Below are 144179 nucleotides of genomic sequence, written 5' to 3'. Positions count from 1 at the left end.
AAACAAACAATAGTGGTAACTTGTCTAAGAGATCAAGAACTAAGCAGACTTTCAGAGAAAGAAAGAAGAGATTTCAGTGTTGTACTTAGAATTTTTGAACTTTGAACCAGAATGTGAATATATTACCTTCTCAAAAAAAAAAAAAAAAACATATATATATATATTTAAGTAACTTTTTTTCCTCAGGTGTTTTGCAGAACATATATGAGCTATATTCTACAAAAAGCATTCTACTTTTAGAGTCTGCACCATTGACTTAGAAGACCCAGTTTAAAAGCAAGACAGCCAGTAAGATTTTCTCATTTCTAACACTTATTTACCACACCCCGCCCCAGGGCTATTTTTCAGAACATCTCTGAATGTGGCAATTGAAAGAAAGGGAGGAAGAAATAGAGAAAAGGAGGGGGAAGAGTTAGAATGGATGCCTCCTGCCTCCAACATGGGAGACATCAATCTGCTCCCCACAAACTCTATCCCCGCCCCACCTCTCTCTCACCCCTATCCGAGACCACCTTACCTCCAAGTTTTAGCAAAGGTTTTACCACCTCTCCTTCCAGGCAGCACACAGGTCACCAGACTTTAGAAATGCCAGCCTTGCTCAACATATCCCATTTCAGCCCTCCTGGAAATCTCTGCTTGATCAAATACACAAATCTCACCCACCCATCCATCTTGACAGAATTTTTAATACAGTGTCCTAGGAAGTGATTTACATGACAGAAAATACCTTGAATCTAAACATCTTACAAAATCCCCACATGACTTCCAACATGTTAGGAGTTTAAAAGTCATCATTCCTTTCCACATAACAAGAAAAAAGGTGAACAAACTGAAAATCAACAACTCTTCTTAGATCCCACCAGAGAACTGAGGTCACAGGGCAAACTGCTGCCCCCAGATTTGCAGAACAGACAGGGGGATACAGATGATCACAGGGAGAAACCTCTACAAGAACCAGTGCCCGGGTAGGGAAACCTGAGCTGTAGTTGATGAATTGCTGGGGACTCAGGGTGGACAAGCCTGAGAGATTAAAAACCCCAAGGGGCCCAGCCTCGGGGAGGCTCCCACACTTAGTTTTACCTCTGGGAGCCCTACCACGTTCTGATAGTGAAGCTAGGGGGAAAAATCCCCTTATGCTCCCAACAGGGAGAGGGAAAGAGGAGATATTTTGAAATATACCAGATCATTCTGTTCTTCTTAACAAGGTCTGGTAAGAGAAACTATCCTACCACAGAATAATTGACTAGGATTTTACCAAAGCCCAATCGACCTGGGGGAAGAGAGATACCCAACTCCAGCCCCCTCTAGCCTGTCTGCATCATCTATGGGGGCGGTGGGGGTGTGCAGGGAGAAGCACTTGTGAGGGTCACAGCCCAGCGCACAGGCTTACTGAAAGACTGAGACCTAATTGTCTACAGCACACTCTCCTCGCCGCACCTCACCACCACATCCCCTGAGCTCCTGCACCATAGCGAAGAACTACAACAGAAGGAGCTGCGTGTCTCAGATCTTATCCAAGGAGAATTCTCTAGGGAAACCCAAAGACAACAAAGAATACACAAGCAAGGACACCAGAAGAAATTGTAGAGCTACACCACTGCTCTTACCAACAGATGGGGCACCAACACGTGAGCCAAGCGCAGCCGGTTCAGTGCACCTACCCTGGACTTTGACTCTTAAGCAAGTGAAAACCGGATTCAAGGAGGGTTTAAACTTCACCCTGTCTGCCATGGTGGTGACATCAAATGTCCCAGGCCCAGCGTGGTGATGCATCCTAGCTAGGTAGTGGCCTTGCTGTTGTTTCTACCACTCTGGCCCCCTCGGTTCCTGTCTATTTTCTGAACAGGCTCTGATCTCTAGCCTGCCTGCTGATTCTGCAAGGTACCTAACAAACTTAAAATAAAAAAGTTTTATCCTCTCTTTCTCTCTCTTAGAACTTCTCTTAACATCTCAGGGGACTCTAGTGTTTCTGGGAACACAGTGTGGAAATTGCTACGTTCAAAGGGTAAACTATCAAGCCAGAGAGGCCTCTCTGCCGAGCAAACCACCAGCTGCGGGGAAATTACACAGGAGCTAGAAGGAAATTATTGAGGCAGTTAGTGAGGGTAAGAGAGTCCTCAGCAAGGTTTCCCTTTTAATAAAAAGCAGTCCCCAAATCATTTCTTTTCTAACAAAGAGCTGCCTGAAAAATCAAGCTGCAGACAGAGAAAAGCAAGCTAGAAGCTCACACGGGTGAATGTCGGCAGCTGCGCCAATAGAAAAAGCCTACCTGGGGGCCAAGTATGTTCAACGCGGAGGTTCCATCTTCTCTTTTCCTTGCCAACCATGTGAACAGTAAAGGAAGAGGCAACACGGCACTGGCCAGATAGAGAACCCGTCGGCATAATGAAAGATTAGGGTGGAGCAGTCAGCTTCTTCGAGTACTATGTAAATGGCACACCTGCTCCAATTCATCTTTGGGCCCTACTTAAATCAGATGCTGCCTCCTCAAGCTCGTCTATAAAACGCCGTGCATTTCACCATGAAACCAGAAGACCCACCCAGGAGCCCCTCTCTCTGTAGGAGAGAGGGCAATTTCTCTTTCTCTCGCCTATTAAACCTCCACTGATAAACTCACTTCTTGTGTGTCTGCATCCTTAATTTCCTTGGCATGAGGCTATGAACCTCAGGTATGACCCCAGATGAATGATGCCGCTTCAGAAAGAAACATCGGGAGAAAGAACATTCAGAAAACCCTGCAGCATTAGAGGCCGAGGGAGCTGCGAGACAACTCCAGGGAGTGTCCTGACCAGGGCCTCCCACAGGGGTCCTCAGCCCTGGATGCACATCAGAATCCCCTGCGGAGCTTAGAAAAACCAACCTCCACCCTCAGAGACCCCGAGCAGAGGGAGGGCCCAGGCATCCCAGGGTCCATCTCCCCAGGTGAGGAGAGTTTGCAGCTGGTGAGAACCACAGAAGGGGGGCTAATTACACCACACCGTGTCCGTCAGACGCAGTGACTCATAGGGGCAGAGAGAGCCCCCAAGAAGACCCCATCTGCAGAAGACACACCTTCTATGGGCTTCAGGTTTCTGGCAGGGAAACTCGCCTTCAACAGCTCTGGCCACAAGAAGCGGTGGTTCTTTTGAGGGCAGGATGAGGAAGAGGCAGAAAATGGTGTCTTTTCTGTCTTCCTCGGAGCTGGGCCATCAAGCTGGAGTAGCTTCCTGTCTCCAGTCCTCACTCACCCCATCGAAAGCCAGAAACAGGATGAAGGATTGCAGTCTCTCCCAATCAATTCATTTCACAGGATCTCCCTTTCATTTATTTCCTAAATAAATGGATTGGTTTGGGGATGGTTTCACTTCCAGTCAGTCCTGTCAGCTCTCCATACCGTAAATTTGTATTTTCTTTTATAAAACATTTTCCGTGTTCTTGTCTCTCGGATGTGGCTTTAGAGATGGGCATCCTGAAGACTTAAGTATTCTGTTTTATTTTATTGTTCTCTTTTAGGCCTTCTAGGTGCCCACTTTCCTGGAACCTCAGCCTTTGTATTATTAACGGTTCTCAAAGTTTGGTCCCAGGACCAGCAGCGGCAACATTGGGGAACTTGTTAAAAATGCAGGTTCTTGGGCCCACCTCAGCTCTGTTGAATCAGAAACTCTGGGAGGTGGGGGCGGCAATCTATGTTTTAACGACTATAATATGACTGCTTTAAATTATTTTGCTTAATAGCCTAAAAGCCCACATTCTGGAGAAAATATCCTGTGTCTTTAAGCCCTACCCTAGGCTATGATTTATCTGTGCAGTGGAGGGCAACCCACATCTATGGAGTGGCTCACTTTGAAGCCTTACAACATCCCTAGAAGACTTGTCTTCATTTTAAAATGAAAAGTCAAGGTGTGAGGAGGCAAGTCACTTTGTCAAGGTCTCAGCTAGCCGGCGACAGAGCTGGGTGTTGAACCACATCTACCCACTATTAAAGCCCCTGCCGCTCTGCACTCTGCCTGCCCTGAGCTCCGGGACATCACAGCTGCTAAGGGGGAACCTGAGAGCTGGAAAGTGGGGAAGATCCTGGCCAATCCCTTGATTCTCTAAAACAACTGGCCCGGGCTGAATGGAGAGTGGTAGGGTAGACTGCAGCAGAATCCAATCTGTTCAAGGTGAGGAAAGGCTTTACAATAAGCATCCTCTGTTTCCCTACCAGACTGCAAGGCACCCTCCCCCCAAAAGACACTTTCATTCATTCAACACACATTTGCTGAGCACCAGATGCTCTGCGGATTCTACGAATCAGAGTGGGGAGTGAGACTGAGGGCCCTGCCCTGTTCAATGGTAATAATAAGTCTACGTTTGGTAAGCACTTTCTATGCCCCAGGCCCTGTGCAAAACAGTCTCATTTAATATTCACACTAGGCCTATGAATTAGATAACGTCTTTATCCCCCGTGAAAGGATGAGCAAACTGAGACTCAGAAAAGCTAAGCAATGTCCCAGGGTTAAGCAGCTGGAAGTGGCAGCACCAGGATTAAGTCTGAATTCCTCTGACTCAGTCTGAGCTCTTAACAAGATGCTGTGCCACCTAACAACATCTGTGTCCTCTACTGCTTGTGCGTGTATGTGTGGTTTTAGAATAGTAATATATGGTTGTAAAACTGTGATCTTAGCCATTGCACAGGTCAGGCCCTGACTTTCCTGGTCAGAGATTGTCCATGGAAAGGATGCCAGAGCAGGAATCAGAATGTCTAACTCTCTGGGCCATAGGGGTCAAATTAAACGGCAGCAAAATCCAGAATCAGTGATCAGAGCAGAGTTTGGGGTAAGGAGAGGACAAGAGGGACAAGAGGCACCTTGGGCACCTGTGGAGAGGGAAGCCAGCGGGCTGCTCACTCCTCTGGCATAGGGTCTCCTGGGTGACGCTCCTGCTTCAGGCACTCTCCCAGCTGAAGGGACTCTGAAATATTTCTTTTTTTTTTTTTTTTTTTTTTTTAATTTATTTATTATTATTAAACTTCAAGTTGTAGGGTACATGTGCACAACGTGCAGGTTTGCTACATATGTATACTTGTGCCATGTTGGTGTGCTGCACCCATCAACTCGTCATTTACATCAGGTATAACTCCCAATGCAATCCCTCCCCCCTCCCCCCTCCCCATGATAGGCCCCGGTGTGTGATGTTCCCCTTCCCGAGTCCAAGTGATCTCATTGTTCAGTTCCCACCTACGAGTGAGAACATGCGGTGTTTGGTTTTCTGTTCTTGTGATAGTTTACTAAGAATGATGGTTTCCAGCTGCATCCATGTCCCTACAAAGGACACAAACTCATCCTTTTTTATGGCTGCATAGTATTCCATGGTGTATATGTGCCACATTTTCTTAATCCAATCTGTCACTGATGGACATTTGGGTTGATTCCAAGTCTTTGCTATTGTGAATAGTGCTGCAATAAACATACGTGTGCATGTGTCCTTATAGCAGCATAATTTATAATCCTTTGGGTATATACCCAGTAATGGGATGGCTGGGTCATATGGTACATCTAGTTCTAGATCCTTGAGGAATCGCCATACTGTTTTCCATAATGGTTGAACTAGTTTACAATCCCACCAACAGTGTAAAAGTGTTCCTATTTCTCCACATCCTCTCCAGCACCTGTTGTTTCCTGACTTTTTAATGATCGCCATTCTAACTGGTGTGAGATGGTATCTCATTGTGGTTTTGATTTGCATTTCTCTGATGGCCAGTGATGATGAGCATTTTTTCATGTGTCTGTTGGCTATATGAATGTCTTCTTTTGAGAAATGTCTGTTCATATCCTTTGCCCACTTTTGGATGGGGTTGTTTGTTTTTTTCTTGTAAATTTGTTGGAGTTCTTTGTAGGTTCTGGATATTAGCCCTTTGTCAGATGAGTAGATTGCAAAAATTTTCTCCCATTCTGTAGGTTGCCTGCTCACTCTGATGGTAGTTTCTTTTGCTGTGCAGAAGCTCTTTAGTTTGATGAGATCCCATTTGTCAATTTTGGCTTTTGTTGCCGTTGCTTTTGGTGTTTTAGACATGAAGTCTTTGCCCATGCCTATGTCCTGAATGGTACTACCTAGGTTTTCCTCTAGGATTTTTATGGTATTAGGTCTAACATTTAAGTCTCTAATCCATCTTGAATTAATTTCCGTATAAGGAGTAAGGAAAGGATCCAGTTTCAGCTTTCTACTTATGGCTAGCCAGTTTTCCCAGCACCATTTATTAAATAGGGAATCCTTTCCCCATTTCTTGTTTCTCTCAGGTTTGTCAAAGATCAGATGGCTGTAGATGTGTGGTATTATTTCTGAGGACTCTGTTCTGTTCCATTGGTCTATATCTCTGTTTTGGTACCAGTACCATGCTGTTTTGGTTACTGTAGCCTTGTAGTATAGTTTGAAGTCAGGTAGCGTGATGCCTCCAGCTTTGTTCTTTTGACTTAGGATTGTCTTGGAGATGCGGGCTCTTTTTTGGTTCCATATGAACTTTAAAGCAGTTTTTTCCAATTCTGTGAAGAAGCTCATTGGTAGCTTGATGGGGATGGCATTGAATCTATAAATTACCTTGGGCAGTATGGCCATTTTCACGATATTGATTCTTCCTATCCATGAGCATGGTATGTTCTTCCATTTGTTTGTGTCCTCTTTGATTTCACTGAGCAGTGGTTTGTAGTTCTCCTTGAAGAGGTCCTTTACATCCCTTGGAAGTTGGATTCCTAGGTATTTTATTCTCTTTGAAGCAATTGTGAATGGAAGTTCATTCCTGATTTGGCTCTCTGTTTGACTGTCACTGGTGTATAAGAATGCTTGTGATTTTTGCACATTAATTTTGTATCCTGAGACTTTGCTGAAGTTGCTGATCAGCTTAAGGAGATTTTGGGCTGAGACAATGGGGTTTTCTAAATATACAATCATGTCGTCTGCAAACAGGGACAATTTGACTTCTTCTTTTCCTAACTGAATCCCCTTGATTTCTTTCTCTTGCCTGATTGCCCTAGCCAGAACTTCCAACACTATGTTGAATAGGAGTGGTGAGAGAGGGCATCCCTGTCTTGTGCCAGTTTTCAAAGGGAATTTTTCCAGTTTTTGCCCATTCAGTATGATATTGGCTGTGGGTTTGTCATAAATAGCTCTTATGATTTTGAGGTACGTTCCATCAATACCGAATTTATTGAGCGTTTTTAGCATGAAGGGCTGTTGAATTTTGTCAAAAGCCTTTTCTGCATCTATTGAGATAATGATGTGGTTCTTGTCTTTGGTTCTGTTTATATGCTGGATTATGTTTATTGATTTGCGAATGTTGAACCAGCCTTGCATCCCAGGGATGAAGCCCACTTGATCATGGTGGATAAGCTTTTTGATGTGCTGCTGAATCCGGTTTGCCAGTATTTTATTGAGGAATTTTGCATCGATGTTCCTCAGGGATATTGGTCTAAAATTCTCTTTTTTTGCTGTGTCTCTGCCAGGCTTTGGTATCAGGATGATGTTGGCCTCATAAAATGAGTTAGGGAGGATTCCCTCTTTTTCTATTGATTGGAATAGTTTCAGAAGGAATGGTACCAGCTCCTCCTTGTACCTCTGGTAGAATTCAGCTGTGAATCCATCTGGTCCTGGACTTTTTTTGGTTGGTAGGCTATTAATTATTGCCTCAATTTCGACTCTGAAATATTTCTAATATCTCCTCGGGCAGGTCTTTCCTCTCATTCTCCTCCCTTCCTTTCCCAAACTCGCAATGCTTACAATGCCTGTGGGCAGCAGCCACGCGCATGCTCCTGCACAGAAGCTTCAAGAGCAGGCATGATTAGCCACGTGTCCTGATCCTGCTGCCGCAGTCATGGTGCATAACTGGAGATGGAACCTCAGCCATGACAAACACAACACCCTGGCAAACTGCACTGGACAGGTAGCACACGGCAGAACTAAACTCCTCTTGCATGAGGCCACTGAGATTTGGGGTGTTTGTCACCTAGCCTGTCCTGACTGATGGATTGTCTGTCTGGCAATTTGTCCTTTTTCTGCCTCCAAGAAGGTAGCACATTTGACATTCTCCAATGGCCAGAGGGTTGTGACCCTGGTTCTTCGTAACTTTCTGGTGTCCTCAGAACAACCCTTTCTCTGAGAGACCTTGAATGGTCTCTGTTCTTTGCAGCCAAACAACAACAACCACCCACCCTACATTCCCTCTGTCACCCGTCATCGAGTTCAGGTGGTTCAGGCCCCTGTGGTCTCTCACCTGGGCCATTGCAGGCCACCCAATGACTGCCCTGTGCCTCGAATCCCCCTCCTGTCTGCCTCTCTGTAGCTGCCAGAGTGGTCTGCCTAAACTGCAGGTGTGACTATGACCTCCCTCATCACCCCCTGGATTAGGGGTCCAAGCTCATGGCCCAACATCCAAGGCAAACAATCTTATGTCTGGTCCTGTTTAGAAATAAATACGTCTAGAACTAGGACTGGCAGAGGAAATATTTCACAGGGTGCATGTTTTCTGAAGCCCAGGCCATTCTCTCACCAAGACTCTGTTTTGGCTGCATGTTTATAAGGGAATAAAACCCAGTCGTGCACACACTCTGATCCAGAGCTTATATCCAACACACCCACCGTGTCTTAGAAGTGAGTAATCCAGCAATGGCGCTTAGCTCTAAAAATAAGCAGGCTCCCACTGCCATGAGGAACAGGCTGTGAGTGAGCCATGCTTCCTCTAAAAACACATCTCACCTTCTCCACCTGCCACCTTGTCAGCCACACGCTGCTTCTCTCTGGGGTTACTGTCAAATGCTATTGCAGTGAGTGCAAATCCGACAATGAGCTCAGTTGCCTGTGCGCAGAGCCCAGCACAGTCACAGCTTCTTTGACTGAGAACTTGAAGCTTCTTGAGCAAGGGAGGAGGGACCAAGGGCACTCACCCTGCTTGGACAGCTCCATAACAGGGCCACCAACTGGACAGCTTTGACAGACAGCCCAGAATTTTCTGATTTTTTATACAGAGCCCAAAATTCCTCCTTTTAGAGGAGGAATTAGACTACTGTCCCTATTAAGGCAGTGTGGTTCTAGAAGACATCTTGCTTAGAGTAGGCAAGCCGGAGAGGGAGCTGACATTAATTGAGTGCCTACGGTATGTATGCCAGGTCCATGCTAAGCACTTCGTGCACATTGTCTCATTTATTTCACACAACAAACCTGTGGGTCAAGCACCATCACCATCCTCACCCTATTGTATGGATGAGGAAACTGATTCCCAGAGAGTTTGTGAAAGTTGCTTTAGGCTGTAAAGCTAGTAAAAGGCAGGGGATGGATTCAGACCGAGTGATGAGCCCCTCACCTGGACCAATTCCTATATTCATCCTACCCACCCATGTTTTCCCATGAAACTTTGAAAAAAAAATTCCCTGGAAATAAAGACAAAATGTCTGTAAATCAGTGAGGCAGGAGAGGGACAAAAAAGGTCTGACTTTTAGTCAGGTCAAGTCTCTGTGGTGCATGAGAGATGGAGACTCTGAAAGATGGAATCTGGCATGAAGGCCCCTTCATGTCCTGCAAAGCAAGAAGGAGGTCGAAAGCAGCAGGTGAGAAAGCCTCAGCCTCACTCTACCCCTAGTGGTAGAAGTGCAAACACAGAGCTTGAGGCCTTAGGAGTAAGAAGATGCTCAGGCAGGTCCTGATTTTGGAGAGAATGACTTTTTCTATTCAGCTCCCCTCCTGGCACCAGAAACTTGGGAAATAAACACTGCTAATGGAGAGGTCCCTCGTCAGGTAACATAAGGCACCTGCTCCTCCCTCTGGGCAGACTGTCCTTTCCCTGGAGGCAGGTCCAGGGCCCGGGCCAAACCCATCCTCCCCCTGGCTCCCTCAATCAACTCTGACCCCACAGGAGCAATCCCCAAAGGGCCCAATACAAGATGGCATCAACATTTCCCAAGTCAGGGGCACAGGCTTTTCTGGGAGGCCCACACATGACTCACCTCTGGCAGATTTTATACCACTTCTGGGGTGGCAATTATGGAACACACCTTGACTAATTTTTCACTGATGCAAACTCAGGCTTCCCTGCGTTGATTCAAGAGATACATAATACAATTTTAGGGATGTAGAAACATTTGCATTATGATCAGAATTGCCCACCAACCCAGAGCTTGAATGCAGGTCACAACACCAGCGCCCCAGGAGGGCAGTGGGCGCCATGAATGTGAACAATTTGGGGAAGCTCTCAGTCTGCAGTCTCGGGGTTTTGCTACTGGGTAGACTTTGGATGTATCCACTTGTGCCATTGGTGTTGCCTGTCCCCTCCCTCATCCACCCCGCAGTGCACTCTAATCAGGACTGGAAAGTGAAGGCTAGGAGTCTGCTCAAAGACGTTTCTGAAAGGGAAAGTTGGATGGATCTCGTGCTGAGTCCTGGGTGGTCTAGATTCAAGTCTCCTGTGAGATTCATATGATTTGGGAGTTGAGGCTACCAGGCAGCTACTTCTGCAGCAGAAGGGATCCATGGGGCTTTGGGGAAGGACCCCCGGGTACTGGCACATTTTCCATCTCAACCTGGGTGAGGTTACCCAGGCGCTCTTTTACGTAACCGAAATTCATTAAGCAATACATTTATGTTTTATGCCTAATGTAGGACATTTCTTGTATTTCACAATTTTCCTTAAAACATGGCTTTAAGAAAAAGACAAGGTCCCCTGAAAGAGATGGAGTATGTATGTCAGGAAATGTCTGTGGAAGGGAAATGGCAAGCTCGCTGAAGGGAAGAGGAATTTGATTTTGCTCTGTGAGAGGCAATGTCCAGGGGAGATCTAGCCCTTCCAGGGCACGTGGGCCATGTCTCCACATCCAGACGGCTGCAGAGCCAGGCTACAGATGGCTTGGGGAGGGACCCAGGGATCTGAGTGGCCAATGTTGGCACCGGCGGGGGAGGCAGAGGGGCCGTGTGGCAGCTGCTGAAAGAAGAGCTGCCGGGGGCCCGCCCAAGAGCCTGCCTCCCTGATCTTTGCGACCATCACCACAGATTATGTGAGGTAAAATGTGTTCTTTATAAAGCTGCCCCTAACTTTTCATTAGCTTGCCTTGCTTTTTTTTTTTTTTTTTTTTTAAACAAGAAAACTAATAATGAGAAACCACAGAGCTCCCCAGGCTGGATTTGAGCCCTCTCAGGCGTGGCCAAATGTGGCTGAACTGGGACCAGATAAAGATGTTTACTGACAGCCTAATAAACAAATGGGCCCCGTTGGATGTAACCTTGATGAATGGAGCATCCAGGTGTTTTCACTAATGGCAATAAGCACTACAACCCAAAGTATTTCTGATTCAAGTCTAATGCATTATTAGGCCATTAGAGGCTGAGCACGGAGAACCATTTGGACACAACCCTATCAATAATGCTGCTTCCCAGCCTGCATTTAGGTCCGGGGAATTAGTCATCCTGATATTCTATTTAATAAAAAAACCTCAAGAAGAAGCATCAAAAATCACATTACATTTTAACAGGGTTACAGCAGCCCAGGAGAACCACAAGTTTAATTTTCATAAGAGCATTCATTCCTCAATTATGTCAAACATGAAAATGTAAATGGCAAATTTAATGCTAACAATATCCCTCAAAGCACATTGGCAGGTAAGGCACATTATGTTGAGTGGATGCTGGCTGCATATCAAGCAGCTCCTGAAGGGAGATTTGGGGGTTCCGAGAGGAGGGTGTTTCAGGCTACTTGGCTGGGCTGCTGCTGGGAGAGCTCCGTCTCCCATGCAAGGGGGGACACGTGAGTCTTAAGGACACGGGCTCCCTGGTGCCCCCTCATGGCATTTCCTGTGGGTGCCAAAAGTTACTTTGTTCCATGTGGCAGCAGTGGAAAGATGCTAATGGAGGCATTTCAGGGCCTAAAAGTGAACAGAACTTCCAAGAGATTGTCAGGAATTTCATGCGGTGTGAGATGAGAATCTGTATTTGAAACAAAATTCCAGGTTAGGGTCTCTCCCTCCCTCAAGAACTAGACCTATTTTCTGGCCAAAGGCATGGCAGAAAGAAGGGAGTATTATTTCTATTTTTAACTGAAGCTACTGACAACAGCAACCAAAGCGTTTCACTGTCTTTTTCCATAAAAAACAAAAATTGTCTTTGAAAGATGTCCATGATATATTGATGTTCTTTTAAAATAATATATGGCAAACAAAAAAAATCAAGTATTAATTGTGAATTAGTGAGTACAGAGGAAAATATCTGAATGATTTTACATCAAACTACGAAGGGTACCTCAGGGCATGTATTACTTTTGTAAGCAAAAGATAATAATAATAAAGTTTTTAAAAACCAGCAGAGAATGTTCATTTATGAATAGAGCCATCTCTCTGATGATAAGCAGTGGTACCATTCCTTCTGAGTTGATCTGTGACTGGAATTAAGGCAGGATCATAAAATACGGGAGCAGAAAGAAGGCTGAGATGCAATCTGGTCTTATCCCTCTTTTTACTCTGGGGGAAGCTAAGACCGAGAGTGGTTCATTCATTCAACAAGAATTTACTAAGAGTCTGAAATGTGCCAGACAGGACTTGAGGCTCTGGACTTCTCTTCAGGGCTTGATCCAAGCCTCAGACTAAAGATGTCCCTGTGTAACATTCATCACTGATAACTGGATCCCATATAACCCAACATATGACAACAAATCTTACCATATAACTGTATTACTCTGTATGTAGAAGTCCCTATAGGGAAAACATAGTAAGGCATGCACATTAAGTTGATGCCAATAAACTTTTATTAGACAAATCACCCTGACAAGACATCGTTATGGTTTCCAGAGATATCAAGATGAAAAACATAAGTATTTCACAGTCTTGGGAGAAAGGCAGACGTGTAAACCAGTAAGACAGTACAATGCCATATGTGTGCCTGGGTAAAAGTGCATGTCTGCTATAGCATGCTGCTGAGTGGGCAATAGTTGACTTTTCAGGGAGAGTGCAGGGAAGGCTTTGCTGGGATGACATCCAAGCTGGGTTTTGAACAATAAATAGCAATAGATAGCAAATATACCAAGTTATCTAGGCTCTGCACACTTTTTCATTTGAGTAAACAGAGGCCAGAAATCAAAGGTGATTTAACTCAATTCTAAGCTTTGCTGGTGTTTTGTGAAGGAAGCCTGAGCAATACAATTTTACAACCCACTGCCACACCCAAAATTCCCTTTTCCCATTGCGTTATATTTGTTCTCTCTCACGTCCGATGTCTGCACTGAAGCTTTTCTCTTCATGCCTCATTCCCACTTGCCTACTGAAAACTCCCCACCAGAATCCGGCCCTCATGGTCTTCATCTTGCTGTCCACGCTCCCTTTCCTTCCAAGTCTATCTCTTCTTCTCTCTGGCAGGTAAATCTTGTCCGTGTTTGATACAGATCACCAGGGTCGCTTCTCAGTTCTGCCTCTTACGGCTCTAACAAAGCCAATGAATAGGGAAGCCAAAAACAGTGTTTGCCTTAGAGAGTGGGGTGCAGGAAAGTTGGTGAATGCTCACTTGGGGTGAATGTTTGACCCTGTCAACACTGACAGTGAGTCTGGGCAATGGACTGGGCTGCTCTGTGAACGTGCACAAATCCCAGTGTCTAGGCTTCAGCTTGGAATAGAACAATCTGTCTTGTAGGGAAGTAGCAGCTGCCAGTGGACAGTTCTGGGAGTGTCAAGCATCACTTATTGAGAAATCAAGCCCTCTGGAGTGAAATTTTCCACTAAAATCATTTTACAATTTTTTCTTCTACTTGTAATTATATTGGGAATGAGGTCGGTGGAGTGAACTACAGATATCTTTTGAGCTGGAGATATTTTATAGACTCATGAATTAGGAAAGGGCTTTATCCTACAGCCAAATTGTTAAAAATAAGACTGTCTCAGGCAGAAAGAGTGTGAATCTACCAAGACTGGACTTCTCAAAGCTTTGCAAGGCAGTGTTTTGTTGACAATTTGCTATGATCCTAATTTAGGAGCATGCAGATAACTGTGAGTGTACTCCAGCAGGCTGTGTGGAGTCATTATCTACCCCAAGAAGATTCAGTTCTAAGAGCAGGCAATTAAATAGCTTATTTCAGGCAAGAAGGCTGCTGTAAATGAGCTAATTCCATTACCTTCAATGCAGAGCTTATCTGGTCCTAAAGGATAGGTTCAGATAGCAAAGGAAGCTCTTTACTGCTGGGACCAGAGAAGGCTCATGTGCATCAAGGCAGCCTCAGAAGTGTCTGTACATACAGGACACCACCATTAGTTGGCCTAAATGCCATCACTTTTGTTTTAAACAAGGATTTTCTCGTGTCATGTTCAGGAAGATACTGAGCTCTGCAAGGACAAGGATGGTATCCTTCATCTCTGAGCATATTCCAGGGTGCCCTGTTTTTAATCTAAGCCCTCACTTCCTAATCTCCAAAACTAGGGTAATGATACAAACTAGGAGCTGCAGAGAACACTATCAATCATGTACATAGAGCTCCTTAAACAAATCCTGGCATACAGCAGCCTCTCACTATACACAGACCTAAATTGATAATGAAGAGGAGACTATTGCAAGAGGAATCATGGACATAAATTAACTAGAAACATGTATCTTTATCATTGTGTGTGCTATGTATAAGACACCATTTTCCATAGACAGAGAACCTCAAAATACATAGCAGAGAAAACCAGTATTTTTGCAATATGTTCTACTGGTGTGAAATCTAATGTAATGAAAATAACTGATACATATATATAGAGAGAGAGTTAACTGTTTTATATAATTATATAGTCAATTAAGAGTTAACTATATATATAAAACAGTTATATAACTATATAGTTACAATCAATTAAGAGTCAACCATAATATAAAAAGTCACATAATTGATTATATAATCATACAATTGATTACATAATTATATAATTGATTACATAATCAACAGTTGACATATATAACTGATATATAACTATATAACTGATCAGTTATATAATTGATTACATAACTATAATCAACAGGTAACTATATATAACTATATAACTGATATATAACTATATAACTGACATATGTCAATTATATAATTACTAATTATAATCAATTAACAGTTAACTATATATAAATAACTATGATTATAATTATGGCCATTTTATAGCTGGGAAAACTTAATAACATTTCAGAGGTTCAGCAACTTATGGCAACGTTCACAGGTATATGATAAGCCTTTTTATAATAATAATAATATCTTTCAAGTACACACTATTTGCCAGGAACTTAATGTATCTCATTTAATACTTTCAACAACCTCAATTATTAAGTTGGGGACTATTAACTCCATTTTGCAGTGGAGGAAACAGAGTCTCATAGGAGGTAAGTGACAATGATTGGTAAGTGGCAGAGCCAGGTGGTCTGGTTCATCCCAGGTGGTCCTGGCTGCAGAGCCTATGTGCTTTGTCTTGCTATTAGACTGTTGAAGTTGTGTGCACGTGTTGTCTTAGGATTAGAGGAAGTCCCCTTTGTGGGTGTCAGCCTCAGGGAGCAGGATCCACATTCAGCTTTATGTTCCTCTCAGGGCTGAACAGTGCCCGGCACCAGGCAAGCACTCAACACATTCAGCACTTCTGTGCTCACACCTGGGAAATGCTCCATCAGCCTCAAGACTCTGCGTTGTGCATACAGTAGATGATGTTTGTTGGAAAGTGTATTAGTCAGGGTTCTCCAGAGAAACAGAACCAATAGGAAATAGATACATATATATAGTACATATGTCTATGTAAATATACATTTATGTACAGATATATATGGACAGTCATATGCCAGGTAACATTTCAGTAAATGACGGATTACATATATGACAGTGGTTCCATAAGATTATAAAACTATTTTCACTATACCTTTTCTAAGTTTAGATATGTTACAAATTGCCTGCAGTATTTAGTAGTATAACATACTGTACAGGTTTGCAGCCTAGGAGCAATAGGATGTAAATTATAGCCTAGGTGAGTAGTAGGCTATACCATCTAAGTTTGTGCAAATACACTATAGGATGTTTCAACAATGATGAAATCACCCAATGACTCATTTCTCAGAACCTCGCCTAGTATTCTCTACATGACTCTGTGTGTGTGTGTGTGCTGTACACACATATATGTGTGTGTCCTGATTTCTGACCCACAGAAACTCTAAGATACTAAGTCTATTATTTCAAGGTGGCTGTTTTTGAGTAATTTGTCACACAGCAATAGAGAGCTCATGTCCATATGACCTAGGTTCTGCCTACTATTTGATTTGAGCAAACATAGTCCAAAAACCAAAAATAATTAAAATCCATTCCCTCCTTCACTGGTAGTTTGTGAAGAAAGTCAAATCATGAGAAAAGACTGCCAGGGTGTTGAGAAAAGATCCCTGACAGTGCAAAGTGATGTTGTGAAGAAGAGGTGGATAAAAGTTGCCTTGTCAGGGTAGGCTAACCTAGTAACAACCCCAAAATATCAGAAGATGAGCACAATACAAGTCTAGTGTTTCTCCTGCTAAGTCCAATGTAGATTTTTTAAAGTATGTGTGAACAAATAAGCTCCACCTCAACAGCCTCAGGGAACCTACGCCTCCTGAAACAAATTACCATAGTCCTGAGCCACGGCCGCTCCTCTCAGAGGCTGAAACCCACAGTGGGAGCCCAGCGCAGGAGGGTCCAGCCACCCACTTCTCCCTGCTTCATGCCTTACTTTTCCCTTGAATGTGGTGCTCCAGGAAGTGCCCCGGCTTGTTTGCTGGTTACATTTTGACAGCTTCAGAGTTTGCTTCAGCCACTTACATCCACCTCCTCTCAGCCCAGCCATGGCCTTCTTTGTCAGAACTCACCTGAAAGCCACTGGAGGGGCTCCCGCTACGCTCAAGCCCCTTTTCAGCTCAATGGATTTCACGTGCTGAATGTCTCCACGCAGAAGCCATTGCAAATGAGTTGGGAAAAAATCCAACTTCCCAAAACCAGGAGAATTTCTTTTAATTTAAAACACTTGGTTGCATTTTCGAAGACCTCCTAAACTAGGTTTCCCGGCCATCTGCAGACAACACAGAGTCAGAAGTTAATCATTTGCAGCAAAGCCCCTTGGACAAGAGTCCACATCCAGGAAATCAGACAGTCACTCTTCGTGATCCTGGCCTTTGGCAGCAAATGACGAGAGGCATCCTCCTGTCACCCGCATGCAGGCAGCACTGGGGTAATCATGGAGAAGCATCAATTATGCAAACAGGAAGTTGAGCTGTAGGAAGCATGGATTGTACAAACAGGAAGTGGGGCTGTAGGTTTGGAAGAAATAGAACAGAGCCAAACCACCCCACAATCTTCACAAACTAGACCTGTGTTCTCTATGGTCCCCTGTATTCCATACTGTGACCAATGGGGCTACCATCTGCTCAGGGCCCCCAATAGATGCCTCAGAGTCACCCGCACCTCCTTCCCCTGCCCATCTTCTCTCACACCTCTCAACAAACAAAGGCCTCTAAATTCTCATTTATCCTCCCTCTCATGGGAGGGCTTGGGAACCAGAGTGCCCCATACCTCCTCAGAAACCCATCCTGGAGGCAGCAGCTGAATTCCTGCACTCACTCTACCACCCTAAGCTAAGTCTACTTGAGCAAACTCACCCCATTCTTTGCACCTGCAGACCTGATTACACTAACCTGATACTGACCAGTGAGCTTGGAAGGGCATCTGATGACTAACCAGTATCAGGTTAGTGTAACCAGATACTAACCTCAGACCCTGGACCATGGCACCTCCCTTGCATTAGTGGATGTTCACGTGAAGTTCCTAAGGGGCATTGGAACCCCACCCTACAGACACACGTGACTTGTGGCTTTTATTTGAATTTTTTCCATACGAGACATCTGACTGCTTCTCCTTGGGCTTCCCTCCCGCACCTGATACTGACCAGTTTATTCATGTAGCTGGAATTGTGTGGTTCATGCAGTGTGGACCAGGCAATGGCATGGGATGGGTGTGTGTGTGTGTGTACATGTGTGTAGATGTTGTGTAAATAATTTTGTGAGGGAGAGTTGAGAAGCCTTTGTGAAGTTGAGAGGTGTGAGAGAAGGTAGGGAGGGGAAGGAAGTGCAGGTAACTTTGAGGCATCTAGTGGGGATGCCTTGGAGTCACAGAGGCCTCTCACCTCTTCATCACACCTGCATCGATATGGTTAGGCTTTGTGTCCCCACACAAACCTTATCTTGAATTGTAATCCCTGTAATCCCCATGTGTCAAGAGAGAGACCAGGTGGAGGTGATTGGATCGCAGGAATGGTTTCCCCCATGCTGTTCTCGTGATAATGAGTGAGTTCTCACGAGATCTGATGGTTTCATGAGTGTTTGACAGTTCCTCCTGTGTTCATTCTCCTTCCTGCCACCTTGTGAAGAAGGTGCCTTGCCTCCCCTTCACCATCCACCATGATTCCAAGTTTCCTGAGGCCTCCCCAGCAATGCTGAATCGTGAGTCAGTTAAACCTTTTTCCATTATAAATTACCCAGTCTCAGACAGTTCTTATTAGCAGCATGAGAATGGACCAATGCATGCATCTAGAGCGAGGCCCCTCCTCCTCACCACCAGAGGCCTGGCTAAATTCAGGCCTTCCGAGTCTCTCACCTGGACTTCTGCAGCTTTCTGCTATCTGACTCTGCCACATCTGTCTGTCACATAACTGTCACAGTTATTGTCCAAAACAAGTCTGATCTGATCATGCCCCCTGCATAAAGCAGCCCCAGCCTCCTCACTAGGACCTAAAGGGCCCTCCATGTTTGCATCCCACCCCTACCCCACTTTCCTTTCCTCTCCAGCCTCCCCTTCCACCACACCATGGCATGCAAGCCACCCTGGCCCAGAAGGACATCTTCCCTTCCTCAAGCATTGCCTTGGTGGTGCCTTGAGCACCCTGGCCTTGTCCCATTTCTACCCCCCTGTCGAACTCCTACACAACTCTCAAAGCCCAATTCTAAACAAGACTTCCTCTGTGTGGCTCCTCTGGCATCCCCAGCAAGGCTCATTGCTCCACCCTTTGCTTTCTCAAGGCCTTTACCCCATTGACTCAGACAAGGGGTTAGGCCTCCCCACACAACCTAACACAGTGCATTGCCCAGAGCAAGAACTTGGCATCTGTTGAGTGAGTGAGGGAAAAATGAAGGGAAGGAGGAATAAATGAAAATCATTTTTATTCCATTCGAATTTAAAAAAAAAAAAGTTATCCCCATTCCTTATTTGTCAAAGAAATGCCAAACAAAGCCAACAGACTAGTATGAAAGTCAAGTTCTTTTATAGATTTTTTGTCTACTACCTTCATATTTGCGATGTTGACTGTATTGGTGTAAACTTCTGAGAGAAAAACTACACATTCATCAATGAAAAGTCTCCTAAACATTTTAAAAATCTTAGTCAAGTTAGATGGCCCCAAGGTTCTCAATGCCAAATCTAAAAGATACACAGCTTAACATAGCACAAGAATAAATAATCCAAAGAATCTTTACTTATTAAAATAAAAGATAATTTTCTAGCAATCCCCAAAGCAAATTATTTAAACTTCTCCCCAAAACTTCTATGGAAACATACAGCAAATAAAAGAAGAAAGAAAGAAAGAAAGAAAGAAAGAAAGAAAGAAAGAAAGAAAGAAAGAAAGAAAGAAAGAAAGAAAGAAAGAAAGAAAGAAAGAAAGAAAGAAAGAAAGAAAAAGAAAAGAAAACTGAAAGCAAAGAGATAATCTATAATTTAATCCTGGAATCTAGAAAGAATTTCCACTAACTATAAGAAATGGTAGAGCTAGGTTGAGAGACATGTACACTTTACCAAATGGTATACTCAGACTTTAATGAGAGAGAAATCACCTGAAAACAGGAAGTTTCTTAATAAACTTTGTACACCCACCACTGTCTGTCCCTGGACTTCATTTTTTTTTTTTTTTTTTTTTGGACGTAGTTTTGTTCTTGTCGCCCAGGCTGGAGTGCAATGGCACTATCTCAGCTCACTGCCACCTCTACCTCCTGGGTTCAAGCAATTCTCCCACCTCAGCTTCCTGAGTAGCTGGGATTACAGGCACCCGCCACCATGTCCAGCTAATTTTTGTATTTTTAGTAGAGATAGTGTTTCACCACGTTGGTCAGGCTGGTCTCGAACTCCTGACCTCAGATGATCTGCCTGCCTCGGCCTCCCAAAGTGCTGGGATTATCAGCGTGAGCCACTGCGCCCAGCCCCTGGACTTCTAAATCCAGGCTATGCAGCCGTCAGTGTCCTGTTCAGCTACTGGGGTGTGGGGCACCAGAATCCAGTTCCAGCCCCATATGCACTGCCACCAGATACACTTTGTAAATTGCTGCATTAACTGTAATATAGGAAATTTTTGTAGCTTCTAATTAATTTTTCTGTGAACCTAAAACTCTAAAAAATAAAGTCTGTTGGAAAAAAAAAACTGTAATTTTTATTGAAGACCATGTCGCAGGTAGTTATTACTGCTACAGTTTGTTTGTTTTTGCCTGCATTCATAGTTACAGGAAATGCTAAATTTCAGTTAGCTGTTGGTAAAATAAGGATGGAATATTTTTGTTCTCTCCTACTCTACCTTCCCCCTACCCAACAATCTTTAACCATCTTTATGGAGAGGATATAAATCCAAGAGTAGAAGACAGAGAAGAAAAGATGTGTGTGATTTGCAGTCTGGGAACTGTGGTACCAACAAATAAAGTATTGAAATTGGGTTACATAGACATGAAAAAGAGTTTTGCTTTGAGAAATCACTGAAAAATGAGGAAAAAGGCCAGATTCCAGAAGGTTCCAAGAGTGAGCACAAGCCTGACTATAACTCCTGTGATATCCAAGAGACAATGTCATAGACTCCTTGGTATTCTTCATAACAGTGTAACTTTTCTGGGACAGGAGCAGTAAGGATAGTACCACCTTAGGTGAAAGGTAGGAAGATTAGGTCAGGAATTCTTAACCTGAAGTCCATGGAGAGAATTCAGGGCATTCATTAATTCAATGGGGAAAATATTACATCTTCATTTTACCAACAGCCAACTAAAATTTAGCCTTTCCTTTCAGTATGAATGTAGGCCAAAAAAAAAAAGTAGTAATAATTATACCTGTGACATTGTCTATAATAGGAATCACAAATGTTTACTATAGTAAATGGTCATTTGTATTTCTTCTTTCGAGAAGTGTTTAATCAGATTCTGAAGCTGTGAAACTCCTAGAAAAAAATAACATAGGGAAAAGATTTTTGACATTGGTCTTAGCAAAGATTTTTGGATATAACCCCAAAGCACAAGCAACAAAAGGAGAAAAGCAAACATGGTATTGTATCAAACTAACAAGCTAACAAGCTTCTGTACAGCAAAGAAAACTATGAAGTGAAGAGTGAAGAGACAACCTATGGATTGGGAGAAAATATTTGCAAATGGAGGATATTGCTAAGAATCATTTATATAGCTCATTACTTGCAGATATAGTAGTTACTAGAATTGCTGCAAGATATTTTTATTTAATATACGGAGAAAAAAGAACTTATATTTCCATATCACAATAGTTTTAAAATATTTTGCTAAATAGATTTCCATTTTATTTGTTTCCTTGGAAAGTCTATTATTTTATGTTATGCATTTAGAAGCATTTTTCTAATAAGTGGTTCACAGGCTTCCCTGGACTGCATATGAAACATGGATGAGATGAAAAGAGAACCAGATAAGATAAGAAAAAATGGAAAGGGGAAAAAATGTAATACCCAAGTTTAAATCCACATGAGAGGCAGTAAATAGAAGAATGAATTTGTAGCAAATTGAATCAGTGATGGAGGAAACAAATTAGTCGGATATCAAAAAGAAAAAGATACAAATGCATGAGAAAAATTGAGAGAATATAAGTGATATGAAGCATAGAAAACAAAAAGCTAACATATAAATGAATATTTCTTAAAAAGAGAAGTACGAATAAAACTAAAATGATGACACATATTCTAATAAAAATATGTCTAAACTGAAGACATTACTATGCATCTTGTAAGAATTTTTATTTTAATTTTGCAGCAAAATTAATGAAAAATAGACCCTCCTTATACACACCCTGAAAAACCTTTAAATACAAAGAATAAATATATCTAGTACTAGATGTTCAAAAATAATTAAACAGTGTATGCAACATTTGAGGCAAACTTTTTGAGATCCAAACAGTTTATATCTGGCCAATCTCTTTTCATGTGCAAAAGCAACAGAAATGCCTGCTCTAATAGGCAATGGCTCAAAAGTAATCTTAGGCAAACCCTTTCAAGACAGGAAAAATAGGGAAAATATCCCCAATACATTTTAATGATGTTAGCATATCCCTAATGAAAAAGAAAACAATAGCACATAAAGAAAACCAACATCCATTTTCACTTATTCAGAAATCCTAAATAAAATGTGCGATGTGGTAGGTGCTCTTTTTTTCCTCCCCAACATCCATTCCTGTTCCTTTTCTGACTCAGAGTTCACTTCTCACACTAGGAGCTGAAAATGCCAGATTTCCTCTTTCCATGCCTCACTTGCAGCTCACGGCAGCAGTAGGACCAGTTCTGACAAGTGAGACATGAGAAGAAAGTGTGCTTGGAATCTGAAAGAAAGATAGTGCTCTCTAACAGAGATGTAGGGAAAGCCCTTTTTATGTCTATCCCATTTATTGCTGTTTTGAACATAGTTTCGCAGGAAATGATTCTTACAGCTAGCTGCTATAGCCATCTTCCAACTGTGAAGGAAAGGCCAAGACTGTTGCAGAGACTGAGTCAATTCTCTGATACACCAAAGCAAACTTAAAAATCAAACCTTCGTACCTTTGGTATGGAAGATGATGGAATGGTCACCATCCTTTACACCTCAGTTAGTATTTCTTTCAGTATTCATACCCTAAGCACCATATCAAACAAATCATATGCAATAAACAAGTAGGATTTTATTCTAGAAATGTGAGAATAGTCCAGCAACAGGAAATTATTGATATAACTTATGAGAGCAATATATCAAAGGAAAATGAAACATAATCATTTTGATACTAATAGCACACATTTAGATCACACTTACAGTGTACCAGGAATTATTTGCTTTGCATATACTAAGTCATCTAATTCTAGAAGAGTCCTGTGAAACAACTTCTTATCACATTTTATAGATGAGAATACAGAGACATAGAGGTCAAATGACATTCTCAAGATCATGGAGTTATTAAATAGGAAAGCCGGTATTCAATTTAGTGTGCATGTTGTAACCTCTAAGACTCAGTATATGCCTGCATAACAGTTCATAAGATTCAATATCCTTTCCTGATTTTAATAAGAGATTAGTAAGCCAGGATTAGAAGAATGCCAGCAGTTAACATTATCTTTATATTTATAGTGATTAACTAAAAAGCTAAAATTTCCAGTGGGAAGGTTTATGGGCATTTGTTGCATATTCTTTTGTATTTGTTTTTATTCTAACAAAGAAAAACTATATTCTCATTAAAGCCAATTTTAAAAGGCAAGGAGACAAGTTAACATCTCTTATATTTTATGTTGCAATAAGAAAAAGAAATGTGTAAATTTTGACCAGAAAAATAAAATAAAATAGTTGTACATTTCATTTCACAGGAGTTTTGGTTGACTACTTGTCAAACCAAAGGACAGTAGTTGAAATTCTACTAGTATTAATATGCACATTTTAAAGTGTCTTATTACAAATTAAACATATTTAAATTTAAAAACCTCTCATGTACCAGCATAGCAAGGTAGAAAATATAATATTTAAAAAGCAACTAAATGATACATAATGATTAGAAGGCATATAAAGAAAAGTAGAAGACACAAATAAGTGGAGATATATCCCGTATTCATGGATTGAAAGAATTAATATTGTTAAAATATTTACATTACTACCAAAAGTGATTTATAAATTCAATGTCTATCAAAATTCAATGACATTTTTCACAAAAATTTTAAAAATCCTAAAATTCATGTAGAACCACAAAAGACCCTGAATTGTCAAAGCAATTCTGAGCAAAAAGAGTAAAGCTGAAGGCATCACACTTTCTAATTTCTAAACCTGCTTCAAAGTTATAATAATCAAAACAGTATGGTACTGGCACAAAAACAGGCATATCGACCAAAAGAGCAGAATAGAGAGCTCAGAAATAAATCCCTACAATTACAGTCAACTGATCTTTGACAAAGTTCCCAGAACACACAATGAAGAAAAGGCAGTCTCTTCAATAAATGGAGTTGGGGAAATGGGACATTCACATTCAGAAGAATGAAATAGGATTCTTATCTCACCTCATCTACAAAAATCAACTCAAAATGGATAAAAACTTAAACATAAGACTTGAAACTATAAAACTCCTAGAAAAAAAAATATAGAAAAAGATTCTTGACCTTGGTCTTGGCAAATATTTTTGTATATGACCCCAAAAGCACAGGCAACTAAAGCAGAAATAAAAAATTGGATTGTATTAAACTAACAAACTTGTGTGCAGCAAAGGAAACAATCAATAGAGTAAAGAGACAACCTATGTATTGGAAGAAAATATTTGCAAACTGTACATCTGATAAGGAATTAATATCCAAACTATATAAGGAATTCAAACTCAATACCAAGAAAATAAGTAATCCAATTTTTAAAAAAGGCAAAGAATCTGAATCAATACTTCTCAAAGGAAGACATACAAATGGCCCACAGGTATATGAAGAAAATGTTCAACATCGTCAGTCATCAGGATAACGCCAATTAAAACCACAATAAGATGTCACCTCACATATGTTAGAATGGCTTTTATCAAAAAGACAAATGATAAAAAGTGTTGGCAAAGATGCAAAGAAATGAGAACCCTTGTACACTGTTGGTGGGAATGTTATTTAGTACAGCCATTTGGAAAACTATATGGAGATTTCTCAAAAAATTAAAAATAGAACTACACTATCATCTAGCAATCCCACTTGGGGTATATTTCCAAAGGAAATGAAATCAGTACCTCACAGAGGTATCTGCACTCCCATGTTCATTGCAGCATTATTCACAAGAGCTGAGGTATGCAAACAACCTAAGTATTCAACAATGGATGGATTGGTAAAGAAAATGTGGTATACACACACAATGGAATACTTCTCAGCCTTAAAAAAAGAAGGAAATCCTGATGTTTGCAACATGTATGACCTGGAAGACATTATGCTAAGTGAAATAAGCCAAACATAGAAAGAAAAGTACTGCATGATGTCACTTACAGGTGAAATCTTAAAAAGTCGAACTCAGAAACAGAAAGTGAAATAATGGTTACCATAGGCTGAGATGGTGGGAGAGAAGAGGGAGATCTTGGCCAAAGGGTGCAAAGCTTCAGTAGATAAGAGGAATAAGTTGTGGAGATCTACTGTACAACATAGTGACCATAATTAATAATAATGTACTATATATTTGAAAATGGCCAACTGAGTAGATATTAAATGTTTTACCACAAAAAAATAAGTATATGAAGCAATGGACATGTTAATTAGCTTGATTTAATCACTCCACAATGTATGCATGTATCAAAACTTCACATCATATCCCATAAATATACATGATATTATTTTAAAAAGAAAATTATAAAACATTACTGAGGAACAAGCAGAAAAGGCTGCAAATAAAGAGACACACATTCCAGTATCAGAACACTTGATAATTTTTAAAATGCTAATTTATAACCACTGCCTCCGTGTTAAGACAGCAAAAATCATAAGGTTTTCCTCCAGGGTCCATTTGCTTCTGCCTGGTTCATGGAAAGTGCTGCACTTTCAACCCCTCGGTCAGCCTGCAGAGGTCTGCAGCCATCACTGTGGGAGCCCACCAACCAGCAGGCAGGCACAGATCCATCAGCGTCGCTGGAGCAAGGTCTTTGCACCCAAACAACAACGGAAGGTAGCTCCCGTTGATATTTTCACAGCCAGCTTCCATGAAGGATGAGAGGTCGTGTGGAAGGGCAGAAAGCAGCCAGGTAGCAGGGATGGTAGGGCTGCTCCAGGGACAGGATCTGGTGCTCATATGTTCTGTGACTTGCTGCAGGTGACCATGCATGGGCCCCATTTCCTCATCTGTAAAATGGCAACTGCATCCCTGGCTATCTCACAGGGTTGTTGAGAGAGTCAGATGAGAAACCTGATATAAAAGTGATTGGCAAAGTCTTATGGCCTCTACAAATGGAAATGCAAGTGGATTCCAGTATACTATACCATGATCATCATGTATAGCTACAGAAATAAAATTATTCTGATTTTTATCTCTTCAAAATGTAAAAACAAATTGTATAGTGAATTAAATAGTAGCCCCCAAAAGATATGTCCATAAAGAACCTGCTATTGTGACATTCTTTGGATAAAGGATCTTCGTAGATTTAAGAGTGTTGAGATGAGGTCATCCTGGCTTATCCAGAAGAACTCTAAATCCAGTGACAAGCAAGACACAAACAAATAGAGAAGGAGATGTGAAAACGGAGGCAGAGGTTGGAGTTCATGTGCTACAAGTCCAAGAATGCCTGGAGTCACTAGAAGCCAGGAGAGAGGCAAGGAACAGATTCTCCCTCCGAAACTCCAGAAGACATCAACCCTGCTGAAACCTTGATTTCAGACCTCTTGTCTCCAGGATTGTGAGAGAACAAAGATCAGTTGTTTTAAGCCACAGGTTGTGGTAATTTGTTATGGTAACCACAGGAAACCAATACAAATGGCTAGCTGGATGGTGGCCAAATCTGAAGCAGATGTTTGGAATGGGATATAAGGTATTCACGAAATTCAATTTGAGGTCCCTGATGGCACACCAAAGAAAGAGTCAACCTGAACTGATATCTAACAAGAGGTCTGTTGACAGGCAAACAGAAAAAAAAGCATGCCCTAAAAAGAAGAATGCCCTGGGCAAAGGGAACAAACAGGGTCCGACTGTGAACCTTACATCAGAAGCCTCAAGGGCAGGTGTTCTGGGAATGCAGAATTTGCGGTCAAACTTCCGTTCACTTAGGCCACCCTGACCCTACAGAGTGAGCAGCAGTGTGGGGTCATTCTGTTATCAGAGACAGCAGACTCTCCACCAGCACAAGAAGCCAGCTACAGGAGGAGAAACTCTCCCAGGTAGTAGATACAACAAAGAGGAGAGGATCAATAGAAAAAGGGATCAGTAGACAAAATCTCTTTTCAAGTCAGAAAAAAGATTTTAAATTATTTACAGCTCTTGCCTACCCCTCAAAAACTTAAATATGTGTGTGTGTCAGTGTGTATAACAATTCCTAGGAACAGATTGATATGTGTTACAGGAAAGAGGAAGAAGAGAATTTGTTATGGTAACCAGAGGAAACCAGCACAAATGGCTAGCTGTTCACCATCCAAATGGTGGTCACAAGCATTTGGATTCCCACAACCTGCAGCTTAAAACAACAGACATTTATTCTCTCACGGTCCTGGAGACCAGAGGCCTGAAATCAAGGTGTCAGCAGGGTTGATGTCTTCTGGAGTTTTTGAGGGATGATCTGTTCCCTGTCTCTCTTTCTCTTGATTGAGAAACCTCAAGGGTTGTCTTTCTCAGATGACAGAGACATGTGATTAAAAAACATTGCGTGCACAGGCATAATTAAGGCACATTTTTTAATATAGTGAAACGTCAGGGTTGGATTTTACATAGTTTATCATAAGAACCTCTTCTCCGGACTGGAGGAGAATGTTCCTCTAAGCTGGTAGACATTGCTGCATACAATTCAGCCTAGTCCCTCCTGATGGCAGTGTTTTGTCCCCATCAAGGACAATAGGGGCATTGCCAGAAGCCAGAATAGAGGCCAGTCAAGAACGTACAATCCAGAGGAAAACACCCATCAGTAAGGTGCTTCAGGCGACTATTATAGCTTCCAAATGGTATAAATTTTGTCTATGTGACCGAAATTCTGCCAGTTCTGTCAGCTCGGGACAAAGGTCTGGAGGGCATATCAGCATATCCTAAGGCAGTTCTGTTAGAGGTAGATGTCAAACGGCAGAATGAGGGGAGAAGACTAGACTAGCGGCTATTGAGCTCCTCTCATACGCTCAGTCCTACCTGCAGGTTTCCGGCTCATGCTCAGCTAGCCCATGTGCTGACATCAATCTCTGGTTTCTCTAAATTGTTACGTCTTTGGCCTCCCCAAGAATCACACAATAGAAATTAAATAGCCACGGGGAAATGAGTTCCAGCCATCTTGGGATAAACACCCCAAAAGGCACTGGTTTGATTTCTGGAAAATGTTCAGTTCAAGCCTGAATGTGGGAAGAAGCAGGAATGGGGGATGGAAGGATCAGACTCCTCCTCCAGCAGAAGCTACTGTGGGTGGCTGGCCGGCAGTTAGCTCCAATACAGGGCAGCAGGGCGATAAGGAAGGGACGGCCAATGCAAACCAATAAATCTCTTCTTCCAAGCGACCTTTTATCTGAAAATGTCAAAAAAAAAAAATCTAGACAGGAAATTTGTAATCCTGAAGCAGTAGCCCGATACACTTATTAGCTGTAACTGAGTTTCCCCAAGATGCAAGATGAATTAATTGAGCGCTCACGCTTAAAATGGAGACCTTAACTGCAGGCCTCTTCTACCCATTTAAAACTTAGAAAATCACAGTGTTCCTGATGAGAACCAAGATAGGCGGACCACTTAAAGAAATATGCCCAGGAACCACTGGACACAAACACACCCAAACAGCTGGTCCCTCTTCTGTACCATTTTATAAGTAAGTAAATATGACTTTTCCATGAGAAGGCACTAAATATGTAAGGTCTTGTTGTATTTAATGCCCAAACAGGGCCCAGGATGCTAAGGCCTGACTCGTAATTTGTCTACGTGTTCAGTCATCACCTCTAAAGTGGTTCTTCCAACTTGAATGAGAAACCACAAATAGTACACTCTGCAATGGTATATATACACACACCTATATATAGGTTTTATACATAATATATAATATATATTTAATACATATATTTAATATATAATATATTTTTATATATAATATGTATAACATACATATTTAATACATATATTTAATATAATATATATTTAATATATAAAGACATATAAATATAAATTACATTATATATTATATAATATATAGTTAATATATAGTAAATATATATTTACTATATATTACATATATTTATGTATTATATATTTATTTATTATATATAATATAGGAATATAATAAATAAATGTATATATAATATATTATATATAATATATTATATATTATATTTCTATTTATTTATTATAATGTATATATAATATATTATATATTATATGTTATTTTTATATTTATATTTATTTATTATATTCATATATAATATATAATAAATAAATTATATATATTGTATATTTATTATATATAAAATATATATTTATATATTATATATACCTATGTGTATATATATACCTATATATAACATATTTAAGGTTAACTTAAGCATAAATACATACATTCACAAATTACAAATACAAGTCAACAACGTTGTGCTTCTAGAATCTTCTCACTAGAGAACTTTGCCCGGTGTGATTAGGCCAAGTAGGTTATCAACCAGTGCCCCATGGGAGACATGTGGCAATGTTTCAAGACATTCTTTATTGTCACAACTTGGAGATGGGGTGCTACTGGCATCTAGTGGGTAGACGCTAGGGATGCTACTCAACACCCTAAAATGCACAGGGTAGCCCCTCCCAGCAAAGAATTATTCCATCCAAAATGTCAGTACTGCCCAAATTGAGCATCGTGACATTGATCCTTTTTCCTTCATCATCTGGCTCCACATTTCACCAGTCTGGTCTGTCTCTGCCTTACAGCTCTGCCACCAGTGAAAACAAGCAAGCAATTCGGCAATGACAGCAGCTTCCCTGACTCTCCACTTATCAGTTCTTAGTTGCAAAGCACTGAATTCACTCCATATAATTTAAACAGAAAATAAATCCATGAAAGGATGTCAAGTAGCTCATAGAATTTCCAGGGAGGCAGAGAGTCTACATTGAGGTGAAGCAGCCAGAGCGATGGCCAAACCACAACCCAGTTGATGCCACGCAGGCACTGATGGTGCCCTTGCCACCTCCACTACTAAAAGATTAAGTCCACCCAGCCCCTGCTCCTCTCATTGCCTACTTCCGAATTGGAGTCTCACACAGTTGGGTCTGATGGGTAGACATGACTGGGCGATATGTCTGTGGCCCAGATGCAAGAGGACGGATCAGTGAGCTATAGCTTCTGTCTTGAAGAGACGAGACAGATAGTGTAGAAAATTCTCCAAACACAGGAAAGATGTTCCAAAGATACTAGTGTCCACAAATGTAACTAATGTCTACAGCAACCCCCACCTCCAGGGCCAGTGCTCTGCCATCAAGCCCTGCTTTTACTCAGTTTCATGGCCTAGTTCTAAGTTCTTGGTTCTGTATTACGCATCTGAGCCTCCAAAGAACTAAAAACTCTATGTCCTGTTTTCCCTTCTTACTCCACTGTGTCCCCTGCAGCCCGTTATATCCCAGCTTCTTCTTCTCCAAGGGAAAGAACGGGTGCTCGGGTCAGGACAGTGTTGTCAGCAATTGGGCAGGCAAGTGGAGTCACTGCACCAAGTTCAATGTATGGATTTATCCCTTTTGAGTTCTCCTCCTCTTGAGGCCCTTCCTGCCACACATCTGCAGAAGTGAGGATGCCCGGAGCCTACTTCCTCAGAGTACCTTCAGTCATCTCTTGCTCTCTCCTTTTTTCTCTCTTTTTTTAGAAGTCAGAATTATGAATGTTTCTGGGCTACCTGAGCAGCCCATCATTTTTTCCCTTTTGGATATTCTCATCTCTGGCAAGGTGAAGTCAGACTACTGCTCCAGCCTGAGAAGGTCTGTGGCAGAAGCAGAAGCAGAAGCCAGTTCTCCTTTGGGTGCTGGGAGCACTCCTGTCTCTGTACTTCTTTCTGTGGCACGCTGGCATGTGTGTGCATATGCATGTGTGTTTTGTGCACCTTCATGTCCATGGACTTTCCTTAGATCAGAGCGGTAAAATCTAAGACTCCAGCTTGCGACTAGAGGAAATAGGGACTGCCTGCCTTTTAGTCTGCTTTGATTAAGGGCCACTGGGTGTAGCAGTCCCAAATTCAAGTCCTGATCCTCCCTCTTAATAACCATGCAAACTTGGGTGATTTACCTAAACTTGCTGAGTTACAGAGTTCTCAGCTGTAAATGAAATCACGAAAGCTTCCTCAGAGCCATCAGGACTGAACGAGAAGGCACATGCAAAGTGCCTAGCACATCATGCACCATGTCTCAGCATTCTGCTGGTCTCCTGGGAGGTCAGAAGACATGAATATTATTTTATCTCATTTGGAAGCGTTCATGCCACCTCTGAGGGCAACATATGTTTTTCCATCTCAAAATCATTACAGAATAGGGCTAGCAAGAAAGTGGTGAGGGGGGAGTTTTCAAAACCCTGAGCAAAGAAGTCTGCTAGAGCAGTGCCCAGTAAGATGTTGAGGTCTCATGTTCAGTGGAGTGGTATGCAAGAGTCCCTGCAAGTGTCCCTCATGAGCCCCAGGACAGGGGCCAGAGGTCATGGTTCGAGTGAACCTCCCTAGAAGTAACATCCTGGTCCAGAAAGAAATCTCCTGATCCCCAAAACTTTTCCCACCCATTCATTGGAAATTCCTCCTACAGAGAACACACATTTTCCTGTACAGTGAGAGAGCTTAAAATGCAAGTACTGTATATCCTCATTGTGAAATTGACTACTCACTGAAATTTATTTGTAAGTCCTAAAACTTGGGCGCTTTCAAAGCCATTCACAGACATGCATAGAGTGGCAACAAAATTTGAGTTGCAGACGCTCGTGCGCCCGGCTGAGGTGGAACAAAGCAAACCTCTGCCTTCCTGTTTCAGCTCTTATGCTATAAACAAGCATCCTTTTCATGATCTATTTAGTGTCGCTTTTTGACATTTTTGTGCTTTCTGTTGGTGGCCTCGCTGTTTAGGATGGCCCTCCTGCATGGTGCTGAAGTGCTGTCTAGTGTTCCTAAATGAAGGAAGGCGAAAATACTTGTGTTGGATGAGGTTCATTAGGGCATGAGTTACAGTGCTGTTGGCCATTAATTCAATATTAATGAGTCAACAATGCAGTACATCCAGAAAAGGAAGAGGAAACACACCAAACTGTATGTGAGTCCTCTCTGGAAAGTGCTAAAGTAACACCTACAGTGCATGCTGAAGCTACGGAAAACACAGAAAAGCACAACATCTGTGGATTCACGAGATGACAACCAACCACAAAAAAGTGTAGTGGACAGACAGCATTGTTGTGAGGCTGAAAGCCAAAGAAATTTATGATCACATTATCATAATTAAAATATTGTTTTATTATTTAAAACACTGCATTTAATTACCTGTTTGTAAGAAATACATATTTTTAAAAGTGTCTTCAGACTGAAATATACATAAAACAAGGTTATATATTGATCAGCTGGTAAAAATGGTGTGACCAGAAACTCAAGAGAACCTCATGCTGTATTTCCCCTGGAAGCAAATATTCCCTAATTCAGTGTTTGTGGCAACTTTGTAGGACGTAACTACTCTAAATAACAAGAATCAACAGTAGCACCTCAGGAAGGGACTCTCAGAATCAATGTCACACTGAAGTGTGAATTCCTGATGGTGTCTGCTTTCCTGAGAGCACATTTGAAAGGCTCACTGAATGCCTGGTAGAAGACTCAGTGTAAAGAAATAGAGGAAGTCCCGAGGGAAGGACAAGTGGGAGTAAAAGACCAACTTCTGCTTCCCCACAAGATTGTAGCTGCAGCAAAATGGAAATGATTTGCTCAAGGCCAAAGAGCTTAGTGACCATGCAACTTGGGCTTACAGTTCAGGTCTGTCCTCTCTTCCCTTGCCCCCAGAGTTTTAGAAAATTTTCTTCATGCCAGTGTTCAAGCATGCACTATGCATGCCAGTAGGCACCCCAGCTGTGCCAGGACTGCCCATCCCCAGCTAGCCACCAGCTGTAAGTCTTGGAACAGAGGACTACCACACAACACGATTTAGCCTAAGGGTAGTTTAGAAAATAGCCAGGCTGGAGAATGAGCAAATTATTACCATTGAACCTGCTATTCTAAGGCTTAGGATCATTCCTGATCCACTCAACAAAGAATGACATTTGGCCAGGTGCGGTGGCTCATGCCTGTAATCCCAGCACTTTGGGAGGCCAAGGCGGGTGGATCATGAGGCCAAGAGATCGAGACCATCCTGGCCAACATGGTGAGACCCCGTCTCTACTAAAAATACAAAAATTAGTTGGGCATGGTGGCACATGCCTGTAGTCCCAGCTACTCAGGAGGCTGAGGCAGGAGAATCATTTGAACCCAGGAGGCAGAGGTTGCAGTGAGCTGAGATTGCGCCACCGCACTCCAGCCTGGCAACAGAGCAAGACTCTGTCTCAAAAAAAAAAAAAAAAAAATGACATTTCTCAGTCCGAAAGACCACGCACAAAAGTACATGCCTGGTAACATTAACAACAAAAAAAATGCTAACAGCAATATTTATTGAGTGCTTACCCCATGCCACCCACTGAATTCAGTGTTTAATATGTTAGATAACTTGTAGAGCTTAGGATATATCAGAGTTAAGCCAATTAGTGCAGCATTTTAAGGATGCTGGTTTGTACAGACAGGGAGGTTCCTCATAGGCAGTGTTATTTCTGTAAATCTCACATTGAAATGTGTGTCCTGGCAGTAGAGATCACTGAGAACTTAACAATGAGTGTATTACATTATATTAATTATGGAATAAATACTTATTCAACACACATCATGAAAAAGAAGGTAGGCTGGGTCCTAAAGACACCAAGCAGAACAGAGTCTCTGTCTGCAAGAAATTTATAGCTGGCCGGGGAAAGGAGTCGTAAACTAACTGAGAGGTAAGCAATGCCCCTGTAAGAAAGGAACCACGGACACGCTGCCTTAGAGGTTTGGAGCATTTCTTCTGCACAAGAGACACTGGGAGACTCTCAGAGGAGGGGACATTTAAACCTGACATAAAGAAGGGACTTGGGGACCAGGGCTTAAGGGGTGGAGTTCCAAAGGCAGGCAGAGTGAAAAGCAAGGGACAGTCCATCACTAGGCAGGAAGCCACACAGCAAGCATGGAGAAGAGAGTGTCCAGCATTTGTAATATTCCAAGCCCTGGGTTACAATGAGGAAGCAAAGATGATGAAGACAAGGCTCCTGGCCTTAAGAGACTCAAGCTTTAGAGCAGTGCTTCTCAATGTGCCCATCCACAACAAGGAGCACACACCAAAATGAAAAGCAACCTGCTGATCCTTTTCTTAGGATAGTCTGGCTAAGAAACAAGTGAACTGGCCTAGCAACAGAACTGATTTACATTTCAGCCCATGCTTACCCCATCACAGACCAGCAGCTGGTGTGCAAGCCATGCTTGGAGCCATACTTCTGCAGAGCAACGGCCTCCAGAATGAGTGCATGCAAGAAGACTTATTCAGGGACAGAAAGAAAATATTAAAAGTTCTTCATACACAGGGCCTGAAATCTTTGAAGCCAGACGTTCTTTGGCTTACCAATTTTTTTCCCTGATGCTAGAAAGGCAAAATAGTGCATATGCCATGTACTTATTACATACCATACTGGCTGGGCACGGTGGCTCACACCTGTAATCCCAGCACTTTGGGAGACCAGGGCGGGTGGATCACAAGGTCAAGAGATCGAGACCATCCTGGCCAACATGGTGAAACCCCCGTCTCTACTAAAAACACAAAAATTAGCTGAGCGTAGCGGTGCACACCTGTAGTCCCAGCTATTTGGGAGGCTGAGGCAGGAGAATCGCTTGAACCTGGAAGGCAGAGGTTGCAGTGAGCCGAGATTGTGCCATTGCACTCTAGCCTGGATGACAGAGCGAGACTCTGTCAAAAAAAAAAAAAAAAAAAAAGGAAGAAGAAAGGAAGGAAGGAAGGAAGGGAGGGAGGGAGGGAGGGAGGGAGGAAGGGAAGGGAGGGAAGGAAGGGAAGGAAAGAAAGGAAAGAAGGAAGGAAGGAGGGAAGGAAGGGAAAGAAAGGAAAGAAGGAAAAGAAAGAAAGAAAGAAAGAAAGAAAGAAAGAAAGAAAGAAAGAAAGAAAGAAAGAAAGAAAGAAAGAAAGAAAGAAAGAAAGAAAGAAAGAAAAGGAAGGAAGGAAGGAAGGAAGGAAGGAAGGAAGGAAGGAAGGAAGGAAGGAAGGAAGGAAGGAAGGAAGGAAAGAGAGAGAAAGGAAGAAAGAAAGTTACTGCCTAAAAAGGGTGCAATGTTGCTTTATTTCTGGTAAAGCTGATACTGGAGGCTGAGCAAGGTGGCTCACACCTATAATCCCAGCACTTTAGGAGGCCGAGGTGGGTGGATCTCTTGAGGTCAGGAGTTTGAAACCAGCCTGACCAACTTGGTGAAATCCCATCTCAACTAAAAATACAAAAATTAGCTGGGCGTGGTGGCACACGCTCATACATAATCCCAGCTACTTGGGAGGCTGAGGCGGGAGGATCACTTGAACCTGGGAGGTGGAGGTTGCAGTGAACTGAAATTGTGCCATTGCACTCGAGCCTGGGAGACAGAGTGGGACTCCATCTCAAAACAACAACAACAACAACACACAGACCAAAAAAAAAAAAAACCCGATACTGGAGGACACAGCCTCCCTCATGGGTAGGTAGGTTCTGAATACTGAGTCTTACAATTAAACAGATGCATTCAGGAGCAGGACTGGCCTGGACAGGGGTTCCCCTGCAGAGTCAACGCTTTCTAGTTGGAAGAATTGAAAGAAATGTGTCCTTCCTGTTCACTCTCCAGAGAAAGGGGAGGGGGGTTTTGGCTGGGCTGTGTCTCACCAATCACATTGTCATTCCTCCTTTCCAGGGTACAGGGAGAGAAAGGCAGAGTCTGGAAGGAAACACAGAGTCAGCAGAAACACTCTATCCCTGCCCAAAGCCTCCAGCCAGGCTGAAGCTGGTGGGATCTCAGATGCCACCTGCCTGCCCTCAGCCTCCAGGCCACACTCCCCTGCGACACACTCCCTGCCATTTGTTTTTCAATTGATCCATTGGTCCTGGAGGTCTGAGGCCAAGTCCAGTCCTCCCATCCTCCCTCCACCTGCAGATCTAACAGGAACCATAACAAGGCACAGGTGGGCCCTGTGACCCACTCTCCAGGCCTCTTGCCCCCTCGCATCTCTGCCCTGCTATAGCCAAGCTGTCAGCAGCGTTGCGGTTCTTGGAGGTCCACCCTCTTCCTGGCTTCTGCACATCTGTGGGAAGCTCACGGTGGGTGTTGGGGGAGGAGTGGGAATTGTGTAAACGTGGCCGTCCTGCAGGCCTGCACACGCCTGCTCTCAAATTGCCAAGGAGAGCCCCTTAGCACAGCACCGGCCTCCAGGAAGCCAGGAGCCAGGGCCTTGGCAAAGCTAACCACCCAGCCCAGGGCACACAGCAAGGGGCAGCAGGGCTGGGCAGGAATTCGGGTCTACCAGGCTCTGTCAGGGGCCCAGCTCCTCGCTCACCCACCATGCTCGGATGCAAATGTGCCAGGAGCACTGGGAATAACCTGCGGTAAAACCTCACTTCAGGCAAACCTCCCACTGCTGGGACTCTGTTTGCTTATTTATAAAATGGGACTAACACTTTCCTACCAGCGTAAATTATGAGGATTTGGGAAGATGATCATAAGACCATGCAGACTAACATATTCTGGAAATTAAAATGTCATGTCAAATATAAGGGATTATTGTTACTGCTCCCATCATGATGGTCCTGAAACCCACAAAATGAGAATGAGGGAAGTGATTTCTAACCATGCCACTGCCTCCCACTGCAGCCTAGAAAGGCCCAGTGACACCGGGGCCTTTCCTAAGGGGTTCACCCTAAGGGGTTCAGGCATTGGCCAGCGACACCCCAGGTACACAGCAGAGCCTCAAGGGGAAGGGAGCTCTGGCCCCTGCCACCTGCAAAAACAGAACTTGTCCTGCTTTCCATGTCCTTCATTCCAGAAATAGCCAGGCGCCCTCCGTGGGTTGTGGGGAGCACTGTGGGCTGCTGGGTTTTGATTTTCCCCAGAACTGATCAGAGAAGAGCAGTTCCAGAGCCAGCTGAGCAGGAATGGGGGTCGTGTTGAATTCCCCCCACTTAGCTAAACATTCTCCCTTGGTTAAACTGGCTGAGTCTGGGAAAAGTAAATATTTTTAGAAAGTCAAGCCCAGTGATTTTGTTTTCTAAATCTATGCTGGCATGGTGTCTGGAAAGAAGAAATATGGGTTCTGATGGGGTTTAGGGAACAGAAATTGGTATTTGAACACCAACTGTGTATCAGACACAAAGCTGGGCATGTTCACATTCCTCTCCTTCCTTCTCACAGCAGCCTTGGAAGGAAAGATGTCATGGTCATTTTATTGCAGATGAGGAAGAGAAGCTTGGAGAGGCTGGGCGGCCTGCTACAGACACACAGGTGGCAAGCCACAGAACTGGGTCCAGACTCAGCCTGGCTGTTTGCCATGCCCACTGCCATTTCCAGGACACCTGCTCTGCTGATCAATTTAAGATACCCCTTTTTTGCCAGATGGCCAAAGAACAGACAGACTGTAGAATGCCAGTGCCTCTTATTTTCTCTCTTTGTCTGTTCAAAATATAATTTTTCTTGCAGATTAGAAAAGTAGCCCCTTTGAATTAGCCAGGTATGGTGGTACACGCCTGTATTCCCAGCTACTCAGGAGGCTGAGGCAGGGGAATTGTTTGAACCAGGGAGGTGGAGGTTGCAGTGAGCCGAGATCACACCACTGCACTCTAGCCTGGGTGACAGAGAAAGACCCCATCTCAAAAAACAAACAAACAAAAAAAAGAAGCCCCTTCGGTGGTGTTGACTTTTCCATCTCACCTAATAAAGACATACCCGAGACTGGGCAATTTATAAAGGAAAGAGGTTTAATTGACTCACAGTTCCACGTGGCTGGGGAGGCCTCACAATCATGGCTGAAGGTGAACAAGGAGCAAAGTCACGTCTTACATGGCAGCAGGCAAAAGAGCTTGTGCAGGGGAGCTACCATTTATAAAACCATCAGATCTCTTGAGACATATTAACTACCACGAGAACACTATGGGGGAAACCGCCCCTATGATTCAATTATCTCCACCTGACCCTGCCCTTGACACATGGGGATTATTACAATTCAAGGTGAGATTTGGGTGGGGACACAGCCCAACGGTTTCAGTGCAATACCTTTAGAAGCTGGCATAGAGGTCCCTAGGTTGCCCTGATTTCATTTTGTCCTCACTTACTAGATTCTGGCTAGCATATGATGCTGCTGAAAGGTGGAAGACAGAGATATCAGGGTGAATCAGCCAATTCAGGTGGTGCATCTGTGCCCTGTCCCAGCCATGGTGATCACCAGATGCTCCCTGGAAGAGCTAGGCCTCTTCACAACAGCAACAGGCCCAGTGGTCTCTGTTCCTACAGCCCAGGGAGTGACAGGGGGTCCCTCTTGCTCAGGGTCACATGTCCCTTTCCTTGACCCCCCTTTCCTTGCTGGGACTTGTAACCCAACATGAGAGGTGCTGGGTCCAGTTTAGACTTGAAATGAAAGGGTAGATTTGAAAAGGTCTGGAAGAAAGTGTTAAACATTGTTAAAGAGATTGAAGATGAGAAAGACACACAGAGAGAGAGAGAGAGAGAAAAGGAGAGAATAGTCACTTTGACCAGAGAAGGAGGACGCAGTTGAAACGCAATCAACTCCTTATTTGTGTATGCATTGAAAATCTAAGGACTTTACAATAGAATCTTCTTTATGTCATTGGGCATTTACCACATGGTAGACACTGGTTGCCCACCCTACCCACATTATCTGGAGTAAGGTACTCCTTCCAAATCCATACTGCATATGCATTGATGCCTTTAGAGAGAAAACAGAGGAATGACAACAGAGAAGAAGAGGAGGAAAGGGAGGGGGTAAGGAGTCCCTGCTGCTGTAAAGGAGTCGAGCACCGGCACACTCTAATCTGTTGAGATCATATTTTCCACTCTAAATTATTAATTTGCTGTGCTGGTTTCTACCCAGTGCTTAGTGCTATGTCTGGCATGTGGTAGGCTCTCAGTAAATATTTGCTGAAGTATATGAATACACAATTTTTTTTTTTTTTACTTAAAGTTCTGGGATATATGTGCAGAACATGCAGGTTTGTTACACGGGTATACATGTGCCATGGTGGTTTGCTGCACCTATCAATCCGTCATCTAGGTTTTCAGCCCAACATGCATTAGTATTTGTCCTAATGTTCTCCCTCCCCTTGCCCCCTACCCCTCGACAGGCCCTGGTGTGTGATGTTCCCCTCTGTGTGTCCATGTGTCCTCATTGTTCAACTCCCACTTATGAATGAGAACATATGTACACAAATCTTTTTTAGTGTGTCTAGAGATTGAAGTTTCTAGATTTACAAACCTTGAACCCACCTTAGTGGGAGGAGGCTTACCTGAGTGGCCAGCAGCAGCCCAAGATGACGCCTATGCCTCTTTGTTAACCATCAACACTACCAGTTTCAACAACACAGCTTTCCCCTAACCAAGAAGCCATTTCTGCACCTGCACAAGAAATATGGGCCCACCCCTCAGAGAGAAGCTGGAAATCTGGACAAAAGACCCTGTGACCTACAATTGTCCACTTAACCCCACAGGGAAAAGTCTAAGAGAAAAGTGTCCACAAAAGCCAAAGCATGTGGCCAAGCTGTTAGTTCACCAAACTCATTCCTGGTGCCTTGTTGCAAGTATGAGTTCAAGGTCTGGAGAGCATTCATGGAATGTGACTGATGGATGCATTTCTTCTTACACCTAATTCCCTCTAACTGCTGTGAAATAGTTCCCAAGCCTTCATTCACTGGTCTAATTTCAAAGCAGATTCCCTTAGAAGTTTCAAGTGGGCAGAATGAAGAAAAGAGTCAAGCATGAGAAAATCCAAAGCATGGTCAGGAACCAACTACTCAGAAACTACAAATATTAGAAATAATGGCCGGGTGCAGTGGTTCACACCTGTAACCCCAGCACTTTGGGAGGCTGAGGCGGGTGGATCACCTGAGTTCAGGAGTTCAAGACCAGCCTGCCCAACATGGTGAAACCCCATATCTACTAAAAATACAAAAAATTAGCCAGGCGCGATGGCAGGTGCCTGTAATCCCAGCTGCTTGGGAGGCTGAGGCAGGAGAATTGCTTGAACTCGGGAGGCGGAGGTTGCAGTGAGCCGAGATCATGCCCCTGCACTCCAGCCTGGGTGACAAGAGTGAAACTCGATCTCAAAAAGAAAAAAAAAAAAAAAAGAAATAATATTTTTTGGCTGGGTGCAATGGTTCATGCCTATAATCCCAACAGTTTTGGAAGCCAAGGTGGGAGGACTTCTTGAGCCCAAGTGTTTGAGACCAGCCTGGGCAACATAGGGAGACCCTATCTCTACAAAACTAAAAAAAATTAGTCGGGCATGGTGACACATGCCTGGGGTCCCAGCTACTTGGGAGGCCGAGATGTGTGGATGCTTGGGCCCAGGAAGTTGAGGCTGCAGTGAACCACGATTGTGCCACTGCACTCCAGCTTGGGCAAGAGAGTGAAACCTTGACTCAAAATATATATGTGTGTATGTATGTGTATATATATATATAACTACTATTTGCCTATATATTTAGATCTCACCTTCTTCCAATAAAGAGATTTAAGACATATACACATACATGCATAATCTTTCCATGGAAGGAATAGTGAGATGGAAAGATGTTTGATTTAGGAGCAAGACAGCCTAGATTCACATTCTGTTCTCCCCCTAAATCAGTGTATGACCTTGGACTAATGCCTCTGGCCTCAGTTTCCTCATTTGTAAAATAAAGATAAAAGTAGCACCTACCTCATAGGAATGTTGTGTGGAATGAACTCAACTTGAGGCTCAAAAAGAAATATTAATCACCTCTACTGACCATTTATTAAATACCGAGACTGTACTAGATACTCTTTCATACTGAGATTCAATACAACTCACAACAGCCTTATAAAGTAGGTATTACTAGTTACATTTCATACACGAAATACTAGAAGCTCAGAGAGGTTGGTAATTTGACCAAAACAACATAGACAAAGGGAAAGGCTGGTATTTGAATCCTGGTCTTCCCAAATAAAAAAAATAAAAAATAAAAAATAAACCAAGGCTGTAGACAACACTGCTTCCCAGATCCTGAGTCATCCCATGATGGTTCCTTATTCTCATAATGAAGGGGATCAACCTGCCCTAAATGCTACCCCTCTGAACTCTCACAATTAAGTAATTTCTACATATGTGGAAGATAACATTCAAATTTTATGCCTAGGTCTGACTTGTCTACACCTATGATATTAAGAAAGACCACATTGGCAGAAACAGACTTTATACAATGCAAGAAGACCACAACCATCACTGAAAACACCATCTTTCCCACTGCTTAGGGGTTGCTTGTGTAGGTCGGCCTGTGTTCCAAAGGCTTTTGTTTATAACACCCTCAGTTAATTCACAATCTAGCATAGTACGAGATCGTGTAATAGTATTCACATGGACTCAGTCAATGATAGGCTTTACTATTCACTCATTTTATCTTCAAAACTACATTATGAGATACTTATCTCCATTTTACAGAAGGGGAACCCAAAACTTAGAGAACAAAGCTACTAAATAGCTGAATTCATTATGTATTGCTGTAATACAAATTACTCCAAAACTTCATAGCTTAAATCAATAATAAACATTTATTGCATCACACAGTCTCTGTGGATCAGGAGTTTGAAAATGCCTTGGATGGGTGGTTCTAGCTTAGGACTTCTCACGAGGTTGCAGTCAGGACATCGACTGGGACCACAGTCATTGGAAGGCTTGACTGGGGATGAAGGATCTGCTTCCAAAGTGGCTCAGTCACATGGCTAGCGTGCTGACACTGGCTGTTGGTGGGAGGCCTCAGTCATACTCCATATGGGCCACTCCACAGGCTGCTTGAGTATCCTCATATCATGTCAGCTGGCTTCCCTCAGAGTGAGCAATCCAAAAATCAAAGAGCTCAATAGAAGTTTATCCTTTTTAGAACTCAGCCTTGGAAGCCACATAGTGTCACCTCAATCGCATTCTATTGTTTAGGAACAAATCATTAAGTTCAGCCCACTCTCAATGGAAGAAGTAGACTCCGTTTTTTGGGGGGAAGTACATCAGAGAATTTACGACATATTTTTAAATCACCACAGAGGCAGAACTGGAATTTTCATTTCTCCCTTTCTAACTTAGAACTCCAACTCTTTTCTTGACACCCAAGGCAGGAAAAATGTGGCATCGCCATTTCCACAGTTCACCTCCACCTCCATAGCAGATGTCATGAGCAACCCCAGAACTCATTCGGCCGCAGCTGGACCTGGCCTCGGAATCTCTCTCACGCCGTCCCCATGGAAGTCACCGCCCATCAGATGGAGCTGGCACACAAGTAGAAATGTAGGGCATCCTGCCCAAACCACAGCTATCGAGAAAAACTCACAGGTACGTTAGGTTTCAGTATCTTAGAGCCCCTCATCTTATGGATCACCTCTGAGACACTCTATAAAGCAAGGTTTGTAATAATAAACCCCTCTCCCAAAAATTCTCTAAAAAGGAAAATGCTTTAGCAAACCTCGCGTTCTAACTTTTAGATGGTCTTCTCAATTCCAGAACTCCACCGTAATTATGCACTCTCACCCCACCCCAGAAATGCCATTTACGCCTGTAATGACAGGAAGAGAGGCCTGCGGGTGGCGTCTGCTGTTTTCTTAACTTGATACAGTGTTTGTCACCCACAGGTGCACACTGGAATCACCAGTGCCGAGGCCTGGTCCCCATCCCGGAGACTCCGATGTAACTGATATGAGGCCCGGGGACTTCTCAAGGCTCCCCAGGTGATTCTAATGTTCAGCCAGTCTGAGAACAACTGACTTAGCACCTCATTTTCATTGCCAAATAGGTGATTCTCTGTGCATTCATTAAACTCTGCCACCTTGTAGTTGGTTAAATGAGCATATTAATAGAACTTAGAGAGTGATGAACCCCCAGGCTATATCCAACACTTACTGCTCTTTTTCAAAATGTCAATCTCAATTCGACTTTGGATTGTCCTTCCTCAGTAGTTTTTCCCATCTCCGTTAAATGCACCAACCCACCTGATTCAATAAAAACCCAATTGTTTTGCGCATTTATGAGACTTTGACACACTCTTTTCAGAATCACCTCCAGAACTACCTCTGTTTCACACAATGTTCATATCCCTCTATAATTCATCCCAGGTCCACAAAAACATAAGATCACCCTGAAGCAAACATAACATTCTGCTGATCTGGGAGTTTATAATAGTTGTTCAGTAAACAGTCTTCTCATACCTACATAGTAAACACTTACTTTCCTAGGTTAATAGCTAGGAATTTTTAAATTAGCTCGATAACCTAAATATCAGAATGCCACTCCTCTTTCAAATATCACATCTATCCTAAAAGGGAGATTTTTTAATGTGAAAAAAAGGTTTTACTATTGTTTTGTTATTGCTATTGTTGTTGTTCATATCTTTTAACTTCTCTTGAAATCATACATAAAAACATCTTAAGATTTTTTTTAACTTGTATTATTAAGTCAGGGGTACATATGCAGGTTTGTTACATAAATAAACATGTTTCATGGGAGTTTGTTGTACAGACTATCTCCTCATCCAGGTATTAAGCCTAGTACCCATTAGTTATTTTTCTGATCCTCTCCCTCCTCCCACCCTCCGAAAGACCCCAGTGTGTGTTGTTTCCCTCTATGGGTCCATGTGCTCACATCATTAAGCTCCCACTTATAAGTGAGAGCCTGTGGTATTTGGTTTTCTGTTCCTGGGTTAGTTCGCTAAAGATAATGGCCTGCAGCTCCATCCATGTCTGTGCAAAGGACATAAACCCATTCTTTTTTATGGCAGCATAGTATTCCATGGTCTATATGTGCCATATTTTCTTTATCCAGTCTGTCACGGATGGACATTTAGGTTGATTCCATATCATTGCTATTGTGAATAATGCTGCAATGAACATACATGTGCAGGTGTCTTTATAACAGAATGATTTACATCCCTTTGGGTATATACCCAGTAATGAGATTGCTGAGTTGAATGGAATTTCTGTCTTTAGGTCTTTGAGGAATCACCACACTGTCTTCCACAATGGCTGAACTAATTTACACTCCCACCAACAGTGTATAAGCGTTCCTTTTTTTAAAAGGGTGGTATTTCTAACAGAAACATTTTCATCTGTACACCTTAGCCAAGGCAAGGACAGACCATCACCGTATGATATTGAAGACTTCTAGGGGTAGAGGATGGCAGCAGTTCCCTTAACACAGTTCCCACATTTCATCACACCTAGAGATTACCTGGGAAGCTAATAAACGTTCCTTCACCAGGCTGCACCTCATATAGTTTAATCAGAATCACCAGCAGCACAAGACAGGCATTTGTGAATTTTATTGAATTTGTAAAAGTTTCCCAGGTGATGACTACATACCACAAAGTTTACAAACTACTGTCTTAACTCTTTATTGCTAAATCTTTACAGATCTGTAAGAAACAATTTTCTACATCCCTAAGCTGTTTGAAGAAAAAAATATCCACTCAGATTTGAGATATTTGCAAATAAAAGTTTATTTACTGGAATAGACTGTGTTACACTGTAAGGCACTTGAGAAATCGAAATGTCTCCTTATTTGCTAAGTTTTAAAATTAAAACAGAACACATCAGAACATATTCTTCAATAAATTTTTCAGTGAATTATTACCCTTTGGACTTGGAGCCTAAACAAAAGTATACTTTATGGTTTATAAATGGGCTCCTCTTTCTCCCTTTACTGTAGTTAGCTGACTTCTCTAGTTATGACATAAATGTTTCCCAACTAAAGATCAAATACGAATTGATACCAAATATCAGATATTTAATCATGAAAAATAAATTGCTTAGATTTCAATTGTAAAGGATAAGCATTTATTAGCTTAACTCACAAAATAACCATCTGCATCACTTTTTCATTTTTTTAATCTTAGGCTACTGCCTTGTGATTTAATGCATGTAGCTTCTTTATATAATTTATTCTTGTATAGTATCTTTATTTTTAATGTACATGTGTTTTGTCTCACAAAGACCTGTAAGAGAAAGGATCATGTATATCAACGAATATTTATTGAGCATCTGCTATGTGCCTGGATCTATATTAGCCCAGAAAGTTTTCCCACAGCTGTATTAGTCAATTTGCAGTTTACAAGTTGTTATTCAGCGGTAAAATCAACTTAGTGGCCTAACCACCTTTTTTGTTAATGACATAGTATAAAATGGAAGCAAATAGGAAGGAGTAGCAAGTGCATGCTTCTCGCATAGTGAGAATAAGTTTTGGCTGGGTGCTGTGGCTCATGCCTATAATCCCAACACTTTGGGAGCCTAAGGCAGGAAGAATGCTTGAGCCCAGGAGTTCAAGACCAGCCTGGGCAATATAGTGGGACCCTGTCTCCACAAAAAATTAAGAAATTAGCTGGATATGGTGGCACGTGCCTGTGGTCCCAGCTACTCAGGTGGGAGGTTGAGGCAAGAAGAATGCTTGCACCCAGGAGGTCGAGGCTGCAGTGAGCTCTGCTCATGCTACTGCACTCCAGCCTGGGCAACAAAGTAAGGCCATCTTAAAAAAAAAAGAAAAAGAAAAAGAAAAAGAAAAAAAGAAAGAAAACAGAGAGAATAAGTTTCATTTAGCAATATTTTGTTTCGCTAAATGAAACAAAGGGGTGTGTGTGTGTGTGTGTGTGTGTGTGTGTGTGTGTGTGTGTAGGTAGGTAGGTAGGTAAAATGGATCTCGATGTAAAATATTTTTCTTCATTAAAAAGGTTTGGAATGTATGCTATAGAACAGTATTCTGTGTGTCATAGCGTTCTATAAGTATGGATTAAATGGTTAAAGTCAAAATTCTTAGAAATTGAATTTTTGTTCATTTATTTGTTTTAGTTTGTTTAAAAAAAAAAAAAAGCTGGCAGCAGCTTCTAAGGCTAGAAGAACAGAAAGTCACCTTGGAACAGATAATCATTTAGCAACTTTGAGCACTTGAGGAGTCTCTTATCCGTATGTAAACATAAAGAGCTGAGACCTCCTGTTGGGAGAAAGGAGTTCAAGACCTCTGGCCTGGAGGGCTGAGATTCTCTCTGGTGTACAGAGCTGGTTTGCAGGGAAAGTGTGTCTCTTTGTCTAAGTGCCAAGAAGCCACCTGAGACAGTAAGAGATGCAGCCCTGACTTTCCATTTAGAGGTTCAAAAGGCCTGATACGGACCCAGCCAAGGTCCATGGACAGCAGAGGGGAGTCTGGGCTGGCTTAAAGGCTGTAAGATAGAGATGGCCCCTGCACAGCAACATGGAAGAGGCTTTGACACACAGAAACTGTGCTTTCTGCTTAGCAGGACTGGCGGGACACCTTAGAAAATCACACAGAAAAAATAATAAAGATATAACAGTGATTAATATTCTAAACTTTTTTAAATGCATACCAATTATTTGCAGGACTGAAACTCACACACAATCTGTGATATTCAGGTATATTGTAACTTACTAATAGCTACTAATTGTCCATCAAACCCTCATCCCCATGATGTACCATGGGAACTTGTCAGAAGGAGTCATGGCACCATCACAAAAAGACAGACCACCAGATCTTCCGTGCCCCTCATGGAAGAACACAGTGGCACCTGCACAGTGGTTTTGTCAAGCAAAAATCAAACCTGAAACTGATCAAAGCATCAGATCTGACTACTAGATTATAGTAAATGTGGAGGAGAAGGGAACAATGCCACAGGTGCACTCCGCAAAATACAGACTGTGGGACAGGACAGCTGGCCCATTTTCTCCAACAAATACATTGTAGGAAAAGAATAGAAGAGAAGACTCTAGATAAAATGACTCGTAAGAGGCACAGCAATGGATTGCAATACTACTCATATCCTGATTTTAAGAAACCACAAAATATAATTTGAGAAATCAGGAAAATTGGAACACAGATTGGATAATTGTTTAATTATGGTAAGGGACTGTTGATTTTGACAGATTTTATATTGGTACTATGATTATGTTCATAAAGAGTCTTTTAGAATTACATTCTGAAAAGCTATGAATGTAAATATAGACTTGCATCAAAACATGAGGTGAGGGGAAATATCAATGCAAAAACATTGGCCATGAGTGGATATTAGTCACAGCTGGAGATGGGTACCCGGGATTTTATTATTCTGTTTCTATATGTATATGTTTGGAATTTTTCATTTTCCAAAAGCCATAGGCACCCCAGTCTTTTTTGTAGGCAGTGTGGACCATGTCACTTTGCAGCTTCTGTTCTATCACATCCTCAACTCCATCCCCTTCCAACCTGATGAACAGACTCAAAACAAGTATTTCATTTCATTCAGTGCACCGAAGACTGTACCAGAAACCAGAGACTTAAACAAAGTGTAAGAACTGACAATAGGTGTAAAATTCCCATGATTGTGATCAATGCAGTGATTCATGCTTGCTGATGTGCATATAATACATATACTATACACAATTTATTTACACTTTAAATTTATTCAGCGGCTTCACCTCAATGAAATGAGAGAAATGCAGTCACACTCAAAGTCTACCTAGAGTTCCACACAGTGTTTCAGCAAAACGAATCATTCTGTTTCACTGCAAGGCATACCATTTGAATGCTGAAAAGACATGTATAAATTGATTTAACTCATCAATCTCTGGGTGCTTACAATATGCCAAGCACAAGTAAATAAAATATGATTATTTTACTATGGAATTATAATAAAGTTCTACCTGCATCAGTGGTATGTCACAGGAACCATGAATTGCCACATTGATTCAAGAGTAGAGATTCAAAATGTTGGAATTCAGAGAGGACATTACAGTAACTTACACAAATTTTAAAATATTACTTGAAAGTGCAAAATGCTACTGGGGTGCAAAGACATTAAAGATAAATTTGAGAATAAGCCACCAACACACTTGACTCATGAAGGTGACAGACTTCAGACAGACTATCTGGTGAACCATTTGCATGAATGTGTGATGATGGATAGAATGTGCAGAAATGTATACAGGAATTGTGTATCTGTTTCTATTATGTTTCTTTCTCAAAATGCTTAGAAGTGGAAGGTTATATTTGGCACATTTGCTTCCTTATTGAGTCACGGCAACATTTTCACATAATTTTCTTTCCAAATCAATATTTACATGCATTTTAATAAAATAACCTGCGTTCTCCATCGTTTAAATTGCAGTGTGAATGTTCAGTGGCCTTCCCTTATTATTATAAGAGGCAATAATTTGGCAACAGGTTTTGTTACTGCAAAGGGAAGAAGTGTCTTTGTGGACTTTTTTTCCCATCTATTTTCTTCCTTTCTGCAAACTATCATTTGACAAACACTTAGACATTCTGTGATAAGCAGGAGCGCTTCCTCAGGAACAGGCTCCACAGGTCTGAAAAGTAGCTTTCTTGTGGAGGAATATTACCTTGTTTTTGAAGATCTGAAGAAGGGTTAGGAGAAAGAATTGACAATCACGTTCTAGTTAGTTGAATTCCACTTATAAGAACCAACTTTGTTTTCAATCTTTGTGCCTCAAAAGATGGGAAGCTTTATTCTTGCCTGGTATCTTTTTATCTCCCTTCCAGGGATAAGTAAGTAACCAGATACCTGCAGTGCATTGAGCTATTTTACCAATATTTGCTCAGGTGTCTTCTCTGGTTCTTCCAGAGTTTTTTTATTTCTTATAGCTAGTGTTTTTCTATGCAGATTATAATAATTATAGAAACTTTTAATATTTTGTAACTAACAATTTAATTTGAGATCAATGTAAACCATAATCTAAGTTCAACACAGCAGTTTAGTGTACAGGAGTGATACGGTTTGGCTCTGTGTCCCCACTCAAATCTCATGTTGAATTGTAATCCCCAGTGTTGGGGGAGGGGACCTGGTGGAAGGTGATTAGATCACGGGGGCGGTTCCCCCATGCTATTCTCCCGATAGTGAGTGCGTTCTCATGAAATCTGATGGTTTAAAGTGTGTGGCACTTCTCCCTCACTCTTTCTCTCTCTCCTGCTGCCATGTGAAGAAGGTGTTTGCTTCTTCACCTTCCACCATGACTGTAAGTTCCCTAAGATTTCCCAATCATGCTTTCTGGTAAGCCTGTGGAACTATGAGACAATTAAACCTCTTTTCTTCACAGATTACCCAGTCTCAGGTAGCTCTTTCTAGCAGTGTGAGAACGGAGTCATACAATGAGAAAAAAACCAGGACTGGAAACCAGATGACCTGAATTCAAGTTCCAGCCGTATCACCGTATCACTAGCTACCTGTGTGATCCTGAGCAAGTGAGTTATTTCATCTACAAAATGAAGAACTCAGAGATGTTTTTACCTCCTTTAGATGTTTAGACCTGTGATGGTTAACATTGGGTGTCAACTTGACTGACTTGAAGGACGCATAGATGGCTGGTAAAGTATTGTTTCTGGGTGTACCTGTGAGGACGTTGCCAAAGGAGATTAACATTTGATTCAGTGGACTGGGAGAGGAAGCCCCACCCTCAGTGTGAGTGGGCACCATCCACTTGTTTGCCAGCCAGGCTAGAACAAAGCAGGTGGAAGAAGGTGGGATGAGCTGGCTTGCTGAGTTCTGGCTTTCATCTTTCTCCCATGCTGGATGCTTCCTCCCATTCCTCCTGCCCTTGGACATCAAACTCCAGGTTCTTTGGCCTTTGGACTCTTGGAGTTACACCAGTGGTTTGCTGGGAGATCTAGGGCCTTTGGCCAGACTGAAGGCTGCACTGTCAGCTTCCCTACTTTTGAGGCTTTTGGACTCAGACTGATCCACTACCAACTTCTTTCTTCCTCAGCTTGCAGATGGCCTATCGTGGGACTTTGCCTTGAGATCATGTGAGCTGATTCTCCTTAATAAACTTCCTTTCATATATACATATATCCCATTAGTTCTGTCCTTCTCAAGAACCTTGACTAATATAAGACTTAAACATTTAGTGCTAAAATTATGTGATTTTGGCTTAAAACCGTCTCACAAGACCTTTTGCTATACTTTGTGAATGAGCTATTCACGAAGAAGCCACAGGTCCCCCCACAACTTCTCTCTCTTTCTCTCTCTCCTCTTCTCTTCTCTCCTCTCTTCTCCTCTCCTCTCCTCTCCTCTCCTCTCTCCTCCTCCTCCTCCTCCTCCTCCTCCTCCTTCTTCTTCTTCTTCTTCTTCTTCTCCTCCTTCTTCTTCTTCTTCTTCTTCTGCTTCTTCTGCTTCTTCTGCTTCTTCCTCTTCTTCTTCTTCCTCTCTCTCTCTCTCTCTCTGTCTCTCTCTCTTTCTTTCTCTTTCTCTCTCCTTCCTCAATGATGGGCTGGAAAGCTAACATTCTTGGTTTTCAGACTCCCTTGTGCTTAAGTGGGATGGCCAAGTTCTTTCTAGCCAGTGACATCAGTTGAAATCTCTTGAAGAAACTTTCAGGAATGTTTTTTTTTTTCTTTTTGTAAAAAAAAAAAAAGAAAGAAAAGACCTGGTGTGACATCCCTTCTCCCTTTCATTTCTTCTTCCATCTTCCTGATTGTGGTGTGAACATGAGCCCAAAGCCTCAGCAGCAATCTTTGACCAAGAAACACAAATGCAAGGGCTAAGGTTGGACTCTACTGTGTGTGGAGGGCAAATATGAAAAGAGCCTACTTTACAAATGCACCACTAAACCATCATCCCAGACCCAGCTGGCCTACAATCACTATTCTTGTTGCCTGAAACAAATAAATATCTACCTTTTGAAAGCACTGTTAATTGGGCTTCCTGCAAGCTGCAAATGAGTGCAGCCCTAACAAACCTCAAACACAGTTATTTTTCCAGGATAGTACCAATTTTAGAAAGACTTCATTACATTTTAAAATGAATCCTACTGCTTGGAATCAGTTTCCATTTCCCTTCACCTTTGTTTCAAGCTTCTATAACTCCCACTCAGTGTTCAAGACCCCACTTATGCCCCTCTGCCCTGACTCCTCCAAGTAGAGCCCATCACAGCCTCTTTGGTGCCACTTTCACAACTGGCACTCACCTTTATTTTTGTCCCCATCTCATTATACTATGATTTATTTAGTCTACCTTTCATCCTATCTAAACCAAGAGTCTCCAGGGACAGATACGTTTTATGTTGCTTTGTTTACCACAAATACAGCTCTGAACCTGTTACATAATAGATGTTCAATAAATGGTAGTTTATTTAATTTTGGATAAGTACATTCACTTACTCATAATCATATAATATCATAATCATTTAGCAAACTCATCACTTATGTGGAAGTGACTGGGGAAAACTGAACCTCACGTTGATTATTCTATCCACAGACTTCAGTCTGCATAATTCTATATAGACTCACTGCTCCTGTCATCTACCTCTAAATACATTATACACTTAACTTTCTTTTCATTTATTTATTTTTTTCTATAGGTTATGGGTGTACAGGTGGTGTTGGGTTAAATGAGTAAGTTCTTTAGTGGTGATTTGTGAGAGTTTGGTGCACCCACCACCGAGCAGTGTTCATTGCACCCTATTTTATCTTTTATCCCTCACCCCCTCTCTCACCCTTCCCCCCAAGTCCCTGAAGTTTAACTTTCAAAAGGAGCTTCTTTACAGTGTAAAAGCTATGCTGAACTCAGCTACCCTCCCACCTTTCTGACGCATTGTAAGCAGCAGTAGGATTGATCCTGGGTTTGTTCATTACTTTAAGGGAAATAAAAGATGTTATGATGGTCCTGAAACTTGTGGGAATGAAAAGTGGAGAGCTTATCACAAACAGGGCTCAGTAAACATTTATTATGCCTGGGAGGGATGCATTAGGCCTTCCTGGGACAGTGTATATTACAAATGGAGGACACAGCAATATACTAATTCTTTCTGATCTATTGATTGCTTTGAAACAACACAGGAAGAAGACATTCGGAAGTGCAGGATTGTGTGTGTTTAGGCAGGACTATCCTTAAAATGTCAAATAAGTAATTGGGATGTAATAAGATTGTGTGAGATTACATTAAAGCCTACAGTTATTCAGTTTATTACATTTTGCTATAAACCACTAAAATGTCTATCTATCCAGGCAAATTGAAGCTGATTCAGTTATGTTTAAGAATGCTTAGAAAATTAATATTTTAGTGGCCTCATTACTGAAGCTATGGATAAAACATGTTTTCTTTCTCAAGGAAAGTGCTCCTGCCCAGGAAAAGACGCATGGTTGAGAAAAACTTTCTGAACGTAATTCACATATAGAATTCACAACTTTGGATACAACTTTTGCCAGTACTATCATACAGTTAAGGAACTGGTTGCTCTTCTTTTAGAAAGTTACTTTTCTTTTTTCCTTTTCTCTTCAAATAAATTTACTTCAAAGGGAGGAGTTAGAATTACAAGAAAAACGTATCCAAAAGCCGTCATGGTCTTGCACTACCAGCAAGACCATGATGTTCTACTGAAGATAAACAATTTCACAGAACACCTACATCAGATCAATTCAACGTGGGACCATGATAGAGTAGGAAAAAAGTCAAATCCCTCGGAAGTTACGTCTGAATACAAACACGAGAATACTGGAAATACTATAAAAACAATCCAATTTCTTCCTCTCTCAGCTCACATGAGTGGCCATTGCCTTTTCGCCAATTACATCTTCAGTTCCATTCCATTTCTCCCACTTCCAAGGTAAAATATTAAGTTGTCCATGAATAGATTTAATTTTACTTCCTGACAGTATCCAACCCAGGAGAGTACCCTGCTTCTTCAGACACCCCCCAAAACCACCTAACACGTTTAAATCCTGAAATGCTTCCTGATTTCCTCATGGTGTGTGGTCTCCTTTGTTGCAGCAAGTAACACAGGCAAATATGTTCCACTGCAGATGTACTCCTTGGGAGTTTTGACTGACAGGCAATGATACCACCAATGACTCAAACACTGAGTCATTTGATCCAAGAATGACCAAAAGCCAGTGAATACAGAAAAAAAATGAGAAACAGCAATAATAATTTTCACACTCCAGACATGTGCCAGAAGGTATTTTCACATTTGCCTTTATCTCACGCATCAATTACACGAAAGCGTTCTCATTAGAGTAACTTTATAGTTCAACACATTAAGCTCAGAGAGTATAAAAGACTTGCTTAAGGTAATTTTCATATCACGTCTACATTTGCATATATTTTATAGCATTTTTAGCTAGGAAATGCTAAGGCTAAAATTCAATTTTAGGTTTCTCCAGCTCTCAAGTCTTTCCCTCTATAACCTGATACCTCCAAATACTATTACACTGCTTTAATCAGATTCAAGAACAAATTCTTCTGACTATCTTCGTGACAGCTTCAACAAAAATCCAAGAGACCTGTTAAATTTACTGGTGGAATTCTGGAGGGTAAGAGTGACAGCTGTTGGTAAGAGGAAATACGGTGCTAAAGAGACATGTTTGGGGGTCAGAAGAAGCTGAGGAACTATATTAGGAGGTGGATAAAGGAAGGAGGATCAGCCTGGAGCCATGAAAGGAGAACTAAACTTCCTTCTGCATTAGATGATGTATTTAGGATTAAAACTAATGGGTCATGGAAATGGCTGTAAACCATTCACATATTTTTTTCTTTTTTTTTTTTTTGAGACCGAGTCTTGCTCTGTGGCCCAAGCTGGAGTGCAGTGGCATGATGTTGGCTCACTGCAACCTCCACCCCCAAGTTGAAGTGATTCTCATGCCTCAGTTTCTCAAGTAGCTGGGATTACAGGTGCCTGCCACCACACCTGGCTAATTTTTGTATTTTTAGTAGAGACAAGGTTTCACCATGTTGACCAGCCTGGTCTTGAACTCCTGACCTCAGGTGATCCGTTTGCCTTGGCCTTCCAAAGTGCTGGGATTACAGGTGTGAGCCACTGTACCTGGCCCCTTTCCTATATTTCAATCCAATAATCCTGATCCTGGAAATTTATCTTAAGTAATAATTTAGCAAATAAAATATACATATATATAGAAATGTTCATTGTAACATATATTTGCAAAGATTTGGAAATAGCATACATATCCAACAATAAGGAAATAAAATAGCACATTTTATGCATTATACCATGCAATATTATACAATATTAAAGTATAATTGTGAATAATATATGAATAGAAAAATGCTTAATGCCTAAGGTTCAGTTACACACAAATCAGAAAACAAATAAGCAGGAAAAAATAAAACATATATGAGAGTCACACACAAAGCTGCTGGAGAAACCTTCCATCTGCTCTAAGAAGTCATTCCCTACCCTCAAGGGAGACATCAGTCACCTGGACTAGATGCTAGTTGCCACAAGAGGACACCTGGAACCAGCCCCAAGAACTTTGCCTGAGGGCATCTGACAGAAAGATCAGCCACCCTGGTCCTTCCCTGAGGTTACCAGGGCTCTGGGAGTTGCCTCTCCAGTTGCTACTGAGAAGGTCCCACACCTTACATGCTCAACAGCTAAATAATCTACAGCTTTCCTTTGATAGCCCTCCTTCCTCAAAGGAAGGACCAATTCCACTATACCACACATCCCATTTGCTTCAGTCCTCAGCATAATCAGAGACATGCTTACCCCACTCTGATCTGTAGTGCCCCAACTGGACCTAATCACTTCCTCTCTTCATTGTCCCAAATTAACCACCTCTCATCAGCAAAATCACTTTTAATCTCCAGCCATATCCTAAAAGTTATTATTATTATTATCTTTGAGAGGTCTCCTTCTGTTCGCCCAGGCTGGAGTGCAGTGGTGTGATCTTGGCTCACTGCAACCTCTGCCTCTCTGGTCCAAACAGTTCTTCTGCCTAGCCTCCTAAGTAGCTGGGATTACAGGCATGCACCACCATTCCTGGCAAATTTTTGTATTTTTAGTAGAGATGGGATTTCGCCATGTTGCCAGGCTGGTCTCAAACTCCTGAGCTCAGGTGATATGCCCTCCTTGGCCTCCCCAAGTGCTGGGATTACAGGCATGTGCCACCACGCCCAGCTAATTTTTGCATTTTTAGTAGAGACAGGTTTCCACCATGTTGGCCAGGCTGGTCTCAAACTCCTGACCTCAGGTGATCTGCCCATCTCAAGATCCCAAAGTGCTGGGATTACAGGTATGAGCCACTACTCCCAGCCTGTTTTCCCTTTTTTCTTCTGAGTAAAACTTGGCTGGCACTGCAGGACATGCTTTACCTGAGCCCCCTTAAAAGATGCACTCCCTGATTTTCATTATGACCCTACAAGCAAGTAGCAGTGATGCAGGATTTTTTCAGTGCTGCTTGGCCAGCTGGAGATATCCACAGCCGGCAAAACCCACACTTGAGCCTCACTCAGCCCTGGGCTCACAACAGGAGGCACCCTGGCCACTCAACGAGCCAGGCCACACCTGGCTTGTACTCTGGCTGGATCCCGTGTTCACCACAGGATCCACACTCAGCCCACAGCCGGGCCAGGCTGGGGGTGCCTTGACCTGCCTCCACCCTGTGCACCAGCATTCCAACAAGGGGAATGTGGTGGTGCTTGAACAGGGATGCCAGTGACCCTGAAGCCCCAAAGGGGATGTTATAGCCTTTTTCATACCCACATTCAGTGGGTCTCAAGTTCTTGTCCCATGTCCAAGAAGAATGAGATTACGCTGACAGTCAAAGGGTGAGCAGGGCAGAGAGTTTTACTGAGTAACAGCTCCCAGCAGAGAGGGGATCAAGAGAAGGCAGCCACCTACCTGAAGTTGGGTAGCTCCCCCCACCTGAAGGCAGGCAGTCCCCACCAACTGTGGCAGAGTCCAGGGCTTTTATGGGCTCAGAATTGGGGAATGCATGCTGATTGGTTTATGAGTATGCAAGAAAGGCTAAAACAAAGGCACCAATCAAAGGTGGGTAAGAAACACAGTGCAAGAAACCACTTAGGAAAGGGTAACTATATGCAAAATAGGTGAAAGGTGGGGATCAATCAGAGGAAAGCATGCCAAACAAGAAGAGAGGTTCTCAGTCTGGTCCATGGATTTTTCCAAGACTTGTAGCTTGGCTTTAAGGCTTTGAACTGTCTTTGGTTTGAAGGGGAGTTTCACTGGGGACCCACCCCATCTGCCTAGGCATTTGACTGCCTCCTGCCACTATCAGAAGAGTGAGGTGGACTTCACTTCAAGAGCACTGGAGTTGAGGAAATCAAGCATCTGGAGCAACAGGTTATTGGACTCATAATTTGTGGGCACAGTGAGTTGCCCAAAGTTCTACATGAGCAACCATGTACAGAAAGCCAGTGATCCAAATGCTAAATGCACCGATTCAAGAAGCGGGGTGTGGGGCATTGGAAGGTGTTGAGTAGATGGCTGCAGTGGATAAGAGAAAAGGCTTGATTCTTCAGTCTGAGGTTTTTGAAGATGAAATAGCTTGGAATGTGGCATTGAGGAGCAAGTTGATCTCCATATCTTGAGGTACCTAGGTTGTTGCAGACAAAGCAGTCAACATATGTGAGTGCAAAGTGGATGCCCACATCTCAGTCCCACTAAATCCATGAACTGGTCTGCATTTGTACCCCATATTCCATTTTCACTGTCTAACAAATATCCCTGAGCAAACCAAAGACAATCCTTCCCCTTGCAGTTTGCACCCCATTCTCTCTTGACTTCTCATTGATAAGTAAAAGGTTCTGCCATTATTCCCTCTCCTTCTGTCATCATCCATTTCTCCCACAAAGAACATTCCCATAAGCCTACAAACATATTGTTTTTAAATCTTTCCTAGATTCCAAGAACGATACATATTTTATTTTATTTCTCTGTTCCCTTCAACACAAAATTCCTCAAGAGATTTGTCACCATCTCCTCTTCCTCTTTAACCATTGTAATCATGATTCTGTCCCCACTGCATCAAGAAAGCAACTCTTATCAAACATATGGTCAAAGTTAATATCAATTTCTTGTCTCCATCTCACTGATTGCAGTTGACACTTTTTTTTTTTTTTTTTTTTTTTTTGAGATGCTTGAGACAGAGTCTCACTCTGTTGCCCAGGCTGGAGTGCAGTGGCATGATCTCGGCTCACTGCAACCTCTGCCTCCCAGGTTCAAGCGATTCTCCCACTTCAACTTCCTAAGTAGCTGGGATTACAAGCACACACCACCACGCCTAGTTAATTTTTGTATTTTTAGTAGAGATGGGGTTTCACCACATTGGCCAGGCTGGTCTCAAACTCCTGACCTCAGGTTATCCGCCCACCTAGCACCTCCCAAAGTGCAAGCCACCCCGCCCGGCTGACACTTTTGGAATATTTCTTCCTTAGGTTTCTTTGATAGAAAACTCACTAGATATTTTGTCTCACCAGTTGTTCATTTTCTCTCCTTCTCTGGACTCTGCTTCTCTCCCAGAACTTTAAATTATTACATTCCCCAGTTCTTGGTCTTCATTTATCTATCTCTTCTCTCTCTCTCTAAGAAATCTCACCCATTCTCACTGCTTTAGAAACTATCTGTACTCTGGCTCCCAAATCTATATCTCCAAACTAATCCCTCCTGATTTCTAGGCTTGTAAATCCAACTGTTGACTCAGCATCTCCACTTGTCTAATAGACATCTTGCACATAAAAGAAATCTTGGTCCACCCTTCCCCACTCTAACCTATTCCATCCTGTCTTCCCCACCTAAGGAAATGAGGCCACCAACCACTCAGTTGCTCAGCCTGAAAACCTCCAAGTCATCTTTTTTTCCCCACTTTGCCTTATAGTCCATGTCCATCAACACACACTATTAGCTCTCCCCCTACAATACATGTCCCAACTGTGACCCCTTCTCACCACCTCCACTTCTCACACTCAGCCCAGCCACCCTTGGATGCCACCTGCAGTACAGCAATGGCCTCTGGATGTGTCTCGCTATCTCCATCCTGGACCCCCAGTCCCCTCCCACTGTGCAGTTATCATCTTGTCACAGCTAGAGTGAGCTTCACAAATAGAAAATATATATGTATCATATTGAATTTCTGAAAAGATGTTCAATCTCAGCAAGCAAGTAAACATTTTGAAATTAAAATAACACATTGCTCAATGTAGTGCTTGGCACAAAGTGACTTCTCGATGAATATTTATTGTATACATGAAAAACAAGTTTTCATTTACGAATTGGCAAAACTTTTTAAGTATAAATGTACAGTGTTAGCAAGGGCTCAGAGAAATGGCACTCTTCACACTTCTGGAGAGACTCTGTTTTTTATCAGGGAATTTGTCTCAAAAGTCTCCGAAGTGCCCATATATTTTGAACAATTACTTTCATATCTAAATTTTCAATTTAAGAATTTGACTAAGGATGTGCACAAAGTTGTAGCCTCTGCATCTTTGATGTAACCAGATGAAACCTTCAGAAACCAGTTGGTGTCTTGGTGTGTCCATTTGCTTGTTTTGTCTGTCGCTCTAGATGGGTCGGGGGTTAAGAAAAAGGATTTTTGTCATGTGACACAGAAACGTTTTCCAGGCCTTTGTCCTAAGAGAGGCCAATGTTTCACAACCCTGACTTGAGTTCACTAGTTCGGGGTGGGGCCTAGGCAGGATATTTTTAAAGCTCCTTACAGAGTTCTCAGAGTAGTCTACTGAGAAGGATTGACCTGGGTTTTCCTCACCCACAGCAAGAAGGGTTGTTCCCCACACTGCAGTTTTCTGAGAGGAGCCCCCCAAGTGACTTTGCCTGCGATGGGCATGGCTGTGTAGGAACTGAAGGGGCTACATCCTAAACCCCTCTGACTTGACAGGAGCAACTAAGAATCCTGGTTCAGATAATCTGTCATGAGGGGAAAGCCTCATCCACTCTTCACTTACAGAACAAGCCTCTTTTCCATAAAGCAATATTGTAAAGGAGAAGTTTTTTCAGACTCCATCCAAATTGCCATCCAAAATCTAGTACCTAAATTAGTTAGATTTTCTGTGAATATTTTAGAATATTGCCTGTCACATGGTGTTATGAACTGAATCTGTACCCCCAACATTCACATGTTGAAATCCTAACCCCTAATGTGTTGGTAGAGATGACTCTCTTTGAAAGGTAATTAGATCATGAACCTGGAGCCCTCACAAATGGGATTCGTGCCCTTACAGCTCTCTTGATCTGTTTTCACCATGTGAGGACACAGTGAGAAGATGGTCATATGAAAACCAGGAAGAAGGCAACGAATCTGCTGGAACCTTGATCTTGGACTTCCCAGCCTCCAGAACTGTGATAAATACATATTTCTCTTTAGGACCTCCAGTTTATGGTATATTTGTTATAGCAGCCTGAATGGACTAAGATACATTGTAAAAGTTCACTTTCCTCTACTATAAAATGGGTGGAGAATAAAATGGGATAACAAATTGCAAAGTACCTTATCCGTAGCTGGCAACATTTTTCAGGTTAGAATTCCTAAAAGGTTAAGAGTATGAAATCAAGCTACACAGTTACTCCTCCCCTTGCCTTCTTTTCCCCGCTGCCACACCTGCCTTGTATTCATTTTGCAGCCTGAGCTTGCATGCAGAGATGCAAGGCAGGGCTTTGCACAGCCTAAGGATGTTGCTGGATGAATGGCAGGATGGGGATCCCGAGTCAGCTCCTCCTTCGGATCTTCCCCTGGCCTCTCCCACCATTACCACTTCTCCCCCAGGGACACGCAGGGGGTCAATTACAAGAGCAGGGTGACTCGTTGGCAGGAAAAACATGGACACTTTGAATTAGAACGAACATCTTTGCCTGTGGTCCTTTGCTCTCCCTCAGGCTGCTGAGAGGGATCTGGAGACAGCTTCAGGTGGGCTCTTCTGGGCTCTACTGAGACCTGGGGTGGCAGACAGGCCAGGCTGCCCAGGCACTGGGGCACACTATCTTTTGAACCAATTGCTGACTCTGGGTTCACCTTTCCTTGCCATCAAATGACCAGAGACAAGATCAAGGCAGAACAGATGTTGGACCTTCCTAGAGCCTCTGTTTAAAATCAAAGGGGACTTCCTCTTACTGATCCCATCTATCTCAGTAAGAGAAGGAGCAGCTGATCCTCTCTGCTTCTCAAACATCAGTATTTTGGCTAGAAAAACACCAGTTTATATTCAGTAATCCAGGCATTTTAGGTGACAATTTAACCTTCCACGTTCAAGGATGGATTTTTTTTTGTTTCATTTATAAAAATTCATTATTGAATAGAAAGAAGCTCTTTGTTGTTTGAAGGGTATATTAATTTCCTGTTACTGCTATAACATTAGCCCCCACTTTGAGGCTTTGAAGGACACAAGTGCATTGTCTTACAATTCTAGAGGCCAGAAGTCAGACATTGATCATCCTGGGCTAAAATCAAGGCGTCAGCAGGACTGTGTCCTCCTGGAGGCCCTAGGAAAGAATTTTTCTCTGCTTTTTCCAGCTCCTTGTGGTCCCTTTCCCCATTTTCAAAGCCAGGGGTGGAGCATCTTCAAATCTCTCTCTCCTTTTGACCTCCTCTTCTGTTTCCCTCTCCCACCTTAAAGACCCTAATAATTACATTAGGCTTGCTTCAGTAATCCAAAATAATTTCCCAATCATAAGGTCAGTTGATTAGCAACTTAATTCTTTCTGCGACCTTCATTCCCCCTTGCCATGTCACACGATATACTCACAGGTTCAGGGGGATTAGGATGTGGACATTGTTGGAGGGTCATCATTCTACCTACCACAGGGAGTATACAACATTTTGGTTTGGCTGCTAAGCAAATGATGACCCCGCCTACCTACCTACAGATGAGCCTTCAAACTTCAAAAGAGGGCCTCGGGCCCCAGACAAGGAGCAAGATTTCCCAACACTATCAGGCCACTTTCTGGTAACGATAGTCCGAGTGGTTAGGAATCAGCACTGATGATATTTAGGTGACTAAGGTAGCATGATCAGAGCCCAAATAAGTATTTTGTCCTTGGAGAAAAAGTAGGTCTGTGTCTACTCAAAGCAGTCAGGAAGGAGGAGGCCAGAGCTTGAGTTGTGAGGCGATCTGAGCATCAAAGTTGGAAAAACAAAGTTCAAACACAAAATCTATGTGGCAAAAGTAGGGCTGACACTGTGAGACCAAGTCCCTGGCAGAAGCCAAGGGCAATGAGAGTGAAACTGGAATTTAGTGTCCAAAACTAAGCCCACTGAGCTAATGCACCGCTGTGTGCCTATTTGCCAACTGCCCTTATGGTGTCGGGCAGATCAGCCTGGCTTAAGGATACAGGGTTTGGCTGATATCATTTTTCTCAGAGATGACATTAGAACCACATTATTCTTTTGATTCATTTTTGTTGTCTCCCCAAAATTAAAGAAGCTCACTGGTTAGAAGATGACCATGCCCATTAGTAATCCTGATGTGGCAGTGGCATTTGGACATCCTGCTGGACTCTCTTCCCCACCGGCTCCAGCATCTTTGCAGGTTACCGAAGTGTTTACAAGCTGAAGAGAAATAAAATAAAAACCTGGCATCTTAATGCATGCCACTCATATCTTTTCAAACAACTTCATATTCCATGGAGTCCCCTTTCATCCAGGTATCAGTGCATTTTCTTCGCTGCAATAACGGACTTACATTGGTGAAGGAAACAGAATACTATCAGAGTGATACAGGAAAATCTCCATTTTTTTCCACTGTGGCTCAGAGAAAAGAGGGTTAGCGTTCAGCCTCTGACTAATGTGCTTCCTAGATTTGAGAAGCAACACAAATCTCAGCTGATTTCATGGTAAAGTGTTATCTAAGTCCATGTCTTTTTTATTGAGGATACAAAGAGCTCTAATATTTAGCCATAATTTCTAAGATGATGCAACCAAGAGAAAATTGAATGGAAGGAAAGCAAACCCAAATAAATACAAGGTATTGTACACCAGATATGAGGCTGTGTGTTTCACATGCTTTTTTGTGCACCCCTCATGCCAATCCTAGGATACAGTGATTGTTCTTCCCATTTTAATTGAGCACTTGAGGCTCACACAGAGTATAAATGACTTGCCCACGGTGATTTTTTAAGCACATGCCTACAGGCTTAAAATTCATTTACATTTTAGCTAGTAAGGAGTAAGACAAAAATACACACTTAAATCTCTCTGATCCCCCATAACTTTTCCTCTATTACATAATTCTTCTAAATATTATTAATACTCCATTAGTTTTCCAAGCAGATTCCACAGCAAAATTCTGAATATCCTCAATGGTGGCTTTAGCGCAGATACAAGAGACGTGTTCAGATTACTGGTGCACTTCCAGAAGGGTAGGGGTTGGCTGGTAGTGAGAGGAAGCCTGGCTCTGAGAAGGAGCATTGGGGAAATGGGGGAGATTAGGGGTCCTGGTGGGAGAGAGGGAGAAAGGGGAGCCATCTGGAGCAGTAGAAGGAGGATTGAACTTGGCCCCGGGTTCGATGAGGCATCAGGGACTAAAACAAAAGAATCAATGAAATGGCTTTGTACCTTTTATATTCTGATGCAGCAATTGAAATCCTGGAAATGTATCTATCTTAAGGGATAATTTAGCAAATATATAAGCACACACATACACCCAAAAATGTCCATTGCAACATATATTTATAAAGATTTGGAAACATCATACAAGTCCAACAGTATCGACATAAATGAGCAAATCTTTATACTTTCCCGTCATGCCATGTTCTATTTTAAATGTATAATTTGTATGTATTTAAATAAAGAAAAATGCTTGTAAGATTCACTTTTAAAAATCAGAAAATAGATAAGCAGGGACAAAAATCTTCACAAAATATATATATGAAAGAGAGTGTCTTGGGCTGTGAAAACAACAGGCTTCTGCTGCTGTGTGTCCTTCCTTACCTGCAGAGAGAGACTGATCCCCTGAACCGGCTTCCACAACACAGTACATCTCTCCCAGCCCCCAAAGACCAGCAGGCCTGGAAACCTGGCCCAGCATTCCTGAGCTTCCAGCTGAGAAAGACCAGCCACCAGCTCCTCTTCCCAGGCACTATACCTCAGGCTCCTGCCTTCTCCAGCTCAGAAAGTGAGGCCACCGCCCACTCAGTTGCTCAGCCTGAAAACCTCCAAGTCATCTTTGATTCCCTTCATAGCTCACATGCAATCCATCGGCAAATGCTATTAGCCCAGCCTCTGCAATATATCCCAAACCTGACCCCTTCTCATGGTACCCACTTCTCACACTTGCACCACTGCAATGGCCTCTGGACATATCTCTGTCTGCCATTCTGGCCCCCTCCCCCTCCAACCATCCACTCTCACCTCAGCTAGAGTGAGCTATACACAAAAGAACGGAGAGGCCGAGGCGGGTGGATCACTTGAGGTCAGGAGATCGAGGCCATCCTGGCTAACATGGTGAAACCCCATCTCTATTAAAAATACAAAAAATTAGCCAGATAAGGTGGCACGCACCTGTAGTCCCAACTACTCAGGAGGCTGAGGCAGGAAAATCGCTTGAACCCGGGAGGGCGAGGTTGCAGTGAGCTGAGATCGTGCCACTGCACTTCAGCCTGGGCAACAAAGCGAGACTCCGTCTCAAAAAAAAAAAAAACAAGAATTATAATTAGCTACCAAGTATATGAAAATATGCTGAATCTCAATGAAGATCGACACACTTTGAAATTAAAGTAACACTGTCCAATGGAGTAATGGCATATAGAAAACACTCAAGAAATATGTGTTGCACACACGCGAAACTATTTTTCATCTACCAAATGGACAAAGATTTTTAAACTGAAAATTTCCAGAATTGGAAGGGCCCAAATAATCACACCTTTTTCACTTCTAGTGAAATTGTGATTTTTTTTTAAGTGTCAAAAATATCCTGTAACTTCATATCTAAAATTTTAACCTAAGGATTTAATTAAGCAAGTAAGCAAAATGGTACCTTCTTCATCTTTTCAACAACAGGCTTAGACATTGAGGAATGAAGACATTAGTGCCTTGTTTGCTCATTTCTTTATCCTTTCTGGCTGCCTTTGGGAGGAGGGGAAGGACATGCGTATTTTTTTCTCCCAGGAGGTCTTTGTCCTAGGACACTTGATGTGAATCCTGGCTGCATTTAAAATAATCTAGAAATTTGAAAAATGTATGTATTACCAGGTTCTATCTCCAGAGATTCCAATTTCATTTGGCCTAGGGTGGGGCCCAGACAGGGTATTTTTTTAAGTCTCTGGGGGATTTTCAGCAGCCAGGCTGAGAGGGACAGGCCTGGGGGCCCCTCCTCCTCCAGGGAAATGGGGCTCCTCCCTTCTCCACATTGCAGGTTTCTGACAGGAGCCTCCCGGAGGTGACCAGACCCTAGATGGACACAGCTGCATGGGAACCCAAAAAAGGCTGGAACCTAAGGCGCCTACCTTGAGAACAGCCACGAGGAGTCCAGTGGCCAGGCCAGCAGTTGACAAGGAATGTCCCTACAATTAGCTTGCTGTGAGCTTACTTAGACAACGGTGCCAAAAAATAAGCCTAGTACCTGGGCTCCACCCGCAGTAGTGGAGGTGGTGCCTAGAGAATGTTGATCCCAGGCCTCTCCCAGCCACATTCTTGAGCTCCAGGTCCTAGATTAATTCAAAGATAATTGATGAAGTCACAGAAAAGTCACTCATACACTCAGCAAATATTTATTGAGCATCTACTATGTACCAGGCACTGATCTAAACACTGGAGATACATCAGCAAATAAAAGACCACAGCTACATCACTAGCAGGGAGAGCCACGGATTAAGCACTAAATGTAATCTGCAAGTAAAACATACAGTCTGCTAGATGGTGATGGGGACTTGGGTAAATAGAGACATGTAGGGGTGGGTGTGTGGGGAGGGAAGCTCAGGGGAATAAGAGTAAGTCCTGACCCCTGACCTACTCTTCCTACTCAGGTGGGAGCCCACCAGAGGTGTTTGGGGACCAGCAGGAGGGTAGGGTGGCTAGAGAGGTGGGGCTCAGGAGAGGGCACCATTGGGGGTAAGTCTCAGAGAGGTGCATAGGGGAGCTTTGAATTTTACTCCACGTGGAATGGAAGCCACTGCGAGGTGTTGAGCACAAGAGGAACCAGATGAGAATATCGCCAAACAGAACTTGGGCCCACCTACCCAGCACAGCAAAGCCAAACACTGACATCAGGATTTATGGCAAGAAAAAGTGAGGCATTTATTGCAAAGCGCCAAGCAAGGAGAATTGGGCAGTTCATGCTTAAGACCAGAACTCCCCACTGGCTGACAGATAAGGGTTTTTCTAAGGCAGTGATATGGTTTGTATATTTTCTCCCTGCCCAAATCTCATGTTGAATTATAATTCCTGGTATTGGAGGTGGGGCCTGGTGGGAGGTGACTGGATTGTGGGGGTGGATTTCTCATGAATGGCTTGGGCCATCCCCTTGGTGCTGAGCAAGCTCTCGCCCTGAGTTCATATGAGATCTGGTTCTTTAATGTTGTGTGGCACCTACCCCCCGCCCTCCCGATCCCTCTCTCTCAACCTCTCTCTCTCCTGCTTTTACCATGTGAGGTAACTGCCCCCCTTTTGCATTCCACCATGACTGTAAGCTTCCTGAGGCCACCTGAGAAGCCAAGCAAATGCCGGCATCATGCTTCCTGCACAGCCTGCAGAACTGTGAACCAATTCAACCTCCTTTCTTTATAAATTACCAGTCACAGGTATTTCTTTATAGCAATGCAAGAACTGCCTAATATAGGCAGGAAGGCAGAGGTTACAGGCAAAGTCATAAATCAACACAATGAAGCTATACATCGGCTTGGCCTAAAAAAGGCAGGACATCTTGAAACAGGGTTGGGAGGACCAAAGGTCATAGGTGAATTCAAAGATTTCCTGACTTGTGATTGATTAAGCTTTGTTTAAAAACTTGGGGTCAGTCAAAAGGAATGTTGAGCTCTGGCCTGTGGGCATGACTTCCTCTGGGAACCTCAGGAAGAAATTTAGAATAACTGGCAGGCAGAGTTCAGTCCTCGTTCCCCTTATCTGAGGTCTACAGGCCGGCAGATGGCATTTTGCATTTGCTGGGGGTCCGGGTTTATAAAAAACAACGCAAAGACATATGTGAAGATGTTATCTTTAGTTTCTATAGGAACCAAAGAGTTTGTGGCTCTAGTTTCCTTGGCTGTTGTTTAAAACTACTATTGGCCAGGCACAGTGGCTCATGCCTATAATCCCAGCACTTTGGGAGGCCAGAGTGGGCAGATCACCAAGGGTTGGGAGTTCGAGACCAGCCTGACCAACAAGGAGAAACCCCATCTCTACTAAAAACACAAAATTAGGCAGGGTGGTGGTGCATTCCTGTAATCCCAGCTACTCGGGAGGCTGAGGCAGGAGAATTGCTTGAACCCAGGAGGCAGAGGTTGCGGCGAGCTGAGATGGTGCCGTTGCACTCCAGCCTGGGCAACAAGAGCAAAACTCTGCCTCAAAAAAAAAAAAAAAAAAAAAAAAAAAAGGGACTATTTACCTATTTACTTATCAGGTTGCTCATTTACTTCTCAAGGTGACCTAGGTACCTGGAATTTCCCTTAAAGGAACTAGGATTTTTCTTTATTTCTATGCTTGAGGGCCTCGACAGACCCTCAAAGGGAGCCCTGTTCCATCTCAAGACTGAGCACTAATGGTTTAGTGGAAGTAGGAAAATCAGGTAAGACGTTACTGAAGGAACCTGAGGGAAGAGAGAACAGGGACTGAGCCCCAAGTGGTGGCACAAGAATTGTTGATAAGTGGGCAGGTTTGGATGCATTAGGAGGTCAAAGCCAGCATGCTGTTTTGACAAGTGTCAAGAGGGATGAGAGATAAACCCTGACTTCAAGGTTTTTGGAGTTTCATGTTTTGAATTTTCACCATTTGTGATTCTTTAATACAGAACTGGAACATTTCACCAACCCACAAATCGGCCTGGCCCTCATGTGCAGCATGCCTGGCTCCTCCAGCATCGCCCCTATGAAGAAAGTGGTTCAGCAGCTCCCGCTGGAAGCCGGACCCAACCACGCTCAAACGCGTACAAGTTTCCCAGGCAGCTGCAGACTTAAAACAATTTGGTCTTCAGAATGCTCAACATGACCCTCTGCTGACTGGAGTATCTTCAGGTACAAATCCCTTCAGACTCCAGAAAGTCTGTTCCTTTTTGTAGTAAAATGAATCTTTCAAAGGTTTTCCAAATCGCTTCTTATGATCCAGTGAATATTCAAGAGAGCTAAATTTGAAACCTGCACAAAAGCTTATCCCTGTAACACATGGGCCATAATATACAAAATTCTGCTTTTGTCTGTCCTTAACATCTACCTCTCTGAATTTTCATGAATTTCTATTTCACAAGAGTAATTGTTTTATAAACACTGGCAGCAGCATACAATAAAACTTAGTATGAAAAAAAAAAAAAGAACTGGAACATTTCTTGCATCCTGAATATTCCTGTGCAATTCTTATCTATTAGATTCGGGGCACTTCATTAAGGGATTGCTAAGACTCTCCTGGCAGTCCTAAGGACTAATTACAGTCACCAGCTGTGTGATCAGCAGGAGGGAGACCCTGCTGGAGAGGGGGTGAGGGAGGTGGGAAGGGCTGGATGGAATATATTGAGATCCAGGAGGAAAGGCACGTCCTAACATTTCCAATGAAGGAATAAGGAAATCACAAGTCCAAGTCTTTTTTTTTTCTTTTGAGAGAGTCTCACTCTGTTGCCCAGGCTGGAGAGCAATGGTGCAATCTCAGCTCACTGCAACCTCTCGTCCTGGGTTCAAATGATTCTCCTGCTTCTGCCTCCCGAGTAGCTGAGATTACAGATGCCCACCACCACGCCCAGCTAATTTTTGTACTTTTAGTAGAGATGGGGTTTCCCCATCTTGACCAGGGTGGTCTCAAACTCCTGACTTCAGGTGATCCACCTGCTTCAGCCTCCCAAAGTGCCAAGTCTTATTGTAAACCATGACTGGCTGCCTGAATTCTAAAATTCTTAGGACTTAAGAAGCAACAAGCCATGATTGACTAATCAGTTGAAATAAAAACAGGTCAAGATGGACCCACTCTGAGGCTCAATCCAAATGCCAGTCTCCCTTCCTGCACCCTCAAGTGCACCTGTTTGGCTTGAAAACAAATTCCCTGTATTCGGCCTCAAGCTAAGCTAACTGAGCAAACAATTCCTTTTAGCCAGGCCTCTGCTTTGTTCCAGGGCTTGCGTTTTACCGGGGCCACGGCCCTGGAGCCAGCCTCAGGGGTGAGACTTCTCCTTCTCATGAAGGAAGCAGTGTTGAAAGCAAAGTATTTGATTCCTGTTCTTGAGGCCTAAACATTTAACTGTAAAGTATGTAGTGTTCTGGAATTCTGGCTGTGGTATGTATCAAGCTTCGAAAACAACATGCCGTCTTGTCTCTCCATGTAACACAGAGGTACAGAGAGGCTGCGATAAAGAAACACATAAATAGGTGGTTAGCTGTGATAGTAAAACAAGGGAACCACTGGGAGAATTTCCGTGCTGCTGGAAATTAGAGCTGCCACTGTATAAAAGCTGCATACATTTTGACTTGATATCACCATCAGTTAAGCAGTGGTTATAACATTTTGTCCCTGGAAATGTATAAAGTTGAGAGACTACTTGTTTTTCCAGGAGACAGCTTTCTGAAAAACGTTAAAGCAGATTTTCATAAACAAACTATCAGGCACACACCTATTTTTTTCTATAGCAATTATCACTTTTTACCATAATAGATGTACTTATTTACTTATTTTTTGCACTTACTATTTATTGACTCTTTTATATAAATTTACGTAATTTACCTATTTGGTGCATTTATTGATTATTGACTCTTTCCCTCTACTACAATGTGTAGTTCTTTGAGGCAGATGGAGATCGGTGCATGTGGTGGGTGTTGTTGCTGTGGTTGTTGGCCCGGGACACAGCTGAAAACTCAACCCAGGTTTTCCTGGCTCCACATCTGGAGCTCTATTTTCTCCCCAACTCTAGCTGTGCAGGCGTAGGGCGCCAACCCTAATTCTTTACTACCCTAAAGGTGTTACAGGACTCTTTAACTCACAAACAGGGAAGAGACTCTCCCTTTACCAAGCCTCTTCTATTGCGGTTCTCGGTTGCTGTGATGTTCTCCACGCAGACATGCCCTGATCTACTATTTCAACCTTAACATTTCTCAACCACTAATAAATTTTAGTTTAGTTTTGAATCCCAAGCACCTAGGACACTGGGATAGTGATCAAGGAGGAAAGGTAAGTCCTAACCTTTCTAATGAAGGAACAAGAAAACGAAAGCCCAACCCTTTATTGTAAATCATTACGGGGTGCCCAAATCAAACACAAAATGTAACTTTACATTTTACGTAAAAATGGGTGCTATTTTTGAATATCACTGGGTGCTTGGAATTCAAACATAAACCAAACCCCTGCATTAATTGCCCATAGAAATTGACCCTGTAATCGATATCCCTCTGAAAATTTACACTAGATCTCTAGCTTTATGCTTTGAATCAATCTTACATTGAACTCGCAACCAGTTTCTGGTGTTTGTCTTTAAGATAAGCAAGCATAGGGTCTATACTACTCCAGGTCTCCAGAGTTTTTATTAAAAGTGTCTTATCTTACATGTACTATAAGTGAACAGGTGCTCACATCCCATAGTGCACTGGGAAAAGTATCCTTGAGTGCAAAATGTCACAGGTTGTACAAATCCCATCTTTATTTCAAGGAGACTCCTCACTACATTCCTAACCAAAAAGCCAAATTGAATTATTATAGAATTCTGGAATAAACCTCCTAATCCTTTCACAAATCTCTGTCAATCTGCTACCATCTGACCACACTGGTATACTATCCACCCATGTGGAGACTCTTACTCAGACAGATCATTGGAGATTTTTAGTCAGAGTATAATTTATGTGCCAAGTCAAAATATCTATCTGGAAAATATTAGAAAAAGTCAATATAACGAAAAGCTTTCCCTTGTCTCTTTCTTGAAATTCTTCTCTAGCTTAACCCAATTTCCTAAGTCACTTAGAGGCCTTTAAACAAAATGAAATCTTAATGATGTCTCTGCCATGAATAATTAATTGTTGGTGTACAATCTTCTCAACAAAATCCATTCTCATTAGATTAGAGGTTTCCGCAAGATACATGAGTTCATTATGGACATTTTTACATTCTTCTTGTATCTTTCTTTCTTTGTCCATTTTATCTGTGCTGTGATCTGGGATTCCATCACCCTGACAGCCTTCCAAAGAGAAGCAGTCGTCAGGCAATTAAAGACCTTTGAGAAGTGGTAAGGTCTTCCTGCTTTAAAACATGGCGGCGTCACTGGAGAGGAAACAATGTTAACAGTGAAGGCTTGAACTGACCATGGTGGTTTGGTCTTTCAGTGGAAAGAGGAGGATCTAGGGAAGATAGGCTTATCTGTCCTCTTAGAAACTTCTACATCTGTCAGTCTTCCGTCTCATAAGAAAACCTTGAAGACCAGAAAGTTCTGGGAAGAAAGGTACATTGCACCAACCCAACCTCTTGTGGTTTCTTTTCAGATGCTGAAATGCAAGGTCATAGACATAATGGAGAAACTTTAGAGGCCATTTACTGCTCATTGGACAAATAGCTGGACACTGCCATGAGTTACAGGTCTAGCCACTGTGCTTTTATGAACTTCATCCCCATCCCCTTCCCAATCCCTCCTTTTCATTCTTCCCTCCTCCATCCTCACATACAAATGTGTTCAATTGTTCCAACTGTATTGCTGAACCAAGTTAGATTTATTAAATCTGTGTTTGAATTTAAAAGCCTAATCTGGAAGAAGAAAAGAATCTCAAACACATTTGAATTTTTCCTCCTAGACATAAAGTATATCGACTGGATTATGCCTAAATTACTGTATTTTAAAGTAATGATTCAAAGAACAGTTAGGCATAGGATAGGCTTTGCAGATGTCAGGCACACAGTTCTTTGTTTCATACATTTTTTACATAGCTATAATCACCCAAGAGACACAATCTTGTATCCTGTTCTTGTTCATCTGTCATGTGCGTTTCTGAGGTTACAACATTGTTTCTACAAACATCATTTAGAAATATCGCATGGCACTCCATCCAGTCAATATACTCTATTTTAATAAACCATGGCCTTTTCTTTCCGTTTTTTAACTATTAATAATGGTGCAATAAACATCCTTCTGTAAAAGCTTTTCCAATATTTAGGACTATTTCCTTAGTTCAGTTCTTCAAAGTGGAACTGCTGGATAAAGGAGAGTACTTAGGCTTTTGAGATATACTGTGAAACAGCTTTTCCAAAACACTGTTCTACTTTATGTTCCCACATATACTGTCAGCTGGACCAAAGTGAAAAAGATCAATAAACTTGCAATTTCAGGTGGTCACAACGTACATAAGAGACTGACTTTAAATATTTATTATGAAATGTACAGTACATACAGAAAAGTATATAAAAATTTTGTGGTTTAAAGAATAATAATGGCCAGGCACAATGGTTCATGCCTGCAATCCCAGCACTTTGGGAGGCCCAGGGTGGGCAGATCACCTGAGGTCAGGCATTCAAGACCAGCCTGGCCAACTTGGAGAAACGCCGTCTCTACTAAAAACACAAAAATAAGCCAGGTGTGGTGACACGTGCCTATAATCTCAGCTACTCAGGAGCTGAGGCAGGAGAATCGCTTGAACCCAGAAGGCAGAGGTTGCAGTGAGCCAAGATCATGCCACTGCACTCCAGTCTGGGTGAGAGAGTGAGACTTTATCTCAATAATAATAATAATAATTATAAAATTAACAGCCATGTACCCACTATCCCGTTTAAGAAATAGACTATTATGACCACATTAGCGGCCCCTCATGTGCCTGCATTAGTGTATCACAGCAGCTACAGACAGATCTCAAAATGCCATTGATGTAAAACACACATACGCATACACTGATGTCCCTCTCACATCATAGTCCATGCAGGCTCAGGAGCTGTCCTTGCCACCTCCAACAGTAATTTAAGACCCTGGCTCTGGCCCCATTGAAACACAAGCTCTGGAACAAATTTAAGACTGTTAAGAGTCTTAACAGTAATTTAAGACTCATCATTTCACCATCTTGGAATTTTTGCTTTTAGTTAAGTAGAATAAACAAGAGAGGACACAGAGAACTTACATCTGCTTTTAACTGCCTTTCTCAAAGAGTGACACATCTCTGCCTTCTTCGGTAAGAGCTGACACATGGCCTCGACTTAACTCTAAAAGGGGTTGGAAATGTGGCCTTCCTTTACGTCTGAACAACACTGCCCATCACATATTGCCTCTGCCACAGGCAGATACCTTATCCCCGACAGATAACCCTTCCCACCTTCTGTGTTAGTCACTCCCTTGCTTTTCTTTAAATAGTGTTGTAAAAATTACCTAGGAAGCACAAATCTGTATAAGAGAAGGAAAATATCAACGCTATTCTACAAGGGTTCCCAACAGAAGAGAAGGTGGCAAAATGGGCGTCACAGGTTGGCTTCTGCTTCCCTGAGAATCTATGAGAGCACTTTCTAGGGATGTCTGCAGGCAAGGTCATGGCTGAGTCATGGAAACCATAAATTATCACAACTGGGGCATCAGACAGAACTGTAATTTGAACCACCTACTAGACACCTGTCAGAAAGAGCTTCGGAGGGAGGAGGCTGCTCTGTATTTTCTTCTAACTTCACAGTGCTCCTCTGTCAGCCCTCAAGAGAAGTTCAGAGCTAACCCAAGCATCAAGGGGAGAGCAGCAGCTTTAATAGCACTGGGCCAAGAGAAGAATCAGGACCAGCCTCCTCCAGACATTCTTCCTCGGGTCTCTCAGACGGCACTAAGATAGCAGGGATCTTGGGATGATGGCCCTTAACTCACAGAGGCTGCCTTCCAGCTCCGCTGTTGGCCACCAGCCTGGGAGCTCCCTTCATCGTCAGCCTATGGGTTTCCTTCACCTCTCTCCTGCTTTGAATCTCCAGATTCCAGTGCCCCCAGCTCTTTCTTCCTTGGTTTACTCTTTATCAGTTGTTATTCTTTGAACTTAGGGAGTTTTTGTTATTTTAAAGTTGTAACTCCAATGTCTGGAGTCCTGAGGGCCTTTTCCATTGTCTGTTCTTTCTGCCGGAAACATACCATCCAGCAGCTTCTTAAGACATGGTGTATGAGAGATACGTTTTTTGAGAAAATACATATGCATTTTTGAGTTTGCAACACATTTTTTACAACCATCATAGAATGGCAGCATGACATTCCATCGAGTGTACTATGGTTTGGCTGTTTCCCCACCCAAATTTCATCTTGGATTGTAATCCCCGTAATCCCCATGTGTTGTAGCAGGGACCCAGTGGGAAGTAATTGAATCATGGGGGCGGTTTCCCCCGTGCTCTTCTCATGATAGTGAGTTCTCACGAGATCTGATGGTTTTATAAGTGTCTGGCATTTCCCCTGCTGGCTCTCATTGTCTCTCCTGCTGTCCTGTGAAGAGGTGCCTTCCACCATGATTGTAAGTCTCCTGAAGCTTCCCCAGGCATGCAGAACTGTGAGTCAATTAAATCTCTTTTCTTTATAAATTACCCAGTCTCAGGTATTCCTTATAGCAATCTGAAAATGGACTAACACTGAGTGAATACATCCTATTTTACCATACCATGCCCTTTCTAAAGATATTTTATATTGTTTTCCACTTTTCACTACTATTAGTAATGTTGCAATGAGCATCCTTCCACATACGGATGCCCTCCACGGACAAGGTAACCTGGTGGGCACTATGGAGAAAGAGTGAGGACACAGTCTAGTGGGCACAAAATAAGAAAATGACAGCAAAGGGAAGCAAGTATATGTCTACACATACACACACACACACACACACACATGCATACATGCCTAACAGAAACATGTGATTATGTTTTCCAAAGAGTCTGGGGTACAAAATGGTCTCCCGTTAAAACTAAAGTTCTCTGAGGTCTTTGTGTGTGACTTAATTACACATGCTAATTTTCCATTTTAATCCATAATTATCTATGATGGTTTTGACATTGAATAATAATATTTTAAGTTACTTACCAGTTATCTCATCTGTGGCACCAATTTTAGTTGCTACTTCTCTGAAACCTCCACATCCATGCATTATACAATCCTTCTCTCTGGTTCCGGTCTGGCATCCAAACCTGGACCCCTCCTCCTGGAAGTATGTCTTCCACGGTTCCTGCCTTTTGCCTCCAACTCATAATATTCAGAACTGAACACAGCATCCCTGATCTACCTCAAACCTGCCTCTAACCCTTATTCCAGCCTAGGATATGAAGATTCTATTTCCATTATAAATCTACCAGGTATTAGCCAATTTAATGAGGTGGAAGACTTTTATTCTCTGGAGGTTTCTCACAAAAAAATCAGTGAAGACGGCTAAAATATTACCAAGGGACTGCTACCCACTGCCCTTTGACAGGAGTGAGCGAAGACTCTCAGTCATTCTAGAGGGGCTCAGAGCACCCAGAGGGCCCCGAAGCCCCAGCAGTGACTGGCATGGGAAAGAAGAATGGAGGGAAGTACAGGATAACGGGAAAAAAGAGTCAAACACTTCTCTCTGAATGCAACTTTGTAAAAGGACTGGGCTACAAGGAACCCAGTCTTTTATTCAAATTACTTTGCATTACTTAACTGAACCTCAGTCTCCTCAGTTGTAAAACAGTAATAACAGCTGTCCACCTTGAAGACATGCTATTGTTTAATTCTTACATCTAATAAATATTTCTAGAATATTATCTGTAGAGTTGGTGCTAAGGATATCACAATAACAGGACATAGTTCCTGCCTGCAGGGTCCCTGAGGTCTGCTTATAAGAGAGACCCAAGGAAAGAGGCAATCACAGTAAAGTAGAATTAGTGTTTCCCAGGTATGCACAAAATGAGATCATGACTTTATAGTGCTTAGCAAATGTTAGAGTCTTGTATAAATTTTGGCTTTATTAGTACTGGGTACTCCTGATCCTATTCAGGGGTCTCTAACTACTCTTGCTGTGTTCCTCCCCACCAAGCCATGAAGCAGAAGGCCAGCCTTGGTACCCACAGCCTCTTCTAATGCTGAAGCCTCTGCTGAAGGGGCAGGACCAAATGAGCCCTGCAACTGATCCCACCTCACTCTCAGGCAGCAGGTGATGGAACTGCATTGACACTAAGCCCAGGCAACCAGTCGATACGCTGACTTTTGACACATGATATTGTCTAGCAAAAAACTTTGTGCTGAGCCAGTCAGGTTCCTTCTTTTGAGAATTTTAACTGGAAAACACAGTAGGTATCCAGCAGTCAACAACAGGGCTGAAACTGGAAAAATGCAGAGAACCAAGACATGAGGCAGAAATGGGAGGATGAAGGGTCATAGCAGGCAGCGGTTACTAAGAAACTATGAGTGGAGAAAAGTATACCAAGCAGAGGGAAAGACTGACAACATCTGCAGTGAGAGGACTGTGGAAAAGATGCACAAAGAAAACTGAGGCTGGCTGGGCGCGGTGGCTCACGCCTGCAATCCCAGCACTTTGGGAGGCTGAAGCAGGTGGATTACCTGAGGTCAGGAGTTTGAGACCAGCCTGGCCAACATGGTGAAACCCCGTCTCTACTAAAAATACAAAAATTCCCTGGGCGTCGTGGTGTACACCTGTAATCCCAGCTACTCAGGAGCCCAAGGCAGGAGACTCACTTGAACCCAGGAGGTGGAGGTTGCAGTGAGCCGAGATCATGCCACTGCATTCCAGCCTGGGCAACACAGAAAGACACCATCTAAAAAAAAGGGGGGGGAAAGAAAGAGAAAACTGATGCTATTATAGACAGCTTAGGCCTTGAGGGCAGCAACAGGGGGTATGGCTGGTCCCGCAGGTGACTCTGCACTTCCCCTGCTCTTTCCTTTTATTTATATTTTCCTACCAAAAAAAAGAATGAAACTTTAAAAAGCCAAACTGAAAAGATGCCTTTAAGCACACAAAAATGATATTCACTCTAAAGTCTATTGACTTAATTCTCAGATACATTTCTTCTTTCACTGTTTTTACAATTACCATCTTCTATATGCAAAATCTAGAAGGAAAGATGCAATTAATTTTCATGACATCACGTAGTATTTTACTATTTGTTTGCAGGCCATCAACAAACTTCCCTCATGAGAAAATCCTAGCTGTAATCAAGAAAGCAAATATCTTCCAAAAGCTCTTTGGAGAAATGGCTGATTCTAGCCCCGGAGCAGAAAATATGCAAGATGAGCTTGGAACATCTTATTATGCCAGGAAATAAGCAAGTGCTCAAAAGAAAAGTCTCAGTGATGGGGATATATCAAAGGAACACAACATCACTAATTCACATGGAAATGCAAATCAAAACCACAATGAGATATCATCTCACCCCAGTTAAAATGGCTATGATCTAAAAGACAAAAAATAACATGCTTGAGGCCTTGGAGAAAGGGCAAGCTTGTACACACAGGTGAAAATGTAAATTAGTATAGCCACTATGGAAAACAGTGTGGAGGTTCCTCAGAAAGCTAAAAATAGAGCCACCATATGATCCAGGAATCTTGCTACTGGCTATCTATCCAAAAGAAAGGAAACCAGTATACCAGAGATATCTGCACTCCCATATTTATTACAGCACTATTCACAATAGCAAAAATGTAGAATCAACCTAAGTATCCATCAACAGATGAATGGATTAAAAAATGTGGCATATAGACACAATAAAGTACTATTCAGCCATGAAAAGGAACGAAATCTTGTCATTTGCAGCAACACGAATGAAACAGGAAGACATTATGTTAAATGAAATAAGTCAGGCACAGAAACACAAATATCACATGTTCTCACTCTCATGGGAGAGCTAAAAAGTGGATCTCAAGAAGACAGTAGACTGGTGGTTACCAGAGTCCAGGAAATGGTGAGGTGGAGGCAGGAAGACAAGTTGGTTAATGGGTACAAAAATACAGTTAGATAAAAGAAATAAGTTCTAGTGTTTGATAACACAGTAGAATGACTATAATTAACAAGAACTTACTGTATATTTCAAAATAGCAAGAAAGGAAGATTTGGAATGTTCCCAACACCAAGAAATGATAAATTTGAGGTGATGGATATCCCAATTACCCTGATTTTAGTACACATTGTATGCTCGTATCAAAATGACACATGTACCCTATTAATATGTACAATTATTATGTAGCAATTAAATAGGAACACAGGAGCCACCTGAAAGAGCTCCCAGTGGCCAAAGCTTAAACAATTTTAGCAATAAAATAAAGTCATATTGGATTAAAACCCAATGTATAAAATAAATATCCATGAGTCCACACTAACACAAATAAATAGATTGAATAAATAAATAATTGGGAGGCAAGAGATAAATCCCGCCATAGAGAAGAATTCCAAATAATTTACGTAGATACTCCGTCCTCGGAGCAGTGAGGCATAACCCCCTGCTTCTTCTTGGCTGCACACAGTGGCTTTCTTCCAAAGAGCTCAGTGTGGAAGGCAGGTGGGAATTACTTTACAGTGGGAAAACCTGACAAACACTACCAGGTGGCCAGGTGACCTTCACCAAGTGGTGAAGGTCAATATCATGTATTTCTTTTATGAGATGGAGTCTCACTGTGTCACCCAGGCTGGAGTGCAGTGGCACAATCTTGGTCTACTGCAGCCTCCGCCTCCTGGGTTCAAGGAATTCTCCTGAGCAGCCTGCCACCATGCCCAGCTAATTTTAACGGCCCGCCACCATGCCCAGAGATACTATGTATTCTTGATATGATGTGATGAAAATATTTGGCACATTACCCCTGGTGTCTTCCTCCTAAAAATACATAACCCCAGTTTAATCATGAGAAAAATATCAGACAAATCCCAAGTCAAGAGACATCCTATAAAAATACTCCACCCATACTACTCAACAATATTAAGGCCATCAAAAACAAAGAAGTCTGAGAAATTGTCACACCCTAGAGTAGCATAAATAGACATAACATCTAAATTTAATGTGATATCTTGGAATCTTGGAGGGGATTCTGGAACAGAAAAGAGACATTAGATAGACTAAGGAAATCTAAATAAAGTATGGACTTTAGTTAATCATAATGTACCAATATTCGTTCATTAATTGCAACAAATGTACCCTACGAAGGTAACCTGATAATATAGGGGGAACTGGGTGCAGAGAATATGGTAACTCTGTATCATCTTTGCAATTTTTCTGAAACTCTAAAACTGTTCTAAAATTAAAAGCTTATTTTTGAAAGTTAAAGAAGTTTAAGAAAAATATCAAAAGCATCATTAAGCAATTGGGGCCATCTTTATATATTTCTGTTTTAGACAGTAATGATTAGATCCCTGTAATAAAAGACAAGGTCTGGAAAAAAAATATATCTCCCAAGAGAATTACTAAGTAGGGCATGGGAATAAGGTGCTATCTCACTAAGCAAATACTATGGCCATAGAGGTGGATTGTCTGCTGATTTGTTCTAAAGTGGAGGCTGTCAAAAATTTAAATAGCTCTTGCCCAAAATATAATGGTCTAATTCAACTACCAGGAGCCACCTCTGGACACAGAGAGTGAGACAACAGCGCTCAATGCTTAACTCCTACAGGAACTTCATTCGTCTGTCTGGTGCCAACAGCACCCTTGAGTCACCTGTAAAAGTGGCCAGGTTTATTATCTATATTTTTCTATATGTTTGAAATATTCCATAATAATGTTAAGAACATTTTTATAATTTTTATTAGCTTTCAATTTTGAAATAATTTCAAACTTGATGAGAAAAGTTGCAAAAATAGCACAAAGAATTCCCACACACCCTTTACCCAGCTTCCCCAAATGTTAACTTTCTGCATAGTTATAGTACAGTGATCAAAACCAAGAAATTAACATCGAAGCAATACTATTAGCTCACCTACAGATTGTATCCAAAAGTTACCAATCGTCCCACTGAGCTCCTTTTTCTGGTTCAGGACCCACGGTGCATGCACAGCTGCCATGTCGCCCTTCTCCAGTCTGGAGCATTTCCTCGGCCTTTCTTTGTTTTTCATGACCTTGACACTTTTGAAGAGTCAGTGTAAAATCATTTAAACCCATTGAGTTTATGACAATCTCCCTAAAACTGTTTTGAACTGAAGGCAGCTCTTCAGCGAGCTGCCAGGCCGTCAGGGAGCAACCTTGATACAGTTTCTCAAGCTGGACAACTCTGCAGCCTCTGCAACCCTCAGGGTGGCAGGAGGCGCATGGGAAAGTGGCACAACAAAGGCGGGACGGCACTTCACTGGGATTCTGGACAACCAGTATCCTGAGCACCTAACACGGCGCCAAGCTCCTACGTGCCTAGATACCTCCCCACTCGTAGGAGCATCTGAGGAGGTGGGTGGGTGTGTGCTCCAATCCACTCGCTAGGGCTTGGGGGGACCAGGAGTTCACGGTTGTGTGAGCAAAACCCAGATGCCAGTACTGCACATCCTGGAGTCACCTGGAGGCCACAGTCTCCAGCTTTCCCAAAGTTCACCATCAGGAAGCAGAATATCGGGGCCCGAGAGTGTCCTGTCTTCCATGTTTTTTTCATGTTTGGTAAGGTAGCATCCTTCCCTCCAGCGTCTGCAAGCCCTGAAGTAACCTTCCTCCAAGGACCACCGCAGTAGAGATGTGCAGTGTTACAGCACCATCTAGTGCTAAAAATAGTACAGTGCAGCCATAGCATCCCTGCCGCTCCAGTCACAGCTCCTGGGGGTGTGATTAGTAATTAGCAACGTGCCAAGATGTAACAAGTTGACTCTAATTTCACGGTGTGACAAGCCAGTGTGGTTTAGCAGGGAAGAGGCATTGGAGTCAGATGAATCCCTTGTCTGCCCTTACCAATGTGCCTTGCTCTGTCTCTGACGGTCCAAACCTTATTTTCCTCATAGTTAAAATAACACGGTATTCAACATCGTTATAATGTACCTGGATAAGTGCTGGGGTGATAGAAAGTCCCAATAAACATGTATTGCTTCTCATACTCCTCCCTACCCTCTGTATACAGAGGATTTCCATGACAACCTGGAGCCGTTAAAATGAAAGGGACTCTTCTCCATGAGGTGTGATGTTCATCCAAAGAGCCGGACAATCTATAAAACCCTGAGGCCGCTCCATGGTTAGGAGCCGGGACTCGGAATCTGAATTGGCTTATTTGGAATACCAGCTCTGACGGTTGCTGGTTTTTCCATCTGTAAAATAGCGATGGTAGTGATGATGCCTATCTCCTAAGGCTGTTGTGAGGATTAAATTAATACCTGCAAAGCACTTAGAAGGTAAGAATTTCGTAAGCGTGAACTATCATTAATAACATTTCTTAGCAATCTGGACCCAAAAAAGGCAGGAGGCGGGGGAAGGTTCGGAGCCACCGTTTATTTAATTTATAAAAGAAAATGTTCCACTTTTTGTCCTTTTGAATAGTACTCTACCTCTCATGTTTTCCCCTAAACACATACACACACACGCACTCTTCAAATACTTATTTTGAGTCTGGCTTCTCTTCAACCAACTCCAAGTCTCAGCTTCCTGGGCCATCACCAAGGTGAGGCTGGGCCACGAGCAGCCCATCTGAGCTTCACAGACAGCCCAAATACCTCAGCCATTGGTATAGTCCTGGTAAAGTAAGCCCTTTATCATTATGAAATATCCTTCATACTCTAGTAATGCCTGAAAGTTTACTTCGTGTACTAAATACACCAGCTTCCTTTCGGTTAACTAACTTGCATGATAGTCCTTTTTCCATCCTTTTAATTTCAGTCTTTCTGTATCCTTGTTTAAGGTATGCTGTTTTGAAGTCTCAGATAATTATATTTGTTCTTTATCCAGGGGTGATAATATTGCCTTTGAAATGGAATATTTAGTCCACATATGCTTGATGTAGAGATTGATGCATGTGGGTGTTTGTTTTCTATTTGTTCCCATCTGTTCTCTGTTCTGTGTTTTTGTGTGTGTGTGTGTGTGTGTGTTTTTTTTTTTTTTTTTTTTTTTTTTTTTTTTTTTTTTTTTGCTTCTTTGGGATTATTTCACATTCTCCTTCTGTTATCTTGTTAGTTTTATATTCTCTTATTCTTTTAGAAAATACTGTAGAAGCTGAAACATGTACCCCTGATTTATTCATTTCTAATATAAATCAGTGCCTCCACTATCTTCACTTTCAAGACAATTCAAGGACTTCAGAATACTTTAATTCCATTTACTCAGGGGTCCCCAGTCCCCAGGCTGTGAACGAGTAATGGTCAGTAGCCTGTTAGGAACTGGGCCGCACAGTAGGAGGTGAGTGGCAAGCCGGCAAGCATTACCGCCTGAGCCCCACCTCCTGTCAGATTAACAGTGGTACTAGATTCTCATAGGAGTGCTAATCCTACTGTGAACTGTGCATGTGAGGGATCTAGGTTGTGCGCTCCCTATGAGAATCTAATGCCTGATGGTCTGAGGTAGCACAGTGTCATCCCAACACCATGCTCCCAATCCCTCTATCCCTCCACTCACTGTTTGGGAAAAAATCATCTTCCACAAAACCAGTCTCTGGTGCCAGAAAGGTTTGGGGACCCCTACATTTACCTCCCTCCACACTTACGTGCTTTTTTTGGTGATGTATTTTAGTTCTTTATATATTTAAGATCCCATAAAGTAAAAAGTTGTTTCATACATTCAACATTTATTTAGTTTTATGCATATACTTACCCTTTCCATTGCCCTTCAATGCCTTTCTGCACCTCCAGCTATGGTCAGTGATAATTTTCCTTCTGCTTCAAGAACACCCTTTAGTACTTTCCTTTCATGCTTTTGGTACTTTTCATTGGTGGCAAATTATATTTTCCTTCGTTTGGATGTGTCTTCGGAAGGATATTTTTGCCTCATAGTCTTCTAGGTTGGCTATTATTTTCTTGAAGCTCTTTGAAAACACCATTCCATTTTCCACTATCATTACTTCTGCTGAAAATCCCCTAACAAGGTTTGCTGTTGCTCCTTTGAAAGTAATATATATTTTTCCTCTGGCTACTTTTAAAATTAGTCTTTGTTTTTCAGTAGTTTTACTATAAAGTAATTAGGTATAATTTTCATTGTAACTTATCCTGCTTAGAGGTCAATAGCATTTCTTATCTATGTGGCTTAATGTCTTCCACCAATTTGGGAACATCCTTAACCATTAACTCTTCGAATAGTTGTCTACCCTATTTACCCCCAGCACCAGTCTGGATATTTTATCTTTCATTTCATTACCTGTCTCTTAAGTTGTGTCTATCAGAGCCATCTACTGATTTCTTAAATTGTTATATTATTTTTCAATTCTAGAATTTTAAATGTAACGTCCAGTTCTCTCCTGAAGTTGTTCCATTTGGTCATCTAATTCATGAATAGTTTAATCATAGTTATTGTAAGGTACCTGTCAGATAATGTTAACTATCTGAATTTCCTGGAGGTCTGTTTCTATTGTTCACTTTCTCATTGTTGGTCAAATCTTGTGTTTTTGCATTCCTATTTCTTAAACAGACTTTGAAAACAATTAAGAGAGAAAATTTGAGAAATTAGACCATGTCCTCCTCCTTCAGAGGGGCTTTGTTTTGCTTCCGGCCATCCACTAGATCCAAGGCTGGGCTGCAGTCCTTGTGAGAACAGGCCCATATCCAGTTCACCTTTAAGAGCAGGTCTTTGGGGTCCCAAGAGAAAGTCTGGGGTGTTTTCCAGGGCCAGTTCTACTTGGACCCCAACTCTAATTTTTGGTGTCCATTAGTCTTCTACAAATTCTATTCAATTTCTCAGCCCCTGCCCTTGAATTAGCAAGTCCCTTGAGGGGGAACGAATAGTATCAAATGTACATCTCACCTCTCGAATATTAGCCCTTGCTTTCTCAACTGCCTGATCCCTGAATAGATATGTATATTCTGGTTTTTGTCCTTTCCTCAGCAGAAGGGTTAGTGCAAAACAAGCTAATCTCCCTTTGCTCAAGGCTGAACTCTCCACATTCCTTATTTGCATAATTAATTAATTTTGGAGTCCATGGTCTAGAGTAGAATAGACTTGGGTTCAAGTCTCCATTGCATTACTTACTAGCTGTGTGTTTTAAGGTGAGCTATTTAACTTCTTAAAATCTTAGTGTCCCATCTAGAGAATGGAAGCAATAGTAGTACCTACCTACCTTATTTTAAGGATTTTTTAAGATGCAGGCATAGCATTTAGCACAGAGCCAGGAACACAGCAAATATTTAAACGTAAATGACACCAAGTTTTAAAGCATTTCAAGTAACCGTTGTTATCATTATGTAATAGAAAGGATGGCGCAACAGCAGCCTGTCTCCCATGCATCCCCTGTGAAAGAGTCTAACTAACTGGGGGAAGATCCTATACAGGTCTAAGGTTTTCCCACCTGCTCATCCTATGGCTTTGGAACACTTGGATGAAACAGCTTACTGCACCACATTAAATGGTTTGTGCAAGGGTTGGTGTGCTCTTTTTGGAAAGCAGATCAATTGGAGGAAGGGTCAGAACTTAGCAGTAGGATCAAGAAAGTAAGCTTTGGCAACAAGACCCATGAAACCGGTCCCCTACACTAGGGCCTCCAGGGTTTATCCCCAAAGTGTAATGGGAGGACAGGTGCAACCACTGGGGTTTGCTCTGGAAAGAGAAGACAGGTCTTTTACTGTCCTGCCCATATCAGGGCTGAGACTTCATTGTGCTTGGGAAAGGTTTTCCACTTACTAAGAATTCTAGACAGTAGGCCGGGTGCGGTGGCTCAAGCCTGTAATCCCAGCACTTTGGGAGGCCGAGACGGGCGGATCACGAGGTCAGGAGATGGAGACCATCCTGGCTAACACGGTGAAACTCCGTCTCTACTAAAAATTACAAAAAACTAGCCGGGCGAGGTGGCGAGCGCCTGTAGTCCCAGCTACTTGGGAGGCTAAGGCAGGAGAATGGCGTAAACCCGGGAGGCGGAGCTTGCAGTGAGCGGAGATCTGGCCACTGCACTCCAGCCTGGGCGACAGAGCGAGACTCTGTCTCAAAAAAAAAAAAAAAAAAGAATTCTAGGCAGTAAAGGGGCCCTAGAGGCCTTGACACAGGAACCCGGAGTAATTATTCTCTGCTCTCTGTAAGAAAAACATTTCTTTCGAATATTCCATAATTTTTAATAAAAGGCTTGCATTGTTCACAACACATTCAAGAAGCATTATCATTGATTTTCCTTTGTGAAATGTTTAAATATTGAAACATCCAAAATATTAATGTGTATAAAATACAACAAACTTACTTTGTACCTATCATGCAGTCGGTTTCTATCACTTTCCCAAGTTGCAGTTCCAATGTGCAGTGCTAGCAATACCACCCGCAGAAGTGAGCCCAAGGAATGATCTGGTAGATGAGAACACCACATGCTAGAGCCTGGCAGTTTTGCACATCCAGCAACACCATTCCGGATACTGCAGGCCTTAGGGTCTGACGTACACTGGACTTCGAAAAAGCTGACATATCACATCACATTATAGTCTTTTAACAGTGAGGCAAGGCTGGACGCAGTGGCTCACAACTGTAATCCCAGCACTTTGGGAAGCCAAGGCAGGTGGATCATGAGGTCAGGAGTTCAGGACCAGCCTGGCCAAAATGGCGAAACCCCATCTGTACTAAAAATACAAAAATTAGCTGGGCGTGTTGGCAGGTGCCTGTAATCCCAGCTACTTGGGAGTGTGAGGCAGAGAACTGCTTGAACCCAGGAGGCAGAGGTTGCAGTGAGCCGAAATAGTGCCACTGCACACCAGCCTGGGTGATAGAGTGAGACTCCGTCTCAAAACAAACAAGCAAACAACAACAACAAAACAGTGAGGCAAAAACTGCCACTAGGACTGTATATTTGAAACTCCAAATATGGTCTTTCCTCCCACAAATTTGAAAAGCCTAACTTCAATAGTGATGGTAGAAAGAGCCAGAGAAACTAGTTACAATACTGGTGAGCTGTGGCACCTAATTATGTTAACAAAATATGATGCGAATGTCTCCAATTCTCCAGCCCTACAGATCACTCTTTTCTTTTACCCACCTAACATAATCTGACCCTCTCACTGTAGAAGGTCTAGTCTTTATGGTAATGTATAATAATGTAAGAAGTCCTAGAAGTGTTTATATTCCAGAAACAGGTTGTTACCAGTCACAATCTGGCCTTAAGACCAGTGTTTGGATTACCCCAGTCACCTAGGTACCATCTGGCCCCAGAATGGACACAGTCCCTCCCTGAATCATCCAAAACACAGCTGACATTGGGCTGTAGTTTTTGACAAAGACTTAATGAATGTGAGGCTAACACAAGGGAATTAACAATGTAGAGAAAATAACAGTGGCTCACGAATTCCGTGTTCTTAGAACCTGTGACAATGTCCCTTCACAGGAGTTTATAACCAGGACCTTTCTCCTTAGGCCCCAGCCTGCTGCTAGGAGGCAGGGACTTGCTCATTTCCTCCAGAGGGGTGTCCCCACAATGCTGCCCACCCCCAATAAGTTATACAGCTCCAATTCTCTTCTCTCCAGCTCCCATGAGAAATGAAACTGATCAGTCTCATAATTAACTCAGAATTCTCTCCCCACCCTGTACCTGCTTTAGGCTCTGACCCATGGAGCATTTCTGCCAGCTTTGGTAGTTTATCTATTTAGCTTCCAGGTTAAAATCCAGACCTTTCTTCTGGATGTAATAATTACATCAGTCTTGAAATAAGCCATCCCTAATCATGGACCCAAACAGTGTTCAAATGTGGCCATAGCTCACTCTGCTGAACATCTGCTAATTCTGATTTTTTTCTAATTACCAACAATGCAATGAATTATCTGGTAAGCTAAATCTCACACATGCATGACATCCTTTCAAACTTCTGCTGACACTCATCCAGGACTGAACTAAATACCAGATTCTCCCCAACTTCATCCCTTCTATATGGTGAGAGAAATAAGGAAATAAATGTAAACTGTAACAGTGTTAACGGCAAAGTAATAAACTGTGCTTCCAGGGAAAAGCCTCCCAAAGAACTGGCAATTATGCTGAGATCTGATGAGTCATTAGTGCTAGTGAGGCAGAGAAGGAAGAAACTGTGTGTTTGCAGCAAAAAGAACAGCAATTTAAAAAGTCCAGGGGGGAAGGTGCTAGAGTTAGAGCAGCCTAGCTCAAACAGGAATTAAGGGGCAGCTCAAACTGACAGGAAGCGAGGGCACAACCTTTCAGGATTTTGTAAGCCATGTTCATTATTAGTCTGATTTGCATTCTAGGAATAACAGGATGACACTGAATGATTCTGTGCACATTTTGAAAATCTGATACTTGCTGGAATGGCTATATTCTATTTTAAATTACCCTACAGTTTCACCAACACTGAATATCATCTTATGAATTTGGTAGTTTTAACTACTAGATAGTACTTTTTTTCATCTTTATTACCCATTTCCTATTGGAGTGCTTTTTTTCTTCTTTTACTGGATACAAATTTTTTTTTACTGGACTGAATTTAAGACTTCATTTATTACCTTTTCTATCTTTTTCGCTCTAATTATTTGCCTTTAAATTACTTATGTCAAAACATTATATTCTTAGCAATCTTTAAAGATTCTGCCATAAAAGTGTCCTCTGACTCCAATGTTATATATTCACCTATATATTCTTAGTATTCTCATGATTTGGTTGTTCATATTCAATCATGATGTCTTGACATTTATAAACAGAAATCTAACTTTACTTTTCAAATGGTTAACTAACCAGTCACCCCTGATAATTCACTTTTATCATTATTAAGTAAACAAATCAGAAAATAATTTATTGATGCTTTCTTAATCTTCTCTGTTATCTAATCATATACATAATTTTTTTTTCCTGGGCCAGTACCACACTCCTAATTTTATAATGCATTTTATGTGAGATAAAGTTCTCCTGCCCGTATTTGTTTTATTTAGCTATCCCATAAGAAACTTACTGCCTTCTCATGATACACTAACTTGGCTTTCACAGGGATTTTTAAACAAACTAATGAGGTTTCAGACAACCTAACTAGGAGATATCCATCTGGGATGGAAAGAGGTGTAAATGACTTTTAAGACTTCAGCAACCCTTCCAAACAACTACTAAAATTTATATAATTTTTGCATGTAATGGGTGAAGAGTTTGAACAAATACCCCTTAAAACTGTTTACCATAATTGACTTTTTATTTAAAAAATTACACTGAGCAATTTCCAGCATATCTTTTTTTTATAAAAGTACTGCCTATATCAAACATTTTATATCACGTTAATTCCATTGAAGAGCTGCCTTTTTCTGTTAAGGTACTGATTCCAATTGATGGGATACATGCCCTTAAAATAGAAAGTTTCCATTATTTATTCAAATGTCAAAATTAAGATTATTGAGAAGTTTATTGCTTTATGGCTGGGCAAGATGCTACTAGCACATTTTAGGTAAATAATATTCTTTATTAAAAACTATGAGGTCATTCTGTTTAAAACTTTCAAGATAATTCACAGAAAATAGATATATTTATTCAAATTAAACATTAAAGGGCCAGGCTACTAGCTATATGTGAAGCAGCTCTTTTTTTTTTTTTTTTTTTGAGACTGAGTCTCACTCTGCCACCCAGGCTGGAGTGCAGTGGCCCAATCTCAGCTCACTGCAACCTCCGCCTCCTGAGTTCAAGCAATCCTCCTGCCTCAGCCTCCCGAGTAGCTGGGATTACAGGCACGTGCCACAACACCCAGCTAATTTTTTTGTATTTTTAGTAGAGACGGGGTTTCCCCATGTTTGCCAGGCTGGTCTCGAACTCCTGACCTCAAGTAATCCACCCGCCTCGGCCTCCCAAAGTGCTGGGATTACAGACGTGAGCCATGGCGCCCGGCCAGTGAAGCAGCTCTTTAAAGAAATAAGACACGAAAATAGGTCTGTCCTGGTATACTACACATAATTGAAATGAATAACACCTGGAAGACCAATATTGTTACGCTATGTTCTGTTAGGATCTTAAAAAAAAAATTCAGACATTTAGTAGTCCATTTGTGCTTAAAATATTCATATGCATGAGAAGCCTAAAGAAAAAAAACACCTCTGTACATGATGATCAAAAGAAAGTTATAAATTTTTTTGAAATTGCACTGTTATTTAAACCACTTTCCTAAAGTCAGACCCTCCTTGTAGCTGGCACAGTTTTTCAGGTCAATTGGCAACCTGGGGAGGCCCCTCTGGTATTAGTGAAGTAAAGAAGGTGGTGATGAAAGACCAAGCTGAAGCCATTAATCCAGGCCTTTGAACTGCACTGGCATCTTCACCTGCATCTTCTCCACTCTCGTCTTCAAGCCCATCATCCATAAGACGCTCCTTTCAAGCAAAACAAGAAACATACTCCTGAGTGATGTGAACGAGCATTAGCTCTTAATAGAAGACAGTTAAATTCTTTGTAGAACAAAGGAATATGAAGTGGTACATATGTGGTCATTAGAAATCTTTAAGGCCAAAATTGGTAAATTCCTCAGTGTTCTAGTTTAAAGGGGACAACTGCCAATGCAATACAATAAATTCTTACCATGTGTATAATTTTATTTCTAGACTATTTTCAAGAAAAAAAAGTTACTTCTTCCCATTTAGTTATAATATATGACTGATTTGGTATTATATTCTAAGCTCTCCCAAATGAAACCATCACAATTTATATGTTAGCTTTCTTTCACATACCATTTCACAAATACTTATGGAACATCCAATCTTCTTTCATCACACTGGTCCCATACAGTGCTGGGAAAATCTCAGTAACTTAAGTATACAAAAGCTTCAATCACATACCATTTCTTCAAGTTCCAAGTTGTTTGCATTTTGCCCATCATTGTTAACTTCAGCATTATTGTTGGGAGCCTGTTGATGACCTCCTTCTTGCCTAAAAGGAAACCATCCAGCTTGGTGTCTGTTCAGTAAAATAAAGAGAAAATAAAATAAGTCACAGTTGTTTTTATTTGTAACACTATAAAATGTTATTAGTGTCCTATAAGAGAAAAATGATTAGAACTATAATAAATAAAAAGACCAAATCTCCCACTTCAGGACAGGGAACCACCCTTCTCAAAGCAATGACAGCAAAACAAAACCAACTCAAATCTCTGTCTATCATGGACTTCACTGGCTCTTTGTTAGTTATTAAAACATATCAGGAATCATAAATCTTTTTTGGTATTTTTCAAAATGAAATACAACTTAGATATCTGTTTGCCCCTTGGAGAGAAGGGAGCAGGGGAGAAACAGTCTACTTATGAAAAAAATCTGGCTTATACCTATAGGACTTACTATTGGTAAGTCTAATGAAAGAGGACAACCTTATGCAGGAGTGCATCATACACTTCTTAAGTTCTAAATAACGGATAGAGTATATCTCACTGAATGAACAATTTTTATAAAATACAGTAAACAAAAAATCTGCTTCTAAATAATTCTGATAAACATTCTCACTCAACAAAACCTGCCCTTGCTTTTGGCATCAAAACATGCCAGATATCTAAAGTCCAGCATTCAAATTCCTTCACTCAACATTCACAACAGACTACCCTACACCAGATTCTGTGCTGAACAGTTTCAGACATTAAACCACAAAAAGTTAATGAACATCACTCACAAATAAACCAGCAGCATGGCTCCCATTACCATGATAAACCGACTAAAAGAAGAATAGAAGTATACAATGCTAAGGAGAATCGCAGCTCGTGAGAACGTGTACATCCAGTCTAGCCAGTCTCGATTGAAGTCTTCTTCATTTAGTACTGGACCTCCCTGTGCATTCATTTGAACATTCTCATTCATGGGTCGATTTTCTTGGGCCACTAGGTTTGGAGCTGGTGGGGGTTCTTCTCCAGGAACATGTGCCAAATTTAGAGGCTGTGAAGTAGTAGGCTGGGTTGGGTTGACATTTGATGTGGCCTGAGCTGAAACTGCAGCTTGACTGAAATAGTCACCAAAATAAATATTAAAAAGAAAAAAAAAAACTTTACCATACCATATTTTTTTAAACTTCTTGGGGAGCTATATGTATTTTTCATAAACCTAATATGGAATATCCCAACTCCTGTACCACATTTCTTAGGTAAGCACAAATTCCAATGGAAAAGTGGAGCCAAGGTTGATGGTAGATGTCACACAGGAAAGGATGTTCTCTCAGCCTGGTAGTGTAAGATGACAGGGGAAAGGCAAAAGATGTGAGAGCAGCCATGTTAACCACTACTCTCTCTTTCAATCAATTACCTTATAAGCTAATGAGAGGTCCAAACCTTTTCATGAATGCCCCCTTTTGTTATTCTACATGGGATGAATACTCCCAAGCTCACCACCTACCTCTCCCTCAGACCCATGTTTTGAAAGGCTTGTCTAAAAATACATGCTATTATTACATTGTGTCTACTGCCAGTGATAAATGATTTGTACTAGTATCCTAAAATCCTAAATACATCTCAGATAACAACCCTTTCACCCCAATACTGATTTGGAAGAACTTTAACTGGGGACCACTGGTCCTTGTCAAGTTAGAAAGAATTGTGATTCTGAGGTTTACTTATAATTTGATTGCTTAAAATTTTCCAGTAAAGAATAAATTTCCGAGAAAAATGATAATATATCTTGGATTTGCTTTAAATTATCCAACAGAAGGAAGAAAGTTGTAAAATAAGACTAACATGAATTGATAAATGTCAAAGCTGGGTGATAGGTACACACAGATTCCTTTTACTACTCTACCTGGTTATGTTTTTAAATTTTTCTACAATAAGAGGTTAACAATCAAGGGAGCACAGGAAAGTTAAATAAATGGTTCCCAGGCTACAAAATCCTATTTAAGCCAGTATGCTAATATCTTGTATCTGTATAGGGCTTTTTAGTTTAGAAAACACTTCCTACTTCATGAATATTCTGATACACAGGTGAGTTACTTTATTTTAAAGGGGAGAAACTAAGGCTCTGAAGTTAAATGATGCGCATAAGAGTATATGATTTAGCAGCAAGCATAATAAGCTCCCCTCATCTCACACAGTTCTCTTGAGGTTCACAAACGAGACAAGGTGGGGTACAGCATCCAGCAAAGTACTGAGCACAAAGCAGTCACTCAAATGATAACCATTACCATGGCAACATGTAAGGTACGAATATCCTGCCTGGAGCCAAGGGCTTATGAAAGAGAGCCTTAGGATACAAGGTTCATAAAGCAGCTTAGCTTTATGGGGAAAAGTCTGAGGATGTAGACTTCACAGTGGGCAAGAGAATCAGAGGATATCTGGGTGGCTGCGGGAATGACTGACTTAATTATGTGTTAAGAAATGTAACCTAGCAAACCAGGCATGGTGGCTCATGCCTGTAATCCTGGCACTTCGGGTGGTTGAGGCGGGCGGATGGATCACTTGAGGCCAGGAGTTCAAGATCAGCCTGGCCAGTGTGGCAAACCCCCGTCTCTACTAAAAATACAAAAGTTACCCAGGTGTGGTGGCATACATCTGTAATCTCAGCTCCTGGGAGGCTGAGGCATGAGAATCGCTTGAACCCGGGAGGCAGAGGTTGCAGTGAGCCAAGATTATGCTACTGCACTCCAGCCTAGGCAACAGAGTGAGACTCTGTCAAAAAAAAAAAAGGGGGGGGGGGAGGGAGGGAAGGAGGGAGGGAGGGAGGGAGGGAGGGAAGGAAGGAAGGAAGGAAGGAAGGAAGGAAGGAAGGAAGGAAGGAAGGAAGGAAGGAAGGAAGGAAGGAAAGAAGGAAGGAAGGAAGGAGGGAGGGAGGGAGGGAGGGAGGGAGGGAAGGAAGGAAGGAAGGGAAAAAAAAAAAAGTAACCCAGCAGTAGTATAAGGAAATACATACAGTAAAAAGACTAAAAGGAGAAACCTATTGAAGTCAAGTGGACTTAGAATGAGAAAAGACCTGGTGAAACACTGGAGGTAGCATATGGGGAAGGACAAAAGCTCTATTAACTCATCTTCATAAAATACTGCTTTCAGGAGTAACAGAAGCCAGAATCAAAGCTGTTTACAGTTAAGAGCTTGGGTAATAAGAAGAGAGCTAATATCACTGACAAAGAAGTGAGAAAGGAGAAGGCACTTAAAGAACAGAGGAATCAAATTTTAGATGCACTGAATTTGAGGTAAAGGCTCATTCCCCTATGGAAATCTTCCAACAATAAAGCAGAGACACAGGATGAAGCACAGGAGATGAAGAACCAGGATTCATTCACAGAGAGCTAACAACTAAGGCCATACAAAAAAGAAATCCAAGAGAACTACCCCACAACTAAATCCCATCCTCTCTACCGACTATGAGTGCTGAGAAGCACGTAGTAACAAACACATGATGAACTGAGAAAGATATGTTAATAAAATGAGCTATTAAAGGACACAGAAAGATAAAAAGATACAGAAGACAAAAGAATCACAGAAACAAGGAGAGGAGAATGGTAAAGAGAAGCTAATCAATGTTAAATGAATGCAGAATGAGTTGAGGAGAATGAAGGCTGAGAAACTGTCCTCAATGCTAGGACTGTTCCATGCTGACCAGAATCAAAACGGACTAAATACTGACAGTAAAGTAAGCATATTAGCCACATTTGAGCCCTACATAAGCTATGGCCTCCCTGACATGATTCTATCCCTTTTTTTATTTGACTAACTCTTCATGTACATTTGCTGCCTTCCAGTGAAACATTCCTAAGTTTTCTCCTCTTGAATTTATAAAATGTTGTATTAAAGAATCTGAATACTGCTAAATGTAATTAGGGAAGATAGGGAGGAGCCAAGGGCAGGGTTAGCTCATGTGAACTGGAGGTGAACCCTTTTTCCTTTAGTCAAAACAACATTAAATACATAAAAAAATGAAATCCCAAATCAACTTACTTAGGATAAAAAGAAAATAAAGCAAATAACACAGTGAGTAACTTAAAAAATGAACTCAGATTAACTTACTACTGCATATAATACTGATGAGCATACATCTGTTGCCACCACAGCATCTGCAGTGGGCTAAACGCGGGATACACTGGGAATCCAGGTGGAGCAACTTGCCCAGGAAATTGGTTGTCTACATTTCTGCAAGAAATAAATAATGAGTTCTTTTAATGCTCTAGCAGTTAAAAGTATTATTCTAAATTTTCATTTCTGAACCTCAAGTCAACCATTGACAGAATATATTTAAATCTCACTGAAAAGAAAAATACTTATTTTCAACTATTCTTCAAATAAGATAATATGTCTTACATAAGTTGACCCAGGGCCCAACTATAGAGAATAACTAACATTTCAGCCCAGTTTTAACGGGAAAACAAAGAGAAACACCACAAAATATAGAGCCAATCTGAACATTTATTATCTTTTCATTTCATCACATGAAGCCAAAAATACTTTTATTTTAAGTACATTTTCCTTAAGAAACAAAGCCCTAAAATAAATTTCATGACAAAATATTTTGGGGAATGGTGAAATAGACAAATGATATTTTATATTAGTAATAAAATGTTATTAAAATGCAGCAGTTATGAGCTATAAAATAAAAAATGAACATTACAAAAACCTGTAAAATATTCTGTAAAGAGACAAGATTAGCAGAACATGTTTACATATACATTCTTAAAGTAGGCTAAAATTTTCTTTTTTCTTTTTTTTTTTTTTTGAGACAGAATCTTGCTCTTTCACCCAGGCTGGAGTGTAGTGGCGTGATCTTAGCTCACTGAAATCTCTGCCTCCTGGATTCAAGCAATTCTCTGCCTCAGTCTCCCAAGTAGCTGGGACTACAGGCATGCGCCACCACGCCCGGCTAATTTTTTTTGTATTTTTAGTAGAGACAGGGTTTCACTGTGTTGGCCAGGCTGGTCTTGAACTCCTGACCTCAGGTGATCCTCCCACCTTGGCCTCCCAGAGTGGTAGGATTACAGACATGAGCCACTGCACCTGGCCAAATTCTATTAATTCAGTAAAACTTGTAGAAGGTCACATTTAACTTCTCTACAGTTTCCTCACTTCTAAAATGGATCTAATAATAGACTCTTCCTCACAGGATTCTCACCCTGTATTCATGAAATGTTAGCTAGTTTTATTTTTATTCTTTCCCATTCCAACACCGAACACGATGCCAAAGTGTATAATGTGAGGTTTGTAGAAAATCACATATATCAAAACAACTACAGAGATAAACAGGTAAGTAAATGCAGAATTCTTTATGAATCTGCTAAGTCTTCTTCACATTACTTGATTTTTATCTTTAGCTAATACTAGTTTGGTCTATCTGGAGTGAGACAAGAATAATTAAATTCATTAGCTGTAATTTTGTATTCTAAAGACTGTTTACACATACAATTGGTAATAATTGATTATAGAAACCTAACTTTAGAAGAGCTTGGGGAGCTAAGCCTGAATAGGCTATACTTAAGGAAACCTGGTGCTAGGTAAGGCATCACCTTCCCCACATATTACCTGAACTTTCCTTATTCTTGATGGAGCTGTGGCAGCCACAGAGGGTCCCATCCTCAAAAGACCCTTCAATCTCCTAATATTATATATATATTATATATACCTTCATATAGGGTCCTGTATAAGGGGGAAAAAACTTCAGCTCTCTTGGACACAGGACAACAGACGACACAGCACCTCCCCACCTCAAAAAAAGCAAACCTCAACCCAGCTATTCCTTTAAAAAGATGTCAGTTAGTGATCAACTCTGGTGAGAAAGCCATACCACTGACGCAGAGAAGTATTATAAAACCATTCGTTTTATACAATTCAGCATTTACACCAGGGAGCTGACGCATCTCTGCGCAAATCTATAAAACTACCCAAATCAAGTATTACAGCAATATGCTGTATCTAGGTGTATATTTTAAATTTTATTAGTATTCCCCATTACGAAAAAATCCATCCCCTTGAAAGTAAATCTCCACCAATCACTATCATTAATAAGAATGTCAAACAAGTCTGTTACTTCAACTGTAAAATGAGAAGGCCGGACTTTGTCACTGTTTTTAAAGCTCAAGGAAGAAAAAGAAGACACTAACAAGTACTTTTTTAAAAAGTCATAGTTTCCCACCTCACCCTCCTGCATGCTGCCCAAAACATATGGAGAATATAAAGTGATTACTGAAAATACGTAGCCAAAATAAACAACCAGCCCAAAGTATTCTTCCCTTTTTCCCTAATAAGTTAGAAAACCACTGGACAATATAATTGCCAAATACATCCCAGGCCCAAGATGACACATTATAATTTTCAGTTGTGTTCATTACCCTCAGACAAGATGGTATGCATTTGGTATACTCCAGAAACAAGGAATAAAAGATCTGATGCTAAATTATAAAGTTATTAATAAAATATATAGGAATAGATACAATGAAACACATTACTTAAGAATTTAATATATTTTAGAGGACGCATCATTAAACAACAAGTTAAAGAGAACTGTTATTTAGTGCTAGGAAAAAAGATTACCAAATTTGTGGGAGAAGGGAGTTTAAAAAGCTTCATCTCATTCTATATATTCAAATAAGAGAGATGAAATAAAGTATTAAGAGTTAAACCACAGATAGCCTAGAAGAAACTAGAATTATTTACCAACCCTTTGAAGGAAAGATTTTCCTAACTTAAGTAATAGAAGAAAGCAGAAAAAAAAAAAATCAACCTATTTGACAACAAAATTTAGAGAGAAATGGCTAAGAAATGCTGCAATAAATTGTAGTTAATATCTTTTCTATATAAAGAACTGATAGAAACAGAATAATCATTAGGATATCAAATACTAATTAAAGCAAAGATAGCATTTTTAAGTTTATTTGCCAAGGTAGAAAAGATTAAATAAAAATATCCATTATTGGCAAGAGGTACAAGTAAAACCTAACTCTTTGATTGTTAATGGCAGTATAAATTGGAATAAGCCTTTAAAACACAATTACAAAATTAAAGACCTTTAAAAATCTTTTGCTCTATGGAAAAAAAAATTCTAGCTCATGGATAAGAAGAATCAATATCATTAAAACGGCCATACTATCCAAGGTAATTTGTAGATTCAATGCAATCCCAATGAAACTACCATTGACATTTTTCACAGAACTAGAAAAAACTATTTTAAAATCCATGTGGAACCAAAAAAGAGCCTGAAGAGCCAAGGCAATCCCAGACAAAAGGAACAAAGATGGAGGCATGATGTTACCCGACTTCCAACTACTGCACGGCTACCAAACCAGCACTGTAACTGGTACAAAAACAGACACACAGACCAATGGAACAAAATAGAGAGCCCAGAAATAAGGCTGCACACCTACAACTGTTTAATCTTTGATAAAGCTGACAAAAACAAGCAATGGGAAAACTATTCAATAAATGGTGCTAGGATAACTGGCTAGCCATATGCAAAAGACTGAAACTGGACCCACCTTCCTTACATCATAGACAAAAATCAACTCAAGGTGGTTTAAAGACTTACATGTAAAACTGAAAACTATAAAAATCCTGTAAGACAACCTAGGCAATGGGCAAAGATTTCATGACAAAAGATGCCAAAAGCAATTGCAACAAAAGCAAAAACTGACAAGTGGGATCTAATTAAACTTAAGAGCTTCTGCACAGCAAAAGAAACTATCACCAGAGTAAACAAACACCCTACAGAATGGAAGAAAATATTTGCAAACTGTACATCACACAAAGGTCTAATATCTAGCATCTATAAAGAACTTAAACAATTTTAAAAGACAAGAAAAACATTTAAAAAGTGGACAAAGGACACAAACACACACTTTTCAAAAGAAGATATACATGTGGCCAACAAGTAAATGGAAAAAAGCTCAACATCACTGATCATTACAGAAATGCAAATCAAAACCATAATGAGATACCATATCACACCAGTCAGAATGACTACGATAAAAAAGTTAAAAAATAACAGATGCTGGCAAGGTTGCAGAGAAAAGGGAACACTTCTACACTGTTGGCGGGAGTGTAAATTAGTTCAACCATTGTGGAAAGCAGAGTGGTGATTCCTCAAAGAGCTAAAAACAGAACTACCATCTGACCTAGCAATTCCATTACTGGGTATATACCCAAAGACATATAAATCATTCTACCATAAAGACATATGCACGTGAATGTTCATGCAGCACGATTCACAATAGCAAAGACATAGAATCAACCTAAATGCTCATCAATGACAGACTGGATAAAGAAAAAGTACATATGCACCATGGAACACTACACAGCCATAAAAGAGAATGAGATCATGTCTTCTGCGGGAACATGGGTGGAGCTGGAGGCCATTATCCTCAGGAAACTAACACACGAACAGAAAACCAAATACCGCTGTTCTCACTTATTAGTGGGAGCTAAACGATGAGAACACATGGACACAAAAGGGAAAACAACAGACACTTGGGCCTACTGAGAGTGGCGGGTGGGAAGAGGGAGAGAATCAAAAACAATTACTGGGTACCAGGCTTAGTACCTGGGTGACAAAATAATCTGTAAAACAAACCTCCATGACACAAGTTTACCTATGTAACAAACCTGAACATGTACCCATGAACCTAAAAGTTTTTTAAAAAGCTTTGCTCTTATGCCCAACTGCCCAAATAATTCTGCTTTTGAAAATTAGCTTACAGAACTATGAAATAAGGAAAAAAACTTCACATCTCTGCCCTTTAATAAAACCTTTATACATACTCCCACTTCCAGCCCGCTGTCCTCTAGTAATAGAGAGAAACTGGAGACAGGGATAATAGTTCATTAATTTTTTAAAAAATAGAGAATGTTATAGCACTTACCACCACATTGAAATTGCCTTTTTAACTGCACACCTATGTAGGAATTTACTCTCTGACCTATCCACTTTGGCCCATTCCTACTTTAAGAGAGAAATCTACCCTAAATACAGCAAGGCCAAAACATAACAAAAACACGAAGGGATGTTTCCACAAAACTATTCATCATAACACTATTTATAACAGCAAAGATTGTAAATAACTCAAATATTTGTCAATATGAGGTTGGATGTCACAGTTTACGCACTGAATGAATTAGTATGCAGCTATAAAAAGGAATGAAGATCTCTCTCTACTCCTATGGAGTGACTTCTTAGACATTTACATGAAATTTTGTTGAAAAACAATGTTAAGAAGAATATGTATAATATTTGTATAAGAATGAGGATATATTTTTATGTGTGTGTATATATACATGTGTGTGTACACACACACACTAACACACACACACATTTTCATGAATTTTCCACAAAGAAACCAATGGAAAAAATATATATAATAAAAATAAAATAAATTATTATGGAAAGGAAGAGAAAAAGAGGAGTGAAGAAAATGAAAATAAGTCTCTCTGAATGTATCTTGTTTTGACACTGGAACATTAATAATGTTTTATGTAATTAAAAAAAACTAAACTAAAAAGAAAAAAATAGAAAGCTGGAAAAAAAAACTAAAGAAGTTTCAAGTTTAATAGTACAACCATACAGATAATTATTCTACTGACTTCAAAACAATATTTTAACTATCCCTAGTAGGGTAAATACTAAATACAAAAAGAACAATAAAAGTTTTAAATCACACTCAGTGATCTTACAAAAGTGGAAATAGTATTGCTATTTTAAAACTATTTGAAAAACATACGCATATATACATACAGATAAAGCAAATAAGTAATTATGCTAATTCATTAGGGACTAGGATGTTTTAGCATAGAAGATATATAAATACACATACCCAAGATGATTTGTGAAAACTCTTTAACTTTTGGCCGGGGGCGGTGGCTCAAGCCTATAATCCCAGCACTTTGGGGGGCCGAGATGGGCGGATCACGAGGTCAGGAGATCCAGACCATCCTGGCTAACACAGTGAAACCCCGTCTCTACTAAAAAATACAAAAAACTAGCCGGGCGAGGTGATCGGCGCCTGTAGTCCCAGCTACTCGGGAGGCTGAGGCAGGAGAATGGCGTGAACCCGGGAGGCGGAGCTTGCAGTGAGCCGAGATCTGGCCACTGCACTCCAGCCCGGGCGACACAGCGAGACTCCGTCTCAAAAAAAAAAAAAGAAAACTCTTTAACTTTTAACCTAAATTTGAAATATCGGTATGAACTCAAGATTTTTTTTTCCCTTTTTTCTAAAACATACATAGCACCACCCACCCATGGGAGAATTCCTTTTTTTAAAAAAAGAACAAAAAAGATGAACCTTAATTGAATTTAATCAGGCCCTAGATCTAACTACCAGTTTACAGGCAATATAGGATAAAGAAAAATGCTAAATGACACCATGAGAACTTAGTCAGCTATATTTAGACCACTGTGGAAAATAACACAGAACAACTACAGAAAGAGTATGAAGTAAGAAAAGAAAGGAAAAGGGAATTAGATTAGAAAAGCTTTAAGAAACATCAACCTGCCAGGCGCAGTGGCTCATGCCTGTAATCCCAGAACTTTGGGAGCCTGAGGCAGGTGGATCGCTTGAGGTCAGGAGTTTGAGACCAGCCTGGTCAACATGGTGAAATCCCATCTCTACTAAAAATACAAAAATTAGCCAGCGTGGAGATGTGTGCCTGTAGTCCCAGCTACTCAGGAGGCTGAGATAGGAGAATCACTTGAACCCAGGAGGCAGAGGTTCCAGTGAGCCAAGATCGCACGCCTGCACTCTAACCTGGGGGACACAGCGAGGCTCTGTCTCAATAACAACAAAAAAAAGGAAATATCAACCAAATACACCATGTCACTCTCTTCAAATACTGATTCAATCTGAACACAAACTGAATACTAGATGATATTGAAGATTTTTTTAATTTTGTTGAGTTTTCCAATGGTATTGTGATTAAGATTTTTTAAAAGCCCATAGCTACCATATCTGTTACAAATACACACTGTTTAAAGATATAATTATAAGGTCTAGGTTTTGTTTTAAACTCCAGCCCAAGGATAAAAAAAGAAACAGAAGAGGAACTAGATGAACAACGGTAGTTTGTTGATTGTTGAAGTTAGGTATTAGGTATACTGGGGTTCATTACAGTATCTTCTGTACTTTGTGAATGTTTAAAAAGTATAATAAAGTCTTTAAAAATAAAAAAGCAGTATATAAAAATACTGACTTTAATTTAAATATCCATCAGCAAGGACTGGTTCATTAAAGTATAGTAATCTGTATAATAGAATGCTGTGCAATTAATAAAGAATGAGACAGCTGGGCTACCCTGTGGTCACAGCTACTCAGGAGGCTGAGGCAGGAGGACTGCTTGAGCCCGGGAGTTCAGGGAAGTCTGGGCAACACAGTGAGACCCCATCTCTAACAAAATTAAAATAAAAACTAAAAAATATATAAACAAAGAATGGTACAGCTCTTGTGTATTAATGTGGTGCAGTTGTTAATGTACTTAGTGAAAAAACAAGATATTGGCTAGTGTGTACAGTAAGTCCTCACTTTCATTGTCAGTAGGTTCTTAGAAACTGTGACTTTAAATAAAACGGTGTATAACAGGTCCTTGAACAATGTCATTTTGTTATAACATTAATGAAAAAAAAGTTGGTTTTGCTAATATTGTTTCACTTAAAGTTGCAGTTTCCAAGACCCTATCATGATGTTAAGTGAGGACTTCTTATATAGAAAGTATGCTATTATGTGTTAAAATAAACACATGTACACATGCACGCACATACACATATTTGTGTAAGCACATTTTATCTCTAGAATAATACAGGGGAAACAGCTAATAATGGTTGCCTCTAAGGAGGGCAAGTGGTATAAGACATAGAAATGAAACTCTTACATACTTTTGTTTCGTTTTGTTTTGAAGATGGTACTACTCATCACATATATTACCTCTTAGAAAATAATTTTAAAAATAAATTACCTACTATTTAAAAAATAATCTACTGTCTCTCTGACCAGTCTCTGTGTTCCTAAGAACAGGGAATGGGCTTTATACATTATTACTATATCTCTAGCATCTAGCACAATAAATATGTATTGAACAACTTCATATGAGCATTACGAAAATATTGAAAATAAAATACTGATTATAAGCAACTATTTAATCTAGTAATTTGTAAATTCAACTTAATTATTCAACATTAAATGAAAACATGTAAGGTTACCAAGACAGTAAAAATTTCAACTATATTAAATAAAAACATTTACAAAGTAAAGGATACTGAGCTGGGCATAGTGGTTCAAGCCTATAATCCTAGCTACTTGGGAGGCTAAGATGGGAGGACTGCTTGAAGCCAGGAGTTTGAGACCAGCCTAAGCAACATAACAAGACCCTATCTCTAAAAAAAAAAATTTCAATTAGCTGGGCATGGTGGCACATGTCTATAGTCCCAGCTACTCAGGAAGCTGAGGCAGGAGGATCACTTGAGCCCAGAAGCTCAAGGCTGCAGTGAGCTATGATGGCACCACCACACTCCAGCCTAGGCGACAGAGCGAGACCTCACCTATTTAAGAAAAGAAAAAGAAAGAAACAAAGAAAGGATACTGGAAGAAAACACAAAATGTTAAATTAATTGTCTTCTTTTTTTGGCAAAAAGCAAAATAAAATAGCAGAAACATGGGGAAAATGTAACTATTTGGAATGTGTAATATGCCTGTCCCCATAGAAAATGTCATATTCTTTATGCAAGGAAAAGTAAGATGATAACCTGGTTTCTCCCTCTGCCCCTAGGAAAGTCACAGTGAGGAAATAGCTGAAATAAACAAGCTGGAGGAAATCACAGCTGGTGGCAGAAGTTCTGACAGCTTTTTTTTTTTTCTTTTCAGATAGGCTATACTAGTTAGCACTGTAGGATAATAACTAAACACAAAAAAAGGAGCAAGGCAAATTCACTGAAACCCATAAAACTGGTGGAGTACTATAGAAATTATAAAGAATAAACAAGAAGTAGAAAGACTGTTATTCACAATTATATACTTGAAAGCTATACCAAAAGACACTCATTGTAGGTTTTAAAAAGTTAAAATTACAGAGGAGAGGAGATTAAAAGAACTGGAAACTTCAGGAACAAACTTTCATAGGAAACTCATCAAATTATCCTTGCTTCCCCCACCACTCCATACAAGCGACCAAGCAGCAACCTCATGGAATCCCACTGTGTTCCCAGAAGCCTCCTTTTCAAGACTCTGCACTTGCTTTGTTCTCCCTATTAACACCCTTAAAGATAGCTCAAACGTTATTACCTCTGAAGCCCTTCCAACTCCTCCAAGCAGAGATAGTCCCTCCCTCCTCCAGGCTCCCCCAGCATTTTTTTCAAGGCCATGACAGCCCATCAGCAGATGGTAATTCATTTGCCTATCTGACCTACTTCCAGTGAGAAAGTACAGAATTCATTTTCCTCTCCTGAGTGCCTAGCACAAAGCAGATTCTAAAGTAAATATTTACTGAATGAAGTCACAAGGTCTTCATGCAAATAGATTTGCTCACACAGTCACTAATACTTAAAATCTGACTGGTAGATCTGACAAGAAAAAAGTTTCGAATTGTCGTTGGAGGTGGGACACCACCATTACAAATAAAGTTAAAATACAAATGATAACCTAGGAAAAAATAGTGAAACAAATGATAGACAAAATAGTCACTTCGGCAATGCTGTTAAGAATATAGACCTCCAAGTTAAAAATGGATTTGAATTCTAGTTCTGCTACTGTGAACTTAGGCAAGCTGCATAACCTTTAAGTCTCATTCTCCTCATCCATAAGCGGCAGATAACAGTGCTGAGACCAGAGTTTGTATAAAATATGGTGAAGTAAGGCACATATAGGTGCTTAATACAATGCCTAACTTCTGCTAATGCTCAATAAGTATTAGTTATTAATATCCTTTTGGATAAAGTGTGGTAAATGAATTTTTAAAGATACCACCACACCAACAAATAAGAAACTCACAAATAAAACATAAAGAATGCCTCTTTATCATGTCTCAAATTAAAACATGGACATTCCAACTTATCACTTTAGCAAGTACATATCTGTACAAGTAAAGATACTCAGGATCTTTAACATTACTGAGAAAGTAAACTAGTACAACTTTACTGCAATTTTGCAAAAGTCTTTAAGGGCCTCAAAAAGTCTTAAGAACACTTTGAACACTTAAGAAGACTTAAAGGTTATGCAGCTTGCCTAAGTTCACAGTAGCAGAACACTCAGGAATTCCCCTTCTCACAATTTATCCTAAAATAATAACTGCTAATATGTAAGCACACATATTTAAGAATGCTGATTATGGTAATATTTCATGGGAAAAAAGACTGACCCAAATGTTTATGGTAAAAGATTGCCCCAATTCTTCAGTCTTCTATAACAGGATTATACATGCATACTATCTGCCACACAGTGGCAAAACTGGTTTACGCTGGCTCATCTAGCTCATAACAGCACACTGCTGAGCCATGATGGGAGTATTTACACCATAGAAATCAGCAAATGCTACAAATCTAGTGCTTTATTTCCCTCACCCCCCAAAGCCAGCTGGTAAGCATTTACCAGCACAGCACCGGATGTAATTTTGCAATACTTCCCCCTCTAAACGCAGCTGAGCTGTTGAGAGTGGTCACGTGATTGCTTTGGCCAATGTAGTATTAGTAAATGTGACAGGCAGAAGACTTCAAATGTGCTCAGACATTAGCTTGCCCTCTTGTTTTCCTGTCATTTGCCATGAAAAGAATGTGTGCTAGGAAATGACTGATCTACAGAGAATGAGAAACTTGAAACAGATCTGAACTCAATCTACAACCCAAGGAAGAGCTGTACCAGTGACTAAAAGATCTGTGAGCAAGAAAAATAAAATGTATTGTAAGCCACTGAGATTCTGAGGTTATCATGCAGCAAAACTAATACATTCTCCATCAATATATGTGTGAACAAATTAGTAAATCTACATAAAGAAAAATCATACAGACTTTAAATGTTGTAGATTTACGGCCAGGTGCAGTGGCTCATGCCTGTAATCCCAGCACTTTGGGAGGCCGAGATGGGCGGATCACGAGGTCAGGAGATCAAGACCATCCTGGCTAACACGGTGAAACCCCATCTCTACTAAAAATACAAAAAATTAATCGGGCGTGGTGGCGGGTGCCTGTAGTCCCAGCTACTCAGGAGGCTGAGGCAGGAGAATGGCATGAACCCAGGAGGCGGAGCTTGCAGTGAGCTGAGATCTTGTCACTGCACTCCAGCCTGGGTGACAGAGAGACCCCATCCCAGAAAAAAAAAAAAAAAAAAAAAAGTTGTGGATTTATATTTGACCTGGAAATATGTCCAAGCTATATTACATTTTTTTTAAGTTTACAAAACAAAATAAACAGTATGATGTTTCTATTTTAAAAGTATACGTAGAAAAGTGTTTAGAAGGATAGTTACTAAAATGTTAGTAATGGTTGTCAACAAAAAGTGTCAAATGGTGTGAAATATTTGAAAAGATTTATTCTGAGCCAAATAGGAGTGACTGATGGTCTGTGACATAGCCCTCAGGAGATCCTGAGAACACGTGCCCAAGGTGGTCAGGGGATACCCTAGTTTTATACATTTTAGGGTGACATGACACATCAAATACATGTGAAATATACATTGGTTTGGTCCAGAAAGGCAGGATAACTCAAAGCAGGGGCTTCCAGGTTATAGGCAGATTTTTTAAAAATATTATTGGCAATTGGGTGAAAGAATTATTATCAATAGAAAGGAATGTCTGAGTTATGATAAGGGGTTGTAGAGACCAAAGTTTTATCATATAGATGAAGCTCCAGGTAGCAATCTTCAGAGAGAACAGATTGTAAATGTTTCTTATTAGACTTAAGGTCTGTGTTGATGTTAAATGTTGGTCAGCTTTTCCTGAATTCCAAAAGGGAAGAGGGTATAATGAGGGATGTCCAACCCTCCCTTCCCATCATGGCCTGAACCAGTTTTTCAGGTTCACTCTGGAGTGCCTGGGCTAAGAGAAGAGGTCCACTCAGATGGCTGGGGGACTTGAGAATTTTATTTTGGGTCTACACGGTTATTTCTGAGTGTTAGGCTATAAGAAATTTTTACTTTTAAAAATTCAGACAATAGGGATTCTAAGAGGGGCTTCAAGATGGCTAACTAGAGGCATCTGATACTCACTTCCTCCACAAAAAAGAACAAAAATACTGAGTAGATAATTACACTTCCAGTAGATTACCTAAGGGAGAAAGCTGGAATTCAATAGAGAAGTGACAGGAAACACCTAAGGCAAGGAAGGAGAGAGAAGCAAGGCAGCCTGCTGCACTGGATGGGCTGGGAGGCTGGAAAGGCTCCCCAGGGCAGGGCAGGGAAAGGTTAAGTGGGGACCCCCAGCAGTCTACATTCCCACTGCAGACTCCTGTAATCCTAGCCACAAGAGAGACCCTTAACGCACACGGCCCGGAGACTAACAGGAGACCACGCGAAGGCGCTGCTCAAGAGGAGTTCACAATGGGTCCCACACACCTCCTAAGTCCTAAATAGCTACAGCAAGGTATCATTTTCAGAGTCCAACCCTCATCGGGCTGCATCCTGCCCTGGGGCCCAAGAACCCCTGAATCTCACATCCCTGGAGCCTCAATGAGATCCCCTGTGCACTCCCAGGTGGTGCTGCTAACTGATGTATCTTGGGCCAAAGTGCAAGACATTGTCAGCAACCCCACACCCGTGAATGGTGCTACTGAGCATTTACACGTACCCTGAGGACAGGCTACAAGCTTGCAGCTGCCATCTGAGCCCAAAGTGTACCCCCCACCAATTTATGACTGTTGTCACTGAAAGCAAGCCAGCCCTCCCAGTAACAGGCTACAGTACATCTCCCGAGCACTGTGGTGGAGGTCTGGGGATCATGCCATCCTCGCCTAACAGAACCAGCAGCTGCACAAACCAACAGGGAGCCTGAAGTCAAGCCAGCTTGGCCCAGTTCCACCCACCTCCAGTGGCTAAGCGTGCCATCCAGGGGCCTGTGGATTACCCCATCCGCAACTGTTGGCACCTGAGTACTCCTCCCAGAGGCCTGAGGACCCAATCTGCCACTATTACCACAGCAGACACCCATGTGCATGTACTATCTGTGGGCTTGGGAACTGGCCCATCCAACCCATTGCAATCATCACCAACACCACTATAGACCGCTTGGGAGCCAGAGGTTTGTCCCACCACTACTACTGCCATAATCCATGGCATATCCACTGCCTAGGGGCCTGACGACATGCCAAACTGCCCAGCTCACCACTGTCACTGATGGCATCCAAACAAACTGGCTGGAGGCCCCCCAAGAATTGGCCCACCTGGACCATCTCACACTGGTGCCAGCGTATGCCATACTGGGGCCTAAGGACAGGCATACTCAGTCTACCACTGCCATCGATCGCTAGGACCTAAAGATTGGCCCACCTGACACCCCTGTCCCCAGCAAAACTTCACCACAGCCTCCACTAAAAACTGCACCCTAAGACACTGAGGAAATCAGACACTACTGACACTGTTCCTGACAAAATTCATACAGAGACTATACTATGGTATATATACAGAATCAAAGCCAAAGTGGCCTACCAAACAACAGCATAGACACATCTTTAGGAAAATGTGCCCCCCCTACAAAAACAAATTCAAAAAACTGAAGAAGGGACTGTTATACCACATGCACAAATATCAACATAAGGATAGAAGAAACATGAAAAAGCAAGGAGATATGACACTTCCAAAAGAACGTTAATTCTCCAGCAATTGATTCCAGTGAAAATAAAATTGTGAAATCTGGAAAATGAATTCAGAATAATGATATTAAAGAAGCACAATACAAGAGAATTCAGATAAACAATATTTAAAAATCTGAAAAACAATTCAGGATATAAATGAGAAATTTACCAAAGACACTGATATCATTAAAAAGTACCTGAGAAGAGTGAAAATCACCTGGTGACCACTGAACAGGCCCGGAGATAAAAACTTCTTATCTGAGCAATTTAGAAGGGAGCAAAGACTACCTGGTGACCATCAAACAGGCCATCCAGAGGCAAGACTCCTTATCTGGGGAATTTAGAGGTAATCAAACCTCCCTAGTATCTAAAGTCAGCATCTGATTCCAGGCTTCTTTCAATTTTTATAAGTAACTAAAATTTCTATACATCTCTGGAATGCCATGCTGAAACTAATTTTACAACCCTAAGCTACTGTCTTAAAGTCTATAAATGCTCCTAAGGAAAATCCACCACGGTGCGCTCAGTCCTCTCACTGAGGCACTCCACTGCACCATTTTGCAGCATCCTTCCTTTCTAATAAAGTTTCCTTTTTCAAACCTGTACTGTTGTCAGTAAATTCTTTTAACCAACCTGTGAGTTGACCACTTCCTGGTGCCAGGGCTCTGACACCTCACCCAACAATCCTCAAATAGATACAATTCAAAAAGGTCTTCTCCACAGCACATTATAGTAAAACTGTCAAAGTCAAAGAGAGAATTCTAAAAATAGCAAGAGAAAAGCATCCAGTCACTTAATGCTTAGAACCCCCAGCAGACTACCAGCAGATTTCTCAGTAACCTTACAGGCCAGGAGAGAATAAGCAGATATATTTGAAGTGAAGAAAGAAAGAGAGAAAAAGAAAGGAAAAAAGGAAAGAAAGGCAGGAAGGAAAGAAAGGAAGGAAAGAAAGAAAAGGAAGGAGAGGGAGGGAGGAAGGGAGGGAAGAGAAGGAGGGAGGGGAAGGGAAAGCAGAGAAGGGAGAAAAGGAAGGAAAAGAAGGAACCTCTCTGCCAAGGATACTATTCCCAGCAAAGTTATCATTCATAAATGAAGGAGAAATAAAGTCTTTCCCAGACAAGTAAAAGCTGAAGGAACCCATCACCACCAGGCCGGCCCTCCAAGAAATAATCAAGGGAGCCCTATACCTGGAAGGAAACACATCAAAATATAAAACCCACTGGTAGAGCAAATACACAAATAAAAAAGAGAAATAATTTAAATGTCATCACTACAGAAAACCACCAACTACAATGAAAAACAATATTAGAGAAAGAAAAGAATAAATGCTACACAAAAACCAGAAATCAATTACTAAAATGACAGGAATAAGCCCTGTCATATCAATAATAATTCTGAATAAAAATGAATTAAACTTTCCACTTATACAGAGGGGCTGAAGAATTTTTTAAAATGATCCAACCATATGCTGCCTACAAGAAATTCATCTCATCTGTAAAGACACAGACTGAAAGCAAGGGATGCAAAAAGATATTCTAAGTGAACAAAAATCAAAAGCAAACAAGAACATCTATCCTTATAACAGATAAAACAGACTTGAATTTAAAAATAGTAACAACAAAGAAGGTCATTATATAATGATAAAGGGATCAATTCAACAAAAAAGATGTAACAATTCTAAACATATATGAACCCAACAACAGACCACTCAGCTCTATCAAGAAAATATGATCAGACCTAAAGGGAGGGACAGAATCCAATACAATAAGTGCTAAGGACATCAACACCTGACTCTCAGCATTACACAGATCATCTAGATAGAAAATTAACAAAGAAACACTGGATTCAAACTGCACTTTAGACCAAATGGGTATAACAGACATTTACAGAACATTTCATCCAACAGGTACAGAATACACTCTTCTCATCAGCCCATGGACCATTCTCCAGAACAGACCGTATGTTAGGCCACAGAACAAGTCTCAACAAATTTTTAAAAATCAAAATCATATCAAGTATCTTTTATGACCACAATGGAATAACACTAGAAATCAGTAACAAGAGAAACTTTGGAAACTGTACAAAATACATTAAAATTAAACAATATGCTCCTAAATGACCATTGGGACAAAGAAGAAATTAAAGAGGAGATAAAAAAATGTTTGTGGTGTGTAGTGGCATGTGCCTGTAATCCCAGCTACTCAGGAAGCTGAGGCAGAAGGATTGTTTCAGCCCAGGAGTTCTGCAGTGAGCTAGGATCACACCACCACACTCCAGCCTGGTCAACAAAGTGAGACCATCTCTAAAACAACAAAAAGTTCTCGAAACAAATGAAAGTCAAAAAACAATATACCAAAACCTATGGAATACGACAAAGAGAGATGTTTATAGTAATAAATGCTCACACCAAAAAAGTAGAAAGATTTCAAATAAACAATCCAACAATACACCTCAAAGAACTAGAAAAGCAAGAACAACCTAACCCAAAATTAGTAGAGGGAAAGAAATAATAAAAATCAGGATAGACTGAAAAAAAATACAAAAGATCAACAAAATAAAAACTTGGTTTTTTTAAAAGATAAAATCAATAAACCACTATCTAGGTAACCAAGAAAACAAAAAGACCCATATAAATAAAGTCAGATATGAAAAACGAAACATTACAATTGATACCACAGAAATACAAAAGAGAAATAATCAAGCTATTATGTACAACTGCACACTAATACACTAGAAAATCTAGAGAAAATGGATAAATTCTTAGACACACACAGCCTGCCAAGATTGAATCAGGAAGAAAGAGAAAAACCTGAACAGACCAATAATGAGTAATGAGATTGAATCAGTAATAATAAAAAGAAAATCTCCCAACAAAGAAAAGCCCAGGATTGGATGGCTTCACTGCCAAATTTGAGCAAAACTGTTTTTTTGTTTGTTTGTTTTTTGTTTTAAGACAGAGTCATGCTCTGTTGCCCAGGCTGGAGTGCAGTGGCGCAATCTTGGCTGACTGCAACCTCCACCTCCTGGGTCCAAGTGATTCTCATGCTTCAGCTACCTGAACAGCTGGGATTACAGGCATACACCACCACGCCCAGCTAATTTTTGTGGTTATTATGTATTTATTTATTTATTTGAGACAGAGTCTCATTCTGTTGCCCAGGCTGAAGTGCAGTGACACAATCTCAGCTCACTGCAATCTCCACCTCCTGGGTTCAAGCGATTCTCCTGCCTCAGCCTCCCGAATGCACCATGACGCCCAGCTAATTTTTGCATTAGCAGAGACAGGGTTTCACAATGTTGGCAAGGCTGGTCTCAAAACTTCTGGCCTCAAGCGATCCACCCACCTCAGCCTCCCAATGTGCTGAGATTACAGGCATAAGCCACTGTGCCCAGCCTTGACCAATCTTATAAAGAAGAACTAACACCAATTCTCCTCAAACCATTCCAAAACACTGAAGAGGAGGGAATTCTACAAGGCATTACCCTGATACCAAAACCAGAGAAGGACACAACAAAAACAACAAAAAACTACAGGTCAGCCATGAACATAGACACAAAAATTCTCAACAAAATACAGCAAACCAAATTCAACAGCACATCAAAAAGAGAATACATCATCACCAAATGGGATTTACCCCAGGGATGCAAGAATGATTCTATATATGCAAATCAATAAACATGATACATCACATTAACAGAATGAAGGACTAAAACCATATGATCATCTCAACATCCCTTCATAATAAAAGCTCTCAACAAACCTAGGCATAGACAGAACATCTCAACATGAAAAAGACCATATATAACAAACCCACAGCTAACACCATACTGAATAAGTAAATCTGAAAGCCTTTTCTCTAAGAGCTGGAAAAAGACAAAGATCCCCACTTTCACCAGTCTTTTTCAACACAGTACTGGGAGTCCTAGCCAGAGCCATCAGGCCACAGAAAGTAAGAAAACGCAGTCCAATTGGAAAAGAGGAAGTCAAACCATCCCTCTTTGTAGATAAAGACTCCACCAATAAACTCTTAGATTTGGAAAGTTACAGGACACAAAATCAAAATACAAAAATCAGTAACATTTCTACACACCAAAAACAAACTAGTTAAGAAAGAAATCGAGCCGGGTGTGGTGGTTCACGCCTGTAAATCCCGGCACTTTGGGAGGCCAAGGCAGGCAGATAACCTGAAGTCAGGAGATCGAGACCAGCCTGGTCATAATGGTGAAACTCCCTCTCTACTAAAACTACAAAAAATTAGCCCGGCACGATGGCAGACACCTGTAATCCCACTTACTTGGGAGGCTGAGGCAGGAGAATTGCTTGAACCAGAGAGACAGAGGTTGCAGTGAGCTGAGATTGTGCCACTGCACTCCAGACTGGGCAACAAGAGCAAAACTTCATCTCGAAAAAATAAAAATAAAAAAAGAAAGAAAAAAAAATCGAGAAAACAATCCCACTTACAATAGCTACCAAAAAAAAAAAAAAAAAAAAAAAACACACACACACAATAAAATACTTAGGAATAAATTTAACCAAGTAGGTTAAAGACATCTATAAGGAAAACTATAAAAGACTAATGAAAGAAATTGAAGAGGATATAAGCAAATGGAAAGACACCCTATGCTCATGAATCAGAAGAGCTCATATCACTAAAATTACCATATTGCTCAAAGCAATCTATAAATTCAGTGAAAATACCAATGCCATTTTTCACAGAATTAGAAAAAAAATCCTAAAATTCATAAAGAACAAAAAAGGAGCCTGAACAGTGAAAGTAATCCTGAACAAAAGAACAAAGCTGAAGGCACCACGCTATTCGGCTTGAAAATATATTACAAGGCTATAGTAACCAAAATAGCATGGTATTGGTATAAAAATAGACACAGAAGACCAAAGGAACATAACAGAGAAGCCAGAAATAAATCCATGTAGTTCCTTTTTTCTTTTTTCTAAATGTTTCTCAAAAAGCCAACCAATTTTCAACAAAGGTGTCAAGAACATACAGTGGGGAAAGAACACCCTCCCTTCGATAAATGGCACTGGAAAAATTGGCTAGCCATATGCAAAAGAATAAAACTGAACTCCTTTCTCTCACCATATAAAAAATTCAACTCAAGACAGATTAAAGACTTAAACTTAAGACCTGAAATATGAAACTACTGAAAGAAAACAGGGGAAACACTTCAGGATATAGGTCTCATCAAAGATTTTATGGCTAAGACATCTAGAACACAGATGACAGAAACAAAACTAGACAAATGAGACTATATTAAACTAAAAAGCATAAAAGCATAGCAAAGGAAGCAATAAACAGAGTGAAGAGGCAACTGCTGAATGGGTGAAAATACCTGCAAACTATTCAGCTGACAAGGAACTAATATGTAGAATATATAAAGAACTCATACAACTTTTCTTACAGTTAATAAAACAAATAATCCCATTAAAAAGTAGGCAAAGGACATGAATAGCTATTTCTCAAGGAAGACATACAATGGCCAACAGGTATCTGAAAAAAAATGCTCAACATGACTCAGTAGGGAAATGCAAATCAAAATCACAATGAAATTTAATTTTACCCGTGTTAGAATGGCTATTATTAAAAAGACAAAAAACAATAGATGCTGGCTAGGATGGGGAGAAAAAGGACCTCATACACTGTTGGTGGGAATGTAAATTAGTACAGCCACTATGGAAAAACAGTATGGAGATTTATCAAAAAACTAAACACAGTTTGGATGTGGTAGCTCATACCTGTAATTCTAGTACTTTGGGAGGCCGAAGTGGGAGAACCGCTTGAGCCCAGGAGTATGATCATACTGCTGCACTCCAGCCTGGGCAACAGAGCAAGACTCTCTCTCAAAAAAAAAAAAAAAAAAACATACTACACATAAAACTGCCATATGATCCAGCAATCCTACTACTGGCTGGCTATTTATCCAAAGGAAACGTATGTCAAAGATACCTGCACTCCCATGTTTACTACAGCACTGTTCAGAATAGCAAAGACGGAATCAATCTAAGTGTTCGTTAATGGGCAAATGGATAAATAAAATGTGCTACATATACACAATAGAATACTATTTCACCATAAAAGAGAATGAAATCCTGTCATTTGCAGCAACACAAATGGCACTGGAGGTCATTATGTTATGTGAAATAACCTAGGCCAGAAAAACAAGTATTTCATATTCTCACTCATATATGGAAGCTAAATAAATTCATCTCATGGAGGTAGAGTAGACTGATAGACACAAGGGGCTAGGAAGGGTGCTGGGAGTGGTGGGGGTGAGGTGATGAAGGGAAGATAAGAAGTTGGTTAATAGGTATAAATATAGCAGAGTAGGCTGACTACAGTTAGCAACAATGTTGTAAATTTCAAAACAGCTAGAAGGGCAGATTTGAAAAGTTACCAACACACAGAAATGATAAATACTCCAGATGATGGATACCATAAATGCCCTGACTTAATCATTACACATTCTATGCATGTGTAATGATCATCACATGAACTCCATAAATATGTGCAAATAACAATTTTAAAAATAAATTCTAACAAAACAGACAATATAGATGGGTACAATAAGTAGCTTTTCAGATTTGTTATAAAACAAGGCTGTTAATATTTCAGCAGGAAAAACTGAGTGTACAAAACTGAGTGTTTTATAAACCAGCCAGTAATTGCTAGAGTAAATAAACAGCACAACAGACTGAGTCTAAAAACCGTCAAGACTTATAAATGGAACTTTGTAAATGAACAGATAGTGTGGTAGGTGATGTACTGCTTTGTCCTTCTCATGTTTTCTCAAGAGCTAGGCAGGCAATCAACCAACTACATCAGGATTTCCCAAAGTGAGGTTCCCAGGATATTGTTAGATTGGCAGACTTCTGAACGCCATCTCAAAACTAGTGATTCAAAATCTCAGGAAGCAGGGACCAGAAATGAGCAATTTTCAGTTTTAATACACTCACTAAATATTGAGAATACTAACCTACATGGTGGTAAACAACACATGCAGAATAGCTAAATATAAGCTACACTGAAGTTTGAAAATAAAGAGCAGAGCTTTTTTATTTTGATAGCGAATTCTTCAAGGTCACTCAATTACTGCTCTTGCACATTTTAAGGCTAAGACTATGTTAAATAAAATTTACCTAAAGACAAGTATAAAGTCTTCATTAGTACAAAATGACAACTATGAGAATAAGTTAAATCATGTTCATTGTTGAACTGAATAACCTAATTACTGAACTGTCACATCAATTGCTTCATAAATCACAAAATACTCTCTCCAAATATAAAGCCTTATTTTCTGGCACCTAACACAAGCATTCATTCGACTGTTTAAGTGTACCATACACAGAGATGCTTATAAATTTGTTTGCTGAATGTATAACATTCACTTATGAGGATGAAAGAATTTATAAGTAATTGCTAATACATCACTACGTGCCAGTTACTGTTTTAATCACTTTATGTACACTAACTCTTTTAAACCACATAGAAATCCTGTAAGAGTTCCATTATCCCTCAAACAATGAGAAAACTGAAGCACAGTAGAGAAGAGACTTGCCCAAACTAGTCACTAAATTCAGACCCAGATTCACAAGATTCAAACCCAGACAGGCTGGCTTGAGAATCTGTACAATCATTAAGCGATACTGCCTTCATTATTTAAAATAAAATATTATTCATCTAGTAATAGATTCCCTAAGTGAACCTCAAATATCTTTGTTGTTCAGTACTTTAACACTCACTTTTGGCAAAATAAACACTATTTCAGATTTTTCTAATCTGCTTAATATATTTCGAAGAGCTGAATGCTTTTGTCTTTTATGTTTATTAATTTTCTCAATAGCCTAGTTTAGAGAAAGTATTAATCTTTTACCAATGTATCTATGGTCTTATTCTGAAAACCTGTAATCTTATAAGCTTGATTTGTTTATTACAAAATATATTCACTACAAGTATGAGAAAGAGTTAAAAATTTTATCCAGAGATAACCACTATTAACGTGGCACTATATACTCTTCCAGGCTTATTTATAATCCCACCTTCCACCACTACCACCAAATAAAGTAAGTAAAATCACTCTATAAAAACTGAGAGGAACTTACTCTGTAAAAAAGAAAGGAAATGAATTACTGTCATAAGATAGGAAGTATTTTAAGCTACTGTTCTATAATATAAACCCTGAGAACACTGCTTTTTACAAATAAATCTTGGTTTATATTAATAGTAATTACTTTCTGAAAACAAAAATAGTTTCACAGGTACTTTATGAAAGTCTACAACCAGCCTCATCTAAACACTTATTTTGAAAGAAAAGGCTTCACATTCAAGAAATCTTAGACAAGTTAGTTCTCTTCTATTTGCTATATATTCAGCTTTGTTTTTCTATATTAATAACTGAATTAAGTTAAAAGTTCTAAGTAAAAAGTACGTAAGTGTTTATGCTATCCTGTTTATTAGCACAGCAGTCAATAGCTACTCCTTGGCTACATCACCTACATTACAATTCTGAGGTCCTAGCCATATTCTCATTTCCTGCTCCATCATCATGGATCCAGACCAGTGACACACACTGCAGCCCCATGGATTGATATGCAACACAGAAATTATCACTACCTGTTACTCAAGCTTCCTTTAGCTCAAAAATGACAAACAATAATACCCCAGTAAAACAGTCTGCTTTCGACACAACCCTGGTCCAAACCATGTTCTCCAAGATCCTACTCTCTGATCTGCTTTACCTGTGGCTGCATTTCCTCTAGAAGTGCCTAACCCAAAGGGCCTGCTGTAATTGCTAAATATAGGGTGACTGTGGCAAGCTTCTTAAGAAAACTGCTTTATAAAACTATCAATACAACAAAGATCCTGGAAAACATGCAGCAGTTAGCATATCCCTGCAATACATCATGGTTTTACTCTAGCACAGCTGTTACCAAGTTGATCAGAAACACTTGTGGAACTTTTAAAAACTTTTAAAAACAGATTGCTGGGATCTGTACTCTTCCAAATATACCTCCACTCAACCACTTTCCCCTGAAGACTAAATTGAGTAGATCTATAATGAGACTGAGGAAAAAAAAAAATTTAGTTACATAGATCCTTGCTATTCAAAGTGTGGTCTAAACATCAGAAGCATCAGCATCATCTGGGAGCTTGTCACAAATGCAGATTCTCAGGCCCCATCATACCTATTGAATACAAACCTGAAGCTCAGCAAGGTCTCCCAGTGATTAGGACAAACATTCAAGATTGAAAGCGCTGCCCTACGTGATTCTGATGTGCAGTCAGGTTTCAAAAGCAGTGCTCTTCTTAACCCTCTAGTTCTCAAAATATAAAATCAAGTATATGAATAAATTTAAAATGTACTTTAATTGCTGCAAAGAGGCTATGGTAAAAATCAAAAGGAATTCATTTTTAGGGGGCCCCAATCACTTTCCATAGCTACCACAATTTCACTTACCCTTGCATTACATATGGAAACTGGTGACTCTGTGTTTGGTCAGTTTGTGCTTGTGGAAGGGTACGCTGCCTCAATCCTTCCGAGGAAGAACCCGCAGCTAAAGACAACATTTCTTGACTAGATGATGGAGTTGTTGATCCTGAATGATCTGAACTCTACAAACAAAAATGTGTAATTTTTAAAAGGAGATTTAGTTCTTTACAATCATAAAATTACAGGCACATTACTAAAAATGTATTCATGAAATCCCTCCACAAAACAACTAAATTTCAGAAATTTACTGTTTTAAATCTTGTGTCCAGTATAAGTACTTTAATTTTGATAAGTCAAAACTTATCAAAACTGCTTAATTAAATTAAAATATTCCATTTTTTCAACTAGAAATGGCTGAGGAGCAGAATAATACACAAAATCAGCGTATTAAATTCCAAGGATTAAGTTAATGCATAAAAAGCTCTTTTCACATGATTAAATTAATGCACACAAAGCTCCTTTCATGATGCCTAACACGTATAAAGTGTTCAATAAATGGTACTAATTACTGAGTCATTTAAACAGTTACTATGTGCCAAGTACTGTACAACATCCTATTGGTAACACATTGGTTTAAAGTAATGAGAAACAGGCTAGAAATCAAAAGATCTAAAATCTAGTGTTATCTCTGACATTAACAAGAAGTATAACCTTAAAGGTTCACTTAACCTCTCAGAGTCTCCACTTTCCTACAGAAAATGAGATTGGACTAAATTTTCAAGATTCCTTTCAGTTCTAAAATTCTATTAGTTTATAGAAATCACCAACAAATATTACTTTTTTACAAAATGAACTATGAGGATCAAAATGTTAATCGGGATTTTTTTATTCTCATGCTCAAATTTTTTTATTCTCGTGCTCATGGATTCAGTAACCGTAAACAATATAACTCCCTGAAGACCATCCCAATTTGTTTAAAAATAGTTTGTCAAGTGTTTCATGTACATTTAAAACACAATTACATTTTACATAAATTACAGTTCTTCCACTTTAAAAAGCTAGGTACAGTTAACAAGTTTGTTAAATTGTATTTTACTCGTACTGCCTTCCTATTGACAGGATGTCTTTCTGCATGACTCCCATGCTAAGTCCTGCCATGTGAAAGGTCCAAAGCAGTCCTTTGCAAAACAGCCCACACCAGTCTTTTGCAAGACTAACAAAAACTTACTTTAAAATGTTACTTCACACACAATAGATATCAAATATCTTACTAAGGAGTCTGGATTCTTAGGAACATAAACTGGGAAAGGCTGCTTTTTCGGCAAAATTTCTCATTAAATGGGCCATCATAATATGGTGTTCATTAATACAATTATTAGAAGAAAAGCCTAGTCATTTGGCAGCACAACCTAATTTCTCTAGAACTAATGATTTCTGACCTTATTAGGCAATTATTTTATGATTAGATCTTTAAAACATTTTCAAATCCCTTGAAATTTCTGAACCATGAAAAATTAAGGTGAATTCAACTTAACATTCCTTTGATACTTTTCAGGCTTTCATAACACTCTGAAAAAAACAAATATACACACTAAAGATACAAAATCATGGCTGAGCAACCCACTGGACAAGTCAAAGTCAGAGGGTTGTTTCCGAACAAAAATTGGAGCAATGCAACTGGGTCCAACAACTACAAAAAAAAACTCTGTGCCAATGCCAATGTCTGTGCCTTTCCATGCCAAGGCAGAAAACATATAAAGACCCTTGGGTGTTTTGACAAGGCATATTTTATTTAGTTTAATGTAAGCTAAATTCCCATGGCTGGTACTAGGAAATACTTACCATTAAGAGAATACTAATTAAATACAGCAACTGGAGAAGCTAGTTTCTTAAAGCAGCAGTTAACTAGTATCTATTGAGAGAGCTTTCAACTAGTTCCCACCCCTGTCATTTGTGCTCTCTTTCGAGCTTTGGCTGGATTCTTGACAAGGAAAGCATACTTAGCAGTATACAAGTTCCCTGCCTGCTCAAGAAGTTGAAAGCAAGCTTCCACTCATCCAATCCTCTTACCTGCAAAGGTGTCATAGAAAGCCTTTATGGGAAATCAAAAATAACATAAGAGGACTGGGGACAATGTCTTTGAAATTTATAGAAAATGTCTAAATTGAGAAAGTCAACTATTACAAAACATTTCCAAAACAATTTTAGGCAGATGGAAAAATAAGGATGGAGGAATGAATACCCAAGTCTGAAAAAAATTAGCACATTAAGTATTACCTCCCCAAGCAGGTGGAAGGTACACCCAAATCCAGTCATTTTTAAAAAACAAAATCCTTGACCAAGTCATCTACTTCAAGAAGATTTAGGGTACTTAAATTTTAAACAATTTAATCTACCTTGAATCAAATATACTATTTTAAATACCTGGCATATTTCTGAAACATCACTGGCCTAAGAATTTATATTATATAACCATAACATAATTCCGTTTTCTAAGTATTCCAGTAATTAAACCTTTGAAGATGAAACCTATTACTGACCTGCCATACAGCAAATTATAACTCATGGTGAATAGACTTCAAGGGATAACACTGCGTATTAGACCTTTCAAAATCATAAACTTTACAAAATGTCTAACTTTAGTTCAAAATGCAATCTCAAAATCCACAAGCTCCAATTGTTGTTTTTCATTTGGTTTTTAGAGGCAAAAAAATAAGAAGAAGATGATGAAGAAGAAGAAAAGTTCAATGTTTACTCCTCCCAAAACAACTCACAGAATTGCTGCTGGATGCCAATGCTTCACGACTTTCTCTATTGGTGCTGGATTTTGGAGAACTGGGAGGAGTCCGAGAAGTACATACTAGATGAACCATATGATACTCATCTTGCTAAAATTAAAGAAGATTACATTTAAAGGGTAGTACTACAAAATGTACAGTTCAAAAAGTCAGTAGCTAAACTGAAATACTTAAAACTTAGATCCCTTTACAGCCTAGCCATTCTATTACTGATAAATTGTTATCATTTGAAGGTAAATTTGTCATTTTATTTGGGATCCTTTTGAATTCAATATCTTCTCCATACTTGGAAAATGATCTAAATACTCTAATTGCTGTATTAAAAAATTATTTTTCATACAAAGCAGTCTTAAAGCAAACAATGTTGTGAAAGTTGTATCAGCACAATCTATCATTTCAGCATGAAAACATCTAGCACCTTAAACTTTTTACAGTTTATATATTTCCATCACTTGAGGCTTAGCAACCATAAAAGAAACTCAAATAACTTCATCATAATCACGTTTGCCTTAATTTTAGCAAGGTGATTTTTTTACTCTTTTTGGAGTCAAAAACTATTTTCATCTATAACACCTATACGCAGATATAAAGCACACATTTAAACTATATTCTGTAAATATCCCATGTTTTTCCATAAACCTACAAATATGACTGAAGAAAAATGTTACAAATAACGATTAGGGTTGGCATTTTAGCTTAGTGAGATCATGAGCATATTTATTTATACTTAGACATAAAGCTAGCAAATAAGATGGGGAAAGGAAAGAAGGAATAAAGGAGGACAAAGAACAATGAGGGATGAGTCAGCAAGTTTTTAAAAAAGAAAAGAACAGAATGACAAAGAAAAAGGAGCAGAAAGAAAGATACCCAAATGATGAGAAAGGGAAACAAAGTTACTAGAAACTAAGAATGTATCACTTGCCTATCATGAACCTGTAATTGTGCTTAATTTGGAGGCAAATCCAAGAAAGGGTATAACAGGCCCTTCCTTAAAGAGGCTCATGACATTATTAAGAGAGTAGACTTGTGCACTACAGCACAATTACAGAAACAGAGAACAGTCTTTTTTGCATGAAACTGAGAAGTCCAACCTTAATTACTTTAGGAGTTTGGAGGAAGAAGTTACTAAGGGTTAGAATGCTAAAGAAAGGCTTTAGAGACAGCACGACAGAAGGTATGCCTGGCAAAGGAGGTTGAAGACACTCCTAATTTTCAATGCCCCCCTTAGCTTCTTAATACAGAATATTAACAAGCATACAAGTATAAGACGTTGATTCTTAGAAACATAGTTCCAAAAGGTCATTATTAATCACAATTAATTCACAGAATATATCTATCTTGGGAATGTTTCCATAAAACATTTTGTGACTAAATAGGTAAAGCTAATGGCAGCATTTAAACTGAAAAAAGTAAAGGGGTACATTGACTTTAACAAAAACAGTTGAAAGAACTATTTAAAATATAAACATATTACTCAACATGTTTTATATAGGGGCACAAGAGTTCTTTGACTGAAGCAGTTTTTATTGTAAGTTGTCTGGCCTGAAACCATTTCTGGCAGCAAAAATGTTTTAAAAAGTCTTCATGTGCAGATTTAAGCTATCCTTGGGGTAAAATAATTAATATATCTGTATTTCAAAGAGCAGATGGCAGAAAGGACTATATTGAAATATATTTTATTTCTGAGCACCAGCATAAAAACAAGAAAAAAAAAAAAAAGGACAGCCAGAACACAGAGGTTTTCAGGGCTATTCTAAATGATACTATACTGGTGGAGACATGTCATTATATATTTGCCAAAACTCATAGAATGTGCAACACAAGAGTGCACCCTAAACATAAACTATAGGCTTTGGGTAATAATGCATGTCTTTAAAAAAAAAAAAGAAGAAGAAGAAAGAAAGAAAAAAGACAAAAAACCTACTGCAAAATCCGCTATTTTTGAGGGAGTGGGTATTGCACCATGTTAGCAATTTGAAACTACATAATTCCAATAACAGCAAGAAGTCACATTGGCAAAGCTAAAATGTCAACTGTCTAAGCAGAAGGAATATACTAATTTTTTTTTTAAAGTTTCCCACAGGTGATCATAAACATACAGGAGAAGATACAGATCTTCTAAATTAGATAAGGAATATCCACAACAACAGTTTAAGTCAAAGAGCTAAGGCAAAACATAGAAGAAATTCAATTCTGCTATACTCACCAACAAAAAGCAACATTTCAAATGCTGAAAAGCTCTATAAGTATAAATTCCACAAACGAACATGAGCTAAAAGCTACTACTAAAATAACTAGCCTTCAAGCTGATTTTATTGAAAATATTGAAATATAAAAATGTATTGAAATATATTTTAGCTCTGAGCACCCACAAAGTTTGCTAACTGATGGACCAGTTAATTTCCTCCTGAAATTAAACTCCCAACTCAAGCAATTTGTATAAAAATATCATGCAGCTGGCAAAAAGGAGATTTAGAGGAAAGATTGTTATCAATGAAAATCCGTCACCACTACTGAACATTCTACTTCTGCACTACTGACGTCAATAGCATTTTCTTACAAAAAATGACAAATACCTGAACACAAATACATAATCCTACTTTAGATTTAACTATCAGATGAATATACAGAACCGTTACCTAAACTAGCAAGAAACTGTCATGTTACTTTCTAATTTATCTTTACTTGTTATGCTACCCAAAGGGATTGATTTTAAGTATCTAAAAACTGAACTGGTTGAATACAATTTCAGAACATAGCTCCTCTCACATTCTGAATGTATCTGGTATCAAATAGTGATAGAAAAGCTTACTTTTCTGAGAATGTCTTTCAGCTGCAGATGATCGGGAAGCAGTCTGCCCGAATACACCAATCTCTGATCCTTCGTCAACTAAGAAATGGGACAAAGAAAAGAATTAAACTTTTCTAATTATGCAGATTGAAGGCTGGGAATAACATGCCTAATTATGGGTAAAATAAAACTCCCTTTAGGCACAAGTAAGCAGACAACTGACACAATTTAAGAACTTTTGTTTTTCCAAATTCTACTTAAGAACAAACATTTAAGAGTTCAGCAAATGGTAATTTATCTATTGCAGCTATAATAAAGTACAGATAATTAATACTATCCTGGCGGGGTAGGGGGGTAGGTAAATTGGAAGTCTGTCTTTTCAACTATAATGCAATGCATATATGACTATCATTAAAAAATCTTCAAGACTATATAAATGAGAAAGGGGTTGGCCGTATATTAATAGTCAACAGTAGGATAAAATTTCGAGGTCATCAGAATCATTTTGCCTTATTTTGTCAATTTTTCATCTAAGATAATATATGACTTCTTTCTTACTAATATTGTGCAGAACAATTTATTGGTTTTAATTCAAGAGCCATTTAGATTTAGTTATAAATTTACTTACTATTCTAATTATTATTCCTACCACTCTCACAAATACCTTTGTTAAGCTTTTCAAAAACACAAGACTAAAGAAAAATCAACACAAGTGCATGGAGAGTCAGTTGCCATCTCTATATGCAACCAAAATATGAAATTATGTAAAATTAAAGCATCTGTATATACTCCACATAAGGCCTATTTAATAACTGCAAAACAGGTGAATGTTCTTTGCATTTTATCAAAACAAATACTAGCCATATCAGTAATTCTTAAATATGCCAAATCCAAGCCACAACTATAACAATTTTTAAAATTATGTATTCAACATAGCTACTACAAAAGGGTCTTCTTATATTAAAACTAGCCATAATAGAAATTATCATACTAAGATCTGTGGTTCAGGCATCCTTACACACCAAAGGTATAGCTATCCTTCCAAGATACTTAACCATTACACATATTCCAGTTTCTCCTGGAAGCATTTTGGAGTGTACCATTCCTCAAATGCACATGTACAAACTCCTATATATAAACAATCAAATACAATGCACAGGTTTTAAAATCATAAGTCTTACAACCTTTATATATATATAAAGGTTTATTATTTATATATAAAGGTTTCTGTTTATATAGAGACAGAGAGAGAGGAGCACTGTGGTATTGTAAAATATATTTGGTTTTCATGCTGTTTTCTGCCAAATAGCTCCTAAAATCCTTGGAATCTTCAGAAAGATGAGTATCTTTAGTGTGCTAATAAGACAGCTGGTGGCTGGGGGACCCTACACTGCCTCAGGATGGGGGCTGGTTGCCAGGGGAACAACCAAGTGATTAGAAGTTTGCAACTTTCAGTCCCACCCCCACCCCCAACCTCCAGAAAGGGAGAGTGGCTTAAGGTTGAGTTGATAAACCAACGGCCAATGATTTAATCAATCATGCCTACCTAACGAAGCTTCCATAAAAACCCAAAAGGACAGAGTTCTGAGAGCTCCAGCATAGGAGAATGAGTCGAAGTTCTTCAAGAGTGGATGGGCCCAGAAAGGGCATGGAAGCTCTGAGCCCTTTCTCCCAGACCTCGTGCTATGCGTCTCTCTTCCATTTGTATCCTTTGTAATAATATCCTTTATAAGTGAGCAAATGTAAGTAGCATGTTTCCTTGAGTTCCGTGAGCTGCACTAACAAATTAATTGAACCCCAGGAGGGGGTCATGGGAACCCCAATTTATAAACAGCTGGTCAAAAACACAGGCCACAACCTGTGCTTGGGACCACATATGAAGGGGGGCAGTCTTGTGGGATTGAGCCCTCAACCTGTGGAATCTATCTCCAGGTAGATAGTGTCAGAAGTAAACTGAATTAAAGGACATTCAGCTGGTGTCCTCTGGAGGATTATCTGCAGAACTCCTTGTTGTTGGAGAGAAATCCCCACACATTTTGGTGACCAGACATTACAGAAGAATTTTGTATTGAGTGTTGTGAGAGCATAAGAGAAACTGAGTTTGTTTTTTCCTATATCCTTATAGGCACTGAATGGCCAACTATATGACCATAAGTTGAATGCTAAATATATAATCAATGATTTAATTCCTGCCCAAAATGAATTATGCAATGCTTTATAAATCTCAATAATGTACTTATTACAATTGGAACCTAAAGAAGTTTCTTCAGTAAGTATTACAGTCATCATAAACTATCACTTTTTTACCAGACCAAACATTTAATAAATACTTTTATGTCATATCATCACTCTGCATAAAGGACATTGGTCTCTTTTTGTGAATTTTTTTCCTTTATAAAAATTCTCAAACATACATACAGTGGAGGGAATAAAATGAACCCCTAGGTACCATCTTCAAGAACTCTCAAGTACCCAGCTTCAACAACTACCAAATTCTGCTATTCTTGTCTCATCCATCCCTCACTTCTTTTTTTCTTTCTTCAAAGAGAATACTGCATTTTAATCTTTTTTTAAAAAAAAAAAAAAGAGAGAGACGGGGTCTCACTCTGTTTTCCAGGCTGAAGTGCAGTGGCTATTCACAGGTGCGATCATGGTACACACTACAGCCCCGAACTCCTGGGCTCAAGTAATCCTCCCGCCTCAGCCTCTGGAATAGCTGGGACTCCAGATATATGCCACTGTACCCAGCTGAGTACTGTATTTCAAAGCAATACATCATTTCTTTTCACCTGTACAAATTCAGTAAGTTTTATAATAACCATAATGTTACTACATTCAACAAATAATTCCTTAATATGTAATATCCAGTGCAGCTCAACTCTTCCCACTTGCTGAAAAATGTTTTTTAAAGATGATTTGAATCGGAATCCAAATAAGGTTCACACACAAAATTTGGCTGTTATGCCTCTTTTAATCTTTTAAGTTTCTATTTTTAAAAAATTTTTCCCAGGCTATTTACGTGTTCAAGAAATTGTTCGTCTCATAGAACTTTCCAGTCTGATTAGGCAAACTGTATCCTCCTGGTATTGCTCAGCATGTTCCTGTAGTTCCTGTACAATGTAGTTAGATCTAGAGGGCTGATCAGATTCCAATTCCTTTTTGTATGACAAGAGGACTTTTGACAAGGGGGACCTCAAATTGCATCATTTTTGACCAGTTGGAGTCCCTACAAGGTAGCTCCTGCATTTTAACATGACCTCTGTCATCTCTAATAGTAGCTTCCTTGCTCTCAGGCACAAAATGCCCCAGAAGTTCATCTTACACATTTCATGCCCCAGACCTGGAATCAGCCATTGCTCCAGGATTCATGATTCATTTTAATGGGAAATGGTATCTAAAGACCAAAATCTAGGAGCTACGAGTACTGATTTTTACTTGTCATTACTTCTTCAGTAAGCAGAGCTAGAAAATAACATATTTTTATAAAGAGAAACTTAAATCCTGAGTTCATTGTGACATTTCCAATTAAATAGTATTCACTCATTTTATTTGTATCTTCTCACCCTGAAAATCCTTCTTGCTAATGACATTAATAAATACATGCCATTAGCAAATGTACTTATTTGTTTTATCCTACTATATGTAATCTCAAAATAACAATAACAAGATTGTTACTAACAATATTGAACAAAGTTTAAGATTTCTTATTGATCTTCTCTGTCCTTAGGATATAAGTCACTAGGCAAAATACAGTGTTTCAAAGTTACTTGAAATAATAATTCTTGTAACTGTGTCACCATCCTGACGTTTTTTAATTCTTGTGTTTTCATTTAGAGATTTCTCTATTTTTTTATAATTATATATAACAAAAAATGGCGATAAGGTAAAAACTATAAACAAGGTGCATTCAAAGAGGCTTTAGTTCTGTCCTTGTCCCCTCTATGATTTTGGATTGCCCTTACAACACTTAACAACAAAGCTGAATACACACATACTCCTATTTTCCTCCTTTTCTTACATAAAAAGTAGTACAATACACTTACCCCTATTGCATCTTGTTTTCTCACTTAATAAGCCAGGGAGATTACTGCTTAGCAGCATAAAAAATATTTCCCCATTCTTTTTAACAAACGCACAATGCTCCATTATATGAAAGGACTATAGTTTGTTAATGGATATTTGAGCGTTTCTAGGCTTTCGTTATTATGCACAGTGTCCTCCCTTCATATTATTCTATTTATCTCTATATCTTCGCACAGCATCCTGCAACAAGGAGATCATTAATGACATTGATAAAGGTAATCTTGGTGGTGTAGCAGAATAAAAACCTAAATGGAATTGATTCAAAAGAAAAGGAGAGACACGTAGAGACAGCAAATATATACAACTTATAAACAGTTTTGCACTTAAAGGAAGAAACAGGACAACAGCTAGAAGGGAAATGGGATCAAGAGAGGGTCTTGCTTTTGGTTTGTTTTATTCTTTTGTGCTTTTGTTTATTCAAGAGAGAAATAATGTGTTTGTATGCCAATAGGAGTAATTCAGTAGAAAGGAAAAAACTGATGATGCAAGAGAGAAAAACAATTTCAAGAGCAATGTCCTTCAGTAGCTAATAAGGGATGGGGGTCTTGTGCAGAGGAGTTGGACTTACAGCACAATATGACAGATGTAGGTAAAGAGATGATAAGAAACTTATACAATATCCCATCACCAGCACTCTGTGCCTCGGTTTCCTTATCTGTAATATAAGGGCAATAATAGTTTGTATCTCACAGGGCTTAATTTTCATAACAATGGAAATGCACATAAACTAGAACAGAACACAATGCCTACTGAGTATTCAATTAACATTAGGTGCTAATTTCTAGTACCTGCTCCTCCCACATCATGCAGTTTCATGAGGCTCTAATGAGATTATGGAAAAGTACCGAAAAGTTGAATGACTAACAGCAGGCTGTGTATGTTCATTATGCGTAAGAACATGATTTGGATGCTGCTAAAACAGGTTGAGTTAAAGTTGCAATGACTGTCACTTCATGTGATTTTTAAAAAAAAACAAAGTCCCAATTCACGTTAGAACTTTGAAGTCTGTTTTTTGTTGTTTTGTTTTTGTTTTTGTTTTTTTGTTTTGAGACAGAGTCTCGCTCTGTCACCCAGGCTGGAGTGCAGTGGCACGATCTTGGCTCACCGCAACCTCCACCTCCCAGGTTCAAACAATTCTCCTGCCTCAGCCTTCCGAGTAGCTGGGATTACAGGCATGCACCATCACACCCTGCTAATTTTTGTATTTTTAGTAGAGACAGGGTTTCACCATGTTGACCAGGCTGGTCTCAAACTCCTGGCCTCAAGTAATCCGCCCACCTCAGTCTCCTAAAGTGCTGGGATTACAGGCGTGAGCCACCATGCCCAGCCTAAAGTCTCAGTTTAAAATGACATCTATAAACAACAAAAGGAAATCTTTTAATTAATTTTACCTTCTCTACGAGAAAAAATACTTTCATATTAGTCAAAAGAAGTCCATGTCCAAAACATAAGTTATCTAACTTACGTTTTTTTATTTTTAGTGAAAGAATGTAGTATTTACCAACTACTACAAGATGTTAATATATTATCTGCTTTCTACATGGATAATCTACATTTTCCTATTAAACTGTAATAGTAATGGAATTTGTCAGATATTTTATCACAAGCATCACTTCTAAGCAAGATAGGGAAAAAATATTCTGAAAAACTCAGTATTTGGGACTACTGATCAAAATATACATAAATGGTGCATACTGGCAGTCCTACTTAAAATGTTTACTCCCATAATTTGTTAGTAGACAGGTTTAAAACGAATTTTTCACAGAAACAATAGGTCATTTTCAGTCAGAGACTTCAAAACCCAAAGCTTGGAAAACTTTGCAATGCAATACAAGTTAAATAAATTTAGGAAAACTATTTAGTTAAAAATAGAGGTACTGAAATCTCATGATATCTATAAAGTGATTATCCAGATTATTGATAATATTAATTTTTTATCAAGATAAAAACTCAAAAGATTTTGAGAATTCCTAGTCCTGGAACTATGGGTCGCACATATACAAATAATTATTAAATTTAAAAGCTAGCACATATTGTATTTAACCCAAAATATAGCTAACTAAAGTAGTATGACTAGTATCCCAGAAAGAGACTGGTAATCCCTTATCTCCAAGTCCTTCTTTTTTAAAACCACCTACACCTACTAAACAGAAAGGTTAGGCAATAGCTAAGCAAGTCCGTCAGCAGTAGGAGGAAAAGATGCAATAGCACCCAGCAAAAGTTTCTGACTTTTGCAAGGAGAAAGAAAGACACCACAGTCTTTATCATTTGCTTCTCTAGAAAAGGAATCAAGGTTTAGAAAAACCATTAGTAGGCATATGTACATTTCATTCATATCACTGGTTTTTGCCCTGCCAGAGTCTTTGCTAAATTTCCCATCCAATTCTAAACATTAGGGTTCTTCAGATGAGTCGCAAATTTGTCTCTCTGTCCAAGGCCTCACCCTCTCAGACCCAGATTCATATACCCAACTGTTAAGAGATTTGACCTCTTCATATATTTTAACAGGCAACTCAAATTCTACAATGCATTTCAATTCCCAATTCCCCAAATCTTTCCTCTTATTTCTTCCCTATCCTGTAACAACCTGTGACCAACTGTTTAAGCCAAAAACCTGGGCATCATCCTCAACTTTTCTTTCTCTTGCCTTGCCTCCCATATCTAACCACAGTCAAATCCTATAGACTCTATCTCCAAAAGTCCCTCTCAGATCAGTCTACTTCTTTCCACCTACACTGCCATTACCCTAATCTAAACCATCATTTCTTGCCTGGTCATCTGCAATAACCTTTTAATTGGTTTTCTTGCTTCCATTCTACAGTCAGCAGCTCTAGTGATCTTTTAACAACTTAAATCAGCCAGGCATAGTGGTTCACATCTGTAATCCCAGCACTTTGGGAGGCTGAGGCAGAAGGACTGCTGGAGCCCAGGAGTTCAAGACCAGCCTGAGCAACACAGTAAGACTCCATCTCCTCAAAAAATTTTTTTAAATGTAGCCAGGTGTGGTAGGGCATGCTTGTAGTTCCAGCTGCTTGGGAGGATGAGGTGAGAGGATCACTTGAGCCCAGTAGTTCAAGGCTACAGTGAGCTATGATCACTCCCACTGCACTCCAGCCTGGGTGACAAAGGAAGACCCTGTCTCAAAAAAACAAAAAACAAAAACAACAAAACAAAACAAAAAAACTTAGATCAATCCTGTCACTCTCTGATGGAGTCCCACTACAATGGATTTAATTCAAATTCCTTTCCATGGCCAGATCTGGCTTCTGTCTCTCCCCAAACTCCCCAGTAGTATTCTTTCCTCCTTATGAGCCAAATTGACATTCACTTAGATCCCAAGCTCTTTTCCAATTCAGACACCCTGCCTGCTGTATTCTCCCCTAGCTCTTACATACCTGACTCTTAATCACCTTTTAGATTTTAGTTTTAAAATCACCCCCTCAGCGAGGTCTTCCTTGACTTACAAATCTACAGTATAGTATTCCCTCTCACACACCCTGTTTATATCCTTCGTAACACAAACCACAACCTCTAATTATGCCAACATGTGTTTTTTTTTTCCTTAAAGTGCCAAGAACAAAGGGTCCATAGCCATCTTGCTGTCACTGTGTTCCCACAGCCCACTACTGTGCCTCACAGAGTACATGCTAAGTGTAGATTTATGAGGTGTCATGAGTCCAAAACTGCTTACACAGACTTGGAGAAACCACCTAATCTGAAGTTTGTTAAATAAGTTATTTTACATGTAATCAGGAAAAACAGAAATGAAATATTCAGTATATGAATTACAACACTAACTTAAAACACTTGCTGGTGCTAAATTCATCTGATTCATTTCTACAAATGATACTGATATTAGCAAATTATGATAAAGAAGCAATCATATATTAGTATTGTAGTATTTTTTTCTTTAAATTAGTAGTCAACTTTGAAAAAATGGTTTTATCTTTCCACAGCAAGGTCACATCAATTTTCAGAAATGTAGAACATAAAAATGTAACAAAATTACATAGTACCCCCCAAAATACATAAAGCAAAAACAAATATGGGCAAGGATGCAGAGAAACTAGACCCTTCATACGTTGCTGGTAGGAATGTAAAAGGGTGCAGCCACTGTGGAAAAAAGTTTGGCAGTGTCTCAGAGAGTTAAACATACAGTTGCCCTATGACACAATATATGCCCAGTTCCATTGCTAGGTACGTACCAAAAATGATGGAAAACATATGTGCACATAAAAACTTGTACAAGAATGTTCATAGCATCATTATTCATAATAGTCAGAAAAAAAGTAGAAACAACCCAAATGTCTATCAGCTGACAAATGGATAAACAAAGTATGGTGTATATAAATATATGCACGCACGGAATATTATTCAGCCACAAAAAGGAATGAAATACTGACACATGCTATAATGTAGATGAGCCTTGTAAACATTATGCCAAGTTAAAGATAGCAGGCACAAAAATCCATATAACTATGATTCTATTTATATGAAATGTCTAGACTATGCAAATTCATAGAAACAGAGTAGAAAAAAAAAAGAAACAAAGTAGATTAGCAGATGGAAGAAAAAAGAATGGGGAGTGACTGCCAATAGGTATGGAGTTTCTGGGGCGATGAAAATATTCTAGGATTAGATAGTGATTATGACAGCACAACTTTGTGAAGTACTAAAAACCATTGGGTCATATACTTTAAAAGGGCAAATTTTGCAGTATGTGAATTATATCTGCATTAAGAAAAACTGTTACTTTCAATTGAATATTCAAATGCCTTCAAATAATCTGAAGAGTTTGGTTTTTTGTAGCCCAGGCTGGAGTACAGTGGCAAGGTATCAGCTCACTGCAACCTCTGCCTCCTGAGGCTCAAGTGATCCTCTTACCCCAGCCTCCTGAGTAGCTGGGACTACAGGCATGTGCTATCACACCTGGCTAATTTTTGCATGTGTATGTATATGTATATATGTGTATATATACGTGTGTGTGTGTGTATATCTATATATATATATTTTTTTTTTTTTGTAAAGACAGGGTTTTGCCATGCTGCCCTAGTTGGTCTAAAACTCCCTGGCTCCAGTGATCCACCAGTCTCAGCCTCCCAAAGTACTAGGATTACAGGTATGAGTCACCATGACCAACCACTATGAAGTTTTAAAAGGAAAGATATTCTTAACAAAATACTAGCTAACCAAATCCAATAATATATCAAAAAGATGATCTACCATGATCAAGTAGGTTTCATACCAGGGATGCAGGTATGGTTTAACAAACCCAAATTAATAAATCTGATACACCACATAAACCGAATTAAAAATAAGATGATCACATGATCATCTTAATAGATGCAGAAAAATCATTTGACAAAATCCAGCATCGCTTTATGATTAAAACTCTCAGCAAAATCAGCATACAAGGGACATACCTCAATATAATAAAAGCCATCCATGACAAACCCACAGCCAACATAATACTGAATGGGGAAAAGTTGAAAACACTCCCTCTGAGAACTGGAACAAGACAAGGATGTCCATTCTCACCACTCCTTTTCAACATAGTACTCGAAATCCTAGCCAGACAAATCAGACAAGAGAAAGAAATAAAGGGCATCCAAACTGGTAAAGAGGAAGTCAAACTGTCGCTGTTTGATGATTATATGATCATTTACCTAGAAAATCCAAAAGACTCCTCCAGAAAGAAAGTTCCTGGAACTAATAAAAGAATTCAGCAAAATTTCCGGATACAAAATTAATGTACACAAATCAGCAGCACTTTTATATGCCAACAGCAACCAAGCGGAGAATCAAAATAAGAACTCAACCCCTTTTACAATAGCTGCAAAAAAAATAAAATACTTAGGAATATACCTAACCACGGAGGCAAAAGACCTCTATAAGCAAAACTACAAAGCACTGCTGAAATAAATCACAGACAACACAAACAAATAGAAACACATCCCATGCTCATGGATGAGTAGAATCAATATTGTAAAAATGACCCTACTACCAAAAGCAATCTACAAATTCAACGTAATTCCCATCAAAATACCACTATCATTCTTCACAGATTATAAAAAAAATTCTAAAATTCATATGGAACCAAAAAAGAGCCCACAGAGCCAAAGGAAGACTAAGCAAAAAGAACAAATCTGGCGGCATCACATTACCTGGTTTCAAACCATACTGTAAGGCCACAGTCACCAAAACAGCATGGTACTGATATAAACACAGGCACATAGACCAATGGAAGGAATAGAGAACCCAAAAATAAACCCAAATACTTACAGCCAACTGATCTTTGACAAAGCAAACAAAAACAAGAAGTGGGGAAAGGACATCCTTTTACACAAATGGTGCTGAGATAATTGGCTAGACACATGTGGAAGAATGAAACTGGATCCTCACATTTCACCTTTATACAAAAATCAACTCAAGATGGATTAAGGACTTAAATCTAAGACCTGAAGCTATAAAAATTATAGATGATAATATTGGAAAAACCCTTCTAGATACTGTCTTAGGCAAGGATTTCACAACCAAGAACCCAAAAGCAAATGCAATAAAAGCAAAGATCAATTGTTGGGACTTAATTAAACTAAAGAACTTCTGTAGGGCAAAAGGAACAGTCAGCAGAGTAAACAGACAACCCACAGAGTGGGAAAAAATCTTCATAATCTAATCATCTGACAAAGGAATAATATCCGGTACCTACAAGGAACTCAAACAAATCAGCAAGAAAAAAAAACAAAAAATCCCATCAAAAAGTGGGCTAAGGACATGACAGTTCTCAAAAGAAGATATACAAATGGCCAACAAACATATGAAAAGATGCTCAACATTACTAATGATCAAGGAAATGCAAATCAAAACTATAATGCAATACCACCTTACTCCTGCATGAATGGCCATAATCAAAAAAATCAAAAAATAGTAGATGTTGGTGTGGCTGCAGTGAGCAGGGAACACTTGTACACTGCTGGTGGGAATATAAACTAGTACAACCACTATGGAAAATAGTGTGGAGATTCCTTAAAGAACTAAAAGTAAAACTACCATTTGATCCAGCAATCCCACTACTGGGTATCTACCCAGACGAAAAGAAGTCATTATACAAAAAAAGATACTTGCGGCCAGGTGTAGTGGCTCACGCCTGTAATCCCAGCATTTTGGGAGGCCAAGGTGGGTGGATTATGAGGTCAGGAGATCAAGACCATCCTGGCTAACACGGTGAAACTCTGTCTCTACTAAAAATACAAAAACAAAATTAGCTGGGCTTGGTAGTGGGCACCTGTAGTCCCAGCTACTTGGGAGGCCTGAGGCAGGAGAATGGCATGAACCCAGGAGGCAGAGCTTGCAATGAGCCAAGATCATGCCACTGCACTCCAGCCTGGGCGATGGAGCGAGACTCCATCTCAAAAAAAATAAAATAAAAAGATACTTGCACACACGTTTATAGCAGCACAATTTGCAACTGCAAAAACGTGGAACCAACCCAAATGCCTATCAATCAACAAATGGATAAAGAAACTGTGAGATATCTATATCTATCTATATATCTATATCTATCTATCTATCTGTATGATGGAATACTACTCAGCCATAAACAAGAATGAATTAATGGCATTTGCAGCAACCTGGATGAGACTGGAGACTATTATTCTAAGTGAAGTACTCAGAAATGGAAAACCAAACATTGTATGTTCTCACTCATAAGTAGGAGCTAAAGCTATGAGGATACAAAGGCATAAGAATGACATGATGGACTTTAGGACTCAGGGAGAAAGGATGGGAAGGGGGTGAGGGATAAAAGACCACAAATAGGGTGCAGTGTTTACTGCCCGGGTGATGGGTGCACCAAAATCTCACAAATCACCACTAAAGAACTTATTCATGTAACCAAACACCACCTGTTACCCAATAACATATGGAAATAAAAATAAAATAAAGTAAAAGGAAAGGAAAGGTATTCTTTAATTTTATAGTAATTGAAAACAGAAAAACTGGCCAGACATGGTTTCTCACACCCATAATCCCAGCACTTTGGGAGGCCAAGACAGATGAATTGCTAGAGCCCAAGAGTTCAAGACCAGCCTGGGAAACATAGTGAGACCCTGTCTCTACAAAATATACTAAAGTTAGTTGGGCATGGTTGTGCATGCCTGTAGTCCCAGCTACTTAGTAGGTTGGGGTAGGAGGATCACTTTAGCCCAAGAGGCAGAGAGGTGAGCCAAGGTCATTCCACTGTCCTCCAACCTGGCAACAGAGGGAGAGACTGTCTCAAAAAAAAAGAAACAAAAACAAAACAAATAAAAGAAAAAAAGAAAAGAAAACAGAAAGATTAACTTACTAATTTTTTCATGTGCCTAAACTAGGTAAAAAGTAACACTTGGAATTTTTTTTTTTTTTTTTTTTTTTTTTTTTTTTTTTTTTTTTTTTGAGAATCTTGCTCTGTCACCCAGACTGGAGTACAGTAGCATGATCTTGGCTCACAGCAACCTCCATCTCCCAGGCTTAAGCAATTCTCGTGCCTCAGGCTCCTGAGTAGCTGGGATTACACTATGCCCAGCAAATTTTTTTGTATTTTTAGTAGAGACAGGGTTTCACCATGTTGACCAGGCTGGTCTCGAACTCCTGACCTCAGGTGATCTGCCAGCCTCAGCCTCCCAAAGTGCTGGGATAACTGGTATGAGCCACTGTGCCTGGCGGGATATTTTTTATGCCATTAAAAAAAAACTGCCTCTTCAGTTTAAATACCAATGAATGTAATTTAAATATCAGGGCTGGGAGCGGTGGCTTACGCCTGTAATCCCAGCACTTTGGGAGGCCCAGGCGGGCAGATCACTTGAGGTCAGGAGTTCGAGACCAGTCTGGCCACATGGTGGAAACCTCATCTCCACTAAAAATACATGGCAGCAGCAGGTGTGGTGGCAGGTGTGGAAGGCTGAGGCTGGAGAATCACTTGAACCTGGGAGGCGGAGGTTGCAGTGAGCCAAGATTGCGCCACTGCACTCCAGCCTGGACAACAGAGCGAGACTCTGTCTCTAAATAAATAAATAAATAAATAAATAAATAATTTAAATATCAGGAAAATCATGTGTTAGACCTAATAACAAATGATAATAATCAACTGAATTTTCAACTAGTTATTTTGGTATTGTAAGCTACAGTATTAGGAAAAGCACAGATTTTGAGATGTCAATTCAATTTGACTTGTAAAAAGTAATATATTATTTACCCAGCCCTGCTAAAAACATTATCTTTTGGCTCGATTAAAAACCCATTTCTGGGCTGGGGCGGTGGCTCACGCCTGTAATTTCAGCACTTTGGGAGGCCAAGGGAGGCGAATCACAAGGTCAGGAGTTCGAGACGAGCCTGGCTAACATGCTGAAACCCCCATCTCTACTGAAAATACAAAAAGTTAGCTGGGCATGGTGGCAGGCGCCTGTAATCCCAGCTACTCAGGAGGCTGAGGCAGGACAATCGCTTGAATACAGAAGGCAGAGGTTGCAGTGAGCTGAGATCGCCCCACTGCACTCCAGCCCGGAAGACAGTGTGAGACTGTCTCAAAAAAAAAACAAACCAAAACAAACCCGTTTCTATATTAGTTAGGGTAATGATAGTTGCTACGACAAATCCCAAGATCTCAGTAGCTTAACACAATAAAACTTCGTTTCTCAATTTAAAAAACATTGCATGGTACCCTTTTAAAATAAGAATTCAGAAGGCTCAGCATTGACAAATCTAAAAGTACTAGTTAAATTGTCAATTTAAAGATTCTACTGATAAGATACTGGCTCCACAGAGTAATATATAAATATAATTGGCCTCTCCATTAACACCACCACTATTCTTCCTGGTACTCACACCTACATCCGATAGTCAGCAAATTCTATCAATTTCACTACTTTCACCACCAATACTTCACCCTAGATGAAGCCTGGTCACATATGGCAGTGCAGAATCAGCCAAATAATAAGACAAAGAACAAGTTGGAAACATCCTGATATACTCTGGTCCAGAAACAGAAATAACCTACTCCAAATAAACAGCTGCTTAACAACTGGCCAAAAAAACCTCTGCTACCCACTTAACAGACATTGCTAAAAACCAAGGTGAGGAAAGCTCACTTGCTGGTATAACAGGTGAAAATAAGTCCTAACCTGGACTTTTTTGTTGTTTCTAAAAGGTTCATGTATATGCCAGTATTGAAAGTGTCTGACCCTTTAATGTTTAACTAAATATCAGAAACAGATCAAATATCATACATCTCTAACACATTTAAATTATCTCCTACAGTCTGATAAATGAGTTTAAAGCCAACAATACTTCTATATTTCAAGAACATCATTTAGTATCAAATGATTAAATTTTTTATGTCAAGGATTAAATGGGTCTTTCAATTATGTATGGCTTAAAAATCATGTTCCTAGTATATCCAACTTCAGCATAATCAAATTTCATATGCTAATTTTAAAATATTAATTAAAAATTTTTTAAATATCTATCATCTTAATAGTTCAGTAAATCAATCTTCAACTTACAGGTTAGTTCAATGAACTATAATCTAGTCCTTTAAAAGCAGTAACTATTAAGTACTTACATATAGTTCAGTCACAAATATCAAATAGCTTTAAAGAGCTGGGTCCCAGGAAGTGCACAAAATATCATTTCTGTGGGAAATGAATTCTGTAAATTTGTACTAGAACACATCTCCTTCCCATTTCCCACTAAAAGCATCCAATCTAAAACCCCTGAAAATTCAGAAACACTATAAATAGAGGCACAGTCACCCAAACTGCCTCTACCCCTTATCTCCTCGCAGTAACAGTAAGCAAAACTGTACATACAGAATATTACAGAGTAATGTTCTCTGGAACTCCAAAGAGACATTCCCAGTTTAACTGCTTCCACTCATGGGTGGAGATATATGATATTCACACAGCAAGTGATGTACACCTCTGATGTACAATAGAGCATGACAAAGTATATGACTATGGTTCACACAAACTGGTAGACTGTGAAGACAGGACAAAGATATGTGCACTGTAGTCTTCAGATATTATGCATCCAATCTTTCCTATAATTTCTCAGAATAAAGAGAAATAACCACACATTAAGCTAAGTGTTAGCACAACAGTAAGGCTGTTATCCATTTATCTGCAGCCTTTAGACAATAAACCTGCCAAACATATACATCTCTTTTTATAGCTCAACTGGTTCTTTTTAGTTTACAAGTATATAACTGAGATGGCCGAGTCCCTAATGCTTTTCTTCATTTTATTATATATAACCATCATATATAATGTGTACAGTAAATCCAACCTGGGTTCAATTCTAATTCTACTCCTTAGAGTCTGACCTAAGCAAAAAAAAAAATCACCAAGCCTCGGTTTCTTCATCTATAAAGTAGAGCTAACTATAAACCTTACATCATAAGAAGTCTATGTAATAAAGCATATCAAATGCTTATTATAATGCCTGGCACACATGGCAAACACTTAGTAAATGGTAAAGTCAGAGCAGTTAAATAAAAGCATTCTAGACAATCAAAGCAGAATTGATTATGTTAAAAAAAGAAACTTAAGCTAAAAGTTCTACAAAAATCCTATCTGGAAAGTATTGATAAATGATTAAACATTACCTTGATAATAATGTTATTATATTTTCCAAAAAGACATAAGGCTACAAATAACATTAAGCAGTAAAATTTTAGTGAGCAGTCATTCAAAGCTTTTAGTCTGTTTTTCATCAACTTTCACATTCAATTTGATAGTACCCTTTGTTCAAAAGAGGTTTTAAAATCTTGAACTATATTTCCCGGTGACATGAAACCCTCTTAAATGCATTAAAATCTTCTAAGACAATAGTTTTATAAAACAAAAATTATTTTGTTTATGGATTATAGCCCCTTTAAATCAATAATCCCAAAGTGGTTAAACAAGTAGACTTTTTAAAATGACCTAAGTAAGGTAATAGGAAATTACAAAACTAAGAAAGATACAATTTCAAATGATATAAGCTATTTCTACCTATAATAAAAGTAAGACTTCTGATTGCAGGCAATTTGGTTATGGAGTGTTATAATCTCACAATAGAACTTATATACACAATTGGTTCTATTCTTGCTTCTTTAATTCTAATAGAATCTGAGAGTAAAGGAACAGTTTGAAAAAACAGCACAAACCTGCCTAGCTGATCAGGAGAGGTAGATAAGATGACTGCTTAGTTTAACAGCATGAATGGCAAAGACAGAGGAAAACTTTCCAGAACTGAGGGACACAATCAAGAAGTATTTTGACCCCAAAACTGAAAAATGGAGAGCCAAGTCATGCAAGCCCCAAAAAGGTTTGCCTTCAAAATTGAATTCAGAGTGAATCAGGTCCACCTTAGTGACTGCTTGTTCATAAGAACAGATACAGTAAGAGAACGAGAAAAGTACCTAACGGGACTTAGAGACTGATATTTTTAAAATTTTCTCTAGGATGATCCATCTGTTATCAACCATTTTGATATTTACATCTCTAACAACTAAGTCTAAACTCAGATTAAAGTCTGAAACTCAAGTAAAAGTGGTCTTCTTGCCAAGTATCTTTACCACCAAACAGCAATTACCTAAATTTTAGAATTATTTCACAGTGCAGGCCAATTTCAGGATCTGAAAAGCTAGTCATGAAGTGATGTCAAATGTCATATTACAATACAACTCATAATTAACTATATATTCTATTAATATAAACTAGTGCACTTCCCATTTCCTAAACCAAGTCCTAAAGCAATTATCAATATCATTCAAAGTTAACTCCAAAAGAGCTCAAAACTCCACATCCGAGGTTTTTAATTATGACTTTGTGAACATTTTCACAAATATGGCAACTGCCTAAATTCCTAACTAGAAAACACCTTTCCCTTCATAGATCATTAAGGATCTATAATCTTTTTTACCTAATACTGTATTACTAAGTAACATACTAATATAAAACAAAGTCATCAGTGCAAACATTAACTCCAAAAGAATAGTTAAGGCCAGGAGTGGTGGCTCATGCCTATAATCCCAGCACTTTGTGAGGCCGAGGTAGGTGGATCATCTGAGGTCAGGAGTTTGATACCAGCCTGACCAACATGGTGAAACCCCATCTCTACTAAAAATACAAAATTAGCCAAGCGTGGTGTCACATGCCTGTAATCCCAGCAACTGGGGAGGCTGAGGTAGGAGAATTGCTTGAACGCAGGAGACAGAACTTGCAGCGAGCCGAGATAGCACCATTGCACTCCAGCCTGGGCAACAAAAGCGAAACTCCATCTCAAAAAAAAAAAAAAAAGAATAGTTTAAAAAAGGAAGCTATCAGAGTGTGATTCTTGTCTGCTTAAAACTGTAATCAACTCTTGAAGAAAACGTAAATGTCCCTGTGAATCTTTTCTTGAAACAGCTACACATTCCCCTAACCCCTACTCCAGACACAACCATTCCCTTCCTGTGCTCCTATGCAGCACACAGAACATCCCTCCTGTATAACACTAGTCACATACTATTATGGTTATTTACTTACATGTCACTGGATCTGAGCTTCATAAAAGCAAAGGACTCTTACCATCATCTTCACACTTAGCATAAATATTCAAATGCTAGGCCAATAAAATCCTAGTTAAATAAATAAATGAAGACAAAAAAAAATGTGCTTTGACAGGGAGGGGTACATTTGTTCTAAGTTTACTAGGGGAGGGAGAAGTGCATTTAACATATCCATATGGAGACTGTGATTAGTCAAATCAGTATCTGACCATGAAACTAGGATCCTAAGATTTTACGACTTCACAGAGTTCAGCCAGAATTCCATTAACAGCATATAGACATATGACCTATCCTTGTAGGATCCTAAAAGGACAATCTCAAATTTTTATTCTTTCCCCTCTAGCAGCACCAATTTATTTTCCTAGAAGCCACTGCCCACAGGGACAAAGGCCCTCCACCTACCCCTGACCCATCAGATCCAATTAGAGCAATGTTAATGACAGCCATCAACTTTTTACTCACTTACAACTTTTTACAACTTTTTACACACTCCTGTTCCTACAAAACACTGCAGCTCTACTCCACTAAGTCCACACACTGATAACGAAAGTAGGCATATGTGCAAGGAAGATGCACAAGAAATTATCTCTGTTAAACATAACAGCACTTGAAAACTAAAACACAGAATCAATGTTTAGTCATGGCAGGTGGTCAGAAAAACCTAAACTTCCTTTATAATATTACTTAACAGCAAACTGTTCTGAATTCTAAAAAATGACCTTACAAAGTAAACTTTTAGGACTCCAACTCCTATGTTGAGGACTACGTATGGCTTTGCGATACCATTAAACTGCTGCTCAATAACTGTGATGCTTCAAATCAATTCTCTTGTGATAAGAATGTAAACTTACTACATCTAGTAACTATACAAAGTTTTCAGTGAAATTCTATGACGATAAGCACACATAACCGCGCTGCTCCAGAGCTCCACCCACTCTCAACCTAGAAATGAAAGTTAGCCATTACAATTCACTTAAAGAAAACTTGTCAAAGGAGAAAAAAAGGTTTGCCATGTTAATCATTAATAGGCTGCATAGTATTTGGTTTAGCCTCCAAAAGTGCCTCCAGTGTGGCTATAAGAGGCAGGCAGGTTGTGAAGGAGAAGAGAAGTTCTGCAACACATCTCATCCTCAGACAGCTAACTAATGTACAGCGGCACTGACATCCTCCACCAGTGATCAGTGCTGCACAGACACACCTCCTGCCAAAAGCAGGCCTCTTCAGGGGTAGATAAGGCAGACAGGCTTCCCACTCCCATCTCAGGTACTTTTTTAAAAAAAAAAGTTTTAGAAAAGTGATAAATTGGTCTATAAACTGCAGACTAAGTCTCTTTTGGTTTAATAGTACAATGTAAATAAAGATCTTGCCTAAGTACATACCAGAGCATACATTTGTTATGAACAGTATTGTGGAAGTCTATGACTTTCAATTGACTATCCTAAAAATCTATTTTCCACTTCAAAAATGTGTAAAACTAATCATATGCAACAGGAAATCTTTTGTAATCAAGATATTTTCAAACAAATTGTTACTCCCTGTGTAAATCTTAACTTTCAAACAAAAGATGTGAACAAACAGGGGCTCTAACTAGTTTGTTTCAAGTACTTAAATTCCTCAGGGTTTTTTTTCTCCTCCTACTAAAAATATTTGTATCACAAAGTACTGATAAACACAGCTAACGCCAACTAAGAGTTGTTTTTCTAAACCTCCTGTTTTTGCAGTAACTGCCCCATTTCTGTGGTTCTTCTGCAAGCCTAAAAGCCTAACTAAACTTAATACAACACTGAAACGGTCATAATTCATTAATATAATATAGATCAAGTGTTTTCCTTAACTTAGGTGCATAAAACAAGTGTTAAGCATAGAAAGCATAGTTGCCTTTCAACAGATCCATGCTTAAACGTGCCTGATTCCAAAAGTATTTCCCACCCTAAAATCCAATCCTTTTCATTAAACAAAAGTTTTAATAAACACTACTTATTCAAGAATTTAAAAATGTATACAATGGAGAATGTGAAAGTCTCACTTTCATATACAGTACTCTACATGACAGTACACTCACTTCTTTTCTAAACTATTCCAAGACTCCTTAATTACCAACTACAACCTTTCAAAACTGACTTTGGGGACAGATGGAGCTGTACTGTATTTTATTTATTATCTTTGCAATATCCAGACATGATTCAGAATGGAACACAGAACAGAAAAGTCATATAAGAATGCACCAAATGGTGGTGGGGTGGAGGGCAGTTCTCTTTAAAATTAATGTCCATGTATCCGCTACAGGAGAAAAATGTTGAAAGGGGTGGTGGTGAACACTTATAATTCTCTGGTCCTTGAAATATATATAGTAATCTTGAAAGTATAATTTTTATAGGGGCCACATACTTATTTCTAAGAAAAAAAAATTCTTCAATTTCTGTTTAAATTTCTGGGTCAAGTGTTGAAAGTAAAAAGGAATGTTAGTCTAAGAAGCAATAAAAGCTCTGATACGGGTTGTAGTGCTTTTATCTTTTTTTTTTTTTTTTAAGAAAGGATATATCTCTCACTTGCGTATTAGGTTGATGACTCTAAGCCCAAAGAAAGTGGTCCCTTTTCCAGGTGTGCCAAGTCTTTTTTTTTTTTTTTTTTTTTTTGAGACAGAGTCTCACTCTGTCACTCAGGCTGGACTGCAGTGGCCCGATCTTGGCTCACTGCAACCTCTGCCTCCCGGGTTCAAGCGATTCTCCTGCCTCAGCCTCCTGAAAAGCTGGGATGACAGGCGCAAGCCACCACACCCGGCTAATTTTTTAATTTTTAGTAGAGATGGGGTTTCACCATGTTGGTAAGTCTGGTCTCCTGATCCTGACCTCGTGATCCGCCAGCCTCGGCCTCCCAAACTGCAGGGATTACAGGCGTGAGCCACCGCGCCCGGCCTTGCCTGCCAATTCTTAAGTCCCTTGATATTTCTGCTTTCTCTTACTAATTAACTGAATCTCATCAGGAAAATATTAATGATGGTTCGAACACTCAGGAGACACAACCTCAGAACTCAAAATACCTCGCGGTCTACCAAAAGAGACCTATTTGAGTCAAGACTGGAGGGGAGGAGCAGGAAAAAGGAGGGTACACGGCACGAAAAGCTGCTGGTCAGAGCAGCTGCCCCCAGCTTTTACACACTTACTGGTTTGCTAGGGTAAACGTTAGATAGATGCGTTTTTAGTTTCCCCACGGTCCAGTTCAAGAAGCAGCTAATAGTCTGGTCACTGTATTTCTGATTCGGTGCTTTAATGATGAGGGTCACAGGAATCTCCATCCCACTTTGGTCCATGGTGCCCCCAAAGTCAGACAGAGTCAAGAGGAGCAGCAGTTAACCCCAAAAGAGCCGAGGTGGTCACCGCCGGCGCGACTGGGATGCGGCCAGAAGTGAGTTCTTAATATTCCGTGTCCAAGTCAGTTACAAGTGCACTGGGCGATACGAAGGCCATTGCCGGTATCAAGGATGGACTGAGGTGGTGGCGACGGCGACGGTGGGGTCTGGGTGCTGGGCCGTGGATGCACCTCTCCCCGCCAGGTCCGGGCTCCGCCGGGCTCCAGACTGTGGAGGCAGTCGCGAGGAGAGAGGAAGCTATAAGAAGGAAGGGTGGGAGGGATGAGGGCACGACGGCCGGCCAGGTGTCACTGCCCCGCCCCACCGCGACCCCCAAGCTGAAACGCAACAAGGCCCCTACGCCACAGCCCCCTGTGCGGGTTGGAGAAAGGGCTAGGCCGCTCAGGGCGGTCAGCCGGGACTGGGGTACCTGAGAGAAGGCCGCGGGGCCCGCCACCACCGCCCTCCGCGCCCAGACAGGGCCGCCAGCCACACCGTCCGGCGGGGCGTTCTCCGCTGCAGCCGCTCCCTTCCTGCTGCGCGGCGGCGGGCACGGCCCAGCCCCGGGTCTCGCGAGGAGGCGCGGGTGGCAGGGAGAGAAGTTGACCCAAGGGCGCGGCCCGGCTTTCCGCCTGACCCTTCAGTCTGGACAGCTCAGGGTGGCGCAAGGCAGGGCAGGGCCGGGGACGGCCCAGGCGACTGCAGGTGGCAGGAGGGCGGGGACAAGAGCCGTTGGGCCGGCCTCAGGCGCGCTGGTTTTGTTGTTATTGTGAGGATAGTCTGGGGCCCCTTTAAGCCGGAACAGGCAGGGAGGAAGTGCGTCACCGGCGGCACGCCCCTGCACATGGCCATCCTCCGTCCCCGCCAGCCCTGCCAACCGTCCCCCTGCCGCCCGCTGGCCGCGCTGGGGCTGCCCGGGATTCTAGCTGCCAGGCTTCGCGTCACCAAGCGGCAGGTCGGGCTCCTCGGAGCCTCTCCCTCCTGGCCCTTTGCTCGGACTCGGCCCCAGCTGCCCTGAGGCCTACCCACTAACTCGGCTGGCGCTAGCCTACCCTGTCTTGACCGCACCCTGAAGATTTAGGAAGTCTCTCTCCATCCCAAGAGTCGTCTCTGCAAAAGCTAATGTCCTTCCTGGTGCTGAACCACACTTCTGCTCAAAATGTGTTGAGCGCCGTCTGTCTGCAAAGCAAGGTGCCAGGAGCTTTGGCGGAGAAGCCGTGAGGTACATGCATAAAGAGTACAGGCTTTTGGTAAAACCCGAAGTCCTCCTCTACTTTCTGGGGGACCCTGGCCGTCCTTGCTGGGCCTCCCTTGACTTCTCTAATGGGGACGGTAATGCCTACCTGACCGCAAGCTGAGTAAATGAGCTATGAGAGCAAACTGTGGTGCAATTCTAGCGTGTGCCAGCCTCTCAAGCGTCAGTTTCCGTCTCGTTCCTCTTAATCTTCACTAAAATCCACAAGTATTCATTGAGCACCTAATGCGTGTTCAGTATGG

At 40.4% G+C, this 144179-nt stretch overlaps 1 protein-coding gene and 1 pseudogene across 3 annotated transcripts; one reads left to right on the top strand and one right to left on the bottom strand.

Annotated features, from left to right (window-relative positions):
- Positions 1-66831: 66831 nt before the first annotated feature.
- On the top strand, positions 66832-67207 carry LOC119626200 (guanine nucleotide-binding protein G(I)/G(S)/G(O) subunit gamma-5 pseudogene; annotated as a pseudogene).
- Positions 67208-87151: 19944 nt separating this feature from the next.
- On the bottom strand, positions 87152-143449 carry HERPUD2 (HERPUD family member 2). 3 transcript variants are annotated; one of them, XM_007981626.3, is made up of 9 exons: positions 143113-143449; positions 142497-142940; positions 121705-121782; positions 118869-118982; positions 116122-116276; positions 92925-93047; positions 89612-89935; positions 88792-88909; positions 87152-88329 (listed from the first exon to the last, which is right to left on the bottom strand). In XM_007981626.3, exons 2-9 carry the CDS (start codon positions 142641-142643, stop codon positions 88168-88170), a joined length of 1221 nt encoding a protein of 406 aa, XP_007979817.1. In that variant the 5' UTR covers positions 142644-142940; positions 143113-143449; the 3' UTR covers positions 87152-88167. The 3 variants fall into 3 exon arrangements, with proteins under 3 accessions (XP_007979817.1, XP_007979818.1, XP_037860757.1); XM_007981627.3 differs by lacking the exon at positions 142497-142940 and having other exon boundaries at positions 143113-143427; XM_038004829.2 differs by lacking the exon at positions 143113-143449 and having other exon boundaries at positions 142497-143090.
- Between the last annotated feature and the right edge of the window lie 730 nt (positions 143450-144179).

The sequence above is a fragment of the Chlorocebus sabaeus genome, chromosome 21, assembly GCF_047675955.1.
Source record: "Chlorocebus sabaeus isolate Y175 chromosome 21, mChlSab1.0.hap1, whole genome shotgun sequence".
Taxonomy (NCBI): Eukaryota; Metazoa; Chordata; class Mammalia; order Primates; family Cercopithecidae; genus Chlorocebus; species Chlorocebus sabaeus.
This window is presented reverse-complemented; position numbering and strand designations above follow the sequence as displayed.

Coding starts and splice junctions, on each gene's coding strand:
- HERPUD2 (XM_007981626.3), bottom strand. CDS start 142,643: ATGGACCAAAGTGGGATGGAGATTCCTGTGACCCTCATCATTAAAGCA. Junction 116,277..118,868: donor TGGCATCCAGCAGCAATTCT/GTGAGTTGTTTT, acceptor TTTTGTTTGTAG/AGTTCAGATCATTCAGGATC. Junction 88,910..89,611: donor GCCATGCTGCTGGTTTATTT/GTGAGTGATGTT, acceptor TTTACTGAACAG/ACACCAAGCTGGATGGTTTC.